The 112,335-nt window shown below is 36.1% G+C and overlaps 12 protein-coding genes, 2 long non-coding RNA genes and 1 pseudogene across 25 annotated transcripts; 7 read left to right on the forward strand and 8 right to left on the reverse strand.

The window, feature by feature from the left end:
• Positions 1–833: 833 nt before the first annotated feature.
• CLASP (CLIP-associated protein) lies at positions 834–11,723 on the forward strand. 2 transcript variants are annotated; one of them, XM_012973501.2, is made up of 21 exons: positions 834–1,391; positions 2,864–3,019; positions 3,124–3,186; positions 3,644–3,712; positions 3,892–4,054; positions 4,352–4,513; positions 4,765–4,862; positions 5,322–5,396; positions 5,475–5,543; positions 5,619–5,704; positions 5,783–5,900; positions 6,173–6,271; positions 6,347–6,689; positions 6,921–8,701; positions 8,905–9,006; positions 9,427–9,531; positions 9,634–9,708; positions 9,790–9,858; positions 10,349–10,417; positions 10,890–10,991; positions 11,250–11,723. In XM_012973501.2, exons 1-21 carry the CDS (start codon positions 1,059–1,061, stop codon positions 11,409–11,411), a joined length of 4,299 nt encoding a protein of 1,432 aa, XP_012828955.2. In that variant the 5' UTR covers positions 834–1,058; the 3' UTR covers positions 11,412–11,723. The 2 variants fall into 2 exon arrangements, with proteins under 2 accessions (XP_012828955.2, XP_012828957.2); XM_012973503.2 differs by having other exon boundaries at positions 859–1,391; positions 4,355–4,513.
• An 8,318-nt stretch (positions 11,724–20,041) lies between these two features.
• Positions 20,042–23,939, forward strand: PIL5 (phytochrome interacting factor 3-like 5). Of its 4 annotated transcripts, XR_016029720.1 has the most exons (9): positions 20,051–20,263; positions 20,396–21,086; positions 21,841–21,945; positions 22,048–22,113; positions 22,290–22,355; positions 22,459–22,782; positions 23,116–23,191; positions 23,382–23,464; positions 23,592–23,939. XR_016029720.1 is itself a non-coding variant. In XM_088813752.1 (8 exons), the coding sequence occupies exons 1-8, from the start codon at positions 20,172–20,174 to the stop codon at positions 23,384–23,386; spliced, it is 1,434 nt and encodes a 477-aa protein (XP_088669878.1). In that variant the 5' UTR covers positions 20,042–20,171; the 3' UTR covers positions 23,387–23,939. The 4 variants fall into 4 exon arrangements, 3 of the variants coding, with proteins under 3 accessions (XP_088669878.1, XP_088669879.1, XP_012829057.2); XM_088813752.1 differs by having other exon boundaries at positions 20,042–20,263; positions 20,387–21,086; positions 23,382–23,939; XM_088813753.1 differs by having other exon boundaries at positions 23,382–23,939.
• Positions 23,940–25,352: 1,413 nt separating this feature from the next.
• LOC148765401 (putative galacturonosyltransferase-like 2 pseudogene) lies at positions 25,353–25,916 on the reverse strand (annotated as a pseudogene).
• Positions 25,917–28,826: 2,910 nt separating this feature from the next.
• Positions 28,827–31,958, forward strand: RPT2B (AAA-type ATPase family protein). The gene is made up of 6 exons (XM_012973534.2): positions 28,827–29,576; positions 29,886–30,131; positions 30,628–30,797; positions 30,880–31,096; positions 31,189–31,329; positions 31,679–31,958. The coding sequence occupies exons 1-6, from the start codon at positions 29,103–29,105 to the stop codon at positions 31,760–31,762; spliced, it is 1,332 nt and encodes a 443-aa protein (XP_012828988.1). The 5' UTR covers positions 28,827–29,102; the 3' UTR covers positions 31,763–31,958.
• A 2,362-nt stretch (positions 31,959–34,320) lies between these two features.
• On the reverse strand, positions 34,321–35,441 carry LOC105950237 (uncharacterized). The gene has a single exon (XM_012973583.2). It carries the CDS (start codon positions 35,136–35,138, stop codon positions 34,539–34,541), a length of 600 nt encoding a protein of 199 aa, XP_012829037.2. The 5' UTR covers positions 35,139–35,441; the 3' UTR covers positions 34,321–34,538.
• Positions 35,442–44,682: 9,241 nt separating this feature from the next.
• Positions 44,683–47,377, reverse strand: LOC105977295 (uncharacterized). The gene is made up of 3 exons (XM_088812789.1): positions 46,027–47,377; positions 44,771–45,915; positions 44,683–44,703 (listed from the first exon to the last, which is right to left on the reverse strand). The coding sequence occupies exons 1-3, from the start codon at positions 47,375–47,377 to the stop codon at positions 44,683–44,685; spliced, it is 2,517 nt and encodes an 838-aa protein (XP_088668915.1).
• Positions 47,378–51,941: 4,564 nt separating this feature from the next.
• LOC148765402 (uncharacterized) lies at positions 51,942–52,464 on the forward strand. Its single transcript, XR_016029959.1, has 2 exons — positions 51,942–52,066; positions 52,169–52,464. It is a non-coding gene; the product is annotated as an uncharacterized LOC148765402 (long non-coding RNA).
• A 1,020-nt stretch (positions 52,465–53,484) lies between these two features.
• On the forward strand, positions 53,485–58,882 carry LOC105950232 (transcriptional corepressor LEUNIG_HOMOLOG). Of its 3 annotated transcripts, none has more exons than XM_012973579.2 (17): positions 53,485–53,772; positions 54,115–54,164; positions 54,246–54,326; positions 54,731–54,828; positions 55,033–55,142; positions 55,260–55,417; positions 55,512–55,642; positions 56,002–56,048; positions 56,130–56,261; positions 56,406–56,456; positions 56,562–56,595; positions 56,660–56,766; positions 56,863–57,006; positions 57,217–57,372; positions 57,496–57,615; positions 57,764–57,961; positions 58,424–58,882. In XM_012973579.2, exons 1-17 carry the CDS (start codon positions 53,617–53,619, stop codon positions 58,565–58,567), a joined length of 1,917 nt encoding a protein of 638 aa, XP_012829033.1. In that variant the 5' UTR covers positions 53,485–53,616; the 3' UTR covers positions 58,568–58,882. The 3 variants fall into 3 exon arrangements, with proteins under 3 accessions (XP_012829033.1, XP_012829032.1, XP_088669967.1); XM_088813841.1 differs by having other exon boundaries at positions 53,719–53,772; positions 54,115–54,174; XM_012973578.2 differs by lacking the exon at positions 56,863–57,006 and having other exon boundaries at positions 53,506–53,772.
• Positions 58,883–59,432: 550 nt separating this feature from the next.
• LOC105950126 (uncharacterized) lies at positions 59,433–61,616 on the forward strand. The gene is made up of 3 exons (XM_012973443.2): positions 59,433–59,638; positions 60,740–60,886; positions 61,043–61,616. Exons 1-3 carry the CDS (start codon positions 59,513–59,515, stop codon positions 61,301–61,303), a joined length of 534 nt encoding a protein of 177 aa, XP_012828897.1. The 5' UTR covers positions 59,433–59,512; the 3' UTR covers positions 61,304–61,616.
• A 518-nt stretch (positions 61,617–62,134) lies between these two features.
• On the reverse strand, positions 62,135–66,200 carry LOC105950166 (uncharacterized). Its single transcript, XM_012973488.2, has 2 exons — positions 63,067–66,200; positions 62,135–62,762 (listed from the first exon to the last, which is right to left on the reverse strand). Exons 1-2 carry the CDS (start codon positions 65,966–65,968, stop codon positions 62,239–62,241), a joined length of 3,426 nt encoding a protein of 1,141 aa, XP_012828942.2. The 5' UTR covers positions 65,969–66,200; the 3' UTR covers positions 62,135–62,238.
• A 5,384-nt stretch (positions 66,201–71,584) lies between these two features.
• LOC148765403 (uncharacterized) lies at positions 71,585–72,937 on the reverse strand. The gene is made up of 2 exons (XR_016029749.1): positions 72,690–72,937; positions 71,585–72,024 (listed from the first exon to the last, which is right to left on the reverse strand). It is a non-coding gene; the product is annotated as an uncharacterized LOC148765403 (long non-coding RNA).
• Positions 72,938–79,231: 6,294 nt separating this feature from the next.
• TMKL1 (transmembrane kinase-like 1) lies at positions 79,232–82,147 on the forward strand. The gene is made up of 2 exons (XM_012973489.2): positions 79,232–80,811; positions 81,388–82,147. Exons 1-2 carry the CDS (start codon positions 79,449–79,451, stop codon positions 82,029–82,031), a joined length of 2,007 nt encoding a protein of 668 aa, XP_012828943.2. The 5' UTR covers positions 79,232–79,448; the 3' UTR covers positions 82,032–82,147.
• A 752-nt stretch (positions 82,148–82,899) lies between these two features.
• Positions 82,900–89,285, reverse strand: LOC105950168 (putative pectate lyase 8). The gene is made up of 7 exons (XM_012973490.2): positions 88,909–89,285; positions 88,680–88,733; positions 88,071–88,136; positions 85,244–85,886; positions 84,701–84,804; positions 84,068–84,206; positions 82,900–83,607 (listed from the first exon to the last, which is right to left on the reverse strand). The coding sequence occupies exons 1-7, from the start codon at positions 88,989–88,991 to the stop codon at positions 83,389–83,391; spliced, it is 1,308 nt and encodes a 435-aa protein (XP_012828944.2). The 5' UTR covers positions 88,992–89,285; the 3' UTR covers positions 82,900–83,388.
• A 12,122-nt stretch (positions 89,286–101,407) lies between these two features.
• Positions 101,408–103,289, reverse strand: LATE (C2H2-like zinc finger protein). Its single transcript, XM_012973483.2, has one exon. The coding sequence runs from the start codon at positions 102,207–102,209 to the stop codon at positions 101,574–101,576; it is 636 nt and encodes a 211-aa protein (XP_012828937.2). The 5' UTR covers positions 102,210–103,289; the 3' UTR covers positions 101,408–101,573.
• Positions 103,290–103,983: 694 nt separating this feature from the next.
• LOC105950205 (sterol 3-beta-glucosyltransferase UGT80A2) lies at positions 103,984–109,852 on the reverse strand. 6 transcript variants are annotated; one of them, XM_012973541.2, is made up of 15 exons: positions 109,422–109,852; positions 109,090–109,271; positions 108,675–108,914; positions 108,259–108,370; positions 107,165–107,335; positions 106,385–106,448; positions 106,177–106,234; positions 105,881–106,058; positions 105,562–105,692; positions 105,345–105,447; positions 105,159–105,235; positions 104,965–105,012; positions 104,719–104,868; positions 104,409–104,585; positions 103,984–104,234 (listed from the first exon to the last, which is right to left on the reverse strand). In XM_012973541.2, the coding sequence occupies exons 1-14, from the start codon at positions 109,579–109,581 to the stop codon at positions 104,412–104,414; spliced, it is 1,848 nt and encodes a 615-aa protein (XP_012828995.2). In that variant the 5' UTR covers positions 109,582–109,852; the 3' UTR covers positions 103,984–104,234; positions 104,409–104,411. The 6 variants fall into 6 exon arrangements, with proteins under 6 accessions (XP_012828995.2, XP_012828994.2, XP_088669076.1 ...); XM_012973540.2 differs by having other exon boundaries at positions 104,374–104,585; XM_088812950.1 differs by having other exon boundaries at positions 109,090–109,268; positions 109,422–109,811.
• Between the last annotated feature and the right edge of the window lie 2,483 nt (positions 109,853–112,335).

A 112,335-nucleotide genomic window follows, 5' to 3' on the forward strand; every position in this document is an offset into this window, starting at 1 on the left:
GTATGTTATATGTATACATAATACAATATACTTCTCCTCTTATATTCACAACCAATCATTTTTTTCCCATGCTTTACAATTTCGAACATATATATTGCCCTAATTGGCAAATTAAATTGGAATATGTTGAATGAGAAAATAAATAAACAAATTTTAAATGAAGAAACAAGAGAATGGCAATAGTCCACGGGCGGATGGGGTTAAAAAGCTAAACAAATTCACACTAAATCAATTACAAAATGCAAAACATGTAAATTGACTCGAGTGGAATATGTTTTTTTTTTTAAATTTATTTTAGATTTTTGGTGAACATTATTAATATTCAATTCAACGATTAACCGAATTCAATCTACCAATGTTTGCACTGCGTGAAACTCCATTCTCGTACGCATAACACACAAACCATATTTCACAAGTCCTCTCGAACTCAGATCATTAGATATCACACTCTCTTTACTTCACCAATTAGACCAGCCTCGCGTGTATATATTATTTTAGTCTTAATCGCTAATCAATGTTTAAAGTCTAAATACGATCTCTCCTCACTATTTCCTACACACGATGAACTTCATCAGCTGCAATTTCACCATTCAGGTATAACACTTTTACATGTACATGTGTGATTGTTTTAACCTATGATCTATAGTGCAACTTACAAAGTGTATGATCTACAAAATTTACCTTCAATTTGTAATATGATTTAATTATAAGAAAAAAAAAAGGAAAACTCTTGTTTGAATTTAGTTTGAAAAGGAAGGAGTTGAAATTTTGACTTTTTAAAATGATTTTTAACAATATTTTAGCATTTTTATATCAATAGATATATAGATATTAATATTTAGTTTTGTATTTGATTAGACACATCAATTTTTTTTATCCACCTTCCCGTCAATCTAGCAAAACCTCTCTCTCTCTCTCTCTCCTCTTTCTCTCTCTTCTCTCTCTCTCTCTTACACACTCTCACACTTCACTTTTTTCCCCCCACCCCCCGCAGATCAGATCCTCATAGCGACAGATCGTTCCCCGTAAATCTCCGAAATACCCCTACCGCCGCCGCCATGGAGGAGGCTTTAGAGTTGGCGCGTGCCAAGGACACGAAGGAGCGGATGGCCGGAGTCGAGCGCCTCCACCAACTCCTAGAAGCTTCTAGAAAGACCATGTCCCCGCCGGAAGTGACGTCACTCGTCGACGTTTGCCTAGATCTCTTGAAGGACAACAACTTCCGAGTGGCGCAGGGCGCGCTGCAGGCGCTCGCCTCCGCCGCGGTGCTCTCCGGCGAACACTTTAAGCTTCACTTCAATGCGCTGGTCCCCGCTGTGGTTGAGAGATTGGGCGATGGCAAGCAACCGGTTAGGGATGCCGCGAGAAGGCTGCTGCTTACTCTGATGGAGGTACGGCCCTGCAATTGTTTGTGCGCATATGTACTGTGAATTCATTCTGCGCATTTGACGCTTTTTTGCCCTGATTCTTTTTCTTCCGATTCTTCTGGTGTAAATTGTTCTCACCCAAGCCTTGTCTTCAAATTTGCTTCTGGAGGATTAAATTTTATTTTAATTGCTTAGATTTGCTTGGGTGATGAAAATCGAAGTGTGATGACTGTGCGGCGTGTTTCTTAAACTTTTGTGACAGTATTTTTATTTTCTTTTCGAAATAGTTGGAATTGAATTGAATTGATTTAAGTCCTCATAGCCCATTGTGGGATTTATTTTTCTTGTTGAATAGAGTTCTATAGGAGGAAGGTATATACAATTTGAGGAGGCCGGCCAACACATCAAAGAGATTGTATATTCCTTTCATTCATGCAGCTTCGATTTGTATTCACTTCATTTTGTACAGTGATCTACTTTAGCAGTGCGTAGTGCCATTTCCAGGATTTAAAGTGGCATGCAAACTATAAGTAACTTTCATCACTATTTGAGTAACATAAACTATAGCTGGCAAGAGTTCTTTTAGTCTTGTCTTGCACATTTAGAAAGTTCGTCAAAACCTCTAATGGGAAGAGCATTATATTCAGACATTATGCCTTTTCTTTTGGTTTTGAGTTGTGAAGTGATTCCTCTTCGTATTCTTCCAATCAATGACTATGCTTGTGACTCGAACCGTTTTTGTTTATGTATAACTCATTCTCCAATGACTATATAATACATTTATGTCTTTTAGGCTACATTAGGGTTATGAAAAGTAATGGGAATAGGTGGGAGGTTAAAGGTACAATTTATTTTGAGGAAGTGTACTTTTTGTACTCTTTGATCTTATTGAGCTCATCTAACAGAATTTGTAACATTTCATCCCTTTGATCCTCCCCTCAAAATGTGGTGCACTTTAAAAAGTAACGTTACTTTTATCATTATTACCATGTACTGAACTTCCACTTCGTAGCCTACCCGAACAACGCTGCAAGGGTACTCTTACTCACACACGGGTGAAGTTTTCTATTCATCCTGCTAAGACTGACACATTATCTTCACAGGTGTTTTTATCCTAGAAAAAGTATTACTCAATAGGTGTTCTAATCATTTAGCTATTGCTCAAGAGGTGTTAATCATTTTCAAGGTTCATAAGTAGAGTGTTGTATTGTTAATTCAATTTTCTGTTTTTTCCACACTCTAATTCTGAATATTATCTATTAATGGCTGTTCCTAAATCAGAGTCTGATTCCATGCATTTGTAGCGATCTGAAGACAATGGCATATCAGACACTTAAAAAAGTTCCTTGTAATGAGTTCATGAATGTTTACATGTCAAACCAGATTTTAGTTTATGATTCTACTGGGCATCTAGTATGTTATTTAAAATGGAATTTGGTGGTTCATACATTTTATAAGGTTCATGGTCGAAATTGAAAATATTGATTTTGCTGTAGGTGTCTTCACCAACAATCATAGTTGAAAGAGCGGGATCTTATGCTTGGATGCACAGAAGCTGGAGAGTCCGAGAAGAATTCGCTCGTACTGTCACATCGTCTATTGGTCTGTTTGCATCTACAGAACTACCTCTTCAACGTGCCATTCTTCCACCTGTATGTTGATTTTATTTGTTTATAGTGATGCCAGTTCATGGTTTAGGTGTAGGAATTCGTGGTTGAATGACTTTGTGGCCTCATGTGTTGTCTTCATGGATCAGATTTTGCAGATGTTAAATGATCCAAACCATGGTGTGAGGGAAGCCGCTACTTCATGTATTGAGGTTAGCAAAATCTGTGATAGATTGTTTTCTACCTACATCACAATGGTCACTATTGATGTTTGGCATTGTAATTTCATGTTGCGTGGCTCGATAATGAATTTGTTTAGCTTTGATGTAATCGCTAATGTTTTTCTGGTTTGAATTGGGTGCTGCTGGGCATTTAGCAAAATTGCCGCATTCCTTTTAAATTGATGCTTTACGTTATTGAAAGGCGACCAAACTTGTGACTGCATACTAATGTTGTTGGATGTGAAATTGACATAGCATTCAAACATCGATACTGCAACATATGTTTTTTTGAAATTCCTTGTTTGAGAAAGAGTTAATGGTGCATACTTTTTTCCCGTTAATGATATATCTGGTTTATCGCTTAAGAATTATCTCATATTGATAATGAACATGTTACCCACAAATAAAGTTTTCTCTTGCTTTGACAATCCTTTTTTTCCCCCCTCAGGAGATGTATACTCAGGCTGGCCCTCAATTCCTTGAAGAACTGCACCGAAATCATTTACCAACAGCAATGGTACTCATGTCACTTATCTTGCATATTTATGAAATTAAGTGCTAATAAATAAATATAGAAGAAAGAGTTCTTGGCTGTTAACCCACTTTTTAAAGTTCTCCAATGCGTTTTTGTGCGTAAAAGATATGTAGATGATTGGATTATATCTCAAGTATTATTTCTCATGTTAATGGATGCAGTTAAAAGATATTAATGCCAGATTAGAAAAAATTGAGCCGAAGGTTCACTCTTCGGATGCTATTGCAAGCAATTACTCATCTAATGAGACTAAGCCTATCCACAATTCAAAGAAAAGCAGCCCCAAGGCAAAAAGCTCCACACGCGAGGTTTCTCTTTTTGGAGGTTAGTAGAGATGCTGGATGCAATAGCTGTATTTTATTATGTATCACATCCTAGCATCAAATCTGGTTAAACCTTCTATAAAAATAGTATTTGGTTAGTTACCTGTTGACATCACCGACATAGAATCATAATATAGGTCGTTTGTATAGTAAATGAACGATTATTAAAGGAGGAATTTCAATTACACAGGAATTCCAGTCCACTTTCATTTCCATATACATTTCATAGCATATAGACAATATTCATTTTTTTTTTGGCATCAACATTTGATGACTCTTGTCCTTTGACTCTGAGCAGCAGATGGTGATGTCACAGAAAAACCTGTTGAACCAATTAAAGTGTATTCAGAGAAAGAGCTTATTAGGGAATTCGAGAAGATCGCCACCATTCTTGTGCCTGAGAAAGATTGGTCTATCCGTATCGCAGCCATGCAGAGAGTTGAAGGCCTTGTTATTGGAGGTTTGTTAACTACTTACAAAACAGTCCTGCTTGCGAATTCCGTTTAAAATATCATGTTATCTGCCTTTATCTTTTACTACAAGACATATTTGAGATTCCACTCTGATAATGCATTGTAAAACAGAATTTTATATTCCATGTTGGCTGGTAGAAGTGCATATTTCCTGCTATAGTAAATTACGCAATCTATTTTTTTAATAAACTGTGACCACGAAGAAAAAATATTTATTACTTCTAGTTCAATCATTCAGGCGCAGTTGATTATCCTTGCTTCCGTGGACTTCTTAAGCAACTGATTAATCCTTTGAGCACACAACTGTCTGATCGGCGATCTAGCATCGTGAAGCAGGTATGACCATAAGTGACTGCATAACTATCTCCTCTCTGAGCGTATTCTCATTTATATTTTTATATTATAGTAAAAAGACAGGAATCAAGTTTCTTTCGTAATTTTTAATAAGCATTTTTCTGTATTAGCTTTACTAATGAAATTTATAGCTGAGATGTTAGTATTTGCATGCCGGTGAACCCTGCTTAAGTGTAGACAGTGTTGTGTTACAATAATGTTACTGTGTTTGTTTACCATATACTTGAAGGTTAATCTTTATGAAGGTCTCGTTATATATTCTTGTGAGGATCGGCGAATAATGAAAATATACATGTTTCTTTTTTTGGTGTTGAAGCTCCTACTTGTTGGATGATCAACTAATTCACTCTTCCGAAATTAAATATACCTCAAATTTTTAATTCGCTTATTACTGTGCTGGAGTTCTCTATTTGTTTTTCTTACTTTCGCTTTCTTTCCTAGGCATGCCATTTGGTAAGCTTCTTATCGACAGATCTATTGGGAGACTTTGAGACATGTGCTGAGATGTTTATTCCGGTGAGTACAGTTCTTGTCTGTAGTTACTGCTGGCTAAGATAATTATCATCATCTCTCACTTTGTGCTATGCAACTTAGGTCCTTTTCAAGCTTGTTGTGATAACAGTCCTTGTGATTGCAGAATCTGCTGATAACTGCATAAAGACGGTAATTTTTTTGTTATCTTGACCTTGTCTTCATTTTGTATTTCCTTCTGTCGTTTGACATAATTTTGATATTTAGATGTTACGCAATTGCAAAGTTCCGCGTGTACTTCCTCGAATTGTTGACTGTGCGAAGAAGGACCGCAATGCTATACTACGTGCAAGGTACGATTCTACTGTTCTCTAATCCCCTTCGCCTACTGTTCCTTGTGGTTTTATTAATCTTTCTATCTCCTAAATTAGGTGCTGCGAGTATGCACTTGTAATCCTTGAATATTGGGCTGATGCTCCTGAAATACAACGATCGGCTGATATCTATGAAGACCTTATAAGATGCTGTGTGGCTGATGCAATGAGTGAGGTACAGACATTGTGTCCTTTACATCTTTTGTTTTGTATGGATGGAAGGCTGCTTCCTATTCTGTTATCCATTGCCATAGTTTAATCAGTACTTGGGCCTCATTGTTTTGTATGGATGGAAGGCTGCTTCCTATTCTGTTATCCATTGTCATAGTTTAATCAGTACTTGGGCCTCATTTGTATCTCATGTATGCCATACCTGCACACACATTCTACTATCCTTTTTCCTCGAGCTGTAGCACTGTCCTCAACTTGAAACATTAAACTGAACAGGTACGATCTACTGCAAGGACTTGTTATAGAATGTTTGCAAAAACCTGGCCTGATCGCTCTCGACGACTGTTTTCGTCCTTTGATCCCGTTGTTCAAAGGGTAAATTCATTGTTTCACTTTTACGCTGTCCCTTCAATTAATGTAAACTATGAGCTTAAATGAATATTTGGCTAGGTAATTAACGATGAAGATGGAGGAATGCATAGAAGACATGCTTCTCCTTCCATTCGCGATAGAAGTTCAAACATGTCATTCACCTCTCAGACATCTGCACCTTCAAGTATACCTGGTTATGGGACTTCTGCTATAGTTGCTATGGATAGAAGTGGTAGTTTACCTTCAGGGACATCCCTTACTTCTGGACTATTATTCTCACAGGCAAAGTCTGTGAGTAAGGGCTCTGAACGTAGTCTGGAAAGTGTGTTACACTCGAGCAAACAGAAGGTTACTGCTATAGAAAGTATGCTGAGGGGTTTGGATATGTCAGAGAGAAACCGGTCCTCCAGTTTGGACCTAGGTATTTATTTGGAACTTACTTTTCTACTATTTTCTTCCTTTCAACATGTAATTAGATCCTGCTACCAAAACTGATTCTCTTTATTTTTAGAGTGATTTACAATTCTGCTGTTAGCCATTGTCAATAAATTGACTCACTCTTAGCATCTTGAATCACTTGTGAATGGCTAATTCTAATTATATTGAATCTCATCTGAATGGCTGACTTCTTTTATAATTGCGCCTAGTGCAGGAGTTGACCCGCCATCATCTCGTGATCCACCATACCCCCTTGCTGTTCCAGCTTCAAATAGTCTTGCAAATGCTTTAATTGATAGAGTATCTGGTATTTCTAAAAGCAACAATCGGAATGGCGGCTTGGTGTTGTCCGATATCATCACACAAATTCAGGCTTCTAAAGAGTCGGGTAAATTATCGTATCATAATAGTATGGGAAGTGAACATCCGTCAGCACATTCTTCTTACTCAGCCAAGAGAGCTTCTGAAAAGCTACAAGATAGAGGATTCATTGAGGAAAATACTGATTTCAGGGAATCAAGGCGATATATGAACTCCCAGGTTGATAGGCAATACATAGACACACCATATAAAGATAATAATTATAGGGATTCGCAGAGTAACTATGTACCGAATTTTCAGCGTCCTCTTCTAAGGAAGAACACAGCTGGACGAATGTCCGCTGGAAGGAGGAGGAGCTTTGATGAGAGCCAGCTGTCACTGGGAGATGTATCAAGTTATTCGGACACTCCAGCTTCTCTTACTGATGCTCTAGGTGAGGGTCTCAGTTCTAGTTCAGATTGGAACGCTCGGGTGGCTGCATTTAGTTATATTCGTTCTCTGCTACAGCAAGGACCCAGAGGCATTCAAGAAATAGTGCAGAGTTTTGAGAAGGTCATGAAGCTGTTTTTCCAGCATTTGGACGATCCCCATCATAAAGTGGCACAGGCAGCCCTTTCAACTCTTGCAGATCTTATTCCAGCTTGCAGAAAGCCATTTGAAAGTTACATGGAAAGGATTCTACCTCATGTTTTTTCTCGGTTAATAGATCCAAAGGAATTAGTGAGGCAACCTTGCTCAACCACGTTGGATATTGTTGGCAAAACATATGGTACTGATTCTCTTTTGCCTGCTTTGCTGCGGTCATTGGACGAACAGCGTTCTCCCAAGGCAAAATTGGCTGTTATCGAGTTTTCAATAATTTCATTTAACAAGCATGCATCAAATTCTGAAGGTTCTGCCAATAGTGGCATCCTTAAGCTATGGCTTGCAAAATTGACTCCGTTGGTCCATGACAAAAATACAAAACTAAAAGAAGCAGCTATAACATGCATAATATCTGTTTATACTCATTATGACTCGGTGGCAGTACTGAATTTTATTCTTAGCTTATCCGTTGAAGAGCAGAATTCTTTGAGACGAGCCTTGAAGCAGTATACTCCTCGCATAGAAGTAGACTTGATGAACTTTCTGCAAAGCAAGAAAGAGAGACGTGGCAAGTCCTCGTACGATCCATCTGACATGGTTGGTACATCCTCTGAAGAGGGATATATTGTATCGTCCAAGAAGACCCAGATGTTTGGAAGGTATTCGTCAGGTTCTCTCGATAGTGATGGTGGTAGGAAGTGGAGCTCCGTTCAAGATGGATCCTATAACACAAGTTCTTTTGGCAATTTGAAATCGGATGATACTGAGAATTTGCATCATGCAGTTGAAGCTAGTTCTGACACTGATATTCATACGTCAAATTACAATAGTTTGAAGTATGCATCCGATACATCTGGTGATAATATTAAATCTTGGGCGACAGATACCCGTCCTAATGCGGAGTTTTCTTCGACACCGCATATGGACATTAGTGGGCTGAATGGATCTGACCATCTACAAAAGTCTGCTGACTTTGGGGTTGACACTGAGCCTTCATCTGAAACGGCACCAAGTTATCCTAACCTCCCTTCTTTGAAGTTGAATTCTGTTACGGCAACTGGACCAAGTATTCCCCAGATTCTTCATTTGGTGAGTTTTTAATCTACTTGTAATTTTTTGAATGCTGCTATTGGTTGACATTTTACGCCCATGACTCCTCTTCATGTTAATCAGCATTATCTAAACGTCATTCTTAGCTATAGTTGAAAGAAAATGACTGAATGTTGATCTGGAAGTCTTCTATCTATTTCATTTCTTACCTTTTCTTTTGCTTTTTGCCTACTTCTCTGTAGATTTGTAACGGGAATGATGAAAGTCCTGCAGCAGACAAACGTGGTGCACTTCAGCAGTTGGTTGAAGTTTCAGTATCCAGTGATCACTCTGTTTGGAGCAAGGTATGAGAATTAATGCTTAACGCCACGACTGCTTGAAAGAAATTTGCTTTTGGATTCATATTTCTTGGCCTTCATCATTGTTGAGTCTGGGAAGGATGAAACCAAGTTCGAAACTTATTCATAAGTCTTGCAACTTCTCTTTGTTAACTTACTTACCTCTTCAGTGAACCTCAAACCTGCATCGTCTCAGCATATTTGATCAATCTCCAATGTTTAATTCATTTTCGATGTGATAACTGTCTATTGCTCATTCTTTCCAAATTTGATTCTCTATTTTTTGGGGTGGGGTTTTTGGTACTATTACTTCCTTTTTTATGCAGAAAGTTGTGTTGTACTTATTCAATTTATTATTGTATTTTATACAGTTGGTCAAGTTGCAAATCATCTTGCATCTAATAACTAATATTTGGCATATTTCAGTACTTCAACCAGATATTGACGGCAGTACTTGAAGTGCTGGATGATGCTGATTCATCAATTCGCGAGCTGGCCCTGACACTGATTGTTGAAATGTTGAAGAATCAGGTTTGTCATCTCTATGTCTAAACTTCAAATTATGCAAGCTAAAGTTCTCCTTTACGTAGCAACGTCTTTCGACCTTGTAAGATTCTCTTACTTTTTCTCCAGAAGGATTCTATGGAGGATTCTGTTGAGATTGTCATCGAAAAGCTGCTTCATGTGACTAAGGACAGTGTTCCGAAAGTAAGCTGTCTTCTTGAAGCTATATCTGCTTCTCTTATCACTGTTTCTTCTATGGCTTATGGTTTTTACTTCCGGTTCCAGGTGTCCAATGAAGCAGAGCATTGCTTAACTATAGTGTTGTCTCAGTATGACCCATTTAGATGTCTAAGCGTAAGTTCTGCTATAAACTATTTATGTACATGTCTAGATACTGCATGTATTTGGATATGTATCTTTAAGTTCGGTTTATTTTGAGGTAGTTTTTTTTATTCCCCATTTTTCCATAAATCTAACCGACCATTTAACTCCACAAGGAATCTTTCTCTTCACCAAACCTATTGGAACTTTTCTTGTTACTATACGTACAAAGATACATGCATATACATTCTATATATTTAGTGAAAAACTTGATGTGACACCATACAAACTTATAATTGAGGTCTTATATGTTCTAGTTGTTACATTATGTAAACACACCATCCAGTAAAAATGTCTTTTTTCCGGAAAAAGCCTAACATCTCACTCTTCAGACGTTCCAACTTTCCCAAAACATATTCACTGAAATGCTCCAAACCAACACAAAGTATCAGTTCTGCTTTTCAATTTTAACACAAGCCTTGAATTATAACTTGCCTTGACATTTCATCCTTCGACTTTGCAGGTTATTGTTCCTTTGCTTGTAACTGAAGACGAAAAAACTCTTGTGACGTGCATAAACTGTTTGACAAAGGTAAACTATGAGGATCTATATGCTTCTTAGATAAAAAAAAAGGCTGATTTCCAATTTCCATCTGGATATTTTTTTTCTTTTTTGCAAAAAGGGGGTTGTATATTTTATCCTTTTATTTTAGTTAATACTGTGTAGTCACGTCTTCAAGAATCTTCAAAATTCTTCAAGTCACAAACTTCAGCTCTGCCTATCTTATTTGCAGAAGTCACTACTGATCTTTTAACTGATTAGTCGAATAGTCATCATCATGCCAAGTGCTAAGTTACTAACCAACCATTCTACTATTTCTGTTGTTATGATCTACACCATTTCACTCCAATTTCACTTCTCGATGAGTATATATTATGCAAGTGTCCTAATCAATGGCTATTACACAAATATTTGTCTGATTTTTTTTTTATTTTTTTTTTTAATTTTTTTATTAAACCTTTTCTTTTGAGTATCATATGGAAATTACTCTTTCTATTTGCAGCTTGTTGGGAGGCTCTCCCAAGAGGAACTCATGTCTCAACTGCCCTCATTTTTACCTGCCCTCTTCGATGCATTTGGGAACCAGAGTGCAGATGTTCGGAAGGTGACAATGACTTTTCTATACTTGTTCATGAAAGAATAACTATAAAATAAAAATCCGAAAAATGAATCTCTAGTTTGCTTCTGAAAATATGTTATTTGGTTAACACGTACTATGCCTTTCCTCCTGAGCATTAGCCTTTCTAAACTGATGTCATTAGTTTGCAATATTTTTCTTATGTTAACCATAAAACACAAACACAGAAAGTCTCGTAAAAGCATTAGTTAATCTCATTGACATGCATTTGTCATTGGATTGCAGACGGTTGTTTTCTGTCTAGTGGACATATACATAATGCTGGGGAAAGCATTTTTGCCATATCTGGAGGGGCTTAATAGCACGCAACTACGTCTGGTGACAATATATGCAAACAGGATCTCACAGGCTAGGACTGGTGCTCCAATTGATGCTACTACCCAATGACGACCTCGTTTCGGTACGGATTGTGTTATTGTTTGGTTTTCGTGGCGGCTTTTATTTTTCATAATTCATTCTTTTTTTTCTTTCCAAGGCATGCTTGTATATTTGTGTGAAATTTCTAGGGAATATTTGGGTTGATTGTGTAATTCTTTGTATACGGTTTTCCTTTTTTTTTTTTTTTTTTTTATATTAATTTTATTTTGCTCACTTTTGATGTGGAGAACGAATGAGAAGAGTATTTGGTGTGGCAAGTGGAAACAACGTTGTGATGTACTCGTTTGTACCTATAATGAAATCGATTTTTCCCCTATAAAATGTTTTTGCTTATTTGGGATTTATTTTGTGCGTCGGAGACTCGAGAGTTCGTATTACGGGTGAATATGTTTAACAGAAATTCTGCATTCGTTTACCGTTCAAACTTACGTTTAGAAGCTAATGATTTTGAATTTTATTAATTATTTCAATGAGTTTGATTGATTTGACGATAAGTTTTAAATCACTAGTCTTATCTGGAACCATATTTGAGTTGTGGGATTGAAATCTACAGCATGTGAACAATTTGTTTCTTCTCCAATTCAAATCCAAATGTTGAGAGAAAATGAAGGGTCTGTTCAGTAACGGTATCAATTACTCCCTCTGTTCTATAATAATTGTCTTTTTTTTTAAATATTTTTATTCTATATTATCTGTCACTTCAGATTTCCAATACTGCATTAAATGTATTTTTTTTGTTTTAACCTTATTAATGAAACTCTAATCATTATTTTTCTCGTATAAATCATTATATAATAAATGTTGTTTTAGTCATTTCTATATGATTTTTCTTAAATTAAGATATATTTATTGCGTTTCTTAATATTTGTGAAAAGTGAAAAGAGACACTTATTTAGAAACAGAGGGAATATTTATTACTAATAGAAAATTGACACATAATTTGTGTGTATATTCAGGACATTTAACTACCCCTCAATAATATTTTGTACCTAATGGACATAACATTTAATAGCATTGTATATTGTGGCTCTCATTAAAATTAGGAACAACCTTAATATTCCACTATTATGGTAAAATTAATATGCAGCCAATTATTATTCCACTATTTTGTAGAAAAAAACAATAAATAATATATTCCATGATCTACATAATGTTTGGATAACATATAATAGTGGGTTACTGTAATGGGCGACTGGATTCTTGTAACTCATTCATTTCCAAGTAATTCAATTACGAAAATATATACTATAATCAGTGACAAGACCAGAATTTTGTCGTTACGAAGACCGGATATACATTAAATAAAAAAGAATATCGTAATACAAATTTATGTTAACAACAATTGTTCCAATTGAGAACTCGTAACTTCGTTCTGAAAAGAAACAAGCATGATGTTATATCATTTCATAGAATGTATCACTTGTCGAGTCCATATTCAAGATTTCAATTTTTTTTTTTTTTTCTTCGATATACAATGTCAACAAAAGAAACTTATCTTATATTTTGTAAGAAACTAACAAACTACAATTTTTATTTTGTGAAATTTTTCCGACAATTAGGTGGGCTAAATGTATCACTTGAATAAACTGTTTATATCATTTTACGTATTTCATCAAGTTTGAAGGACTTCAATACATGATTCAAACAAATTATATGTATAATAATAATAACAATAATATATTGAAGAAAAAAGGCTTGGACAAGTTGGCTTAGATTAAGTCTAGTGGGCTGGTCCCACATTAAATTAAACATTAAAAAAGTTGGTTGTGTTCGAACATTGCATGTGTATAAGAAGTATATGTCTAATTTTGAAAAAAATCCATCACACCTTTTTCTTTTTCCTCATGTTCAAAATGTAAAGGCTATGGTTGTTCAGCAATCAGCACTACTAAAATGTCAGTTTTGCCCTTCTATTTTACTACGCATTGACCATATTACCCCTAGGCCCTAGGGTCCCCCTGTCCTCAATAGACAAAATGGACATCCACCAAAAAATGGGAACATCATTTTGATAATTCCTTATTTTACATGCATATTTCACATCATGTTCAGTCAACCGTACAATTTCGTCTTTAATGAAATATAAATGTGAAACTTACATTCTACTCGAATTAAAAAAAAAAAAAAAAAAGAAATTTGTTTGTAACATGATTTATGTCTAGTGTAGTTTAAATCTATAGTGTACTTTGTAAATTATTGTATGCGAGTCGAAATTTATCCAGTACATATAAGTAGTTGGCTGTGAGTTTCTTCATTATAAAATAGGGACTATTAGCCATAACTCTGTCTAGTGTTTTTTTAATAAGCGGGGATCCAGCCTAGGGGTGGTAAACGAGCCGAGCCGGCTCGACAAAGGCTCGAACTCGAGCTCGGGTTTTTCGAGCTCGAGCCCAAATATAAAGCTGGTGTGTTTGTTTTTTTTTTTTTTTTTTTACATTTTATATTTTATATATTATATATTATTATTATTAATATAAAATATTATAATAATAATATAAAATAACATTAAAAAATTAAAAATATATATAACTACAGTTTATTATTTATTTTATAATTTTTTTCATTATACTATAAATATTTTTTTAATAAAAAATTAATAATAAAAAAAAAGCAAAAAAAAAAAAAAAAAAAAAAAAATATTGAGCTCGAGCTCGAGCTCGAGCCTGCCAAAACAGCCGAGCTCGGCTCGTTCACACCCCTAATCCAGCCGCCATATTTTTAATAATAGTAGAAAACCCACTATTTTAATGATTCCCGAAAATAGCCTTTTGGAAGACACACACATGAAATCCGGAAATTTGTGATCCCTGCAATCGTGTGTGATTATATCCCCGAAAAAACGCTTCCCAAATCTTTCCATAAACTCCCACCTGCAAACCCTAATTTGTTTTATATATAATTTAAATAAATTTAAATTTTCGTTTTTCTTATTATTTTATTTAAAAACTAACGATAATAGCTTAAAAAATTTCTTTTATTTTTTTATTTAAAAAGTATTTTATTTTTGTTTTAATTTTTTTTAAGTTCAGTTTTTTTGTTCGGAATCAACTATAAAGATTCTGAAACCAACTATAATATTTCCGAAAACAACTATAATTTCGATTTGTTTTATTTCATTTTTCTTAATTTTAATTTTTCAGTTATTTTTTCCAAAAACAACTATTTTTCCCCTTTTTTTTTTAATAAAAAACAACTATAACTTGTAAAACAACTATTATAAAACAAATATTTTTTTTCAACTGTTCGTTTTTTTCACCATAATCAACTATTAGAAAACTGTAAAACAACTATATAAAAAACAGTGGTTTACAAATAGCAAATTTACAAAAAAATAAAAACAACTACAAATTAACGAAATCAACTATAAAAGAAATGGAAATCAACTATCAACTGTATAAATCTAACACAACATATTGAAAACAATTATAAAACTATCGAAAACTACTGTAAAATTATCGACAACAACTAAAAAAAAAAAAATAGCAAAACCCGAAATCAACTACAAAGTAACGGAAACAAGTATATCGTTGTAAAAACTATAGGTGGGAAAAACAAATCAAATCAAACCAAATTTATCTAAATCCAACTCAAAACAGTAAATGCGATCAATCTTCATCAAATGAGATGTTTTCAACTATTTTTTTTTAACATATTAGATCCAGACCCCCAGATCTACTCATATGAAATTAGCCCTACATTAATTAATTTGTTGAGAATTCGTCCAAGTTGGATCCTGAAAATCTGAGAATTGTTGACGGCTGCAAGTCTACTCCGAGCGGCGGTGTGCGCGGAGGTGGAGGGGACAAATGGCGGTGGCGGTGGCGTCGGCGTCAGCGGGGTTAACGCTAAAAATAAAAGAGAAAAAAAAATACGAAATTTTTTTTTGCAGGGAATAATGGAGGAAGATGAGATTTTTAATACCATGATGCCGACCTTGATGAAGTGGGCGGCGTTGGCGGCGGCGGCGGCGCGGAGGTGGAGAGGCGAAATTTGTGGAAAAAAGAGAAAATAGAAGAAGAGACGATGAATTTATGTGATTAGGTTTTTATGTGGAAAAAATAAATTATATATTATTGATAGAAGGGTAAATTAGAGAGATTACTTTAAATTTTAATAAATATTTATTTAATTAATTAATTAGGGGGTCTCACTAATATTGAAAATGAGGTTATATCCACCTTAATATAAGTAAATGAGTTGGAGGTTTTTCACTAATTGTCCGTATAAAATAAATCAACAACAACAACACCACCACCACCAATAATAATAATAATAATAATAATAATAATTTAACCGCTTACGAGAGTCATCGTTAACCATTGGTCTTTAAGGCATATTCTCAAAGTCCCTAAATCTACAGATGTAGCTACCGTAGTATGATATCGTAACAAGCCAATTTAACTACTATTCGTAGAAAAATTGATTTCTTTCACTTCTTAATCCCAAAACATAAAAATTTCGATTAGATGTCAATACACAAAGATTTAAAGGTCATTTCTTGAAATTGTTTTCCGTTGAACTACAAGGATTGACCTAGTTGACAGATTAAGAGAGTGTGAACTCACGATCGAAAAAAAAGAGTTAATATATGTCAAAAGACTCTGAGTTTTAATCTCCTCACTTATAAGACAATAATCTTCTTTTACAATTAGAGAATACACATGGTCGCGTAATGCATAACCCGCCCCCGAAACTAAATTATGCTTGTCCATCAATGATACGCGAAAAATATGAGTTGATAAAATAGAATATTGAAGAAAATTAACAAGGGTATATTTGAAAAATTATGTCACCCATGTATTAATGAAATTGTAAAGTCATAGATAACATACACGAAAGAAAAAATGATTTTTCTAAAGCAGGTTATATTGTAAGACTGATAGAGTGAAATTTCGTGAAAGCAGTGGCGGAACAAGCATAAGGTCAATGGGGGTCATCACCCACTCTCATTTCTCAAATTCCTATTATTTTATATAAAATCATAAAAAAAAAAATATGTATAATTACATTAGCAGGCCCCCTCATATTTATTTTTAATACATTCTGCCCCACGGACTTTAAACTCTGAGTCGTTAGTGTGTGAAAGTGCACAATAGATAAGGTAAATAAATAAATAAAAAAGACCTTTGGAATGCCACACGTGCAAAGAATGATGGGAAACGGGCATGTAATCTTGATATCACACATAAACAAATCGTTAAACAATGGTTAGTTTAGATTGTTAATAATAAGCAAAACTTGTATGCATGAGCTCAACTAATTTATTCATAAGGTGACTTTCTATATTTAATAGTGACGGTTTATACCGTTAATTGAACTACTTAAACAAATCTAAGTAAACATCACCTACCTATAGCTAGATTACTTATGTATATTAAGATATTAGTGCCATGATAAATGGTAGAAAAACCACTTTGACTAATAATGATTAAAAGTGGACAACTTGGATATAAAAATTAATAAATAAATAAAGTCGACAACATTGTCCTAATCACCAACAGTGATGACTAGGGGGGCTCTCGCCCCTATAATAATTATAACCACCGTCCTCATGTGTAAATTTATTTACACGTCCACTCTTGTGGTTTCAAATTTAGTGTAATTTTCGAGATTATATGGAATATTATCACTTTTGTACCTGTTTTATCCCATTCAAACTCAAACTTTTGAAACAAGATGATCATAATATGTATTTTTTTGGCTTATATATATCAGATTGTGGTGCATCAGAAACTGTATTTTTACATAAAACGAGTACAAATTAGAGCACATTCTACAAAATCTAGATGATTATGTTGAATATGACACCATAAGGGTGGAGATGTAAGAAAAAATATAGTTAAGAGGGTAAATGTAATTATCCAAATAAGAGGGATTTTTTCGTAAATTGACCATACATAGGGGTGGTTGTAATTTACCTTTTTTTTTTTAATAAACATATTCCAATAATTTTATATAAATATGAGTTTTGGCCCTCCAAATTCTTTCTTTCTTCTCCATATTCTGATACAATTGAATATTATTTTTCTATTTGTTACAATATATATTAACAAAAATTTATTTTACAAATATGTATTCATTTTGACAATTTTATACAAAAACCTGGAAAAATAAATCGAGGGCGTTGTTCCCATTGAATTGTAGTGGCTTACATGTTAGTCAACATTAATTTTTTTTTCATTCAATTATCTTTTTCATTGATCAAGTCCTTAATTATAGACAACAACATCAACAATCTATACCAGTGGCGAATCCAGGATTTTTGCCTAGAGGGTTCGAAATTGTAGAATAAAAAGTTTACAGGTTCGATTGCGAATCTATACAGCTAATTTTTAGTCGACTACATGCAAATCGACTAATTTCATAGCTAACTATAGTCTAGTCGACTACATGCAAATCAACTATTTTTTTTTCTCTTCTTTCGTATTCAATTATCGTTTTCCTTTATTGATTCTCCGAGTGGACCTCTTTCTTTTATTGGAACATTCGGTGGACCAAGTTCATAACTTGTATGTTATTACTTATTTGTACTTCGAAATATCTTTGAAATATTGTTTACAAAATTTTCAAAAGCCTCCATTAATTTTATTTTCTTGGATATGTACATAAATATGCGATGCTTGATGCTTGTTCGCCATCCTTCTAAATTCCAACTCAATAATCAAAAGCAAGAATGTTACAAGAATAAAGAATTATCTTTACTTTCATTTGAGATCCGTATTATAAAAATGATATTATTGACCGTATATGAACATATAAACACTACTATGGGGTGTATTAATGTTTTAAAAATCAAACTGATTGTTCCGAACAAGCTACATGATCACGGTTGGACCGGTTCAACTGGGGTTCAACCGATTTTTTCATTTTTATTTTAATAATTATTTATTATTTATTTTTTTATAGTAAATAAAATACATTTTATTTCATACACATTAACTCATTACTCATTTCCAATTGAAACATAAATCAAATTCCTACTTTTATTTTACACACATATCACACCAAAACTCTAAATCGCGCACGCGGAAGGGGGAGAGATGGCGACGACGACGACAATGTTGTAGTGCAAGGGAAGAGTGGAAGTCGGGCAGCCACTCCTTGGTCGTCGCCAACGAAGAGATGTTAATTAGAATCTGTCTGAAAGGGGCTAGATATTTGAGAACGACGGTAGGGTCTTCCCTTGTCACTCTTAGGGCCGTTCCTGAGAATTCGGGGGCCCTAGGCGAGGTTTAAAGAACAACTAAAAACAGGGCCCCTATTTGATAAACCAATTTTTTTTTTATTAATGGGTGTTCGAAATTGAATGTATTAAAAAAATATAAATAATATTTTCTAAAAGTGATGAAATAAAAGATTATGGGGGTTCGGGGGCGGTGGCCCCGAAATATTTTTTGAAATGTATGAATATAAAGTAGCTAAAAATATGAAAAAAAAAATCAAAATTAACAATATCATTAGGTGGTACACTTCCTCCCGTGATGTATACTCTTTATAACAAATAGACTTCATAAATATTTATAAACTTGAATACACTAATGAATATTGATTCTTATTTTAGAATAAAAATATATAATTAAGACATTATAAATTTAATATTTAGGGGCCTCAAAGTTAAGAAAATTACAAAAAATCTATTGATCAATTAGCTTAAATTTATTTTAGAACTGATGTTCCAAAATATTATGTATAATAAATTTTTAAAATAAGTACTAGTATATAAAGTGTAAATAAAATATTTGGGGGCCCCAAATTTTCGTAAAAAATTGGGGGCCCTAGGCGACCGCCTACTTCGCCTACTCTCAGAACCGGCCCTGGTCACTCTTAACCCTAGTGTTGCCCCTAGGGAGATGATTCCGAGGGCGAAGACCCCCTAACTTCCGCCGCAATGGGAGGGATATGAGAGGAGAGTAGGCGAGGACTAGAGATTGTAGAGAATGGGTGGCCTTGGCCCGGCTGCAGGTGCCGTGACAGTCGAACACGGCAACGGGCTGAGATGGAATCACGGGGGCTAGACCGGAAACACGATCTAATATGACATGTGAGGGTAAATTATGTATATTGACTATTATAAATATTGAAACAGCTAGCCGTAGGATTTCCACTAATAAAACAAGAGGGCCGGGAGTGAATAATGTATTCTCATTATAGTCGATGAAGTCGGGGTTCTCATTAATAATCACTATAAATTAATAATGTATAATTGATGAAAATAAAAAGGGGAAAAAAATAAATATGAATGTTGTTGTGTTGTAATGAAATGGGAGGTGGGGACAGAAAAAGACAGCAGTGCCTATTCCAGGCTTCGTCTTTTACTTCTTCTATCTTCACACAAAATAACAACATTTCCAATTTGTGCTCGTTACGTTGCTGAGGCCTTATCTTCACCCCCTCAAACAAACTAACCATAGTTAGAGAGAGAAATTAAGAAGAGATAGAGAGAGAGAGAGAGAGAGAGAGAGAGAGAGAGAGAGAGAGAGACTCGAAAACAATTATAGCTGCCCGCCCTACTTTCACAAAGCTCTCCCCTTTGGGATCTAACACCTTATCATATATATATTTACAGAAAACAAAAGAATTTACAGAGTTTCCTTATATATATATATATATATATATATATATATATATATTATGTGTATGGAGAGTTGAATTGACTATCTTCTTCTACTGGTATGTATGTGTACTCTAATTTTTTTTTTTATGATTATTTCTTAATTTGCTGAGAGAATTTGGAAGTGTAAACCATGTTTTTTTTTTTTGTTGATTAATATGAAAGAGTGTAGAGAAACAGAGGATGAATCACAGAGTTCCGAGTTTTCAGGATATGGAAGACGACTACTCAATTCCACCCCCCTCCTCTCGCTTTTCCAGACCGGCCCCCAAGAAGACGTAATTCTTTTAATTTCAATTTATTTATTTATTTATTTAATTTAATTTATGCGGATTATATGAGATGGGGATTTTGTTTTGTGTGTTTCCGAGAGTAATTGTAGTGGGGAAGAGGAGATCATGGAGTTGCTATGGCAGAACGGCCAAGTTGTGGTGCAGACCCAGAACCAGAGGTTGCCCAAGAAGACCGTCGTTGGCGCCGGCGATGCGGTGATTCCGGCTGATAGGGAGATGCGTCCGGCCGGCGGTGAGGAGCAGCGGCATTTGTTTATGCAGGAGGATGAGATGTCGGCCTGGCTTCAGTGCCCGCTCGACGATTCCTCCTTTGACCGTGATTTGTACGCCGATCTCCTGTTTTCCGCTCCGCCTCCTGTCAACGCCGTCGCCCAGCCGCAGGATAATCCACCCCGGCTGCAGAATTTCATGCATTTCTCGAGGCTCCCGGTCAGACCACGGACCGAGACGACAACATCAGCGAACAAGACCTCGGTAATTACGGCGGCGAGAGAAGCGACGGTGGTGGAGTCAAACGAGACGCCGGCGGCGGCCGCCCCGCAGTCTAGTTTCTCTCACAGGATTGTGGATAGCCGGCCGCAGCAAGTGATCTTAGAGAGCGGCACTGCTCCGGCAAGAGAATTGGCAGCGGGTACACGTGAGGTCAGCGTGACGTCATCACCCGGTGGCTCCCGAGCCAGTTTCAGCGGCAGCGGGGAGCAGCAGAGGCCGCCGCCGCCGCCTTCGAATAACCGGAAACGGAAAGCCAGAGAGGCGGATGAAAATGAGTGTCAGAGTGAGGTAAGCAATGCGCTGGCTGTTGTTGCGCTGTACCCTCTCTTTTTTTTTTCTCCCATTTTTCAATAAAACTAAAAAAACAAAATAAAATCAATCTTAATATTATTTTAGATTATTTTATTATTTAATTTCGCTTCTAACATGCGCCTAAGCCCAGTGTCGCAGTGTCTTACGTACTGAGGCCGTGCATAGTTGTTAGCATAGGGCGGCGGCGGCGGCGGCCGCACCAAATCAGTAGTCCATACGTGTCCGTCACACGTGGCAGGCGTCGCGAATGCAAAGACAGGATAATGCAATAGTTTCCCGCCACGAATTTTCCCAGCAGGGGTGCCATTTCCCGGAGCACACTGCTTGCAGAAACATACAAACAAAGAAAATAGCATAGTTTTTGGCGCCAAGTTTTTAGCGCGGGATCACGGGACTCCTCCCTCTGACCTATTTTTATTGTCTTTAAGTCCCAACCAACCATATGTGCCTTGACGCTTCACATTCACCAGAGACATAATATATATATATATATATATATATATATATATATATATATATATATATATATATATATATTGCATTAAATAAATCTTTATTTAATTTCATATACTGTGTATCAATGACCTTCAAGTCCTCAATAGTTAACCATATCCGTCGTCGTTTGAAGTCCGTTTCTATTAACGGAACACGATCTACGTTTAATGTGTGCAGTAATATTGTAAATTATCAAGAGAGTTGAAAAAAGGAACTGATGTTTTTATATATGTAGGATATCGAGTTTGAAGCCGCGGGCGGTGAAGCCAAAAAACAAGTCTGCGGCTCGGCGTCGACGAAGAGGTCTCGTGCTGCACAAGTTCACAACCTGTCCGAGAGGGTCCGTATATATAATAATATCGATGCCTTAATTAATGTTTTTATCTTAAACATATATGATCAATTGACTTGGTAAATGTTGTTTGTTAATTACTCCTTGCAGAGGCGTCGAGATAGGATCAACGAAAAAATGAAGGCTCTCCAAGAACTCATACCTCGTTGCAACAAGGTATACATCAATTTTTTTTGTTAATTATTACATCATTGTAATTTTTTATTTTTAAGTTCAAATGTTGTTACAAATTGGTATAGTAGATGCTAGGTACCAACTGTCCTAATAAGAGCTGACTATTACATCGTCAGTGTTGCACACTACATTATATTAATCTCTCGTTTCGAATTCAGTCGGACAAAGCCTCGATGTTGGACGAGGCTATCGAGTACTTGAAATCACTTCAAGTGCAAGTGCAGGTTAATCTCAATTTTGATAATTATATTGTATATTCTTCTTTAATAATTAATTATATTAACTCCCGGGTTTGCTATTATTTCAACTAATATATACTTACTGCAGATGATGTCGATGGGATGTGGAATGGTACCCATGATGTACCCCGGTATGCAACAATACATGCCTACGATGGGAATGGGAATGGGAATGGGAATGGGTATGGGAATGGGAATGGAGATGGGAATGAACCGACCACCCATGGTTCAGTACGCGTCTATGCCGATGCCGAATCCTAGGTTTCCCATTCCGGGGTTTCACCAACCTTGTAACCAAACGGACCCTATTCCGAATCCAGCTGCTCCCCACAATCAGAACCAGGCACACATGCCCAACTTCATCGACCCCTATCAGCAATTCCACGGTCTCCATCCTTCACAATTACCGCAGGCAAGTCTTGTTTTCACACCACAAACTTTTTAGACTAAGGCTTCGTTTGGTTTGGTAAGATTGTTTGATCAATTCTACGAGGGTCCCAATTGTGCATTTGGATTAGGAGGTCCAATAGTACACAATCCCAATTGAACTTGGCAAATATTTAATTACTTACTTTATAATGACTTATCTTGCCAACCAAACGAGGCCCAAAATTGATCAGTTAGTGATGGCACTAGTTAAGAGCTATATATATATATATATATATATATATATATATATATATAATATATATATATATCATGTTTTTAGTTATTATATTGAATAATTGTAGTATATATATTGCAGAACCAAGGAGTTGCGAGGCCTGGTACAAATAAACCGAGTACAAGCAGAGACATCGGAAATCCAGATAATCGGCAAGGTAATAAGAAAATTGTCGGAAGTTTTCATGTTACTTCACCAAAAAAGTAGCTACATATTGTGAATACAATAATTTTTTTTAATTTTTTTCTCTTAAAAAAAGACGATAGTTACTGGTTCCCCAATTCCCCTTCTGGTGTCTCGAACCTATGATTGGTCACAAAATAACATGATTTTATTGCAATTTGCAGGTTGATTTTGCCCGAAAGATAAGCAAAATTTTGCGACGAGAGAGAGTAGTTTTCACTAGAACCTCTGGCTAACACACTATATTGTAAATATAACCTTAATATCAGTTTTTCTTACTGTTTTTTTTTTCTAATTTTAATTTTAATTTTAATTTTAATTTTGTTGGGATAGTGAGAATATACTAAAGTGTAATAATTGGGTGATTTTCAAAGATGGAGGAGATTTTTCCTGGGATCAGTCACCTTTTAGAGGGAAGGCATCAAACAAATGGGGAAGAGAATAAAGCTATGGGAGCCAACAGGCAAGTGATGTCTTTTTCTTGAGACCATTTTGCCCCTCCCTCGGAGAATATATATATATATATATATATATATATATATAGATATATGTATGTATATTATGGTTCATTTTTACATTAGGTTAGAAATAAACAAGGTTCAAGTTTTTAATTTGACCTGTAGAATGTAATATTTTCTTTTGTTCACTAATCCAGTGAATCTTGCAAGTTGAAGAAACAAGAAAGTCTCTCAATCAACAGCTGTTGTTTGTTTCATTTATTAGTCCATATTTTTTTTTTCTTTAGGAATCTTTGAATTTTCGACCTTTGTCCTTTTGGTTTACACCGGCGAACATTTTGGCCAAAATACGATTCTAAGCAAGAACCGTATTTTGATTTTATACCAAAAGGTTTCTATCGAATGATAATTGTGCTTTGCCGTACCGTCTCCATTTCGTTTGGCAGGGTAATGGTATTCAATAATATTAATATGGTATTACAGTAACGTACCGATATTATTATAGACATTTATGTTTCTTTTATATTACATTTTAACCTACTAAGAAAGATTTGTGTTTTATTTAAAAAAAAATGGTGATTTGAAGAATGGATTACATTTTATTATACATATTTTACATGTCTATGGACCATACATCTACATTAGTAGCTTATAAGTCTATTATAATGGCTTCTCTTTTGATATGGTAGTGAATTTTGCATATCGCAAACGTTTCCAAACATTGACTAGTCTTTTTTGGTTCTTTGTATAGTTCGAAATTAGGTTGAAGGGTGAAGGAAAATTATAATTTAATTTAGTATTTTGGATCTAAAAAAATACCACCAGAAAGACAAAGTTGCACCCCGTGGTACATTGTCAGTGATTACTTGAGTTTCAATTAGTGAAAACTACTATTAATATTTTTAGGAGTGCAAAGTGCAAAAATAGTAAATTTTAATAGAGCAAAATATGATCAATTACTTACTTTTTATAAAACATAAATGGATTTTTGTGCATAAGTCCCCAACCAAGCTTCTTTATTATTCTAGGTTTATGATAGACCTGATCACTGGTTCGGTTAGAACCGGAACCGGAACCGAAACCGAACCGGGGTCAACGGTTTTAGAACCAAACCGGAACCGGAACTGAAAAAACCGGTTCGGTTCCGGTTCCTCATTTTTGGAACCGGGAACCGACGGTTAGAACCGCGGTTCTAACCGTTTGAACCGGGTTTTTTTTTTAAAAAAAAAAAAAATTTAATTTCCTAGCTCTCTCTCTCTCTCTCTCTCTCTCTCTCTCTCTATATATATATATATATATATATATATGTATATACACTAATCTCTGAGCACCGCGCAAGGCGCGGTGCCGGTGCCCAGTTAATTTGTTCGTAAGGGAAAAAAATTGATTTCTTGTGGACTCTTAGGTCATGTTTGGATTGGAGGATTTCAAATGAATGGATTTGAAATACCTTGAATTTAAAATACCTTGAATTTGAAATCCATACAATTTAAAATCACATGTTTGGATACATGATGATTTATACAAAGGATTTCAAATCAAATTCACTGTTTGGCTAAAGAGTAGTGGATTTAAATTCTTTAATTAGTTTTACAAATATTTTCATATCATACAAATGTGATATTGCAATTATTGAACTTCAGATAAATATCAGTTAAATTTCATTAAATAATAACACTATATAAAAATAAAAATAATATATATATATATATCGAGCGGGCAGGGCCGGTTCGAGTCGAGCCGGGCCCACGGCTTCCCCTTCCCACTCCAATGCAACAGGCTCACCGGACCGGAGTGCAAATCACGGCAGAGGCCACGGAAGTTATCGTCGCCGAGTTCATGCTGGTTCCACCGGTGATCAACCGGAGCTATGTTTCCGGCGAACACGAGCAAGAATGGTGGCAAAGAGCCCAGCTCGTAAATCCTCATCCTCTTCTGAAGCTCCATCCACTCGACAATCTTGGTGGTGTAATCTCCGGCCCTCAATTTCTGGAGATCGATCACCATAACTCCGGTGTTGAAGTAGCAGGGTTTTGTGTTGGCGAAGGTTAGAGAGAGAGAGAGAGGGCTGGACCAGAACGTCGGCGTGAAGTAGGTGGTGAAGTTGGCGTTGCAGTACTCCGGCGCCGCCAGCACAGCCCCGTTTGGGAGCGGCGTTGCCGCGACTTTCGCGATGTCGTCGATGAGGACGAGGTTGGAGTCGAGGTAGACTACCCGTCCAATAGAGGGTCTATGGGCATCTCACCGCCGTCGAGCACTGCCGCCGAGCACCACCGTCGAGCACCGCCGCCGAGCACCGCCGTCGAGCGCTGCCGTTGAAGAGGAATATTCCCTGCTAATTCCCTAGCTAGAAGATCAATGATTGAAGAAATCCCTAATTTTTTAAGGCTACTGAGAGAAGTCTCGATGGGTGGATTTCAAATGACTAGGGGTATTTGAAATGGGCTCAAATCCATCGGTTTTTAGGGGTATTTGAAATCCACAAATTTAAGTTGCGGCCCAAACGTAATTATACTGTCAATGACAGTTAATTAAAATAGAGAATACTCATTTTTATCTTATTCATAAAGAGATTCAAATAAAAAGTATGGGGTCATTACAAATAAGTCCATCAATGGATACTTATTCATAAAGAGATTCAAATAAAAAACTCTTTTACCATTAAGTCCACACATGGTCCAGATTTTTGTGAAGGACTAAAATAACCCCTCATACTTTAATATGCTCTAATTTCATCATTAACTTAATTTAACCTCAATTTGACCCCAAATTTCACAAATTATTCAATTTTGACCCAAAACTTTTTGTTTTTAAAAAAAAAAAATTCAAATTTTTTTTTTCCCGCCGGTCTCCGGCGTTGACTTTTCAATTTTATTTTTTATTTTTTTTTCTTCCGGATTTTTTCGCCGGTTTCCTGCGTTGACTTTTTCGAATTTTTTTTTCTTTTTCTTTCTGTAACTTTTTTTTTTTTCGTTTAAACATCAATATTGCTGTGATTGACAGTAATATTAACTATATTACTGTTAAACACAGTAAAATTAACTAAACTACAGTTTAACACAGTAATATTGCTATATTAATCTCTATCACATTAATATTAACACAACAAAACTCATTATTATTGTGTAATAGAGTAATATTACTATGTTGACCGTTCAACAAATGTAAACATAATAAAAAGCCAAAAGAATTAATATTACTGTGAGTGACAGTAATATTACTATAACAACAGTAATATTACCGTCAACCACAGTAATATTATAATAATAGACAGTAATATTATTACGTTACTCATTGAATAACTCAAACAAACAAAAAAATTCAAACAAAATAATAATATTGATGTGGTTGACAGCAATATTACTATAACAACAGTAATATTACCGTCAACCACAGTAATATTATTGTGTTTACAGTAATATTACAATAATAAACAGTAATATTATTACGTTACTCCGTGAATAACTCAAACAAAACAAAAAACCCAAAAAAATAATAATATTGATGTTGTTGACAGTAATATTATTGTGTTTACAGTTATTTTATTGTCAACGACAGTAATATAATTACGTTGACTTGTCAAAAAATCAAACAAAATAAAAAAAATAACAAAAAATAAAAAATATTAATATTACGTTAATTTACTGTCAACGGCAGAACAATTACATAAATATATTGTCAACGGCAGTACAATTACGTTAATTAACTGTCATTGACAGTATAATTACGTTAATTTACTGTCAGTGACAGCACAATTACGGTCAACGTTTAGCGGCGGACGTAAAAAAAAAAAAAACAAACCAAACAAAAAAAAAAAAATCAATGCCGGAGACCGCCGAAAAAATCCGGAAGAAAAGAGAAAAAAAAAAAAAAAAAAAAGAAAGTCAACGCCGGAAACCGGGGAAAAAATCCGAAAGAAAGAAAGCAAAAAAAAAAAATTGAAAAGTTAACGCCGGAATCCGGCAGCAAATTTTTTAAAAAAAAAAAAAATTTGGATCAAAATTGAATAATTTGTGAAATTTGGGGTCAAATTGAGATTAAATTAAGTTAATGATGAAATTGGAGCATTTTAAAGTATGCTAAAAAAAAAGTCAAAATTGAATTTTTGTGGTCAAAATTGGATTTTTGTGGACAAAATTGATTAAATTGAGGTTGCAATTAAGAATTGGGTATAAATGGTTAATGGTAATATTGGGATATACATGAATGTTTCCTTTATTTATAATAAATATTATAGGGATGGACTTATTGGTGAAAGAGATATAGCCCCTAAAGCTAGAATAATAAAGATGTTTGGTTATAAATATTGCTTTTAGTGTGAGATTGATTTAGAAAACCTATTACACTAAGCTATAAGTTATAAACAAGCAATTTCTGGAACACTATGATACGAACCATCTCCAAATCTCCTAAGATTCAATTTGTCCTGAACCAAAATCAAAATTCAATAACTGTATCAGTGATTGGTAAGGATAGGCTGTTTCTCCGTCACCAGTGATTGGACCGAAGAACTGTGGTGTTGTGGAAGAAAAGTGTGTGATTTGAGAATAAGGATGAGAATTTTCAATAATTTTTCATTTTGGTCAAATTTAATTAATGACTTAAGGGTAATAAAGTAATTTAAATAGAGTACGAAATGAGTATGATATGTGTACGCCCTTTTTTGCTAGGTTCGTACTTTAATTTATAGATTCCTAGGATCATACTGTATCGTACTAGGTCGCACTTAAAATCAACGATTTTAATTATTTAAGTAATATTTTCATACCTCTCGGACTCTAGACAATCCCAACTTAGAAACATATTTGAATAGCAAATTTCCAAATACTTTTGTTGTTTCCCTAATTATTTACATGATTTAATAATCAATTACAAATCGATAGTTGATAATAATATTTAATATTAATATATTTGTATGAAAAAAATAATAATTATATATAAATAAAATCCAATATATGTTTGTATATCATATTTATAAATATACCCACACTTTTAATATTTACACGTTTCTCCAAAGATTCCGTATTTCTATTTTTTGGACATTCCGTTTCCATGTACCAGTTTTTCCATATTGCCTTTTCTGTATCCGTGCTACAAAGTTTTGACAATCAAATCATGCCAATAAATATTAGAAGAAAATATTAAAAGAATAACTCAAATACTAAAGAAATTAATATTTGAATTTTAGTTGAGGTATTTATAAAATAATTTAATTTTGGAAAAAGAAAACACAAAAAAAGGAATTTAAGAAGAGACCAAACATAACCTAAATCACGTGAAAGTCACGCTCTTAAGGAATCGAGTTTAGACCATCCTTATATTACCATCTATCCCGTCTATTTCTTGAACACAAAGACAACTCTTTCGAAACTACAAATTCCCACAGAAAACCCCCAAATCTCAAATCCCTAATTCCGCCTCTCAACGATGGGTCAAGGTACACCCGGCGGCCTCAATCGGCAACTCCCCGACCGTAAAAACGACGGCGATAAGAAGGAGAAGAAATTCGAACCAGCGGCTCCACCGGCTCGCGTCGGCCGCAAGCAGCGGAAGCAGAAGGGCCCCGATGCGGCGGCTCGGATTCCAACGGTGACGCCTCTGACCAAGTGCAAGCTTCGATTTTTGAAGCTGGAGCGAATCAAGGACTATCTGTTGATGGAGGAGGAGTTCGTGGCCAATCAGGAGAGATTGAAGCCCCAGGAGGAGAAGACGGAGGAGGATCGATCCAAAGTCGATGACTTGCGAGGCTCGCCGATGAGTGTCGGGAACCTCGAAGAGCTGATTGACGAGAACCACGCGATTGTTTCCTCGTCGGTCGGGCCGGAGTATTACGTTGGGATCTTGTCGTTTGTTGATAAGGATCAACTCGAGCCTGGATGTGCGATTCTTATGCACAATAAGGTATATTTCATACTTCAATTTTGAAATTTATATGTGTTTTTTTTCTTTTCCGAATTGCTTAGGGTTTGGGTAGTTAGGGTTTCTTTTAGGATAAATAAATTATGTATTGGTCTTGAGATTGGGTCCTTTGCATCTCAAAGCAGAGGGGAAATATTGGGTTTTTATAGTTTAAGCTACACAGTTTAGGCGAGTATGTTATCTTGGTGGCTTTGAATGATTTTCGGGTTTATACTTCTTGGGGTTTTGCCTGAGAAGTTGGAGTCGAATAATAAAGTCGTTTAATTTTGTAATATTTTGCATTGTTTACAGGTTCTTTCTGTTGTTGGGCTGCTTCAAGATGATGTGGACCCCATGGTATCTGTGATGAAGGTGGAGAAGGCTCCGTTGGAGTCCTATGCTGATATAGGTGGTCTCGATGCTCAGATCCAGGAGATCAAGGAGGCCGTTGAGCTTCCATTAACACACCCTGAATTATATGAAGATATTGGTATTAAACCCCCCAAGGGTGTCATACTCTACGGAGAGCCTGGAACTGGAAAAACATTGCTTGCGAAGGTTTGTTCTGTTGTTTTATTTTGCATCACATTCGATCATCAAGGTCATATATTTTACGTCCTCTGGTCAATTAGTGATTTATAATCTGGGTTGAAATACGAACTTCTTACTCTTTGTTAACTGATGAGGTTCTGTTTTCTATACTAATGATTTATCTAAGAGGTGGAAGATGTAAAAGTTCTTCTTTTTAACTATTTTTCTGGATCTAATTAAGTTGTTTAGCTTTTTGGAAGACTGAACTTGGTGATTTAATCATCTATAAATTAACTTTCACACAAGATGAGGTTTCTTCTAGCTTCATTTATTACTTTTTAGTTTTTACCATTAAAATTGCATTGGTTACAAAATGGGCTTAACAAAAAGAGCTGAATATGGGTTGATCAAGGGGTTGTTTCACTTATTTTTACTCCATTGCTTTATTTGATTAATATATATGTTCCATGAGTGTTTGTATGTGTTAACTGTATAAGTTCTTGTTTTCATAAAAAAAATTCAGGCTGTGGCAAATTCTACATCAGCAACTTTCCTGCGTGTTGTTGGTAGTGAATTGATTCAGAAGTACCTAGGAGATGGCCCTAAGTTGGTAAGAGAACTCTTTAGAGTTGCTGATGACCTCTCACCATCTATCGTCTTCATTGACGAAATTGATGCCGTGGGTACAAAAAGGTAACTGCGCAGATATTCGTTGTTTTAAAATGTTAAATATTAATATTGAAGGATGATACTGATTGGAAAATGCACTCTATAGGTACGATGCCCACTCAGGGGGTGAGCGTGAAATTCAGAGGACAATGTTGGAGTTGCTGAATCAATTGGATGGATTCGATTCAAGAGGCGATGTGAAAGTGATTCTCGCAACAAACAAAATTGAAAGCCTTGATCCTGCTCTCCTCAGGCCTGGTCGAATAGATAGGAAAATTGAATTTCCACTCCCAGATATCAAGACAAAGAGAAGGATTTTCCAGGTATGTAATTTGTTGTCGCTTAACATAACAGTATTCAGAATAATACAATGCGACTGTTCGCCTCACCAAGTAATGTATTGTTTGATATGTAGATACACACATCAAGGATGACATTGTCTGATGATGTCAACCTGGAAGAATTTGTTATGACAAAGGACGAGTTCTCTGGAGCGGATATCAAGGCTATCTGCACTGAAGCTGGTCTGCATGCTCTCCGAGAGCGTCGAATGAAGGTAAATTCGGAAAACTTTACCTGTAAAACTTCTTAATAGAATATATCAGTATTTTATTACATGTGTTAGAACTTCCACATGTAATAAAATGATGTTTTGCTGAGATTTTAGTGCTCCGATTATTTTTCGAACCTTTTGCATTTAGATAAGCATATGCGGGGGAGGACACACGATAATCCTTTTTTTTTCTTTTGTTTCTTGTGTCGCACATGCATGATGTTTGACAAGTTGTTTTATAAACTAATTTGCACGCAATAATCTCTTTTATTTGCATATCTAGTTATTTGCCATGGAGATGTTGGAATTTATTTTAGTACAATTCTAACAAACTGAATAATATGATGGGCAGGTGACACATGCAGATTTCAAGAAAGCTAAGGACAAGGTCATGTTCAAGAAGAAAGAAGGCGTACCGGAGGGTCTCTATATGTGATGACACTATCGAGTTCCCTTTGGACTTAGATTGGTGTCACTTTTTTCAATTTCTTGAATTTGTTTTTGTCTGTGTTTTTCTTTAAAAGCTTCAAGAACTAATGTGATGTGATACGATCTCGATAGCCTTTATTTATTTCATGAGCTTGTTAAACTTTCACTTAGTTTGCTTGGAAATGACATCTTTAGCTTCTGTCTCTTGTGTTGCTCCTATTTCTATTCTGTTTTTTTTCTTTTTTTAATTTAAATAAAAAGATCATAGGCGAAATCTTCCATGTCAGACTTATTTGTAATTAATTGATTACTTCATCAATAAAAAATATTTATGTTTATTACTAAACTTAGGTTGATGAAGAGATGGATTATTTAACCAAGGGATATCTTTCTAGTTGAGAGGTTATATTAACTTTAGCATCATAAGAAGAATCGGATCAAATCTTATGGTATATCTTTGTAAATCCAAATTTGCATCATACAGTAGCAATTGAAGTTTTCATGTTGGGTTTGCATGTATTTTTATAACTTTTGATAAGAACCCATTTTTTTTTATGTTTATGTTGTCGGATTTACTTCGAAAACTGAAATGCTAATTGTAGCGGAACTTTTACTGAAATTGGCTTATTTGCAGCAGTACTTTCATTTCACCTTTTTCCAACTTTCTAAAATACGTGAAACGCTCCCAACTTAAAAAAGTCGAAAAAAAAGAATTTCGTGTTTATTTGATAAATAAATTGCCCGACAACAACAAATAAGATAATGGCCGATTCGGATGTCTACGAGGTAAAATTGAAGAAATTAGTGAATTTTTTTTTCAGCGGTAATATCGTGTTGTGCAGCACGAGAACCCAAATTTTTGGGGTTTCCCGTGCTACACAACACGGAAAAAAAAAAAAAGTTTGAATCGTGCTGTGGAGACCGGGAACTTGGGGTTCCCGTGCCCTAAAGGACGGGAACTTGTGTTTCCCGTGCCCTAGAGAACGGGAAACACGAACAATCGTCCTCTAGGGCACGGGAACCCCAAATTTTTTTTTTTGAAAATAAGAATTCAATTTTTTTTAGTCTCCCGTTTTTTGGAGCACGAAAACTTGATAAACCTCAAATTTCCGTGCTCCAGAACGGGAAATTCAAAAATCTTGAATCCTCCGTTCTACAGAGCACGGGAACTTGAAGTTGCTTCAAATTTTCGTGCTCCAGAAAACGAAGGCTTCAAAAAATTTTTATTTTTTTTTCGAAATTTGGCTAGATCTAATCATAAACATGTGTTTTTACCTAAATTGTAAATAAAACTAATTAAAAGTAGTGGGATATTGAAAATTTACCGGAGTCGAGTCTCGTTTGCTACGGATTCAAAGTTGAAAAAAATTTACGAAATTCAAATTTCCAGAGAGGATTTGGGAGTAGGAGAGAGAATTTAAAAAAAAAAATTAAATGAAAAAGTTTCCGCTGCATTCAGTAAAAGACCCGCTGAAAATAGCAACACCCTTGGAAAATGACAATGGCAATACTCAAATGTACATTATTTTAATGGTTTAAAATACTTTTGAAAAAACACATTCTAGGTCTTTGTTGGCCATTTTGTATTTTTTATCTTATCGATTTTATTTTTCATTTGTTGACTTGTGTGATTTTTTGTGTTGTATAATCAAGTCATGATAGTGAACACTTGACAGTCAAAATGCATCATTCTAAGCAAGTTTCTAAACCTTAGTGTTATATTTTGGCTGGAGATGAAATGTCTATCATAGTGAATGGTTAGAATCTGATGATGATGATGATGTTGATTTTAGTGTAGAATGAGGTGGGTTAAGGGATAAACTATTAGTAGACAATTAAAATTCAGGGATTCAATCCAAGCAAACTAGAGATGATCTGACTGGATATTTCACAGATTGGTGGATTAATCCAAGCAAAATAATTACAACCTTCAACTTGCTAAGAAACATCAAAAAAAATCATAGGTAATTTGCTAAGAAACTTTTTCCGATTTCTCACATGAGGAGTATCTCCTTTTCGAATTGAGGTCAGTCCATGGATTTTCATGGTTAGCTTTTTTTGCACAGTGACATGTCAAATCCTTAAGTTGGGCAAACACGACTTCGAATGTGAGAAGAAAAGAGATGGGGTGAATCAAAATTAGGGCAACATATGTTAATAAAGAGGGAAGAATCGAAATGGAGCGAAAATAACATGGCAAAAAGTGGGAGTAATTAAAGAGTGGGACGAAAAGACTAATTTGCCCCAACTCTTTTCATATGGAACACACGTGTTGTGAATGTCAGTCCAATTTTGGCTAAAAAATTGACATCAACAACTAAATGGAGTTGATATGGTCGTTTCAAGTTGTAAAATGCAAAAACGTGCAAATTTCATCCAACAAAAGAACTAAGAGACCAGGTTTAAATTCATTTCTTCAAAACAATCTTACAACACACGCACCCAAATTAATTCGAACCTGAGCTCACCAATTTCCACATTGTAAAGAGATATTAATTCTTTTCTTTATATTTTTTTCTAGTAAAATTAATTCTTTCGAATTTAAATCCTGATAAACACTTGATATTGCATGATAAAACTTTAGCACAAATTTTGATTAAAACTTAAAAGAAACTTAGCATTAGAAAAGGTCAAAGATTTAGCACACTTTAAAATAGATAGTAAAAAAAAGATAAGAAAACCATCACACAGTTACACTAAAATTCAAAAGATTCTTGCTAATAACAACACACTACAAAGTAGAAAGTAGAGCAACATCTCATTAACCACACAACCCTAGTTTTTCAAGGGGATGGCAGAGCTCCGGCGGCGCCATCACCTGCTCCTCCACCAACGCCGCTAATCCCGCCAATGCCGCCGATTCCGCCAATGCCACCGGGAATGCTGCCAACTCCACCTATTCCGCCGGGAATGCTGCCAATGCCACCGGGAATGCTGCCTACTCCACCAATCCCGCCGGGAATGCTGCCTACGCCGCCAAGTCCGCCGGGAATGCTGCCGATGCCGCCAAGTCCGCCGGGAATGCTGCCGACGCCGCCAAGTCCGCCGGGAATGCTGCCGACGCCGCCAACAATTCCACCAGGAATGCTGCCGGCGCCACCGATTCCACCAAGACTACCGTCGGGCCCAGTTCCAATAATACCTCCAACGCCGCCTACACTATTGCTCCCACCAACGCCGCCACCACCACCTACGCCCCCGCCGACGCCGCCGAAGGGAATGCCGTTGTCTCCGACGCCGGCGTAGTTTCCAACGCCGCCGAAAGAGAGGAAGTTCTTCTGATCGGAGAGACCGTTGTCACCTGCGGGGACCACCCTCGCCGCCGCCGCCTGACGGGCTACAAGAAGAGCAACAAAAAACACGAAAACCCACCTCGCCGCCATTCCTTCTCTCTCTCTCTTTATATATATATATAAATACACACAGTCACACACACTAATCAAGAAACAAACCCTTGGTTTTGATGTCTGAAAATAAGCACTCACAAATCCTTAATCGACACCTGAAAGAAAGTGGATTGGCCCTCTTCATTTTAAAGACCATTGAGAAGAGGAAACAGGTAGAGTGTGCAGTTGAGACTCTTCAATGCATTTTATTTAATGCTCTTCATATTTATTATTGGATTCCTTTTTTTTTTTTTTTTTTTTTTTTATTATCTTTTTTTTAATTAGGGCCATCTCTGAGTTAATGTCAAATGCTGAAAAAACATCTCATGTTCTGGTTATTACAAATCCTCACCTCAACTATGAATATTTCTATACGTTCATCTTTATGGTGTCAAATTTAGTCGAATCTTCTAAATTATGTGGAATATTCTCCGATTTGTAACACATTTTATCCCATTCGAGCTCCACATTTTGGATACAAGATAATCATAAGATGTGTCTTTTGATTTGTCCATATAAAATTGTGGTGCATCAGAAACTGCATTTTTGCATAAAACGAGTACAAACTAAAGAACATTTTACAAAATCTAGAACATTCTATTGAATTTGACACTATAATGATGAGCATGTAAGAAGATTCATATTCAGGGATGGATTTAGTAAAAGAGTAGGGGTGGCCCCGACCCTACTGAAAAAAAATATATTATTATTATTATTATTATTATTATTATTATTATTATTATTATTATTATTATTATTATTATTATTATTATTATTATTATTATTATTATTATTATTAGGGCATTTATCTATTAGTTTATAGACTTTCGCCCCCAAAGTTTATTTCTATACACTTTTAGTACAGGTTTTTCTTCTTTTTTTAAATCACCCCATATTCTTGACCCTGCGATAAAAAAAATTCTGGGTCCGCCCCTATTCACACTTGATATGAATAGTTGCAATTATCTAGATAAAGTGAATTTTTTTTTTTTCGTAATTTGATCTTACTTCAAAGTGGGCGTAATTACCCTTTTTTTTTTCCCTCCACATACTTGTTTCTAGGTAATGGATTTTGTGCAATTATGGTAGGGGCAATCTCGTACGTACGATGGTCGATAGATACACTAATTAGATGAAAAGAAGAATGGGTGAGATGGTTGATGAGATGAAACTGTATTGTATTTACTGCATGCACATGACTTTGCTGGGAGCACCCAATTTATTGCACTATGGCTATAAAGCCAACCAACACCTAATAATTGTGCATGTTGAATAGCATGATTTTTATCTCATTAACTTTAATGAAATTTATTTATTATTTTTATTGTTTAATTTGATACATTATATTATGCTTCTTTATATTGGATAGGAACAGTCACAGAGGATGTCCGTGGAGATTATCCTTTTCATTTCCATTGTAATATATTATATTGTCGGATTATTTTTTTTTTTTTTTAGTTCGAGGCAATTGGCCTCTTAATAAACGAAAAAAAACTCAACCCTAATTCATTATTATGAATGCATTTGGAGAAGCAAATTAAAAGCACTGTACTATAGTTATATGCAAATTTGATCACCTAGTTGCATTCAACATTTTCGATGGTAGTTAAAGACCACTGAAAATAGATCGGAATCTAACGGTTTGTAACCCGTTAACTTCTGACTGCCAGAAAACAAGTTATCTTTTGAAAAAGAACTGCCGTCGTCGAAATACACGGTGAAACCACCGACGGAGCAGCTCCAGAGCTCCAAAACATCAAAAAATACCATTAGAGAAAGAGCGGCGAGAGGAATTCAATGGTAGTTAAACCATCAAATCCTGACCGTTGGAGAGAAAGTTCATGATTTCGAGAAACACCGTTGTCAGGCGGAACTATGAGACGGAAATTCGAATATGAGAAAAAATTGAATACAGATAGAAGGTATATATATATATATATATATTGATGATGCTAAAGTGTAGCTCACCTAGGATGATGTAGAAAACAAGCAGGGAGAGCAAAGCTGATCAGTAGCTAGTCAACTCGATGCTCCTGAGGTCCCTGCGAAAAGAGCACACGTGAACTAAGCCGGGGGTTGATCCGGCGGAAACCCCTCCGACGCTCAAGTCAGATGTACGGATCGTAGAGAGAGTAGAGAGAATAAAACTCGAGGTTAATCGTCAATAATGAGAACGTACCTTTCTAAATGAGTAAAACACCTATTTATATATCGGTAATTGGGTTGGGCTTATTTTGTTGGGCCCAAGCCCTACTTTGAAGTTATTTGGGCTTTCGTGTAATGGGCCTAATTAGTAGATAATTTTGGGGGCCCATTGGGCCGGCCCATTTAGGTATATCATTAAGCCCCCCAACTCTCGATTCGAGACGGGGACTTGTGTAGAGGGATCCGGGTCGTGTCGAGAGTTAATTTTGTCGTGGATTGAATTGTTTCCGTTGGTGAATTAATTCCTTATTTTAAATAAGGGATAATTATCTTTATTTGGCAGCGAGGTATATATTTAAGGGTTTTAAATAATATACCAGTCCAGATAAATAGACTCCTTCTGCTGTGGAAAGAATTAATCTTCAACTCCTGCGTAATAAATATGGGTATGTACTTTTTATTCTAAGTCTTCTTCTGTGCTATTCTTCTTTTGAAAAAAATTTCGCGGTAGAGTAGAGATTTGTGTTTCTTGATTGTTTGCTTGGAGGAAAATATTTATCATGTCGAATCCGGGTAAGTCAAAATCTTTACGAATTAAACTTCGAGATCCGGTTGAAGGGGGAGAGAAAAATTTTGGTTCCGTGGGCATGGAACGTGAGAAGGTAGTAGTATCGGATGGGGAAATCGGATTTGCGGTAGGTGGTACTCGCAATTCTGTGCAGATGGACATGGTAAGTGGCTCGGTTGCTGAGATCGGCTCAAGCCGTGTTTCTAGCCGGTCCAAATTTGGTGAGAGGAATTCTCTCGTGGAACGTGAGGAGCCGAGCTGGAGCCGTGAGCCGGCGGCTTGTCTCGGGAAGGAGAAGAGGAGAGAAGAGGCTGCTAGTCCACGTGGGCCAATGATGGAGGGACGCGCGGTTGCCAAGGAGAGGAGAGAGAAGGGAGAGCTGACATGCGCGTCAGGGTCGCCAATCGAGGCACGTGCGCGTGCGTCATATGATGGGGAAGGTGTGCTGCGCGCGTCGGGAATGGGTCCACGCGCGCGCGGGATTGGCCCGTTCAGTGACGCGCGCGTGGAGGGGGGGTGGCTGGGCTGGGTGTTATGTGTGACGCGCGCGCGCTGCCCAATAAAGGGGCGCGTGCGCGCGCGTCGGATGGAGAGCTGCTGCCGCGTGGCTGCGCGACTGAGACAGGGGAGCGCGCGCGTGGGTGTGGGTTGCTTGAACCGACGCGCGCGCGTGAGAGAGCGTCGGGACCCGTTTTTCAACGCGATTTTCGTGAGCGGGTCGAGGGATCTGAGGAGAGAAATTTCGTTGAAGATGATGTGAATGTTCGGGGTGCCGTTAGGCGAGAAATTATTGAATCTTGGAGCGACGATGTAGAAATGGGTATTCACGTTAGTGAGCAATTAGATGGAGTTGTGGCTAGTAGGCGTAATTCTCGACGTCAAATTGTGGATTTCGGGAGCGATAGTGACGATTCTAATCGAGCCCCTTTGGCGAGTGATCATGCGGTGCCAAGTAGTGAAGAGGGGGAGGAAGATGAAGAGGAGGAGGAAGATGATATTCCGCCGGGTGATGTTGAGGTTGATAAAAGGAAGCAAAAGAAAATTAAGCCAATTAATTTGGACTTAGTTGATTTTGATAGTGTGTTGACGGAAGAGCATCTGCACTCTATTCGTCGTTTATCTGGAGCGCCAAGTAACGTTGAGTTGTTGTTGCCTCAGAAGGGTGACCGTTTGTATTCGCCACCCGATGGATTTCATACGGTGTTTTTAGGTTACTTGACGTGTACATCTCAGATTACACCGCATCCGACCTTGTTGAAGGTCTGTGAGGAATTCAAGATTGGGTATAGTCAGCTAACGCCCAGTGCTGTTCTGATTTTCCAGGCGTTTCATTTTAGGGTGGCTCGAGTAGGTCTGCCTGTGTCTGTGAGTTTATTTAAGGCGTTATTTACGTTACATCGGCCCAATAAGATGCCTTTCTTTTGCTTTCATCCTCGCGTTCATTACCAATTCGTGAAGAGTGTGAAGCTATCTTTGGGGAAATGGAAGACCTATTTTTTTTACGTGAGGGCTCCCACTTTTGATGTTCCCGTAGTTTGGAATCCTACGTGTGAGAGTTTCGCAATGACTGCAAATATGGCGAAGAGGATTGAGGAATCTGGGTTGTGTGATGTGGAATTTGATCCGAGGAGTTTGATACCGACGGTGAAGGGTCAGCATCGTATATCCTTTTGTTGCCTTGACTTGTGTTCCTCTTCTTTGTTGTTTGTTTTTTTTTTTTTTTTTTTTTTTTTTTTTTTTTTTTTTTTGTAGTGTATATCCCATGTTTCTTATGTGTTCGTTATCTCTTGTAGATGGGGGCATCACCTTTGCGGCGCTTCAAGCTAAGGCGAATGGGTCGTCGAAGAAGGCATCGAAGAAGGCATCGAAGAAGGTACCCTCCACCTTGGGAGGTTCTTCAAATGGTTTGCCTCGTGGGGAGGTCCATGTAGAAGCTGCTCGAGTAGTCGCAGATGATCGTAGCAGTGCTGGTGAAGTGGAGGGGCGTCCACCGACGAGGGATCGTGGCAAGGGGAAGAGGGTGGATACCGAGTATGTGGCTGTGCCTAAGCGTCCACGGGTAGACCCAGAGGAGACTTATGCTTTCCATGGTGGAGGAGGGAAACAGCTGTTTACTTATGGAGTAAACCGCGATGGTAAGGAGTCGTACTGGGATGTGTCGGACTATGATTTGCCGATGTTGAGTACCGAGGGTTTCGTTCGAGAGTATGATCGTGCTCGGATGTCTGGTAAGGGTCCTTCTCATATGCTAGAGTTAGCTGGTGGAGACATATGTCGGGTGAGTACTTGCCTATTTAAAGCGAGGCTAGATGTTATTCCCTCTCTTCCTTGTGTAATTCTTTTTTTTTTTTTTTTTTTTTTAGTTGGTAGCGACTTGGAGATATCTCGTGGAGCACGGTAGGAATGTGGAAGCTAGTAAGGAAGAGGATCGGGCTCGAAGTCAAGCGCGTGAGGATGAGCTTCTAAGCCAGTTGGAGGAAGCGCGGTCCGATCTCACTCTACGCTCTGAAGAGCTTGCTCGGAGGACAGAGGAGCTTGCTGAGAGGACCGAGGAGCTCGAGGTTATCCGGGGTGATGCGAAGGCGTATAAGGATGATGTTCATAAGTTGAACGAGTGCTACGATCAGCTGAAAGAGAAATATGAAGCTGAGAAGGCGACGGGGAAGAGGTTCCTCACGACATCAGGTGGTGTGGCTTATAAGGAGTCCATTGTGGAGGAGACTAAAGCTAGTTTCCGAGGTAGTGATGAGTGTGCTGCTATGATTGAGGAGCATGCGTTGGCTGTGGTTTATAAGCCATTAGTGCGTGCTTGTCGCAAATATCTGCGCGATGCGGGTGGGATCAGCGAGGAAGTGATTCGTGGGATGGAAGCTGGCATATCCGATGAAGAGGAGGAAGAGGTAGATGTCAATGGGACGGGCACAGAGCTCGTCAATGACATGGTTGCGGGTGACTCTACTGCGGGTACGTCTTCCGCTCGCGGTAGGGGAGCTTAGACTTATCTGTTAGGATAGCTAACTTTTTTATTGCTATTATTTTTTTTATGGATTTCGTATTTTATTTTTATCGCTGATGTAGTTGGGTATGTCCACTACTATTTTATTTTAATTTCTTCCTCGTTTGACTTTGAAGTATAAGATTTCGATTTATTTATTTTGACATTGTCAAGAATTAATGCGTTGCTTCTATGTGTTTACATTAGCATTATACGCGATGTACTTGAAGAGGGGATCAGTCTCCCAAGGTTTTTGTTAGGGGTCGTGCCCTTTGTTTTTGACCACTTGGGTCTATAATATTTTTGTCCGTGGCCACGTTTTAAAAGTAGCACCTCGTGAAACAGTTAAAGGGACTTAGCTAATCCAGCTGGCCAGGCTATACGGATTATCCAAATCACTCTAAGTGTTTGTAGGGTGGTATTGATTTGAACTCATGGTAAGAGGTTATTTGTATAGACGTAAAGGCGTAGATAGTAAAGCGAAAAATATATATTCAACGATAGCATAGGAGAATTGTTACATGCCTATGTGAGGCGAATGTAAGTAAATGATTAATGCCATGGGCCTACGTGAGGCAAAGGTAAATAACTACTGGTGGAGCGAGAAAGAAAAAAAATTGACTTGATAAAAATTGTTCTAAGTGATTGTATTACACTTGTTCTTCTTCTTCCACGTCTTGCTTGTACTCGTTCGTTTTGCTGCGTTGATGGTAAAATGAATTCATTTGGCGTTTCTATGCCTGTCAAATATAATTGAGAAAAAAGAATTTTGTCTAAGCATTTGTATTGAAGACTTAGTAATTGAAGCTGAGGGGATGCGTATTGCGCTTTCACGTACCCTACTACGGATTTGATTTTTCTTTCTCGCACTCCAAGACATGAAATGAAGTCGTGAGTTGTCGCGAGTTGCTATGCGATCGTGCCCTTGACGATGTGGTATGGAGTGTCGTCGAGCAAGCAGCGCATTGATTGCTTAATATACATCCTCACGTAGTAGGTTCTCGACCTGTAAGGAGACGATGGGATGTGATTATGAATTTCTGATGTAAGTAGCAATTACTAGCCCCCCAGTTTAGGAGGGACATTAACGCACCTTGTTATGTGGTGCGGAATTTCCAACCATGTCTAAGCAGCTTTACAAGACGAGTGACGTGGAAGGTTGTGGAGCCTGCATGGGTGAAAATTTGTAAGTAATTTTTCTTTAGTAGAGATATGGGTGATGATCTCAAATGATCAGAAGTAAGGTAGATGTATACCTTAGGCGTAGAACCGTTTGAGGTTCCCTATATTCCATGTTCTGGGTATAGGGTGTCCGTCAATGTTCTCGAGGCGATATGCTCCAGTGTTGACCACCTTTGTGATTTTATACGGTCCTTCCCACTTTGGGTCGAGCTTTCCGATGGGGTGGGAGGCTTCAGCTTTTCGGAGGACTAAATCTCCGACTTGAAAGGAGCGAGGGCGGACCTTTGAGTTATATGCCTTGGCCATGCGTGATTTATACATCTGTTGTCGGATGTATGCGATCTCACGTAACTCATCTATGAGGTCTAGGCTTCCCCGCATAGCCTCTTCATTAGCTGTTGGGTCATAGTTGGTGACTCGCCAAGATGGTTCTCCGATTTCGACGGGTGCGATAGCCTCCGTGCCAAAAGCTAGATTGAAAGGCGACTCTCCGGTTGCTGCGCGTGGGGTTGTGCGATAGGCCCATAGGGCGTTAGGCAATTCTTCCACCCATTTTCCTTTGGCACTTCCCAGCCTTGTCTTAAGGTGTTGGAGGATAGTGCGATTTGTAACCTCCGTCTGGCCGTTAGCTTGTGGATTTGCTACCGATGTGAAGAACTGCTTGATGTTCAAGCCGAGGCACCAATTTTTTACCTTGTCCCCGCAAAATTGAGTTCCATTATCCGAGATGATGGAACGCGGGATTCCGAAGCGGCAAACGATGTTCTTCCATAGAAATTGGATGACTTCTTCTTCTCGGATGCGTGCCAAGGGTTCAGCCTCCACCCATTTGGTGAAGTAGTCCACTGCTACAATGAGGTATTTGCGTCCTCCTGTGGCGGGCGGGAATGGTCCAACCAAATCCATCCCCCATTGGGCGAAAGGGATGGGGCTGTCAATTGGTTGCATTAACGCCGCTGGCATGTGAGTGATATTGGCATGCTCTTGGCAGGGCTTACACCTCCGGACTAACCTTTTCGCATCTTCATGCATCGTTGGCCAATAGTAGCCCTGCCTCAGTAGTTTGAGAGCTAAGGTTCTCCCGCTCAAGTGATTGCCGCAGATGCCTTCGTGTACTTCTCTAAGTACATAATCCGCCGTGGTTGGGTCGAGGCACTTAAGGTAGGGGAATGAGAACCCTCGTTTGTACAACTCTTCTCCCACTATGACGAATCGTGCGGCTCTCGTTTTTAACTTTCGTGCTTCGGCGGGATCCGTTGGAAGTTCTCCTTTTTTGAGATACTTCAGGATTGGAGTGAACCAGCATGGTTCATCCTCCTCGGTGTATTGTACTTCAGTGGGTGAAGTTATCTCCGGCTGAGGTGATGTGAGGAGCGTCACCTTCCGACTTCCGATGCTAGCCATGGAGCTTCCTAGTCTAGCTAACTTGTCAGCGTGGATATTGTTGGAGCGGGGTACTTGTATTATCTCGTAGCTCTCGAATTTGGATAGGAGAGTGTGTGCGAGAGCTAAATATTTCGCCATGGTGTCTTCTTTGGCCTCGTAAACTCCGAGTACTTGGTTAACGACGAGTTGAGAGTCGCTTTGGATTAGGAGCTTGCGCGCTCCAGCTGCTAGGGCGAGGCAGATTCCCGCTATCAGGGCCTCGTACTCAGCGACGTTGTTTGAGGCTGTGAATTCGAATCGTTGAGCATATTCGAACTCATCTCCATCAGGGTTCGTTAGGACGATACCCGCTCCCCCTCCTGTGGCAGTGGACGATCCATCGACGCTGACGGACCAAGTTGGAAGAGAGGTACTTTCTTCTACGGAGGTCATTTCAACTAGAAAATCTGCCAATACTTGCGCTTTGATAGCCGGGCGGGGTTTGAATTCGACCCCGTATTCGCTTAGCTCTATCGCCCATTTTGCTAATCGCCCGGATGTCTCAGGACTTCTTAGTATTTGCTTCAGAGGATAATTGGTGAGAACCACCACTTGATGCGACTGGAAGTAAGGTCGAAGCTTCCGAGCTGCGTTGATGAGGGCGAGAGCGAGTTTCTCCATGTTGGTGTAGCGTTGTTCGGCTCCTTGGAGGGCGCGACTTATGTAGTATATGGGTTGGTGGCCTTTTCCTCCATCTCGGATGAGGACTGCGCTGATGGCATTAGCTGAGGTAGCTAAGTACAGTAGGAGGGTGTCTCCTGGGTGAGGTTTTGTGAGTAGGGGTGGGGATGCTAGGTACGACTTTAGCTCTGTGAATGCCTTTTGACATGCCTCATCCCACTCAAATTTCTTTCCTCCCCTTAAGATTTTGAAGAAGGGTAGGGCCTTGTCCGCTGATCGAGAAATGAATCTATTCAAAGATGCCAAACAACCGTTAAGCTGTTGGACTTTTTTGATGGATGTTGGTGGAGGCATGGAGGTAATTGCTTCGATTTTTGCGGGATTAGCTTCGATTCCTCGCTGTGAAATCATGTATCCCAAAAATTTACCACCTCGAACTCCGAACGAGCATTTGAGGGGGTTGAGTTTCATTTTGTATTTTCGCAAGGTAGCGAAGCACTGATCCAGATCGGTTAGGTGATCTGAGGTTTTGACACTTTTGACGAGCATGTCGTCGATGTACACCTCCATATTTTTACCGATCTGATCTGCGAACATTGTGTTCACTAGACGTTGGTATGTGGCTCCTGCGTTTTTTAATCCAAAGGGCATGACTTGATAGCAGTAGATGCCTTGGTCAGTGATGAAACTAGCCCTCTCTTGATCCTCTGGCGCGAGTAAGATCTGGTTATATCCTTGGTATGCATCGAGGAAGCTGAGGAGCTCACACCCCGAGGTCGAATCGATGAGTTGATCGATTCTGGGTAGAGGAAATGGGTCCTTGGGACAAGCTTTGTTGAGGTCAGTGAAATCCACGCATAACCTCCACTTTCCCCCAGGTTTGGGAACGAGTACCACGTTCGACAACCATTCAGGATACTGAACTGGTCGTATATGACCCGCGTCTAGAAGTTTAGCCACTTCTGCCTTGATATGCTTGTTGCGTTCGGGTCCAAACGTTCGTTTCCTCTGTTTGACTGGCTTCATCCTCTTGTCGACGTTAAGCCGATGTAGGGCTACCTGAGGGGGAATGCCCGACAAATCTTGGGCTTTCCATGCGAACACATCTCCATTGTGTCGCAGGAAGTTGATTAGTTGCTGCTCCGTCTCAGGATCTAAATCAGATCCGATGCGCAGGAGTTTGGAATCATCTCCAGGTGTGAGCTCTATGAACTTAAGCTCTTCGACAGCCGCTAGCTTGATGCTATCGTCTGGTACACTGATGAGGATTTCTTTATTGTCCTCAATGATTGCATTGACCCACTTCCGTTTGTCGGATTTTTGGGTATCGTCTCCCTTTCCGGGCGGTTTAGGCTTCTTTGAGGGTTCTCGTAGGGCCCTTGCATAGCATTCTCGAGCGAGACGTCTATCTCCAAGCACTTCTCCCATTCCATAGGGAGTAGGGAACTTCCACTTCTGATGGTAGGAGGAAGGTACTGACTTGAATGTGTGGATGGCTGGCCTCCCTAGAATGATGTTGTAGGGTGATGGCCTGTCGACGACGAGGAACTTGATTAGTTTCGTGATTCGACAGGGGTCTTCCCCTAAAGAGACAGGCAGCTCCACTTCTCCCATGGATAAGATGCCTTCTCCTGTGAATCCTTTCAGGGGTGTGGAGACGGGACTAAATCGGGCATTATCTATACCCAGCTGCTTAAAAGCGTGAAGGTACATGATGTCAGCCGAACTTCCACCGTCCACTAATATCTTCTTGACCAAGAAGTTGGCCACCGTTGTTGTTACGACCAATGCATCGACATGGTCTTCATCTGGACCTTCGAGGTCGGAGGAGTTGAAGACTATGCTGTGATCAGGTCTTCGTATTTGATATATGCGTTCGGATGGAGAAGCGCGTTCTTGATTCATGCGCGCTGATCGAGCGAGTGTGCGTCTTGCATTCTGTGAATCGCCTCCCGCTGGTCCTCCGGAGATGAAGGAGATGATTCCCCGGGTAGGCTGGTTATCATTGTTATCTATGTCACGTCGGTGACCCCCATCTTCTCGTCTTTGTTGTTGATCTCGATTGCTATCTCGGCGTGGAGGATCATCACGGCGTTTATTTCGCGGCTTATCGACGTATTCGCCTAAATGGCCCTGTTTGATCAGCCTCTCAATCGCCATTTTAAGTTGTGCACATTCCTCCGTAGTATGCCCTTTGTCTTTATGGAATCGACAATAGCGATCCGATTTTTCTCGCTTTGCATTAGGCTGCATAGGACGTGGAGGCTCCGCTAAACCTCTCTGTTCTATCACGTGAAGGATTTCAGTGAGGCGAGCGTTTAACGGAGTGAACCTATTGTAGGAAGAGGAGGGTTGGCTTGGAGGTGGAAGTGGTGGACGTCGGTCATCACGCCTCCTATTGTCCTGACGGTCATCTTCCCTTTTCCTTTTAGGGGGAGCGTGGGTGGAAGCTTCCTCTATCCTGACGTACTTTTCGGCTCGGTTTAACAACTCCTCTAGGTTGCCTGGTGGTCTTCCGGCAATAGATTCCTTGAATCTACCCGGTTTCAAGTTCTGTTGCATAATCCCTGAGAGCATGTCTTGCCCCACACTGGGGACTTCATGGACGGCTTCTACGAAACGTTTGATGTAGTTGCGGAGTGTTTCGTTGTCTCTCTGCACTACAGAGAAAAGATGAGCTGGGGTCTTGGCGTATTGTTTGTTGATGGCGAATTGGTTGGTGAATCGGGTCGACAACCGAGCGAAGGTGTCAATGGACCCTATGGGTAGGGAGTTGAACCAATTCATTGCCCTCTTGGAGAGAGTGGTGCGGAACATCTTGCACATCGCCGCATCCGTCGGGCCGTATAAATCCGCCATGGCACTGAATTTCTCAATATGTTCCTGTGGGTCGGTGGTCCCTTCAAATTGAGGTAACCCCGAGATCTTTACTCCTTGAGGTAATACCTCGTTGAGGATCTCTATGGTGAAGGGACTGCGTCTTGCTGGGAGAGGCATCCTCTCACCCATTTGATTATTTGGTTGGGAGAAAAGGTTTTGGCGAGACACTCGGCTGTTTACCTCGCCTTCTCCCTCATTAAAGAGAGGGATTCTTGGTGGCGATGCATTCCCCCGTAGGGGTGAGCGCCGACGTTGTTGTCTAGGCTGTGCTCCTCTGTGATTAGTAGATAGCTGCACTCGGGACCGTGGGTCCGACGTAGAGGAAGAGACGCTTATTTGATTCTGGATCGGCGGTGGGGCCACTGGTGGTGCTATAGGTGGAGCTTGTGCTGGTATCGCATTGGGAGCGTTTGCTCCCATCGTGGCGATATATTGAGTTACGGCCTCCGTGGCGGCGCGAGTAGAAGCTTCCGCTATCATACGTTGGAGTGCGTCCTCGGTTATCTGAACCGTTCGAGGAGCAGGGAGTGGTGGATCGGCGAGTGGTGGGTCCCGAGGGGGGATCACCTGAACCTCGCGAGGTGGATCTGCAGTACGTGGGGGAGCTGGCTCCGCGGCACGTGGAGGAAGTTGCTCCGCGGCGCGTGGAGGAGGTGGGATGCCAGATCCTCCACGGGCGGGGAGGTTATTAGCTGTGTCGTTTTCTCTCCGAGCTGATGCCTCAGGAGGATCTTGTTGGCTACGTGATCAGGTTTGCATCGTTCCCACAGACGGCGCCAAAATGATGATGCTAAAGTGTAGCTCACCTAGGATGATGTAGAAAACAAGCAGGGAGAGCAAAGCTGATCAGTAGCTAGTCAACTCGATGCTCCTGAGGTCCCTGCGAAAAGAGCACACGTGAACTAAGCCGGGGGTTGATCCGGCGGAAACCCCTCCGACGCTCAAGTCAGATGTACGGATCGTAGAGAGAGTAGAGAGAATAAAACTCGAGGTTAATCGTCAATAATGAGAACGTACCTTTCTAAATGAGTAAAACACCTATTTATATATCGGTAATTGGGTTGGGCTTATTTTGTTGGGCCCAAGCCCTACTTTGAAGTTATTTGGGCTTTCGTGTAATGGGCTTAATTAGATAATTTTGGGGGCCCATTGGGCCGGCCCATTTAGGTATATTATATATATATATATATATATATATATATATATATATATATATATATATATATATATATATATATATATATATATATATATATATATATATATATATATATATATATATATATATATATATATATATATATATGTACATATATATATATACATATATATATATGTACATATATATATATATATATATATATATATATATATATATATATATACATATATATATATATATATATCTATATATATATATATATATATATATATATATATATATATTTTGTGGTTGGCTAGAGTTTAAATCTGATTCTCTAAAGAACATAATAGGTATTCTATGTGACCGGTGGGGGTATGTCAAATTTTGAAACAAAATCATGGATTTTACCAAATGCTATAAATCTCTTTGATAGTTAGTTCAATATATTTCTGAAAATGAAGGGTCAATCAAATTATACTCTAACATATATAATTAACACAAGAGTTGTAATATTTGCAATTTAAAAAATGTAATATGATGTATGTTATACACTAACTACTTGATTTCATTCAAAAATCAAAACTATAACAATTAGTGGACAATTTTGAAACAAGTTCAAGAATGATATTTCTAACTAAATTACAAGAGAGTGAACATTATCTTTTTTTCCCCCTCTAACTAGTTATTATTCAATTAAAATTAAATATAATCGCTATTTATACACATGACAAATAGATATTAATTATAATTAAAAAAATTATTATAGTTAATTAATTTATGAGAGAGTAGCAGAGTTATGTGAAGCTACAGCCAATAAGAGCTGTTCAACCACTGCATTATAACCACCAAGTTATTGCATAATTTACTAACCTTCTGTTGGCCACTCAACCAACTCAGTAAATACGCATTATATTTGCAGATTTAATTTTATTAATTTGTCGTCGTACCAAAAAAGCAAAGTATATATGTACTCCACTGATGCCCGTTGGATTATATGAATATGAACAGTTTTATCTTTTATTTCATCCAACGGTTGTGGATGCATCGGTGTGCTGCACCTGTCCGCATCAGATTATTTTTTTCCCTGTGTCTCCATTTTTAGGGTTTATTAAAGAGAGTAGTCTTATCTGTGTTTTTTTGCAGTCTGAAACTTCACTCCTGGAAGGTGTTAATGTAGTGTCAGCGTATGGGGTTAATAGCTGGAAGTTGGTATACTCCATTAATTTTTTTTTTCTAAAATTAGGGTAAATTACAAACACCCCCCTAGGTATGGTCAATTTACAAAAAAACCCCTCTTGTTTGGATAATTACATCTATCTCAACTATGATTTTTTCTTACACCTCCACCCTTATGGTGTCAAATTCAACATAATCATCTAGATTTCGTGGAATGTGCTCTAGTTTGTACTCGTTTTGTGTGAAAATACAGTTTCTGAGGCACCACAGTACAATCTGATATATACAAGCCAAAAAACACATATTATGATCATCTTGCTTCAAAATGTAGATTTCGATTGGGATAAAACGGGTACAAAACTGATACTATTCCATATAATCTCGAAGATTCCACTAAATTTGAGGAGTTGAGGGGGTAGTTGTAATTATCCAAACAAGAGGGGGTTTTCGTAATTTGACCATACCTCAGGGGTGGTTGTAATTTACCTTTTTTTAATTAAAATGCAAACTATAGCTTTTGATTTTATTTTCAAACACCTTATTTTTTTCTATTTTAATAGTGTTTTTATTAAGTTTTCATGTACAAATAAAAATATGTTTCATGAATTGATTAAATTACATTTCTATGTTAACCTATATATGCAAGTGTTATAAAGTATAAACTATGTAGCACAAACATGGAAATGGCGACACGGGGAAACGGGGAAACGAGCAGGGGAAAACGTCATGTCTGAAAAATGGGAATACGGGAACTTGAGGGAAACGAATAAATATTAAAAATATAGAGGTATATTTATAAATATGCTAAGTTTTAAATCGAAATAAATAAACAATAAAAATTGAAATTACCCTCACTAAGTTTTAAATGGAATCCCTCAATTTCGTAGAGAATCTAGAACCACATGAAGCATATATACATTATAGTCCTTCTATTTGGTGGAGGAAGGGCGTCGCATGCTGGGTCATTTTGAAGCTTGCCGCAAGGAGTCAAGTGGAGAAGTTTGTCTATTTGGTTGATTTACGTTTTAACCCCACGTGGGGTCCTTCTGCAATTTTCGTAGTTGCTGCAACCATAGGAATAGAAGTTTTTCCTTATTTCCTTTTTTACCCCTTTTTGGGTCTGCATTGTAGTAGACTCGATAGGGTCGCTTCAGAGTTCTTATTACCATTGTAGGGGTACTATTTTTCCATATGTTACGCCCGCAAGGTTTTAACGAGGCCCCCAAAATGCTTTATCATAATGGAATTATAAAATCCTTTTTTGGGCAAAAAAATTAAATAAATAAAAATAAAAAGTTTTAAATATCCAATTCATGGGGTATTGTGAATGATTTATTGGGTTTTAAGGGTGTAAAGTGCTATTAATTATTTTAGAGGTGCAAAGTGCCAAAATGTTATACTTTAAGGCTGCAAAGTGGAATTAAGCCAAAACTAAACTACAAGTTCTAATCCAGCGAGAATTTCCAATAATATTGCATACAGGTCCCCAGGTGGGGGTCAACATGAAATAAACGGAAATAGGCAGCCCTACCCAGCGTTCCTCTTCAAACACATTCGACTATTGCATCCATGCCCCGAAGTGGGGATAAAAACGCGAATTCCACTTCCCTGTCACCTTGACCCATATGTAGCTATTCATCATCATAAACGAAAATTTGCTAAACCAAGTTTATCGCTAATATAAGAAGCCCTCGCCTCATGCAATAAGCTAATCCCGGAGAAGAACTCTTGGTTTGATTTGTAGGTATAAGCCCAGTTAGCTAAACGATCCGCTATCATATATTCTTTTGTCGAAACATATGAAGAAACTTATGAGAAGACATCACCTCTTGCATTTATAATCGATGCACGTAGACCAAATCTCATGGTTCCTAATCGCATTAATTACCAATAACGAGTCTGTTTCCACCGTAACCGACAATGTGCTTGTATAGTTAAATCAATTATTTCTTGTATCTTAGCTTCCTCTACGTTAGCGTACACCAAGTCTCATCAATTGTGAGATTTTTAATAATTACACACACACACACATATATATATATATATATATATATATATATATATATATATATATATATATATATATATACACTCGTTAATATATGCATTTCACTTAGATATAGCATAATATAAACTTAAGTAGCTAGAATATGAAAAAAAATGAATTGAGTTAAATACAAAATCCTTCTAATAAATGTATTGATTTGTAATTACACATAATATTCAGTAATATGTACTAATTACATCCAAAGTCTTCAGATTGGTCAAACGTGACTAGAGCAACGGCTTCGTACAACCTACACATGATGAAATACACTATGTACTGTAGATCTATACATAATAACATACACACACCCATATATATGTGTACATAATTATTTATATAAATCAACGATTTAAGACTACATAATGTATTTCATCTGGTGTAGAATCTCCAAATTGCCCTGGAGCAAAGCACCACCATAACACGGAGTGATATGTGTATAATTTATTAATTTTAACTGGCAAAATATCAAATACTCCAAAATTCTGGATTCGGTCAATTATCTTTTCAAAAGATTACAATTTATGACGTCATAAAAGGCATCTTAATAACACGAATTAAATAAGAAGATTAATCTAGAATAAGTGAACGCTAATCGAGTATTAATATAGAGGGGAAGGGGTTAATTAGTTTCACAACAAATCAAAACAAATAATGGCTTCTAATTTACAATCTCTGATTTTTATGATTCTAGTTGTTCACATGGCGCTGTTCTTCAACTCAACCACCGGTGAAAAAAATTCAGGTAATTTTATTTATATCAATATTATTTATTATAATTTATTATATTTAATACTAAAGAAAAAACATAATTAGTTAGAGAAATAAAATTGAGTTTTAATTGCAGAGAAAAAACCAATAAATACAATCCCAATAGGGATGTGTTCTCAGCACCCGAACTGCGATAAGGATTGCACTGATATCGGGTATGACATCGGCATCTGCTCCGATGACTGTGCTCCGCCGTCTGATCAGTGTTGTTGCTACGGCGGAGATCATTAAATTATATTTTTATTACTTTTATTTTTGTCGAAATAATGTAATATCTTATTGATGTACATATATATAAATTTATTTATATGTATGTCATGAAAACTTGTTAACGAAATAGATTGGTCATTATGGTAATTAGTCGAATGTGAATCTGAATGCTCGATAATTTTATGATATTTTATTTTCAATAATGGTGTACGGAAAAAAGTATATCAAATTAGAGGTGTAAATGAGTCGAATCGACTATAAAAGTTCGAATATATTCCGTGTTCAGATTTTTTAACCCCTAGTTCATCTACCTTAAGAGATGTCTTTAATTTTATTTAGTTCGAATACTGTCAATGATTGTTATACGATTAAAAAGACAAATTAATTTAAAACTGACTAACATATATAAACTCCAAGAGGGGCCGCCGCCCCTACAGAAAAAAAAACATGATTTAATTATTTCCTTACATGTCCGATATAATCAATCGGATTTGTTATAAACGAACTTTTTATACTGAAAATAAACAACAAAGCACCTTCCATATCTATAGAGGATTTTCCGTGGACACGAAAAAATATCACTATATGGAAAAATCGAAAACAACATTTGAAACATTATATGACAAGATTAATTCAAGAATCGTAGAGCCATGTTCTTTCGATTGCCGATTTCAAGCTTCCTTTTTCTCCATATGATTGCTCCTCAATGCTTCTTCCTTGGTTTTTTGGGTGCACGTTCCACAACAGTACACACTTGGAGAATTAGATGTTACACCTAATTATTTACTTCGGCTGGATTTGAATCGTAGATTTAATAAAATAATTACTCATTAGTACATATACACATGAGTTTGTGTGCGGTTATGTGTAGGTAAATATACAGTTCAAATTCACCCAATGTAAATAATCATGTGTAGTATCTAATTTCCCCACACTTACAGAGAAAAATGAAATCGTTCACTTAATCAGTATATAGGTGATAGATGGTCAGCTAAGAAGAATAATTGCAAACAATTTAATATTATATGATTTTTTTTCTTAAAGTAATTTCGGTTCGATTTCGGTTTCGGTTTCGATTTCTGTTAGTCCGATTTTGGTTTCAATTCGGTATATAATAAAATTCGAAAAATATAATACAAGTCAAACTGCTTAAACTACACAACGGCCAGTTTGGGAGCACTCTGTTATGAAGCCGTTACCCCGTTTCCCACTTCACTAACAATAAAGCAGCTTGACATTCCCAACCCATGCACCAAACCTCATCCCGAACCTCCAGTCCCCAAGCGATACAATTCCCAGCCTTACTCCGAGCCTATGAGTCTATATATACATCTCCAATTTGATTATCGTTCACAGTTCCCACACCCAAGGCTCCAGATACCTGCACGATCAGCTATTTTTCTTCTCTCTCTACCAAGTTGTGCTTCCATCTTCACTACAATTCGCTGCTTCAATTTGTTCTTTCTTCGGGTAAGATTTTAGATTTTTGTTTAATTGGAAAAATAAAAAAAAAATCAAATTGAGAAGCGCCGCCGCATCGTTGTAAATGTACTGAATCGTCGGATTACATTCAGAGTCACGATTGTTGTGACGAATTCGATGAGTTTTTTTTCATTTTCTGGTGCTTTTTGACACACGAACTTGCGCCATTAACAAGTGAATTGTGAAGAAAAAGCGAGTGTGTGTATAATAAATATATTTTTATTTTTTTATTTTTTTATTTTTCCGAACGATATTTTGCTTTGGCTTCGTCGGAATTATGTGAATTTAACTTTATTTTATTGTTTGTGTTGCGAAATTTGTTCGACCTAGGGTTTTCGCGTGGGGATTGTTGACGTGGAGTGTGATCTCTGCCATTGTTGGTGGGTAACTGTAAGATTTCTCGTTTTTGTGCTTCAGTTTTGATTAAAATGCATATATGTAATTCTTCTTCTTGGTTTCAGTGCGAGACAAGTGTCTGACTGGAGAAGAAATTTTGTTGGAGAAACAATCATGGCGCAGAGTCATTTGGAATTGGATAAGCTGTAATGATTCTTGACTATTTAGTTTGTATTATTGTCTCTTTAAATTTACACTCGGCGTAGTAAAGAATGGGAACCAACATAATCCTTTCTATTTGGTGTACTGTGTGTGTGTGTGTATGAATTTCTTCTTTTGGCGAAAAATTGGGAAGTACTCTAGTTATGTAGATGAGTTCATGAGAATAGGAAATCAATAATAAATTCTAATAGGTCGGAACACTGTCTAAAAATACTTGCGTTGGTAGGTGTTTCAGTCGGAAGATTTTCTTCTCTATGAGTATTTGCTTCACATTGTTCTGGCAGGCTGACAAAAGAAATCAGTTGGACTGTGTGTGTATTTTATTTAAATAGCAGAGGGATCACTGCTGATTAAGACTTCTGTTTTTTTCTTTTTCTTTTTCTTCCAGGCTTAATGAATACATTCATAACTATTTCTTGAAAAGAAAATTGTATAATTCAGCAAAAGTTTTCATGACTGAAGCGAAAATTGATCCAGGTTATGAAGGTAAAATTTTCATTCATTTTGCTATAAAATTTGATCTCAGCTACTGATCCGATGGGTGGGATTTAATCTAATATTGGTTATGAAGTTCTATTTTTTATGCTCTCGAACATGGTCAGAAAAACCGAGGTAAATTCTGCTTTTAGTTTCAGAAAATGCATTCCATGGATGATATCTGAATTTTTTACAATTAATTGGTGTTTTTAGCTATTGATTCTCCTGAAGGATTCCTTCTTGAATGGTGGACTGTTTTTTGGGAAATCTACCTTACAAGGGCAAATGAGAATTATTCTGAACCAGCTGCAGCTTATATAAAGGTATTTCAAAGATATGCAGTTGGTTTTGGTTCTCTTATTTCATATTTTTTATTGTCTCATGCCGTAATTGTATATATGGAAAACATCATTTCATTTGTCATTTCCATCTATATTTAGACTCAACTATATAAGATGAGGGAGCAACAACAGCAGCAGCAGCTTCAGATGCAGCAGTTGCAACAGATGCAGCAGCAGCATCCAGGTGGTCCCATGGACTCTGAAAGAATGGATGAAAACAACATTGATTCAGGGACACAACAGATGGCACCTCTCAAGTCAGCATCAAGTTAACATTGATTTTTGTCTCATTCGACTATTGTAGATCTTTACATTTTTTTTTTCATATTATTTCTGGTGGGGATGATTCAGGCAGTTGATACAAGGAAATACTGGAGGCATGTCTGGAGCCATGCAGCAAATGCAAGTAAGGCCGCAACTGGCTGCATCATCAATTTATGGACAGGCAATTCTTCAGTCGAAATACGGACTTGGTGGTGCAGGTAATAAAATTGGTGTTCCATAAGCTCTTCGTGTCCTTTCTTTTAACTTTTCTCAGAGGGAGTGAGAGAGAGAGAGAGAGAGAGAGAGAGAGAGAGAGAGAGAGAGAGAGAGAGAGAGATTGCTATATTGTTAATTTTACTATTTTCTAGAGTAGCCAAATATTTATCGTGTAAGTTCAATTACACAGATTTTAAGAACTTTTGTAATTTTCAAAAAGCCTCTTTAGGTATCCAAGTATGTTCCCGAAAGTTATCTGCAGTTTCTTTGTTTCTCCATCTGAATCTTAGGTTGGCTCTGATATTTTTGGCTATTTGACTCATTGTAATGGGAATTATTATAAATTTGATTCTTGTTTCAGGGTTGAATCAAGTCAGTGGACTTTCACTGAAGGGTTGGCCCCCGACAGTAAGTTTTTTCTTCTTTAGCTTTCAATTTTTTGTTTGTTGAGGAGTAATCTCGAGTGCTGATGCTTTCAAGATCGTACAGGGGATCAACCAATTAGGGACGAGTTCGGGTTTACATAAGCCCAACCAGCAGGCTCTAGCACAAGCTCAGATACAAGGGAACTTTGGAAATTCATCTTTCAGAAATTATGGATCTCCGATGCAATCAGATTTTGTAAGCAACATCTGTCCATTTAACGCTATAAATTTTATATTCCTGTGCATTTGGGGATCTGATAAATTCTTCATATTAAAATTCTTCACGTTTAATCTTTTCAATATGCTTCCAAATTAAAAGTTTGTCATCCTAATGCAACAGTCTTCCTCTCAACAACAGTATCAGTTGCAGCATCCACAACAAATGCAACAGGTCAGTTCATTCTTGTGCAACTTGTTGGCTGCACAATTTGAGTAATCTATCAGTTGATTCCTTAACTTATCTAATGATGGAAATATGTATGGCTTTTTAAAACAGACTCATGCTGAGCACAAAACGGAGACTTCTAAAGGTGGTCTTATATTATGTTTCTCCTGCTTAGTGCAACAATTTCACATGACTTGTCTTATTTGCAGGTTTTTCATTTAGAGAAGTTGGTTGCATACGAGCAAAAAACAAAGTGACTTGTTGCCACTTTTCACCAAATGGGAAGTGGTTGGCTTGTGCCGGGCTTGACAAAAAGGTATAAGTTTCAATCTTATACCCAAAGTTTCATGTTTTTGGTTATTGGCTACATTTTCCTTCTGATTTCACTTATACCTCTTGGCTCTCGAATTAGGCTGTTTTTTGGAATATGGATACTTTGCTAACACATACCACCACATATGAACAACATCAAGACTCAATTACGGATGTTCGCTTCCGGCCAAATTCTACTAAGTTTGCGACAACTTCATTAGACAAATCCGTGAGAATATGTGATGTAATGATATCATTCCTTTAATCTTATATTTTTTATGCCTTCGTAAAAAGCACAAACAACACATTGCTTTTAAGTTTCAACTCCCATTCTAATCTCCCAACACACTTCACCAATTCAAAATAAAAGATCAAACGTAGGAGTTTGTATGCTGATAAATCTGCATTCATTTACTGAAATTACGAGTACTTACTCTATTTAATTATTGTGCAGCCAAGCTGTTGTCTGCATGCTTACACAGGTCATACTTCCCATGTCATGTCCCTTGACTTCCATCCTAAGCAGAATGATCTTTTCTGTTTCTCTGATGGTAAACACGAAATACAATATTGGATTATGAACCCATTTTCACGCGCCCGGATTTCCAAGGTTGGGGGCGTCTAACTCTGTTATTTCTTTTTTCCTTTTTGTGTCGTTTATCTTCTTATCCAACATCATCTGTGTTTTTAGAGGTGTAATTTTGAAGTTAATCTACCCGTGTTTCATGCACAGCAAGAAGGCAGTGGTCAAGTGAGGTTTCAACCTATAACTGGACAACTGTTGGCAGCTGCATCAGACAAGTTGGTTTCCATATTTGATGTTAAAACCGACAAGCCAACACACTCTTTTCAGGTTTGTTCATTATATTTACATCTCGGTGAGGAGTTTAAGTAGTTAATGCGATGTTTAGTGCAGTGAGTAAACTTATAATTCGCTGTATTTCCATTATATTTATTGTCGCCGTTCTTTGTTATGTTAAAAGTTTTGGTGATCTGTGTAGGGGCATTCTGGTGTGGTCAGTAACATTTGCTGGGATGTTAATGGAGACCACTTGGCTTCTGTGAGTGAGGACTGCGTTAAAGTTTGGTCGTTAAGATCTGGAGAGTGCATCCGTCAACTCAACTCCGTTGGGAACAAATTCTACTCTTGTGTTTTTCATCCGAGTTATCCTTCTCTCTTGATCGTAGGAGGATTGGGGGTAATCATCTCTCTCTCTCTCTCTGTCTCTCTCTCACACACACACACACACACACACACACACACACACACACACACACTCACACAGACACGTTAAATTAGTAGGCCGTTTGCCATGTAGGTGTTATATTATTACGGACATGCCATCACTTCCTGGGGTTTTCATATATTAGTGTTGGTTGGTTATGAAGTGAATAACTGAAACTATGAATGGCATGTATCTTTTTTCCTTGTTTAGCTATTAGTTTGGGACAATGAAAAAAAGGGTTTAAGCTATATGGTGAACTATAACTTGGTTTTAGAATTTCCCCTTTATTTCAATTTTTATTTTTTGTTTCGAATACAGTGTATCTTCTTTCCTCTGATATACCTCAGGCTTGTGATGGCATGTTCTCTCACAATCACACATTTCACATTTGTGAGATTAATTCCTAATGAATATGCTTGATGATGATGCATGCAGTCTTTGAAGTTGTGGGCAGTGGCGGAGAACAAAACCATGACAGTCCCTGCACACGAGAACATAATTGCAGCTTTGGCACAGTGCCCTGTGACAGGAATGATTGCCTCTGCTAGCCACGATAACTCCGTCAAGTTGTGGAAATAGTTCGGGATTCGCTTGTCGGGAAACTTCATACATATCTGCAAGTAGAGTTTCATGGCCATCTTGTAAGAAATATATCATTTGATATCACCATAGATCTTATGTACATAAAAATCATCATCAATGCATATAATATGACCACAGATATACCAGATTAGTTTTAAAATTCTGACGAGTGTTTTCGTTGGGTGCGGTGTACAAATTTAGAACAAGTTTTACGATAGTGTTAGTCATTGTTCATTCTGAATTAAAATTTACATGATTACATTGAATCCAAAATGTCCTAATTTTGAATGAATACCATGCATTTTGTTCAAACTGTTTAAAGAATATTTAACAGATGCCATGAATGGTTCTAGTTCTATTTCATTGGTATATATATATATATATATATATATATATATATATATATATATATATATATATATATATATATATATATATATATATATATATATATATATAAAATAATTAAAAAAAATCGATTTTCTAAAATTTGTGGGGAGCAATGACCCCGGTCGTATGTTGGCTCCACCACTGCCGAGATGTACGTACGTGGATGGTGCTGTTGGCTAACACATCTTAATTAATTCAATTGCAGGCTAAACTTAAGCAGCTTGTATTAATGTCCAAATAAATTATAATTTCATACTAATTAATATTTATTTATAAAATAAAAGAAAAAACAAAAAAAAGGCATCCCTAATACTCGGTCAAGCTTGCAGTATTGCTTCCACAAATGGGTTTTCATCAACCATTGCAAAGGAGAAGAAATCGCTCTGCTCCTCCGCCGCGTAATTAGCAAAATTCATGTTCTATTTTCTAACATGTTTTCCACTATAAATAAAAATAGATGCAAAAATTACAAAGACCAAATAATAATACATGCACACACAAACTTATAATATATATTGAAGAGATAATTAAATAAATATTTTTTTTTAAAAAATGGCAAGCATGGCATTTACCAGTTCCCTCACAAGACTCCAAGCTACCAACACATTTTCAATCTTCCTTCGTAAACCTTGGACGAACTCCATGGTTTCGACTCGTGCTTCACCCTCACTTTCTTCGGTAATTTTTATTTATTTTATTTTATACTATTTTAATACTCTAAATTTCAAAATTTCTTTTTCGATTGAGTTATCGAAATGGATTAGTATTTTGATGTTTCACCTTTTTTTGATGCAGAAGTGCAAAGAGAAACATTAGATATTATCACTAATCTTAACCATTCGAGTATATGTTCTTTATGTGCAGATGCGTGCCGGTTTAAGATTAAATGCATATTTAAAATCGATAATTCATTGATGTCTATGGTTAAAGTAGATGAATTTTACGTGATCTCAAAATGTTGTATCACATGATCGATTATGATGTTTGTCTAATGAATGTTGTATCACACATGATCGATTATGATGTTTGTCTAATGAAGTTGCCAAGTAGAATATTTTTTTGGGTAAATTATAAAAAATCCTCTGAAGTTAGACTAAATTATGAAAAATACCTCCACGTATCCGTAATTACCAAAATTCCCCTCCGACATTTGTTTTCGTCTTACACTGACCCCATTATTGTGTCATTTTTCATGTGATCCGTTTATTTTTAGAAAATATTCCCTAAAAAATGTTGATTCTACCCCTAAGAGAAGAAGCCTCTTAAATGCAGATAGCTTTGGTATGTATATACAATAAACTCTTTTTTCTTCGAGATCATATTGCAATGTCAATAGACTTTTTCGATCGCTAATATGAAGCATCATATATAGCATATATAGGCAAATTATGTGCATGTCTACCTTCAATCAGTCGATATCTACAGTGTTGTATCAGCATTTTTCGGGGAATATTTCCTAGAATCAGAAAGATTACGTAAAAATCATATCGTAAGGGCATTGGTGTAAAACGGAAACAAAGATCAGGGGTATTTTGGTAATTACGAATAGGTGGTTTTTTTTTTTTGTAATTTAGCCTAAGTTCAGAGGGGTTTTCATAATTTACCCTTTTTTTTAGTCAACTTCAGAATATATTTAAAATTTATTAAACCCTGTTAGAATTTTAACCAAATAAACATTGAAAAAAATCCAATTAAGTGAATCTTATGTTAACTATATGTTCTATGATTGGATTTATTTCATTGAAAATTATAAATTAATAATTGATTTAATTAATGCAGGGGAATAGACGTAGTTATGGTGCAATGGCATACGATGAGGCTGCTGAGGCAGCTAAGAAAGGCCGCGACGCTGCTAAGAAGGGTGTCGACGCGGCCGTGAAAGGTGGCCAACAAATCAAACAAGAGGCCGCCGCCGCCGCAGATAACGTACGTGCATGCATGCATTATATATTCGAAACGATAATAAAAGTCAAAAAATATATATACATAGAAACGAATTTCCGATATTTTTTTTTCTTCTATTTTACTTTGAACGAATGTTTAATACGCAATTTTGAATTATGAATGGATGGGGCGAAATAGGCGGGTAATAAAGTGGGAGACATCGCCGGAAAGGTGTCGGAGACGGCTCAAGATGCGGCGGGGAAGGCGAAGCAAGTGGCGCAGGATGCCGCCGGAAAAGTGAAGGAAACGGCGGAGGGTGCGTGGGACTCCGTTAAGGAAACCACCCAGAAGATTAAAGACACGGTGGCCGGCAAGGCGGAGGCTACCGCCGACGCCGCTAAAGACACCGTCAAGGATGGAGCTGCTAAAATTGACCGCAACATCAACTCTAAGATTTAAATCATTTACACTTTTATTATTACTAGTTATTTATTTATTTAATTATTAATTTATTTTTTATTTTTTTTTAAATTTAGGGAATAAAAAGAAAGAAGGGAGGATGGTCAAATTTGATAGGACCAATTATAGATGTTTGTTTCCATGGTCTTGGGATATATTTTTTTTTTCGTTCATTTCTATTTGTCATGTATCAAGTCTTGTTTGTTAAGACTTTGATTTTATATAGCAATCTTTTAGCTTAATTTTATATAGTATAACTACATTCTTTTGGCTTTATTTCCTTCGCCACACTTTAAATGTAATATTTTAGGCACTTTGCTTTTTTTTTAAAAATGCATTAGTAATCCTGATTCGACATTAGAAGTATAGTGATTTTTATCCAATAACTGAATACTTTTGTCTGTAAATACTACATATTTAATTCCATCCATAAATCGATTTTCTTCCCTATGAGTTCTAAATTTCTAATCTCAATAAGAATGCTAGTTCTTATTGTTCATATATTATGATATGAATATACCACCCCAATTCGTTATATATGGATGATGAGATTCAATTGATACAGAGCTAATTTTAATAGACTAATTAGTGGAGGGTCAGATTATTTTTTTAAAGTTAACAAGGGCGATTTCGTCTTAGCAATATTTTTTTTTCAAAAGTTCAAAATACCAATTAAAAATGATATTTTTCGCCACCCTTAATCTCAATTTCAAGGACAAAAAGTGCATTTAAGAAAATATATCACTAAATTATTCGATTGATCGAATCTTTTATTGTAATTGGTGAAAAGATATGGCAGAATTTTAAGACTTGCAATGTAAAGAGATGCAATGAAGCCTAAAGTGATTATATTTCTACCATGTCAATAACTTCAAATAGACTGCACTAATTCTATTGCTTATTGTGTTTAAAAAAAAAAAAAGAAAAAAAAAATTCTATTGCTTATTGATACCAAATTTAGCAATAGAGGAACTTGAGTGCAGCAACGAAGACGCAGAAAAGCTCGAATTATTGCTCTCCAAATACAAACTCTTCATTTGCGACGAAGCCCCTCCGTTCGAACTCTTATTATTTCCCTCTGCATTCATACCATCATCGACTAATTGCGAGCCTTTCACGATGACATCACCTTTCGAATTCTCCTCTCTTTCGAGCCTTATCTCCTTTAGCATCGCAGCCACATCCTTCATCGTCGGCCTATCTTCGGGCGAAGGGTTCACGCAGAGCATAGCTACTCCTAATGTTTGCATCATTTCTTGAATTTCCGGGTCGGGTCTAAGGCCCAGCCCGCGGTCCAAAACTTCCGACCCGCCCCGTTTCTGCCTCACCCAATCCACAATGTGGGCCCCGTCCGGTATCGTCGGGTCGATTGGCTGTTTGCCCGTCAAGACTTCGAGCACTACCACTCCGTAGCTGTACACGTCGCTCTTCTCCGTTATTTTCATCCTAAATCCATACTCTGCATATCAAGAAAATAAATAAATAATATATATAGAAAAATCTGAGCTATTTTCGTGTGTTGTACCGAATTGCTAAAAAACTCCTTGTGTTATAAATATTAGCAAAAAAACCCTTCTGATGTAGTTTTTTTTAGCACACAACCCCCTCGATTGTGCATTTTTCGGGGGGTAGTTTGCTAATTAAATTAAATCGTAGGGGCTATTTTGCTAATATTTATAACACGGAGAGTCGTTAACAATTAGAGTAAACGGAAGGGTGCTAAATGCAATAATTATATTTATGTGTAAGAGATTCGAGCGAACCGGGAGCAATGTAGCCATAGGAACCGGCGACGGTATTCGACGAGCGAGCGAAATCTCCATTATCGACAAGCTTAGCGATCCCGAAATCGGCGATATAAGGCTCGAAATCGAGCCCGATTAAGATGTTATTAGCCTTAATATCCCTATGAACAATGGGTGGCACACAATCATGGTGCAAATAGGCCAACCCTTGAGCCGCCCCTAATATAATCCGGTACCGAACATCCCACTCCAACGAGACCCCGTTCTTCTCGTGAAGGACACTCCCTAAGCTCCCGTTGGGCATGTAATCGTACATGAGCAATCGAGTGCTCTTGTTCCAACAACAACCTAGGAATTTCACGATATTCTTGTGCCGGATCGATCCGAGTGTCCTGACTTCGGTGGAGAACGAGTCGCGGACCCCACTTGACGGATCGTTTAGGACCGTTGTGGGCCATAGCTTCTTAACCGCGATGATGTCACCGTTTTCGAGGTGGGCCCGGTAGACGATACCCGAGCACCCTTTGCCTATTGCGTTGGCTTCGACGAGGCACCTCGTAATTTGGTCGATAGAGAAGCTCAATTTTTGGAAGGGAGTGAATTTCCAAGACGAAGATTCGCCGCCCAACTCTCCCGATTCGGAATCTTTATCTTCTTTGTTCATTTTACGGACCCTTAAAACCGCTAAAACGCCGAGAACCGCCAGCGCTACCGTCACCAAAATTAGCGACGCAATTGCCAATTTTAGCCTCCAGGATCGCCTCTCGCGAGGCAATCCAATACCTTGCGAACTTTTCAAGAAACACGAGTCGGGACCGCTAGAGCACAACCCCACATTCCCGGAAAGTTCCGTGGGCGACAGCTGGCGGAAGAGCTTATTGTCCGGGAGATAACCCGTGAAGTTGTTGTAGGAAATATTCAACGAGACTAAATTCACGAGGCTCGAAAGGGACATCAAATCTCCTCCGAGGTTGTTGTGCGAGAGGTCCAAAACCGAGAGCTTGTTTAGGGCAACGATCTGAGGTGGGATTCGCCCCGTCAGCAAATTCCAGCTCAGATTCAGAGCAATTTCGAGAGCCTCGATTTCGAAGATCTCAACGGGAATGCTTCCGGATAATTGGTTCCGGCTTAGATCGAGCAGTTGAAGCCTCGAGCAACGCCCGAGCGCCGAAGGTATTTGCCCCGACAAAGAATTGCTACTTAGTAAAAGCCTGTTGAGCGAAAAGAGTTGACCGAAATCGACTGGAATTTGACCGTTAATCTGATTCATGGAAAGATCAAACACCTCTAATTTAGCGAGAGACGATAGAGAAATCGGCAGATTTCCAACGAGTGAATTCCCAGCTAGATTAAGCATCTGCAGTTCTCGACAGTTTCCGATTTCATTCGGAACTACTCCGCTTAGATGGTTATTCGAAAGATCAAGAAAACTGAGTTTCGTAAGAAACCCGATTTCTTGAGGTATTTGTCCACTGATTTTATTACCGACGAGCCTCAATCGAATCAGCGACGTACAGTTGCCGATCTCCGGCGGAATCGAACCCGAAACATCGTTAAAAATCAAGAGGAGTTTGGTCAGATTCCTCAGCTGGAAAATGGTGGAAGGCAAACTACCGGTGAGAGAATTTCGAGACAAATCCAAAGCTTGGAGACTTTTGCAGCCGGATAATGCTGCCGGAATATTCCCTTGGAGCTTGTTGTCCCAGGCGAAGAATACTTGGAGGTGGTCCAAGAACCCGAGTTCTTGTGGGATTGAACCGGAAATCTGATTGCTGTCGATTTGGAACTGTACCAAACTGGTGGCATTGGAGAGAACCGCAGGGATTGAACCGGAGATGTTGTTGCTGCTGAGCATGAGTTCTTCGAGGTTTTTGAGGTTGCCTAAAGATCCAGGTATGGTTCCAGACAAGAAGTTTAATGAAAGATCGAGGATTACCAGACTTTTGCAGGTTCCGATTTCTTCGGGGATGGGGCCCACGAGATTGTTCTGCCATAGGAGAAGCTTCTCGAGCTTCTGGAGGTTTCCGAGCTCACGTGGGAGGGAGCCGGAGAGGCTGTTCTCGTACAGGTACAGGTCGACGAGCTCCGAGCAGTTTCCTATCTCCGGCGGGATTTCGCCGGAGAGCATCGTCGTGTAGAGAGACAGAACCTGGAGGTTTTTCAGCTTCCCCAGTGAAGAGGGTAGCCCGCCGGAGATTTTTGTGTCGGCGAGGCCCAACACTTGCAGGTTCGTGCAGCCGCCGATTTCGTCGGGGATTTTTCCGGCGAGGTCTTGGTTGCCTCCGGCGCGGAGGGTTTCGAGAGACGACAGTGCTCCGATTTCGGCGGGGATGGTCCCGGTCAGCTTGTTGTCGAATAACGCTAGGTTTATGAGGCGGACGCAGCCGCCGATCTCCGGTGGGATTTTTCCGGTGAGCTGGTTGGAGTTAAGAATGAGCTCCTCGAGGTTTTTGAGGTTCCCGATGGTCGCCGGAATAGTGCCGACGAGGGAGTTGGAACTGACGTCGAGTTTTGTGAGGGAGACACAGTCGCCGATGTCGGGTGGGATGATTCCGGTGAGATTAGCGGCGGAGATGGTGAGGGTTTGGAGGAATTTGAGGGAGGAGAGATTGGAGGGGAAGGGAAGAGCGAGCTGAATGAACTGGATATTGATATCAGTGACGAAACCATCGGAAGAGCAGGTGATGTGGGACCAATTACAGGGGTTTGTGTGTTGTGGGTTCCAATTATTGGATAAGGAAGAAGGTGGCGGTGAAGAAGAAGAAGAAGAGTGGAGCCATGAAAATAAAACAAGAGCTTCGTTGTTTGCAGAGGTAGTGGTGGAAGTAAGTGAGAGAAAATGGAGGAATAAGAAATAGCAACGGAAATAGCGACGGAAGAGAAATGGGGTGGCGTTCAAGAATTGCCTCGGCATCGGCATTGTCAATAACTCAAATCCAAAACATCACTCTTCTTCTTGTTATGGTTTCTTGCATTTGCATTTGCATTTGCATTGGGTCTCTCTCTCTCTCTCTCTCTCTCTCTCTCTCTCTCTCTGTCTCTCTCTCTCTATCTCTGTATCAGTGTGTTGAGTTTGGTGTCTTGAACTCAGTAGTACGCCACCCCAACTCTTGTAATCAATAATAGTTGAATTTCTTCAATCTAAGCAGGTTGGGTAAAATTCAAATTAGTCCCTGAGATTTGCTGTCAACTTCAAAATCATCCCTGAGGTTCTATTGAACTTCAATTTCATCCTTCAAGCATTTTTTCACCGGCCAAATGAGAAGAAATTTTCTAAACTCCCAAAACTGCCCTTTACCACTTTTATTAACTATTTGGTTCCATTTTTTCAAAAGGAAAATAATATTTATTATTTTTCTCTTTGAAGATTATATATGATTTTATTTTTTTTAACATGAACTCTAATTAAAATTTAATACATTATTTAATATATGAATTTGATAAGTAGTCTCTATATTTCCATCATTAAAAAAAGGCAAGCCGTCATTTTTTTTCCAGTTCAAATGATACACATTCAACTAGTTCATCTTACATAACCCACATAAATTGCATAATAATTAGCCAAATAAAAAGAGTTTCAATAATTGTTTTTTAAATATATGTTTAATATATAATATTTTAATTAAAGTTTATAAATATTTACTTTTCTGGTATTTAATATGACAAATTTTAAAAAAAGATCGGGGTTCCGTCTCTGAAACCCCACAAATATTTAGTTTTATTAATCTAATCTCGGCACCCACAATAAAATTTCATGGTTATGACTTATGCCTCTCGATGAATGCATGATTTTTTCTATGGTTTGTTTGTGTTCATATTTATAGAAACTAAAATTTTCCCCAACATTTCTTTTTTCCAACTAGTTTTTCAAACTATTTTTTTCCACCAAATTTAAGGTCACCTTTTAATAAAGGGTAGTCTTGGTATTTATTTATTTCTTTCCAAATTTGCCGGTGAAATGAGGCTTGGAAGGACGAAATTGAAGTCAATTAGAACTTCAGGGATGAATTTGAAGTTGAGTGCAAACCTCAGGGATGATTTTGAATTTTACCCAAGCAGGTTTGCACCCAAAGTAACAAACCCCAGAGATCAAAATTACTACAACAGTAACAGACAAGAATAATTAAACAATAATAATCTTATTTTGTTTTTTCTTAAAATAATAATAATAATAGTTTTAATTTTAATATAGAATTACTATAAGCCGAGGGAATTTATTAAGATGCATAGTTTTTTTTTTAATAATTTTAGAACGGAGTTTTCGAATTCGGCACAATGCATTCGGAATTCAAATAATTTTGAGTTGTTCAATTTTACTAATCATTTGGATCAAAATTGGAATATGTAATGAGATTGTGATTTATGATCTGATTTTAATTTCTCCAAAATATCCCAATTTTCTTATGAAAATTACACTTATAATATCAATTGCATTATATATTTATGGATGAATTTAAAAAATAGAATTTTTGATTTCCAATTTTATATTTTTGCATTAACTTTTTACTCCCGAAAAAAAATAATATATTCTTAGTAAATGCTAATTCTAAGCCGGCTAGTCTAGTTTCCACTCTATAATAGAGTGCCATAGAAGGTAAAGGTAAGAACATTTATTATTATTATTATTATTATTATTATTATTATTATTATTATTAGGGTAAATTATAAGGTACGGTCAAATTACAAAACTTCATCTTGTTTGGATAATTACAACCACCCCTCAACTTCTCAAATTTAGTGGAATTTTCCAGATTATATGGAATATTATCACTTTTATACCCGTGTTTTATCACATTCGAACTCTACATTTTGAAGTAAGATGATCATAATATCTGTTTTTTGGCTTGTATATATCAGATTGTGATGCATCAGAGACTATATTTTTACACAAAGCGAGTACAAACTAGAGCACATTCCACGAAATCTAGATGATTATGTTGAATTTGACACCATAAGGGTAGAGGTGTTTGAGGGTAGTAAATGTAATTATCCAAACAAGCGAGGTTTTTTTGTAAATTGAACATACATCAGGGGGTGTTTGTAATTACCCTTATTATTATTATTATTATTATTATTATTATTATTATTATTATTATTATTATTATTATTATTATTATTATTATTATTATTATTATTATTATTATTATTATTGTTATAAGATAAAAGAAAACATAAGGGAAAGTATGAGGCACTCCATTTTCTTCCTCGGGATTCTGTGTTATCTATGGTTTCTGCATTGTACTATTTAATGTATATAAATTTGAAATAAATGGGGATTAATAAGTTTAATTAGAGGAGAAAGGGCATGTGTAATTGCATTGTTTTCCTCAATTTCAATCACTAAGGTGGATGGTTTTGTTTTGGTTTTTGGGCCAACATTTGTGGCCTATATTATTGTTATTTTTTTCTTTCTCGGTTAATAATTTTCACTCAAATGCTAATTGCAGCGGAGTTTTTACTCTTAGCAGCGAAATTTCAATAATTTTGAATCCTTAAGCTTCAAAATTTTCTCCAAAACCCCAAGCATTAGAAAATCATTCAACCTCTAGGCATTTAATCCGACACTTACAACTTCCAATTTCCGATATTTTTTGCTAACTTAATTCGTTTCAATCTATTTATTTACGTTTTAGTTAACAATGTAGGTCTCGTCTTGGGTTTTAAGGGTTAGGATCAGAGTTCGAAATCGTGCTCTAGTAGAGCACGAAACCCCCTTCGAATTTCGAACTCCTAAGCACGAAACCATCATGAATTCTAATTTAAAAATTGTCTGTAAAGCACGAAACTAAAAAAAAAATAGGGTTTAGTGCTCAATAACACGAAACTTGTGCATAGGTTTAGTGCTCTACATAACGAATCTCTCATTTTTTGTAAAAAACATTCCGGTGTTGTTGAACACGAAATTTTTCGTGTTCAACAACACGGAATACATAAATTTTCGGAAAAAAATCAAAGTCTTAAAATTTCAGAAATCGAAGTGGATAAAATTTTGATTTTTTTTGTGAAAATAGAAAGAATGACTGAAATCCCGCTACGACTTAGTAAAAGTCCCACTACGAATAGCAAACCCCTAAATTTTAAATAAAATCTTGATGCAAATTTTGTAAAGCATTGGTAGAGAGATTTGAATTCAAACTCAATTATTTGTTTTCACACTATTTTCTTGACCAATTAAAATAGTCTTATGAACTTTTGTCTTGTGAATATTTCTTTTTTTTTTTTTCTTTTTTTGGTTTTCAAATAGGTCCAATTAATTTATTGTTGTATATTAAAAAAAAATATCTTAGGCCCTTTTTGAGCTTATGTTATGTTGATGATTTTCTTTTTATCCTTTTGTGAAATGTATCTATTAATGCAAATTAACTTGTTAAGGTTAATGATTTAGGCATGTAGTTCGTATTTCCTTGCTTTCCTTTTTTTAACATAAAAATAAATATATTTGTCTTAACTATGACTTGTAAGTCAGTTGATTATTCATTGTTCAAAAGATAAGTCTAGTGTATATGTTTGGCCCTATTTCTCATTTTTTTCAAAATAAAATTACGTTTTCCTGCAAAAGATGGCTTAGCGGTTGGACCAAGTGAATTCGTGTTAATTGACTCAAGTTCGAATTTTTTTGTCACATTCGATATGTCGAGCTTGTGACACATGTTTAGTCTAGTGTGGTTTACGTTTCTTGTATGATTTTTAAATTATTATACGAGAGTGTAGGTTTATTCATTGCAACTGTGTGGTTGATTGCGAATTCCTTCATTATCCAAAAACATAATCATGACTTTTTAACTTTCTTAATTGAGACTCAAATTCTTTATGATGGATATTTATAAATAGACTATTTGTTTTAGACAATTTGATTGTTACAATAAAAAATATCTTTATTAAAAAATATTAATTTTAAAATTCTTCCACCAAATACACTTTTATAAACATTCTGAAACATCATAAAATTTAATTTCTCGTAATATAAATAAATATTATTTTTTTAATAATACAAACTGTCTTTTTACAAAATACAAACAAATATTATTTTTTTTATATAATTCAAACTTTAATCCTAAAACGACTAAGGAAATAAAAAAAAAGCCTAAACTAGCAGCTAAGAAATTCCAGATTTTAAGACCAAACCACGTGACACAGCTAAAAATCTATTTCCATGGCAGAGACCACTTTTACAAGGAGGCCATACCCTTGATACCTAGTACAGTATTTTTCTATCTCTTATTTATTTATCTATTTTATTATTTATAAACAACTGATTAATTTAATTAATTTTGTTTAATTGACATAATGGTACAAATAATTACATAAGGATAGTATAAATAATGACCTTTGACTTAAAAGCCCACAAACAAGGGTTATAAAGCCAAAATAAATAAAGAAATAAATAAAAAGAAAGAAATCCCATAGTTCTAGGAGGTGACCTTGGGAACTTCCACCAATGGAATCTATCCACGTGGTTCTACTTCACCTCAAAAACACATACTAAAGAAAATTTCATTATTAAGGTCACGTGAACTCTTTTTTTCTTTTTCTTCTTTTTTTTAAATTTAAATTAAATTAATAATGAAAGGAGCCAATTAGTTTTTGTGTTTGGATTTTTTAAATGATCATAATTATGTAATAAGTCAAATTGGGGTTTTGTTTGGCTGCTCAATGCATTTTCACCAACTATTCAGTTGTTTTTTATCTTTCTTTTTTTTGTGTCTTTTGGACATTTGAATGATTGATCGTGTAGTCTATGAGCTCTTTTTTCAATAAGGTTTTTATAGGGGTGTTAACCAGTTGAGCTTGGGTTTACTCAAATTCGAACTCGATCATCGAGGTTGTTTCTTTTGGGCTCGAGCCGATTTTGATGAGCCCGAGCCCAAGTTCATTTTGTTTTTTTATTTTTTATTTTTTTATTATTAAAAAGTATTTATATTATAAAAAAATTACAAAATACATAAGGAACCGTAATTATATATATATATATATATATATAGGGGGCAATATGCCAAACACCCTTCATTGGGATTTTAATTCTTAATAAATCCTTTACTTATAAATGATATTTAAGATAAATCCAATGGGTCTAAAAAACCATATATGCCCCCACTAATTATAAATTAGTGTAATTATTTAATTAAAAAAAATTATACCCATAATCTACACCAAAATTTTCTCCAAAAATTATTCCCCTCATCACGCCAATTCAGTTTTTTTTTTCTTTTCTTTTTTTTTTTATTTTTTTTAATAGTTTTCTTTATTTCGAATTAAAAAAAAAGTTTGTAATTATTTTATTTTTATTTTTATTTTATTTTCGGTTTTTTATTTTAAATAATTTTTTTTCTTATTTATATTTTTTATGTTTTTTTAATTTAATTTTAAAAAATGGTTTTATTTTTATTTTCGTTTTTTCATTGTTTTTTCTTTTTTCTTAATTTCGATTTTTTTTAAAATGTTTTTTTTTTCTTTTTTTTTATTATTTTTTTTTCAGTTTTTTTAAATAAAAACCACTCTATATAAACATGAAAACCACTCTGTATAAATAGCTATATAAACATAAAAACCACTTTATATAACAACTATATAACATGAAAACCACTCTGTATAACAACTATATAAACTTGAAAACCACTATATATAACAACTATGTCAACAAAAAAACCACTTTGTATATACAGTTATATAAAAATTATATACAATAATTATTGAAAACCACTATAAAAATCTGTACATAATTATTGAAAACCACTATAAAAATCTGTAAATAATTATTGAAAACCACTCCACCTTTCCAGTAACAAATTATTTGAAAACCACTCTGTGAACAAGCATACTCAAAAATCTATTATAGAAAAAACAAACAGTTAAGGAAAGATACAAGTAGCAAGTCATCCGCGCCACCACCTACTACGATTCCTCCTCCGACCGCCGCAATTATTTCTGATCCAAGGCCTCCGTCGTCATGGCGTGTTAACAAACGGCGGCGTCCGCCTACTAAGGACATGAACCGAAGAAAAAGAAGGCAACAATGTGTAAATTTATTTCATTAAAAATTATTGATCTCCAAAGAAGGAATTTGAAACCCACTACTATCGCATCACTACCCACTACGAAAATATCAAAATCCACTAAAATATTAACATAATCTAATACGAAAAAGAATTACAAGAATTACGTAAATAGAAAAAAACAACTATATCGCCCACATTCACCACTGTACAACCATGCATCAAACCACATTCACTCAATGCGCACACACAGTTTAATTTACACATCCAACAGATCTTAGTCTCTCACTCTGTTAATAAAATTAGGAACATTTTCAATAATTTTTTAATATTCTCTTTTGCCTTAACATTGACAAAATGATAAAGATTAAATTCAAGATATAAATTCAATTAAAAAATTAGCAACAATCAATCAGCATATAAAACCAAATATTCAATTATGTGTTCTGACCATCACCACCTATTTCATCGTAGAGTATCTTTCATCTCATATGGATTAAATACATTTTATTTTTTCATCCATTTTTCCGCCCAAAAAATAATATAGTAATTAGCGTATTACTGTTCTCCCTCATCTCTCTCATGATTCTCACTATCTATTCTCCAATCTCATTTTCAACCAAATAAAGAATTCCTGAATCAATTTACCTTTGCGGCCAAAGAAAGAAAGCGTGGTTGAGACAATCGAAATCAGCCGTTATCGTCACCGCGCGGAAACCCTAGCGGGCGCCTGAGCGAACCAGCCGTCGTCAACAATACAACCCTAACACCACCTTTGACGAGATTCTAGGGGAGAAGATTGCCCCCAACTTCCGCCGTCGTGGAGATTGCCCCCAACTTCCGCCGTCGTCACTTGCTTCAACGACCATTGTTTGCCGTGGTGGTGGTGGTGGTGGTGGCGGCGGGGCAGCATAGGTGTGGTCTGTGCAGAGAAGGATGAACGACAGATCTAGGGTTTGGGTATGGGACTTAACAGAGAAATAGAGAATAACTGAGTATAAAATATAAAATATAAAGAAACGTAATAAGAGAAAAGGTTATAATTGTCAAACTATATTAATTTTTATTAATTTTAATTGTTTTGGATTTAACTCAAAAATAAGAAAAAGATTTGGACTCATTGTAATTAGAGGGGGCTAATGAGGGGTGTTTGTCAAATTATCCTTTATATATAGTCTATAGAGAGAGAGAGAGAGAGAGAGAGAGAGAGAGAGAGAGAGAGAGAGAGAGAGAGAGAGAGAGAGAGAGAGAGAGAGAGATTTTAATTTTTATATGTGTTTTTATATTATTACTATAATAAATTATATTATTAAGCATTAGTTAAATAAAAATTAAAAAAATAATAAATAAATAAATAAAAGGAAGTCTCACGAGTCGGCTCGTGACTTCACAAACAATAAGAAAAGAGCTCAAGCTTGAATTCGAGTTCGAGCTTTTTTCGAATCCAATTTAAAAAAATTCAATTTTTAAATTTCCAAGAATACAATTGGATCCCAATCGTAATTTGATACATTATTTTTGGAATTTTTGGATTCCGATAAAAAAATAATTCCAAAATTCTCCGATATATATTTTTTTTTATAATTAAAAGTATTATACACATGCACCCACAGACACACTAAAACTCTAGGCCCTTCTCTGGGCTGCACTGTAGAGTTATTGGTTTTAAAAAATTGAAATTCGGGTCCATGTAAAAATGACCCATTGCATTGTATAAGCTCAACTGCAAGTCTGCAACCCCTCTCTTTCAAACCTAATCTCATTTTTTACTTTCTTTTTTTAATTTGAGCAAACACAATTTTCAAGTGATAAAGCAAATAATAATCTTCTTCTTCTTCGGTCAAAGCTTATTCTTCCCGTGGACCCGTAGTGAGTCTTCGCGACTGATATCCCATGCACCACGCAACTTGGTTTAGTGAGATGTTGCATTGTACGGGTTACTTAGAGGCATGTCATCGAGACAGAGTTTATGTGGTTGTTCGGTTTGGTCGAGAATATGCCAGATCGGCCATACATGCATGACAATCGCTATGCACCGTGCTCGGAGAGCTTCTCACTAATTGCATTTGCCCAATTCCTAGATAGGTTCTCGAAGAGATGGGTGGATCTTATATAAAATCTAAAGAAAATATTTGTGTTTCATATTATATGTCAGTTTACATTTCCAATACTGCATTAAATACATTTTTGTCATCTTTTAACCTTATTAATTCAACTGTAAATATTAACTATTTTTTATAAATCATTAAATGATAAAGGTTATTTTAGTCTTTTTATTCGTTTATTCCTAAATTCATACCATATTTATTATTTTCTTAATACCTGTGCAAAAATAAAATAAAAAGACATACATTTAAGAACGGAAGGATCGAGTATCATTCTTATCACTTCATTTCAGCTTCAACGATATTTTCAATCCATCGATACATACGAGATCGACGGATCATATATGATCTCCATCGTCAAAATTTCATTGTTATTTTTTCCCCTATTTTTTCATTATGTTAACATAAACTTAAAAATTCCAATACATGTTAACTCCAAACAAATAAGAAAAAAAGTGAAGTCTATGATGAAATAGAAAATGGTGTGTCAAAATCACACACAAACAAACAAGCAAATCAGAAATTACAACTTATGAGATATTTTTATAATATAAAATTATATATTAATTTTATTATTTAGAAAAATAAAATAAAAGCAATATATATTTATATATATACAATAAAACAAAATAGAAGTACTACCCAAGATTTGGTCTACAAATAGTCCAGTATGAAAGATAAAATAAGAAGCCTTTTCATCGACAACAACAGTGGGCCGCATGCACAAACAAACGATGAAGGGCCCATCTATAAAAGAAATTATCGCATGCAGTGGAGACCACCGTTCTTAACATACAACCTATCACCTTTACCCTCCAATAATCTCCATGTAAAAGAAGCTACTTGATCAAATAAACAATGAAAAGACAAGTGTAGGGCCATTAAATAAATAAAAACGGAAACGAATATCATGATGGCTTTTGTCGATTTCCTCTTTTTTTATCTTTTTTTTTTTTTTTGAAAATTGAAAAAAAATATATAATATAATATTAAATATGTTTATATGCAAATTCCAAAGGTAAGCGTGCACACAACAAATGTGTAAAAGTCACCAGCATATGGACAATTAGACATCACCTCTGACTTTGTGTCTCTTCATTTTTATTACTATTTACTACCCTTTAACTTGTTATTTCCACAAATTATATCTCTAAAATCATTTTATATAAATTCACTTTGGTTCTTAGGTTTTATATTTTACCGTAAATTACGGCTACCAATAACGTAAGGTCAAATTACGAAAAAAACATATCATGTTTGATGAATTACAACAGTCTATCAACTTTAAATCTTTTTACACGTTCACCTTTGCCGTTTTAAATTTAGCAGAATTTTCTTCATTATGTGGAATATTCTCTAGTTTATATCCGTTTTATCTCATTTGAGCTCTACATTTGGAAACAATATAATCATAAAATGTGTCTCTTCGCTTGTAAATATCAGATTATGGTGCTATCAGATTGTGGTGCATCAAAAACTGCATATATGTATAAAATATTAATAAAATAAATAAAAAAATCATAAATTTTCAATTTAAATTGTGTTGTTGGAAAAAATATACATGTCAATGAACCAACATACAAAAGATTTAGGGAAAAAAAAACAATTTAGACCCCTGAAATACAAAATGTGTCGCATTCCACCTTATGAACTAAAAACCTAACAATATGAACTGAAAAACGTAACAAAATGTAAAGCTTGTTGTATAATTTGTGAAGGCATTTAAGATAATTAACAAAAAGTAACTAAAAACTAAAGTTTGTTTGCAAAATTATGGTTCCCCAGTTTTAAAATAAAGGTCATTTCTTAATGGTATCCATATAAGAAAATTAATAAATATGCATTGATATTAGGGAACAAGATATTATTAATTGCAATACGTCTCCCATTGATTTTATTTTCACTAATTATCTTTCACTCAAGATGCACTACGTAAACTCTCTCCTTGTGCAATAGTTCGCAAAATGCTCGAAAGTTTTAAATCACACTGGGTTAACCATGTGTGACGATCTAAACCTAGAAAAATTTGGGCAAAAATCTAATATTTTCATTAGTTCTCTTTAGATAATCAGGAGTGATAAGGAAATTGAAGAAAATGGTAATTAATGTATTATTGGAATTCTTAAGTACAAATAATATGACACAAAGAATTATTATGAATGCTACAAATATGTAGCACATAAACTTCAACTTCTTAATGTATTCGTATTTTCGGTGTTCGAGTCCGACACTCGAGAACACCTTAAGGACACCTTATATGCCATTTTGCAATTTCTGAAAATTTGGAATATGTTTAAATAGCAAATTTTTAAATATTTTTATTGTTTCTTTGATTATTTAAATGATTTAATGATCAATTGTAAATTAATAGTTGATAATAACATTTTTTTTAATATACTTGTATGATAATATATAAAAAAGATGTATATATAAATAAAAACTTATATATGCTTATATAGCATATTTATTAATGTATTCATGTACTTTTAATATTTACACATTTTTTCAAGTTCCTGTATTGCATTTTTGAAAGATGTCATTTCTCCAAGTTTGTTTCCCTATTTTCCGGTATCGTCGTTTTTGTATCCGTACTATATATTGCAACAGTTAATCTAACACAAAAGAGCATAGGAGTAAAATATCGAAATCGTTGGTTCATTTTCAAAGATGAGTAATAGATTATCTCAAACTTTACTCACAATTACAACTTTCTATTTTTTTTTTTTTTTTTTCTTTTGCAATCTTGAACAAAGTATAATCCCGTAAGACAATTTTTTCTGTTTTGACATACTTTTGCCCAAAAATAGATATTCTTTTTGAAAAGAGTCTGCCGCCTGAAAATGAAAAAAGAAAGATGGTTTTGGAAAATGTTTTTAACTTTTAAGAGCAACTCCAATGGTAGGTATTAAAACGAAGCATTTAAATTTTTAATTGATGCTTGAAATAATACTTTATACTTGAAAAAAACTTATATGCTCCAACCCAATAGGAATCAAATAAATTATTTTATTTTTAAAAATGTATTAAACATAAATTAATAGATATATTTGGTTCATATTCCATAGGAATTTGTTAGATTTTTTTTTTTTTTTTTTTTTTTACGGTGGTTTTTTTGGGTGCATTTTTGCACCTCTATAAGATAAAGTATCAAAAAAAACTAACCCTTTGATGCTTCCGTTGGAGAAGAAATTTTAAATTTTGGGAATCAAAATGGAAGTTTTATCATTTAATACTCCATTTGATTCCCCCATTGGAGTTGCTCTAATATAGGTTAAATTACAATCACCCCTGAGGTATGGCCAAGTTACGAAAAAGTTTCTCATGTTTGGTTAATTACAATGATACCTCTCAACTATTAATATTCTTACACGTTAATCCTTAGGGCATCTCCAATGGAGTCTCTAAACCCCATTTGGCTGCATAATATAGAAATTGTGCACCAAAATCCAACACCAACAAGAAAATTTAAGGGGCTCTAAATTTTCAGATTTTTGCAAAATATGCAAACTTGGTTCTAAATTTAGGTAATGGTTTGGAGACTCTGATTTTATGGGACCCATCTTCAAACAAAACAAAATTTCTTGAATTTAAATTTTGAATTTAATTTTTTAAAATTAAAATTAAAATTTGAATGATTTGCAAATATGACCGTTGGTTTTCAACGGTAAGAAAAAATATTGAAAAAGCATAAATACCTCTAATTGTTCTTCAACTTCTTCATCTTCTTCATCTTCTTCATCACTTCTAAATCTTCAGATTGTGAGTTTTTTTTTTCTTTTTTTTTTCTCTTCAATACTTGTAGAAATTGTAAACTTGGTTGAGTTTATGGCTCAGAGAATGGAGAAATTAGAAGTAGGGGGTTGGGTTTTACTTGAATTCTTGAAATAATTAGGAGCAATTTTTTTTTTCTCTCTCTCTGTTACGCTGCGTGAACAGAGTGAAAATTGGGGAAGAAGAGGCGAGGGGTAAGGTTTAGAAAAGAGAAAAGAAAAAAGAAAAAAAAAAAAAAAAAAAAAAAGGAAAATACACGTATTGGAGGTCAAAGGCGGTTTATACATAGTGGAGATTTATAAATCTCTTAACTATTAAGCATTTAATTAGTATTTAATTAGTCTTTTTTTAGTAATTAGTTTATTTTGTATTTAGGTTTAATAAATTTAATTCTTTTATATTTAATTTAATGACTTACTATTTAATTATTTTTTAACAGCAATGGAAGATCTTGAAGGAAGTTCAAGGGGTCGTAATTTTTCTTCTGACGAGGATGCATCTTTGTGCCGAGCTTATATAGCGATTAGTAATTTTTTCAGAAATTTTTATTTTTTGGATCAAAATGTGTATTAAAAATAATTAAGATTGTTCAAATAAAATTTAACTATCTACAATCTCGTATATGAATAAAATTTGAGCCATAAACAAATTACTACATAAAATAATCCGTAACATGATTTAGAGACTCGAAATTATAGAGCCCTCCCATTGTGGAATTTTTTTTTTTAGAGACCCCAAAATTTTACCGGGTCTCCATTTGGGTCTCCAAAACAAAATTTGGAGACCCAATTTGGAGACTCTATTGGAGATGCCCTTATGGTCTCAAATTCAACATAATCTTTTGGATTTCGTGGAATGTTCTCTAGTCTGTACTCATTTTGTGTAAAAATATTGTTTATAATGCACCACATTATATATATATATATATATATACTTAATATATATATATATATATATATATATATATATATATATAAGCCAAAAAACACATATTTTATGATTATTTTGTTTCAAAATGTGGAGTTCGAATGGGATACAAGGACTACTAAAATTGAGAACATCCATATAATCAAGAAAATTCCACTAAATTTATAAAAAATGAACGTATAAGAAGATTTATAGTTGATGGCTTGTTATAATTACTCAAACAAGAGAAACTTTTTTCGTAATTTAACGATAACTCAGGATAGTTGTAATTAACCTTTAATATAATGTGGGAAACACATAAAGAGAATTAGAGAGACAAGCCAGAGTAGTAGTGCTTACAAACATCATTAACAACTGCATGCATCATTAAAGATTAAAAAAGAAACATATTATTTATCAAACACCACTCACCTTTTTTGCTCAAACATTAAACTAATTGTAGCCCCAATTCAAATCTAATCGAATATCGTACTGATTTTGATACTCACTGTCAACAAACACACACACACACTACTCTGCTTTTTTCCCCCAAAAAGAAAAGAAAAATAAAAAGAAAAACTCAAACAAGAAACCCTCTCTCCCAATTTTCTTGTTCAGCCCTCCCATGGCGGCGGCTGGTCTGAAGCTTCTTCTCCCACTCTGCATTTTCTTGTTTCTCTCTCTACAAACCCACTCCACCACAGACGTGGAGCTGCTCATATCAAAGATCAAGCCTTCACTGCAAGGAACCGCAGACAACCTACTCCTGTCCACCTGGAACTCCTCCGTGCCACTCTGCCAATGGCGTGGCCTCAAGTGGTCCTTCATCAACGGCTCCTCTCTAACGTGCGCCGACCTCTCTTCCCCGCAACGGTCCAGCATTTTCCTCCACAAAGACCCCCTCTTGCAGCTCGTCTCCCTCCAGCTCCCCTCGGCCAATCTCACCGGAACCCTACCCAAAGAAATCGGACAGCTCGCCAATCTCCGGAGCCTCTACCTCGCCGTGAACTCACTCTCCGGCGGGGTTCCGTTAGAGCTCGGCTACAGCTCTTCCTTGTCGGAAATTGATTTGAGCCACAATTTGCTCAATGGGTCTCTGCCACCTTCCATTTGGAACCTCTGCGACCGCCTCGTTTCCCTCCGCCTCCACGGCAACTCTCTCTCCGGCGCTTTGCCGGAACCTCCTCTGCCCAACTCCACCTGCCACAGTTTGCAGTTTCTTGATTTAGGGCAGAACTCCTTCGCCGGAATATTCCCCGATTTTATAACCGGCTTCACCGGCCTCAAACAGCTCGATCTCGGCGGGAACATGCTCTCCGGCCAAATCCCGGATTCCATCACCGGTTTAAAATTGGAAAAATTGAATCTTTCCCACAATAACTTCACCGGGGTTCTTCCCGATTTCGGCGAGTCCAAGTTCGGCGTCGACGCATTCGAAGGAAACAGCCCCACCCTTTGTGGGGGCCCTCTCGGATCCTGCAGCCGGAGCTCCGGGTTGAGCTCCGGCGCCATCGCCGGGCTTGTGATCGGTCTGATGACCGGAACCGTCGTGTTGGTTTCGCTGCTGATCGGTTACTTCCAAGGCAAGAGAAAGAAGAATGCCGACGAAGAAGACGACGAATTCGACGAAATGGACGATGACGAAGAAATGGGGAATAATAATGGTGATGGGAAATTGGTTTTGTTTCAAGGTGGGGAGCATTTATCAACGGAGGATGTATTGAATGCGACGGGGCAAGTTATGGAGAAGACGAGTTACGGGACGGTGTACAAGGCGAAGCTTTCGGACGGAGGAACGATCGCTTTGAGGTTGCTTAGGGAAGGGAGTTGCAAAGATAAGAGTTCTTGTTTGCCGGTGATTAAGCAGTTGGGAAGGATCCGACACGAGAATTTGATCCCGTTGAGGGCTTATTATCAAGGGAAACGAGGCGAGAAACTTCTCATTTACGACTACCTACCGAACAAGACTCTACATGATCTCTTACATGGTAAAAAGTTTTTATATGTGTTTTGTCAATATCTTGATCTCTTATAGTGATCTCGTGAATCGTTAACAAAACAATTAGTGCTCGTTCGGTTACATATATCGGGTTGATTTGGATTAGATGAGATTCGATTGATTAATTCCCTACTGACTAATTTAATTATGTAGTTAATGAGATGTGCGGGAAGGGAGTTTAATCGGTTAAATTTTGGCATTGTATGTGATTTGTCTATAAAAAACCTTTTATTTAACAAAATAAACCTATAGTTTTAAGGATAAAATAGTACTTTCCTGGTTTAGTCACCCGCTACACAATTAGGTTTGAGTAAGTACGAATCTTGTCGATCGAACGTCTCACTAGCCCCCTCTAGTTAGTCAATAGGATCTAATTATAGTGGTAACCGAACGAGCCCTTTTAGAATTTGGATTGGTATGAAGTCAAATTCTTTAGTGGGGATTGAAGCAAGTAAATATTTAATTTCTACTCCGATTGAACTTGAACCTTGTTTATCATTTCTTGGATCAATCTTGAACCTCGTTGATCAAATGTAACGGATTGTTAAAATTTACACCTCGGCAGAATCTCGAGTCGGAAAACCGGTGCTGAATTGGGCAAGAAGGCACAAGATAGCGCTAGGAATCGCGCGAGGGCTGGCCCACCTCCACAATCAAGAACCGCCAATCACCCACGGGAACATACGCTCCAAGACGGTCCTAGTGGACGACTTCTTCGTGGCGAGGCTGAACGAGTTTGGCCTCGACAGAATCATGGTGCCCGCGATCGCCGACGAAATAATCTCCGTCGCTAAATCCGACGGCTACAAGGCGCCCGAGATTCAAAAGATGAAGAAGTGCAACTCGAGGAGCGACGTGTACGCGTTCGGGATAGTCTTGCTGGAGATTCTGTTGGGCAGGAGGCCTGGGAAAACAAACGGGGGCAGAAACGTGGGGTTCGTGGACTTGCCCTCGATTGTGAAGGTGGCGGTTCTGGAGGAGACGACGATGGAGGTTTTTGACGTGGAGGTGGTGAGAGGTATGAGGAGTCCGATGGAGGAAGGTTTGGTGCAGGCGTTGAAGCTGGCTATGGGGTGCTGTGCTCCGGTGGGGTCCGTTAGGCCGACGATGGAGGAGGTTGTTCGGCAGTTGGAGGAGAATAGGCCGAGGAATCGGTCGGCTTTGTATAGTCCGGCTGAGACTAGAAGTGGAAGTGTTACTCCTTTCTGATCTACTTTTTTTTTTTTTTTTTTTCTTTTTAGTAATTATATTGTGATTTTTTCGAATTTTCGTGTAAGATCGTTTTTTGCGTTTTAATGTTTAATTGTCGTAAGTTTGTTGTGTTTGGTTTTCTGTTGGTCGTTAGTTCTTGCGTTTTCCCGTCACTGGTGAAAAATAAGCTTCCACCAGTTCTTTAGACCTTGATCCTTTAGACCTTGATCCTTTAGACCTTGATCAGGTGAATTATATTTGAAACCCTGCATCTGAAATGGGTGGCGGTCGGATTCGAATTCAGTACCTTTCATTTGGTACTTGTTCTGATACCATATTTAAACTATTAACGAAATGTATCATTTAATATTAATTTTCAATAAGACGAAAGATGAATTATTGGTGCAATTTCTTGATGATTGATAATCATAGTGTCCCTATTCTTGTGGGCACAGAATCTGTCATCCCAAGAAATGAATTGATAATCATAGTGTCCTTATTCTTGATGCAGATACTCTGTGTGCTCCCAAATGAATTGAACATAATGTACACTAATATTAATACTAATAGCATGAATTGATAAAATAAATTACTATTTACTATGCAAATTGTAATAGAAGAATATTAAAAAAAAAAAAAGTAATAAATAAATAAATAAAAAAAAAGGAAAAAAAAAAGTATGTTCATGCACATGAGACTAGTGAGGAAAGGTACGAGCCTGCCAAGCCTTTATTCATATGTCTGCCCATCATTTCATCTCCACCACTTCTTGCCAGAACACTGTGTTGTGTTTTGTTCGATGATCGATCGATCATCTCACGTGGCTCACATGCTCTTAATTTACCTCACTAGAAATCCAAAAAACTAAAAAAAGAAAAAAAAAATATAGGGAAAAGAAAAGAAATAGCATAGAATAATACATTATTAATACAATGAAAATTGGATTGTATTCGACTTAATCATCGATTTACAAAACTATCGATCATAATACATAATAATATGGACCATAATTACACTAGTACATTGAGAATTACACCAAATTCTTGAAGCTCAAATATTTCCTCTCTCCTCAACTTGCAAAAACTACCCTCAAGACTACAAACAGAGATGCAACGGCGAAATCGTAGGAGGAGAGAAAGAGAAATGTACACTTGTCATAATATTATAAATCATAGGAGGAAATTAAGGCAGCCACGAAATTGACGTTTACGACACTGAAAGAGGATTTTGCTGACCATAATTGCCATAAGAATTTTTTAACTTGGAAGGATATATATATGTAAAGATTTTTTTAGGAGCTTTTTTCTTCTTTTTTTTTTTTGGTTTATGTTTGTTTAATTTTAAAAATATGAGATGATGAGCCCCCCACCCCACACTAGCACTGTGCGCCTCTGCGGCAGCCAAGTGCACCCGCCCCAGAGGTGAGAGTTCCTACCATTGAAGACGATTTAGCTGCTAGACTTGAGGCACGTGCGTAGTTTGCTGCGGCCCCACGTCCCGACGGGATGAAAAATGCTCCGTTTAGCATAAGATCGCCTTCTGATCTCCAGTTCCAGTGCCTCCATATACCTTTGCCTACTACTCTGTGTGTTACCTGTTTATTTTTATTTTATTGTTTTTTATCAGTAAAAAATAAACATACATTGATCGAAAATTAAGCATACAAAAACATTCCCTTCCCAATTGACAAAACGATCCCAATTAGCTAAGTTGCGGGCGGCAAAAATTTGAATCTCTAGAGGAAAATCTAAATTCCAATTTCGCCCACAAACAACAGAATTTGCGAATTTCCTCAACAAGAAGACATAATGAACAAAATTAACTCGCACTATATATATCTTCAATCCCAACTATGTCAATATTTTTTAATTATTTTCAATTGTCGAAAAACTCGCTTACTATTTTTATCTACATAAATCATTGTGATCGAAATTCAAAGCCCGACAAACCCTTTGGAGCTCACCGTTTGGAGGACGGTGAGCTATAAAAATAATAGATTTTTGAAAGAGATATTGCAATTGAATCAAATAATTTGGTGAGATAGAAGAAATAACCTGTTTAGCAAAAGGGTTATACGGGGCTAGATATCTGTTGCCTTGGCTGTTAATGGTGGGATTGGCACTGCCACCTATAGCATACATTTCCCAGTGTGTGTAGTCATTGTTCACCACATGGAAATACCCATGCCTGCACCTGTAATATTCATATTTCAACCAGCATTTAGCACTTACAATTTGTACTTAATAAATAAACTGAAATACTAAATGTTTTTTTTTTCAATTTTACTAATATACCGTTTTGACTTCAAACCTGATTTTGACCTTTTTCGAGTATGATTTTGACAAAATTCAAAACACGGAACGTGCAGTCGTTTGAGTTAGCTTTCTAATTCAACTTGATTCGATATCGGGTGTAAAAATTACGCATGAATGAGTTACATTTTGAATTTTAGATAACTCCAAGCATCAAATTTGTAGATAATGTATGTTCATTCATGCATATCTTTCTCACCCGACATTTGATATTGCCGATTCAAGTTGGATTAGAAATCTAACTCAACGGACTACAAATGTTTTGAGTTTTGCCAAATTCTGACTAAAAAATGGTCGAAATGACGTTTGAAGTCGAAATTTGAATAGTAAAATTAAAACCAACATTTTTCAAATAAAACATCATTGAGTATTTACCTTGGCATTCTCTGGATCAGGCCCTCTCCAAAATGGTTGTACGCAATGGTGACCTGCATAGCCCGGTCTCTCGTGTACGAATCGCTGTGCCCCAATAATATAACCTGTTGATCAAAACACGGCCGAATTATTTATCAAATTAATTGGAAAAATGGTAAATTACGAAAAAAAAAAAAAAAACCCTCTGAACTTAGACTAAGTAACGAAAAATACCCCACCTATCCGCAATAACCAAAATCCCACTCTGATTAACTGTTGATCGAGTTTTTTAACATAAAATGTATACAGTAAATAGGTGAGAAATAAAAGAAAAAATCTGAAATTGTGTAAAGTCTATTCCCTGGAATAAAAAAAAAAATCCGTGAAAAGTCACACTATAACGGGTGGTGTAAGACGGAAACAACATCAGAGGATTTTTGATAATTATGAATAGGTAGGGGTATTTTCGTTATTTATCCTAAGTTCAGGGGTTTTTACGTAATTTACACTTGAAAAAATACCAAAATTTAAGAACAAAAGTTGAATAGGGGAAAGAAAAATAACCTCATTGTGGTGGGTGAAGAAATTGTTGGAAATGGTGATGGCGGTGGATCCCATGATGGCATCAATGAGGCCATCGGCGCAGCTGGACAAGGAATTGTGGTCGATCCAAATGTGGCTGGCGCCGAAGATGGAGATCCCGTCGCCGTCGGCCATTGTCCTCCACCCGTAGTGCGATGGGGAGGCCCGCACCATAGCGTTCCCCGTGCGCCTGCAGTCGTGGATGTGTAGTCCGTGGATGATGATGTTGGTGACGTACTGGATCGTGATGCACGCGCCGCCGGCGATGTGGACGTTGGCGCCGCGGGCGTCGATCGTCTTGAAGCTGTTCATGATCAGCTCCTGCTTCAGGGTGATCACCATGTCGCGCTTGAACACGATCCAGAGCGGCCGGTCCTGGATCACGGCGTGCCGGAGGGTCCCCGGCCGGGGGTTGACCGCGTCGTAGTCGTTGGGGTCGGTGACCACGTAGAAACGGCCGTCCCTTCCGCCGACGGCGTTCCGGCCGAAGCCGATCGAGCAGTCGGCGAGGCGGCGGCGGTTGCGGATCCAGTTCCGGTCGCACCGCCAGCAGTCGTCGATTGGGTTCCCGGTGCCGCATGAGAAGAACCCTAGCTTTCTTCTCTCGGTGCTGTTACGCATAGCCCTGGGGTTTTTTTTATTTATTAAAACACATTATTAAAATTGATTTACAAACAGTAAATTTGAAATTCTGAAGTAAATATTCATTATTACTTATCTTTCGGGAAACAAAAACATTTAGAGTATTCATACCAAAAAAAAATAAAATAAAAATTCGTAAATTAGTATTTCTAAAAAAATTGTAATGATAAAACTTGATGCTTTAGTCAATAAATAGTTTTGATCTGAAGGTGGAATTCGCAATTTCATTTTTTATTCAACTAAAATATACCACCATACATATTAATATTAATAGAAGTGTAATTTAAAAAAAATAATCATAATTTTCGAAAAAATATTATATGCGATTAAATCTCATATGTGTTCCAATTTCAATCCAAAAAAAAATCGAAAATCAAAACTATCAAAATATCGGAATGAAAAATATTATTCCAAAATCTGAAAATTTCGAATTAAATTCGACATAGTTAGTTAGAATAGGCATCCAAATAAAAAGTCTAGGGCTCTACAAAGATGCCTTAATTTCACAGTCCATTGGCCAAAAAAATAATTAAGCGAAGCAGGATTAATTTTTATTTATTTACTTATTTTGTGTGTACATTTTCGAACTAAAAAAAGAAAAAGAACAAAAATATTAATTGTTTTCAAAAAAAAATACCTATTATTATAGAGTGCACAGTTACTAGTACTCCGAGTTCAGAAATAAGCTTAGCAACAAATATAATACACACAAGATAAAACGTCGAACCCAAACCAAAAGTAGTACTAAGTACAAATAGTATCTAACAAATTTAATATGAGGATAACAATAATAATAGCATAGGCCAATAATAGTATAATACGGTCCATACGGAAAGTGCATCATATGAGATTGTTGGTATATATTAATTAATAATGTACAGTAGTTGGAACTAAATTCATTCAATGCTCTCTCTATTAAATTCTCTAAGCCGTCGGTGGAGGTGCAATTTTCCGCCAAATTAGATTCTATACCTGCCTATTCACACTGTGTTAATTAAATAATCATCCACTGAATACACACAGACACATTAGTGTATGTGATTATGTGTAGATCTACGAAATAACGGAATGTAGCATCTAATTATCGAACAAATTGTTTCATCGCTAGTAGACATTAGTCATGCTCTTCATTTAATAGGCAACAATTTTGTCTTGGCAATTTCACTAAAATCCAGCCCCCATTAGATCTGCCAAAACTTGCTAGATCTAGTTTTTTTTCTCTCTTCACCCCTTGTGCCTTACTGCCAATCCAGCCTGGCCGGATAAATTAAACTACCTCAAATAATTTTGTGGCCTACCCTCATTTAATTCATGCAATTAATTAATTTTTATTTACTTATTGCTCAATTAATTGTCTACAACATTGTTTGCTATATAGTGAGATGATGCACAAATAATATAGTATGATGCAAAATGAAACGAATCCAGAATGGAACAAACAAAGCAGTACATGGATCTAAAAACAAGTGCACGTGCTTAAGGCAAAAACAAGAAAATCAGTAATGAATTATCAGCCATTTGATTATTAAAATGCACTGTATTAATCATGAAATAAATAAAAACTTGATATAATTGAGAAAACATGATTTGTGCAGCATCAATAAATACAAGGAATTATATATATAAAAGAAGCGCCCGTGAAGGGTCTTTTCCATGAAGCATGTGCATATTCCACAAGACATTAGACAGTTTCATGTGATGTAGAAACAGAATACAGTAGATACATTAAATTCATAATAATTATTTTATAAAAAAAAATTATAATATAAAATATATATAGCATGGGATGCGAAATTACAGAAAGAGACATATGAGAATTAGCTGAAAACAGAATGGTGATCGAGTAAAGTAGGAATAATATTAGATTCCGGGTAGTTGGGGGAATGCCCAGGCATTAACACCGTTTCAGTGAGGGATGATGATGTACGGTCGTTGAGATGCCACACCCGGTGCAATATACCGGGTGATCAAAAATCACCCTGCGTATATATTTCATCGGGCGTAGCATCAAATAAATCACGACGTACGGATCATGTGAGGGGTGGTTACCATTTTTTTCTTTTTCTTTTTTTTTTTTTGCTAAGTGCGGTGTGGTTATTAATTGGAAACACATGATTTATTGGGAGGTTTGAATTAATTAATAAATTAAATGAGATTAGGAACTTACATGTTAACTATGGTAGCGATAGCTTCTGGATCATCTACAGCGTGTGGATTATCAAATTCCTCTAACCTGTAAAATTCGACCAATGAATTAATTAAACTACTTTTTCAGTTAAATTATGTTTAATTACGTACTGAACCTCATTTTCTTAATCTTTATTAATTATTATCTAGAAAAAAAAATGAATATTACTACTCTTAGTTTTTTTGTATTTTAATTAGAGTATTATCTAACAAATTGGTGCTCGAAACTCGAAGCAGCAGCAGCAGCTATTAAAATAGAGCAAGGACAATTTGGAAAATACCTTTTGTTGCCTTCCTTGTGGAATGCAACAATAATAATTAAAAAAAAAATAAGATGGGAATTTAGGAGATTATATAGGGGTAAATTAGTCAAACAAAAGATAATTGTCATGCGAATTGAATTGAGCAGGTGGGGAGCTATAACAGAATTAACGATCGAGATTTTTCCAGATCCAATCAAGCATATCATCAGACGGCGGTGAATGCATGTGAATTATTTATTTACGGTGTGGATCAATTCTGATCATAGTGTAACAAACAGAAGGCGAGAGATACTCAAACAGAAGCAAGTGCAGGTAGCAAAACAAACCTTTCCGCCATTGTTGAGTTTCTCAAGCTCTTCCGCTGCCTAATTTCTTCAGTTCTGTCATAAAAAACAGTAAAAGCCGTAAATTATGAGATCTTCCTCTCAAATTAGTACGGTAAATACAATTTCGGAGTTAATTTAACAGAAATTTACAAATTAGTTTCTAAAATCACCAAATTAAAGCAAATTAAAGTACTTTTTCCGCAAACAGATCAAAATGACACTAAATTACCTTTCACTCAGCGCAATTGCGTTGAAAAATAGCAGCGCGGTAAGAAACGCACAGAGAGGGATGATTCTCAGAGAAATCGCCATTGATGAATTAAGCTGCTGGCTGGCTCAAGCGGAGCTCTTAATTCCTAGCTGTTTTCTTCTCTCTCTAAACAGAGTTTCTCTCTCTAAGAAAAAAATGAATGTATGTATATAAAATGTGTATATATATCGACGAGAGCAGATGGCGAAGGGAAACAATGAGTGTGAATGGAAAGGCGGGGTGCGGGAGTCCTTTTATAAGAAAAAGGGAATGAAGAGGAAAGATGAGAGCGCGCGACGTACAAAAATTGATGTGATCCGTACTAATTAAGTTGTGTCAACTCAATTAATCACCCCTATTTGCGGGACTTAATATCAACTTATATTATTTTTATATTTTTTTAAATGATAAAAGATATTATTTTATCACAAAAAAATGTAGTCAGATTTTTTTTCTTCTCAATTATCACTTCTATATTAAAATAAATGTCACTTTGACCATATTTTGTTAAATTTAATTTTTTTTTTACCAATTTTGCTCTATAGTATGTATTGATTGTTCAAATTCATTAATTTGTACCCCCAATTTGTCTTTCTTTAGGGGGTAATTTAGGGTTTTCCGTTAAAAAGAGGCTATTTATTAGGTTTTTTTAATCTGTGTTGCACGATACTTATTTTGGAACGGAGATTTGTTACTTTAGAATGCCAATGAAACATTAATTGATGATTTTTTTCAAAATTTTGTCATCTATTACTCTTAATAATTTTTAATTAATTGATAGATAATTAGTTAACAAGCAACTAGTGATAGGGATATTTAGTGATTTCCTATGAGTTTTTTTTTCGCGTATTCTATGCATATTTATTGATTTTATTAATATGTTCACAATAACTCAAAATGATAATTAGAATGTGAATTTGTGGACACATGCAACTCAGTTATACGAGAGTGATTATAATGCGATGTAGTCGTGTATTATGACGGTTACTAAATCTTAAAATAAAAAGAACTTCCAAAGCTGGGGATGAAAAATATTACTCCAAAATCATTATAATATTCAGATTAAAAAAAAAAAAACACAAATTAAAAAAAGAAAAAATGGTTTCAATTTTTTACCCATAATTATAAGACAGAGGTTTCTCTCTCTCACGCCTATGCTACCGCCAACTGACTCTTAAGTTATAACATTTGTCGGTGGCTCACGTGCCGGACCCTCTGCTGACCGTGGCACAAGAAAACTGTCAACTATTTTGACTGCACTAATTTTACCAACCGCCGCCACGTCATCTTCGGATATTTCGATTATTATATAGTTTTCTTTTCTTCTTTTCCTTTTATTTTCTTTTTTTCCTTTTTCAAATTTTTAGCAAGTTCAAGTTCAACAAATATAGACAAATACAATAGTAGGATCACGATATTAATATACCTAATAGGTGGGCCCGATTAACCAATGAATATTTGGGTCATCTAAAAGGTCAGATATGTCATCGAATAAGCCAATGAATATTTAGACCATCTAAAATGTTCGATATGTCATCCACTTACAAGATCATTAATTAATGATCAAGTTTCATTACTAAGAGATTATAAGCCATTATAGTTTTATTTAAAATTCTACTATAATAAAGACTCTACTAATCATACTATAAATAACTCATAGGACTCACTTTACATTTTACGTTTTTATTATTCGTATTTCATACGAGCTCTCTAGAATTTAGGTGGCCAACCCTCATGTTTGCCTAGGTAGCTACTGACTTGAGTATCAGAAGGATTTCCATCGAATCAATCATCGGTTTAGTTTACGTTTGCGTACCCATACTGGTTCTAGACTCAGGTTTTTTCAACTCTTCACGTGATGGCGACTTTACTTAGATCATCTACTCGCATGCAGTCACTTACCTTAACATTCCTATTAAATATATCCACAGTGAATGATACAACATCAAGAATAATGAAAAAAAAAAGAAGAGAAATCAAGTGCTACAGCGTCTTATTTGTAGTAAATAATATGAATTTTATAGAAATGTTTCAAATTATAATTTGATTTTTTTCTCATCAAAATAATTTATATGAATTTTCATATATTTATTTTTGTTACAATTTTAAAATATAAAATGAAAATGATTGTCAACCTTTAAAATTACACAAACTTTTTTTGGATTAGGCAAATCTAGAAGCTCCGCTCATTAAGGAGAACAAATCTAGGCCAACTTTTCTATCTTTGCAACTCGAAACATATTCTCCAAAGTCAAAACCTGAATTTGACTTTTTCTTTATTTTTTATTTATTTATTTTTATCTCAAATATGCCCCATGTAATGGAAATTGGAACGAAATCCACGGCCGTTGATTCCCATCTGAATAGTTCTATCTTTTAGAACAACATTTTTCATTTCGAATTTCAAATGTTTTGATTTTCAATTCTTTATTTTGTAACATAGTTGGAATACATGTAAGATTCTTTTCTTTTCAATCCGATTTTATTTTTTTGAAAATATCATATGTATTTCCAAACACTAAACTTATTAAATCAATATTATTATCATATTATAGGTGATTAAAAGTTTGGATATTCTGATTTCCGTCAACTCGGATAAAAGAAAAAAAAGAATCGATTTTGGCAACAAGTTTTTTCATTACAATTTCCTAAATAACAAATTCTGAATATTCCTATTATTTTTGGAACATGATTGGAATTATATTTTCAATTTCTAATCATGTTTGAACGAGAGAGTATACTTTAAATATTATTTAGGATTTTTTTTTTTTAAATTTAATAAAACTTTAATTTCATTCTAGGAATGAGTAGAAAGAACTACAAAAGCTTAATAAATATCGAAACATGTTGTTGTAATTCCAAAATCTTCCTACGACTAATTTGTTATTATAATTCATTTGTCCGCAAACATAGCGTCTAATTACGCCTATCATTAATAATTTAATGGGGTTATTTGCTATAGGTCCTCCTATAATAGATTATATGTGTTAAAATCCATCTAATAAACTCTAATTTCCAGCAAATTTTTGTATTTATAATTTGTCAAAAGTACCCCTATCAATATCCCTAGTAATATACGGTAAAATATATCTTCAAAATCAAATCCCCCATTTCTCTCCCTATTATACTGCAAATCCGAAATTTCCAATTGCAAAATCTGGAATTCGATTTCTCCACTGTTTCTTCAAATCGAAAATCTCACCACGAAGTTTGAATCCTTCTAATGGTTTTGGGTGTTTTGTCGTTTGCAGTTTTACCAGGTCGTTTGCATTTTGTCTTCGTTTTCGATTTGCTGTTCAATTTTTGCATTTGTTTCGTTTGTTGTTTACAAATTTGTTGCTCACTATTTGCATTTGTTTCGTTTGCTGTTTTACAGGGTTTGTTGTTTCGAAATTCCAATTGCAAAAATCTGGAATTTGATTTGTCCCCTGTTTCTTCAAATCGAAAATCTCACCACGAATTTTGAATCCTTCCAAAGGTTTTGGGTGTTTGGTCGTTTGCAGTTTTAACAGGTCGTTTGCATTTTGATTTGTCCCTTGTTTCTTCAAATCGAAAATCTCATGACCACGAATTTTGAATCCTTCCAAAGGTTTTGGGTGTTTGGTCGTTTGCATTTTTAACAGGTCGTTTGCATTTTGTCTTCGTTTTCGATTTGCTGTTCAATTTTTGCATTTGTTTCGTTTGTTGTTTACAAATTTGTTGTTCCCTATTTGCATTTGTTTCGTTTGCTGTTTACAGGGTTTGTTGTTTCGAAAATTCCAATTGCAAAAATATGGAAATCGATTTCTTCGCTGTTGCTTCAAAACGAAAATCTCACCACGAATTTTGAATCCTTCCATAGGTTTTGGGTGTTTGATTGTTTGCAGTTTTACCAGGAAATTTGCATTTTGTCTTTGTTCGATTTGCTGTTCAATATTTGCATTTGTTTCGTTTGCTGTTTACAAATTTATTGTTCACTATTTGCATTTGTTTCGTTTGCTGTTTACAAATTACCAGGTTTGAACATTTTGCCTTTATTCCGTTTGCCTTCGTTCGATTTGTTGTTGCCCAATTTGACTTCGTTCTGTTTGCAGTTTACAAATTGTTTGTTGCTCGGAATCAACGGCTGGTGTTTAGGGTTTGTTGTTTGGAGTTCATACGATGGCCAAAACACGATTAAGTCTTGGTAATCAATGATCCTTTGTGTAAAATTTTTTTTGCATGTTCGGTTTTCGCTTTTGATTTTTTTTCTTTCATCTCAAATTTTGTATTTTGTTCCTTTTTTGCTTTTGTATTTTGTTTGTTTGCTATTTATTTCAAATATTTCAATAATAATTTGAGAACCCCTCTTTTTCCCCTTAACAGCAAATGAGGATGATGATTTCCAATCCCCGAAATCAGGTAAAAAAATTGAAGGGTTTGTTTATGTTACAACTTTGGTTATGTTTATTCTAAAACAAAACGTGAACTATTTGCTGTTTGCACATTTTACAATTTTTTGTTTGCACATTTTATTTTTCATTTGGGTAATCAGTTAACTAAGTTGGATGTTTTGAGTTAGGTGTTTGCAATTTGTTATTAACTGTGGTTTGCACTTTAGACATGAATATTTGTCTTTTGTTATTTAAGTTTAGTGTGTCTATTGTGATGTTTACATTTTATATTTGTGGTACTTGTCATGTTGGTTTTTTGCAATATGTTTTTGTAGTTTGGTGTTTGCAGTCTGTTATGCAGTCTGTTATATAATGTTTGTACATTTAAATTGTAGTTAACATTTGCATACCGTATATTTGTACATACATTTAGATATTTTCTCATATTTTGCACGTTGATTTATTTTTGATTCGAAATGGTTGGTTATTATGGCATAAGCAGATAATGGACTCTTGTGCGTACCTTTTGATGAAACAACAAGATGAAGAGCATTTTGCAAGCGGCGTAGACCCCACACATATGGGGAATAGTCTGATATTCCCCAGCTTGCTTCTGGTATATATAATCTGATCTTGTTTATAAGTTTAAACACGAAATTGGTAATGTAAGTAATATCTTATGTTTTTTCAGGGAGTTATACGAAAAAATATGAAACCAACTCAAATTGTACAACACTTCATGACGGGAAGGGATGTGACCAATTTCCGTTACTTACTTTTCCCGTTAAACTCAGGTGAAGGTCCCATGAACATAATACCCCACTGGACTCTACTTGTTTATGATAGGATTAACTGCTCGTGGGAGCATTTCAACTCCTCATTGCCTAGAAGATTGGACGGAAAAGAAGATCCATTCTTGGTTGATGCCAAATAAATGAAGAGTTTCATGCAGATTGCAAATGGGAAGATGAAATTTGGTATTAAGTCAAAGGCCAAATTAGTTTCCGTTTTGACATCACCACAACAAAAGCCTGATTCAGTTGATTGCGGGATGTTCGTCCTTTATATCGCACGACAATTTTGTTGCCGACAACCCTTAGACATTAAAGATGCACAAAATGGGGTATGCGCATTACGAAATGACTTTGTTCATCAATTCTTAAACGATGAACACACTGTGAAGTTAGATTAGCGCATAATGATCAGATTTTAGAAACTACCTTGAACTCTTACTATTTTGGATATTTAGTCCGGTTGCATTTTGATACAATTATAATTTTGCAGTTGGTAAAACATCCTTGTATTATCCTATAATTTGACGTACTCTACTAATTGTTGCTATTTTGGTACCTGAACTTAGTTGACGTACTTTTCTCGTTGTTTATGTTAATTTTTTTATGTTTGCAATTTCAATTTTCGCTAATTATTAAGTAGGACAGTTTAAAAAATAAGACAATTACTAGTTTTACACGTTTGCTCCTTAAAGTATAATATTATGCGCTGTGTTTTACGCATATTGTTTGCTAACTAGTGCAACGAGCGATGTAATGAACCAAACAAAGTCGGCAGTTTCACTGAACGTTGTAAAATTCAATTTCATGTTATTTGCTTTTTGGTGTTTGCTGTTTACAACATAAAAGATGGAGGTATGTATTTGTTGAATAACTTCGTGTTTGTTGTCTGTAGTAAATTTACCATTTGCTAAATGGTAAAACATGAACATAAGCTAATCAAAACATAAAAATAAGCTAATCAAAATTTACCATTTGCTAAATTGTTCATTTCATTATAAATGGTAAAACATCAACATAAGCTAACAAAAAATAAACAGAACAAAAAAAAATTCAAAAATAGTAGCATGAAAATGATAGCACAAGTTCTTAAATGAAACATAAAAAGCATAACCAAAAATCATCACCCCTAAGAATACATCGGATTTGTACAAGACTTCTTGTTGTGTTTACCGAGTTCTTTACATCTCTCGCATCTTATTTTCCTCTTTATCTTCTCGCCAATAGACGGTATCCTCTTCTTCTTTGGTCTACCACGACGTGTTTTAAATTCAGGAGAGCAAACACAATACATCATATATACCTGAACACCAATTTTGTGGAGAACGATAAAGGCAAACAATATTGAACGGAAATTAAGTTGTAAAAACGACAATTAATAAATCGAAAATTCAAAACAACAAACATCAATTGACAACCCTTTGCGTATAATTCAATTTCATGTTGATTGCATCCGACACTTCCTTCATCGATACCAATACATCATACATGAACACCAATTTTGTGGAGAACGATAAACTGCAAACAATATTGAACGAAAATTAAGTTGTAAAAACGACAATTAATAAATCAAAAATTCAAAACAACAAACATCAATTGACAACCCTTTGCGTATAATTCAATTTCATGTTGATTGCATCCGACACTTTCTTCATCGATACCAATACATCATACTTGAACACCAATTTTGTGGAGAACGATAAATTGCAAACAATATTGAACGAAAATTAAGTTGTAAAAACGACAATTAATAAATCAAAAATTCAAAACAACAAACATCAATTGACAACCCTTTGCGTATAATTCAATTTCATGTTGATTGCATCCGACACTTTCTTCACCGATACCAATACATCATACTTGAACACCAATTTTATGGAGAACGATAAACTGCAAACAATATTGAACGAAAATTAAGTTGTAAAAACAACGATTAATAAATCGAAAATTCAAAACAACAAACATCAATTGACAAACCTTTGCGTATAATTCAATTTCATGTTGATTGCATCCGACACTTTCTTCACCGATACCAATACATCCTACCTGAACACCAATTTTGTGGAGAACGATAAACTGCAAACAATATTGAACGAAAATTAAGTTGTAAAAACGACGATTAATAAATCGAAAATTCAAAACAACAAACATCAATCGACAAACCTTTGCGTATAATTCAATTTCATGTTGATTGCAGGCCAAAAAAAAAGGATTCACTAATTATCAACACCGACTCTCGCGTTTAATTGTAATACAATGGTATTGGTTTCTAACTCTTCATGATGATCTCATATTTCACTTGAATCGACTAAGATCTGTTTTCCATGCGTCTTACACGATACTCTGCCTTCATTCGTGATTAGTGGGATTTGATTTCCCAACTTAACGTAAATAACTGAATCCCCTAAAATATGTTTATTCAATAAGGGTACTTATGTCTATATATTCTTTTTATTATTTAATTTATATTATTTTTTTATGTGAAAGGACATAGGCCTATATTCATCTAGCAACTAGGACTTCTACCTATATAAGTCCAAAATAAGGGGTGTCTAGCAAATTTCCCCTAATTTAATAGGTATGTTTAATTAGGCGTTGATTTATGTTGTTTTAACTTTAGTTTCAAGACAAACACTTGTTTAAATCCTTTTAATCCCATTATCGAGTTTCGCCCTATTTAATTTTGAGTATGGAGTATGAACTATGTTTGGGTTCCTTCGACCCTACACCCGGTGAAAAACACCGGGTGGGTCTTCTGCTGCCACGTGTTCTTTTCTTTATTTTTCTAAAACCCCTAAAGGTAAACCCTAGCGGAGAATTTATTATAAAATACAAAAAAAAGACACGTGGCAGCAGAAGACCCACCCGGTGTTTTTCACCGGGTGTAGGGTCGAACAAATCCTATGTTTGGGCTTAATCCCACTTTGCACCCTTGAAACATAGTTTTTTGCACTCTGCATCTTCAAAAATATTTAATAGCACTTTGCACATGAAACACAATAAATCATGCATAATGCACTCCTGATGAATTTTTTTAAAACTAATAAATGTAATTTAGTATTTTGAATGTTAATTTTTAGGATATCAAATGTCAAATCAATTTCTTTATATTGATCACTCACTTCTTAACTACAAAGTGCAAAAATAAAATACATTTCAATAACATATTAAAAAAAACCACAAAAAATATTTTACATAAAACATAAAGAACAAAAAAATCCTTCAGCTATTTAGTTATCAAGTGATTTGAAAATTATGTTTTATTCTAAAGAATTCTTCCAAATATTTTCACTAATTACAATAACAGATCCGACAATCGAATAATTTAGTGAGAATTTTTTTTTCTCCATATTTTACGCTCGAAATTATGTTAGAGATAGAAGAAAATAACGATTAAAAAAAATAGTACAAATTATAGGTACTATAATATTTTTTATTATAAAAATTGAAAATATTTAAATTTGTAAAATAATAAGAGGGGGGGACTTGTCGTAAAAAAAAAAACAAATTAGAGTGTATAACATTAAATATAAAGGGGTATTTAACTGACGATTTTAATATTAGATAGGAGGTAAGTGAAAGTATATGTTTAGTACAGGGGTGATAAGTGAAATTTAACCCTTTACAAAATATTACAATATCACCCTTATATAGCCATTTATGTAAAAATATAAAATAAGAGCTAATAATGAACATCCATATATCTATATATATAATGTGTCCCATCCCTTTCTGTACAGCAACATTATTGAACTATTACAGAAAAATGATAAATAATTAGACCTATTTTCTTGGAATACTTACATAGTTACATATATAAAAATATATATTTTTCTCAGCTTATTTATAAATATTGTAATTTGATTAACTCAAGCTATAACTATTGAAAGTGGGAGTATTTAATTAATTAAATGTGTGATTGATAATTGGGGCAAAAGACATGTGATGGGGAATCTGCACTCTATCCATCTTCTCTCAATAATTATCACATGGGCAGCCTCCTATTCTTTTCACAACCAAATATCTAACTTCATTAAAACTTACCCAAATCTATGCCACCTCCACCACCATTTCACATTTATTTTATTCCATCTCTTTTATAATAATTGTTTTAAGTTTTGAAATATTTGTTAAGAAAATTAATATTGATTTTTGGAAAAATATATGTAATATGACTAAATTGCCCTTCCAGAAAATTATATATTTTATTTAGGGCAAATTCCGCTTTCCCTCCTTGTACTTTGGCTTGGTATTACTTTACCCCCTCGTACTCTCGATTGCATCGATTTGCCCCCATGCACTTGAAAAATTATTTCAATTTGGCCCTCAAACCTGTTGAAGTTCCTGTGCTAGATAGGTATTCTCTATGTTCTATATTATTTGTCTTTTTAGAGAGTCTTTTTTCCTAAATTATTTGTCATTTTGAATTTTCAATGAAGCATTAATTGTATTCTTTTCAATTTTACCATTTATCACTTTTAATTAGTTAGTTGGAAAACAATTAACGTCAAGAATATTTAGTAATTGACTAATTTCTATACTTTTGACTTTGACTAATTTCTATACTTTTCACTATAATTCAGGCTCATTTATTAATTTTCTTCATATGTGCACAACAACCTAAAACGACATTTATATTGAGAATAGGAAATAATGGAATATTAACTAAAACTTAACATATTTTACTATTTGTCTGTTGTTTATTTTTAAATTTGGTTTTTCGCCTTGATTAAATATTTAGTAAATTACATTGTCCTTCCCCGAATTTAGGTCGAATTACATATACACCCATCTTATTTTAAAACATTACCTAGACATTCTTTAAAATTAAATTTAACTTCAAATTGACCTTTTTTTTTTTTTTGAGAAAGAAAGGACCATATTTCATGAATATGGAATTTCAGAAATTACATTATCTCTAATAAAGCTTGGAAGAGAACTGAGCTGAAATGAAGAACTAGTAGACAACTTTGCTATTTCATGAGCTGACCGATCTTGAAGACTTTAAAGCTGGTGGCGAGGGATTTAATATCAGCAATTATATTACCATAACTTGAAAAAGAGCTCCCATCATCTTCCACAGCTTTAACAAGGATACTCGAATCGTTTTCTAGGAATAGATTTTTGAATTGATGTTCCTTCGCGAATCCGAAAGCCTTTAAAGTCGACATAGTCTCCGCTGAAGTAGAATCTAGGTATTGGTTGCAACATAATAAAAACCAACCCATATAACATCCATTAGAAGATCGGGCTAACCCCCCTAAGCCGCAACGGCCCTCGGCCGAGTTAATGGACGCGTCAGAGTTTATTTTGATAATATCTTCAATTGTCGTCTTCTATCGAGTTATAACTCTCCTATTTGTTTTTAAAACCCGTGATCTAACAACATTCGCGGCAAATCCTCTCACCTCCATAATGAATTTGTTTGCAAGTTGGACTGTTTCATAAGCCGATCATTTCACATTTTCAAAATATTTCTTATTTCTTGTATACCAAGTGGCCCACAAACTGCTATGCATAATTCGAATTGAGCACCAGTTGTTTGCTTTTTCACGCGCATTAACCAATCCAAAAAAGACAATTCGACCATGGGATTCCACTCGACGCCCAAACTTGTCGAGCAAATGTACATGAGACTAAGCAGTGAAGAACATTTTCCTCTCTTCCACTACAGATATCAAATGAGTTAATCTCGATGATTTTTCGCTTCACCAGATTTTGTCGGGTTGGGAGAATATCTTTATAGCTACGCCATAAGAAAATTTTAATTTTGCTTGGCAGCTTCAAACTCCATAACCATTTCTATGAACCTGGCCGAGACGAAGAAAAGTTGCTACCCACATTAAACCCATGTTTATCCTTCTCCATTTGAACGACAATATGATATGCACTTCGAACGGAAAAAAAGACCATTTGGGTTCGATCCCAATGTGGCGCTAAGAATGTCCGAGTAAGGATAGTATCTCGCCTTATATATTCTCGCTAGTAGACTCTGAGGTGAAAACAACAAATGCTATACTTGCTTAGCAAGAAGAGATGAGTTAAAAGCGCCTAGATCGCATATGCACAACTCTTTCCATCGAACCCAATGGATTCCTTTACCGTGTGAGACTGAGTCCTCCCACCAAAACTTAGCCATAAGCCGCTCAATATCTTCTGTAAAATATTCAGGAAGTCTGAAACAACTCATGGCATAGGTTGAGATAGCTTGGATCACCGTCTTTATAAGTATTTCTTTGCCGCCTTTCGAGAGCCACAACTTCAAATTGAGTTTAAACTCATTAAATAAGTATTTTATGTTTGAATAAACAAAATTATTATAGAAATAACAAAAGATAGTACTGAATTTTTTTTTCGAATATTATGAACTTTCAAAAAAAAATATAAAATATTTTCGTAAAGAATATATATATTTATAATTTCCCCCCCTTCCAATTCAAAAAAAAAAAAAAAAAGAAAAAGAAAAAATGATTTGGGAACCTTTTTATTCCTAATTTTTAAAATTCTTACTTTTGATTTTCCTTTTTTTTTTCCTCAAATATAATTGAAATTAATTTTTACTTTAGTAAAAAAAAAATCGAATTTTCTAAATATAATATTTAATCCGTCTAATTTACACTTCAGAGCAAACAAAATAGCCCATGTAAAATTTAGTGAACTATAAAGTGCAAAGGAAAGATGGAATCACAATGGGCCAAACGAAAGGCCCAAGTTGACTGCAAAATAAATTAAAAAAATTAATATCCGCTGCCGGGATTTGAACCCGGATACAATTTAACATCATTGTTGAATTTGCCAAGTGCTACAGCGGAATCTTGCTATTTATATCTCAATTGAATCATAATCAACAAAATTTGTAACCTCATCCAGCCAGATGTGTAAATGTGTTGAGGCTGCTCCTGAGCTCTTTACGAGTCGGCTCTACAAAGACTCGAACTTGAGCTTTTACTTACCTATTCATGAGCTTGCAATGCAAGCCTTAATTGTTCGTGAGCTCACGAGCTGGCTCGCAAGCCTACCTTTTTTTATTTTATTTTTATTTATTATATACTTATTTAATTTTAATAATGTATAATAACATAAAACATTATAATAATAATAACAATATTAAATGTACATATAAAAAAATTATAGAACAATACAATTTAAATATTTTTTTAATTAAAAATTAATAATATAAATAAAATGGGAAGAAAAGAAAAGAAAAACTAATTGAATTTGGGCTCGAGCTCGCCAAAACAACCGCGCTGACCTAGTTTAAATCCATGCTCATCTCATTGTTGAATTTGCCAAGTGGTACAGCAAAATATTGAGATTTGTACGGCAATTTGCGTAAGTAAAAGTCCCTTCTCCTCAATTTATTCAATGAAATTAGTATTACATTACATGCAATGCAAGTAAATCCAAAATTGCCACTACTAATTACCATACGTCGTCGTTTAGAGAAAAAAAAAAATGAAAACACACAGCAAGTAAACTCCGGCCGCCATGGCCATCTTCTTTACAAATGAAGCGACAAATCAAGCTTCTTTTCCTTATTAATATTCTTAACCTCAACCCCATGATCGCCGCCTTCAGCACCGTTATTCTCCGCCACCGGAAAACCATCCTGCCGGTGCTCTTCCCCCAAACCGCCACCGCCGCCGCCGCCGTATCTGATGCTCCTTTCCCAATTTGCGAAGCTCCGGCGATCCACCTCATCATCGGGGCGCACCCCGCTCAAAAACTTGCTTCGGTAAAACCCAGCATTCTCAAACCGCGGAGCAGCACCACCACCGCCGCCGCCGCCGCCCATCATCTGGTGGCTCTGGAACTGGCAGAGACTGGCGCCGTGGGCGGCGATAAAAGCAGCAGCAGCAGAAGAAGGGTTGAAAATGCCGATGGGGTGGTGATAGTTGTTGGAGGAGAACATCATCGGCGGAGAAAAACCGTTGAGTGCGGCGGCGTACTGGTCACAGGCCCTCTTGTTCCTCCGGGCGGCGGTTCTCTCCTTCTTGTGAGCGTTCTGGTGGCCACCTAAAGCTTGAGAACTGTGGAACTTTCTAGAACAGTACAGACAAGGGAAGCTTTTCTTTCTACTTGCTTCTCCTTCTTCTTCATCTCCATTTTTATTATTATTTGCTGATTTTTTATCCATTATTTATTTTTTCCTGTATTAGTAGTGACAAAAGCACATGCAATCACAACACTCAAGACTACTACTACTCAAGATATCTTGTTGATGAACAGTACTACTATTGGCAACTATATATATATATGTGTTTTTTATGTGTTTATATGTAGTTGCAAGAGAAAGAAAGTACAAAGCAAAGGCCTTACAACAGAGTTTGAAGATAATTGGCATTCATCTTTTTTTTTTTTTTTATAGAAAAGAGTGTAGTAATAATCAGTAATGTATGGGCTCTGGTGCAGATAGCTTAGCTTGTGAAAAGAAGAGATAAGAGAGAGATAAATGTTGTAATGTTGGGACACTTGTTTGTGTACAGTGAGGCAAAGGGACAGTGATTGGTTACAACTCCAACAGTTATAAATGTGTGTGTGTAAGTGTAATATATAGATTGGGAAATGGAATCCAGTTTTCTTCTACTAGTAGCAACAATCCTGCACCATTAATCACCATTTTACTAGTTGTTTTTTGTTTTTTCTCTCATTTAATACACACATAACTACGGGTACATTACGCTGAGGTAAGGTCAAACTACGACGAAAAGAAGAAAAAAAAACTCTTGAGTTTGGGTAATTACAATATTCCCTCCCAACTACAATTTGTTTTACACGTTCATCCTTATAGTGTCAAATTCAATAGAATCATGTGAAACGTTTTCTACTTTGTATTTGTTTTGTGCAAAAATATAATATCTGTTGTACCACAGTATGATGTTGACAAGCCCAGACACATCTTATAATCATCTTGTTCTAAATGTGGAGCGCAAATAAGGTAAAACGGGTACAAACCAAATAATATTCCACATAATCTAGACAAATTGCATTAAATTTGATACCGCAAGGATATACGAGGAAGAAAATTAATAGTTAAAGAAACAATTATAATTACTCAAATACGATGAGTTTTTTTTTTGACAGTAATTTACCCTATAGCTATTTTTCTTGATTAGGTGTATCCCATTTTAGCAACAACTGTTTTGCTTTATCTTGTTGTTTCCCACCTCAAACACTTTTAATGTTCTCTTGTCCAATTGAACAGTTGCCTCATTTCACCCTATCACACAATATCCTACTCATTTACATGCACGCAACTAAAGTAATCCTTTTTTTTTTTTTTCTAAATCGAGAATCAACACTTATTATTTGAGCTTGTTTAATAGTTATCTAGTTTAAAACTGAACTTTGATTTTAAATAGCTTAATTTTTATTTATTTATTTTACATAGGGAGGTGATAAATGTCGTTTCAGTTTTCATAATGTCGTTTTGACTTCAAACGTGATCTTGACCATTTTCGAGTTTGAATTTGGCAAAATTCAGAACATGGAATTTGTAATTCTTTGAGTTAGCATTCTAATCTAATTTGAATCGCCACGATTGTATGTCGGGTGAGAAAGTTATGCATGAATTAATGAACACTACCCACAACTTTGATGTTTTAAATTATGTAAAATTTAAAACGTAACTCATTCATGCATAACTTTATCACCCGACATCCAATCCAAGTCATTCATGTTGGATTAGAAAGCTATCTCAAAGGACTATAGTTTCCGTCTTTTGAACTTTGCCAAATTCAAAATAGAAAATAGTCAAAATCACTTTCGAAGCCAAAACAACATTAGTAAAATTAAAACGACATTTATCATTTCAGTTTTACATATTATATCTTCTTTTTTCCTTGTCGCTCGAGTCAAGCTCCATAGCTACAACTCGTTGCGTATATAAATGGAAATAGAGCAGAGTCAGATGAACAAAAAATGAAAATTAAATACATTATGGAAGAATTGTAATATTAATTAATGTCTGACACAAATACCCTTACAATAAATATCTGAGTCTCCACCGCCAACCCAACCCAACCCAACCCAACCCCTCTGCAAATTTTCTCCATATCCCCCATTCCTTAAATACAGCTTGGGACCATCGTATCTTTAATCTTTTTCATTACAACAACCACACTTGTTAATAAATGCCTGCGGTTTCTGTTCTCCACAATTCCTACAATTTCATTTCAATGTAGTAGTTTTATTTTGCCTAAAACATTCCCACATATAACAAATTATTGGTCTGAAAAAGTAGTTTTTATAAACACACTCAATTAATTAAAACTAAAGGGGGTATAGTGACAAAGAATTACATGTTATGGGAGACGATCGAGATTTTTATTCACACCTCTTAACAACAACAGAAGATTCTGCGGATCCAGGAACATTTCGACGGTCTGGATTCTTCTGATGGTTCAGGCTCGAGTTTTTTACGAGGGAGATGTTTAAGGAATGCCTTCACAGCTCCTGTAACCCCGTCTTCATCTTCCATGGCCTTTGCAAGTTCCACCGCTCGCTCTTTTACCTGCACGAAATATCAATCCAGTTTCTCTTTTACCAACTTTTTTTTTTTACTATATCGATAATCATATGATAATCAAAATAAAACGGTAGAGAGAATTTTGACAAAATTGATGTTCGATTTTGAAGCATAGTACCGTTGGGTCTAGCATGAAGTTAATGGCATCGACCAACTTCTGAAGCGAAAATTCATCGACTGGAATCGGTGGGGGGCCTACGCCTCTGGCGTGGACTCTTTCCCCCCAAAAAGGCTGGTCGCCGAAGAATGGTATGATAGTTGTTGGGCACTGAAATTGCCAAGAAAAAAGTCCAACCAGTCAAGAACAAAGTTCACATCGTCAATCAAGAAAATACGTTAAAAACCCTTTTTATGCAGTCATTACCGCAGCTTTAAGACCAGCAGCTGTTGTTCCTGCACCACCATGGTGCACCTGAAAATGAATTGGACAAAAAAAAAATCACAGGAAGCCAAATTTTATTCCTAAATATCCCACATGCAATGTAATGAAAGAGAATGATACTTCCGTAAGAAAACGACAAAAAGCCGAGAAGCAAGAACTGAAACAAAACAACTAACCACTGCAGAGCATTGCAAGAAAAGCCAGTCATGAGGACAGTTATCCAGCAGATATACAGATTCCTTCTCTTCTGCCACTGAGGAAAAAAACATTAGATCTTGAACGAGCCAATTCGAAGGAAATATACGACCGTAAATCATGGAGTAATTAGTTTAAATAACTGCAGAAAAAAAAAGTGAACTTACAGTCACCAAGGCCGCCCCACCCTTTGTTAATAATTCCCCTTTGCTTAGTTATTTCTAAAGCGTCGACAATTATTTGCGTCATTTTCTGAGGCTCTTGAACAGGCTGAAAGTGGAGAGAAAAGAGTTAAACTTTGAGATAATAACCACTTTCAAGAATATATAGATGCTAAGTCAAAGAAGCTGGAATCACGAATAAATATACAGTTGGGATACTTACAAGACTGCCGAATCCAATATAGATAGGCTTTGGACCAGCTTTAAGCCAATTTAAAAGTGGCTCGGGCGGTTCGTAATTTGTTGCAAGATCAAGGAAGCAAAAGCCAACGACATCAACCTTGGGTCCCCAGTCTGCAAGACAATGCGGCTATAAAGCTCAATTAGCAACTATTAATCAAAGACATGTTGATAGTTCATCACGAATGAGAAAAAACTTAAAGCAGCAAGTAAAGTTTAACACGATGACAACTGATTTTGCACCGTAATGTAAATACGAAATATTGTTCAAATATTAAGATTTTTTTTAAGAAAATGAACACCTTTTGGTTTAGGAACAAGGTGAGGACTCCAGATATATCCATGCGGAATATTCAATTCAGAACCTTGTGAACCGCTCAAATATGTGACTGGCCGTAGCTTCAGTTTTTTCTTCCTAAGATCATTTATCATGTCTCTTATTCCTAGCCAAATCAAGGAGTCAACAATCTGGTACGACAACTGCAAAAATCATTATAGAAAAGAAAGATTTAATAAGTGGCAGAAATACAATGATAATTAACTTTTTAGACAACGCCAAATTGCAAGAAATACAAGACAAACAGATTCTTGGACTCACTCTATATCCAGCTGGTTGTTTAACACGAGACAATGGATGGGCAAATTCACTGGTTGGCCTGGCAGAAAACAATATCATTTAGACGGGAAGGAAGGTGACTAACGAAATGAATAAATTTCTTTAAAATCAGCCAGATTTATTTCTTTCCTAAACAAGAAAAGAGCAAACAATCTTCTACATGGCTAAAAATGGTTCGGATAAGACTTACGTCCATGGCATTGTGAAAAATATATGAACGGGTATTTTCAGTGCCTCGGCAAGATGTGTATGCCCTGCAATAGTCTCCAGATTAGTAAACAGAAATATTTAATTAGACAAGTGGATAGATAAAAATTAAATAGAATGACTTTGCAGATTAGACTAGATCTCCCGTAGTCAAAAGTGTACCTTTATCTAAGATAAGAAGCTACCTAGGATTTCAATAATGAGGCAGTACCAAATACACTATAATGTGAAGTCTGGTGCCTTTCTCGGTAATTTTGAAATAAATCACACTCAGAATCACGATACAGAAGGGGAGGGGAGGGGGTACGGCAAAATCAGTACACGCTACGTACTTAAATGGATTAATCTTTCTTGGAATTAACTCCTTAATACCAAGAACCTCACAAGTCATGAGATATTTCCTGGATTTATTTAAACGTATTTGTTGCCCAATTTCCTGTTCACAGCATGCTTGTAACGGAAAAAGTTCGGAGTAATGGTACATGCATCAAGCACAGTAATTGAAGTATTATGCAATCGAAACTTCAACGAATAGTTCAGACTCTGTAAGTGTTCGGGTTTCGGGTTTCAATTTGAATTATTATTGAGAAATTTCAATTAGACAGTAATCTATGAGTTTCTCTGATAAATCTTCTAGAAGCCACTCCCCATCATCCAAACCAACAAGTTGAAAAAATGCAAATATGCAACAATAATAACATTGGAAAAATGCCTGAATTAAGCAACGGGAAAAAAAGGAAATTGACAAGTCACATAAGCTGACCATATGTAGGAGGATTAGCAAGAATTGCATCAGCTTTAAAAGGAATCCCAGACTCGATATCAGGCTCTTTGCATGCCGGAAGTAACGAATTTATTATTTCCTTCATCTGATTTCTTTGTATGGGTATTTCCGAAGGCCCTGAAGGCAAGAACCCTTTGTTCTTAACCATGACTGCAGAAAAAGCAGATATGCATTAAGTCTGAATCTCTTCTTCCAAAATTAAATGACTGAACATTTCCTAATATAGTTAGTCTGGGACAACAACAAAGAGCAAGTCATCATATAGCAGATTTTTTTTCAACACGATGATATCAACTATTAAATGGAGTGTCTATGAATATACGAAAATGCTTCTTTGGGATGTCAATATTGCATTAATGACTCACATTTCGAAACAAAACTAATCATGTGGTTAAGCACTCTAGACCCCATTTTAGCAAGAAAGCAAAAAAGTCTAAATTCTACCAATCACATAAGATTCTCCTCATCTATTAGGTTATATACCTGGGTTCTTCATTTACACACCCCATAAACTATGGAAGAGCACAGAACTCCAAAAAAAGAAAGAAACCAAAACAACTTGGAGATACAGAAAAAAGTAGCTGCATCATTAACACATGTCATTAAACCTTTTAAGCCCTTCCCAAACACTTTACTTATTTAGCATATTATGCAGTTTATTTTTTGCCTTCTGAAGGTGGTTTTGTAGTTAATCCAAAAGAAAATTTTTGATCTGTAATAAGTTTAAAACTATTTTTTTCAGACTTTTGAGGTTAAATAAACTGATAACATAGATTTTTTTCAAATTTGCTGAAATCCTGAATTTCTCTGCAGCATAGAAAGGATTCCTAGTTAATCATCAAAGTTTCTGCTGAAAAGCCGTAAAACATTTTAAAAGATCATACATCATAATAAGGTCGGTAATAGTTATAAGCAAAGTCATCAGTCATTGACTGGACAGTTTACATCCAACACATCAACCAAACACAATAATATAAACAACAAATGCAACAATAACAGGTAGGATAAACCACGACACTGAACCCAACAGTCATACAATGAACTCAAACAAAAATATAAGCATAGAAACATACATCCTGCAAGAATTTTTGGATCTCCACCGAGGGGATAGAATTCCAACCCAGATGTCAAGACAAACTCCTTGAAATTGGAATGAGTGGCCAATCTAACACGGTGGCCATAATCCTGCATCCAATAATGTTCATCAAAACTTCATAAGGAACCCAAAGATGAATTTAGCTGTAACACGAAAATTAAGTTCACTTCCAGGAAAGATGGGTTTCGATTTTGGTTATTAATAAATGGTTATAGGGAGAAAAAGGAATTATCAAAGAGGGGGTGGTAAAGAAAAGACAAAATCATGTCAAAGAATGATAATATTTATGAGTACAAATAGTATAAATAGTTGCTATAAGTCAGTACTCAATACTCAGCAATACTAGTTAATATGCAGACAGTGTTGCATCTTTTGCAATATAGACTTAAATACCTGCAACTTTTTTCCAATTGCAACAAACGGCTGAACATCTCCACGAGTTCCGACAATAAGAATTACAATTTGCAGTGGAGGAATATCCTGAAGTTCTGCTGCATCGAGGGGCTCTTCGTCGACTTCAGTATATGTACTTTCAGAACCAACTCCAAGAGCACGCTGTTCAACATCTCCGGGAACTTCAAATTCTACAGTCCCATCATCTTTAACAGTAGCAATTCTGTTGAACAATTTGAGCTGCAATGTTTTAAATATTTAACAAAACCCCAAGCATGTGTTCAATTCAACAAATTTAGCTGCACATTTTAATCTATTTTTAATCAATTACTAACATATTGAATCAAAAAACAGAAGAATCATATGGACCACCTATGTTGAAATGACACTACAATAATCTAAAAAAGGTCTCTACCTTCTGCTGTGCAGAAATTCGCTCATCAAAAATCTGCGCAGCCTCTTCAGAAAGAATATTATTGTGCGTTCGCCTCTCGGTTTTCGATCTTTCCAACACTGAAGGCAGCTCTACCTTCTCATAATTCATGGTTTCCAGTGGCGTAGTATTTACTCTTGTAAAAATCGCCCTAGCACTTCCTTCTGAGATCAACGACAATCAAACGCAAAATCAACAAATTCATCCAATTTCAACTCAAATTAAACTGATGAGCACAACTCCTTATCCGAACAACAAATTCAAAACATATTCAACTGTTTGATTTAATTCTCAGAAGATAAGCCCCGACTCACCAGCAGAATTGCTGCCGCCGCCGCCGCCATTTGCAAGCGGGGGAAGGGCGCCGGCGCTACTGGTAACTGGAGCAGTGGAAACCTCCGGAGCATCTTCCTGGAACTTGACGGGAACTTCTGCGGAACTTGTTGAAGAGCTGGCTTCGTCGGCCTTCGACATCGACGGCGGCACCGCCTCCGGCGGAGTCCGCGTATGATCCAGATCTAGAGATAGTTAGTGAAATAAATATCTAGAGTTTCATGAATGCATAGAATACACATACGGGGAAGTGTGGAGTGGATTATTGTACAGGTTACAGGTAGAGAGAGAGAGAGAGAGAGAGAGAGAGGGAGAAAAAAGAAGAAGGACCCACGTTCAAACTAGTGGGAAGGAAGAAACGGTTCTCAGTCAAATTCATGTCTGTGGGTGTTCGGTGATTCAACGCGATGACAAACGCGTGGAAAACTGTAGTGAAACATTTTTTTATTAATTTCGCTATTAGCCCGCATGGGTGTAGCTCAACTGGTTCCGGATGTGGTAAGTTGGTGCAAGGTCCTAGGAACGAATGCTGGCAGCCGCAGTGTGGGAATTTCAACTCCAAATGAGGGTTGGTTCCTTGTGGGCACCAGGTCCGGGTCCGCTACCTTAACGGGCCGTTGAGTTACCATGATTTACATTCCTCCATCAATCCTTGTCGGACCAAGGGATGGGGGCCCTGAGGTGAGGGATTTCGCCTTTTGGTGCAATTTCGCTATTAGCATGTTATTATGATGGGGGCTCTTTGAGGAAACCCCTCGTTACTTTTTTTAATGGAGGAGCTCCAAAATATTTCAGTCCATTTAAGAAAAGTCCAAACTCATTTTCAGCCATTATGTGTTCCAGCTTTACCCCTGCCCGCCACCTCATCACTGGGTTACGCGTTCAGCGATTTTTTTTTTTCCTGTTTTTTTAATCAACTATGGAGCATAGTCGATTAGCCTTCATAGTCGATTAAGGAAATTCTTTATTTTTGTTTTTTTTTAATTTTTTTCTATATCAGTATATTAATCAACTATGATGAAGTACAGTCGATCAAAAGTCTGCTACTAAAAATAACAAATCCAAACTGCAAAAAAAATGCAAAATCAACTATATTATACAAAAAAACAAAAATATAAGAACATTATAATTGATTTATACAATTGGAATCAATATATAAAAAAAAAAAAAAAAAAAAAAAAAAAAAAAAAAAAGATTAGAGTCGATCAACCTTAATCGATACCAGAGTAAAGTCGATTAAAAATCTGCTACTAAATAACAAATCACAATTGCGAAAAAATGCAAAATCACATATATATTAAAAAAAACCAAAAGTATAAAAACATTATAATTGATTTATACAATTAGAATGAATAAACGAAAAATTCAAAAAACTAAAAAAAATTGGAGTCGATCAACCTTAATCGACTACCAGAACATAGTCGATTAGCTTAATCGACTATGAATATGTACATAGTCGATTAAGGTTTCAGCCTGCGCGAAATTCTCTACACGCGCCGTTATCCGCCCAATCTACCAAAAAACCCTAAATCTGCCTCCACATCGTCACCATATCGCTGCCACAATACACTATTCAACCAATCCCTAACAAGAATAAAATAAATAAATTAAATAATTCATACAAAAAAACACAAATTAACATTTCAATGTCCAAAAAAAAAAAACAGAAACGATTCAAGTTATTTGTCAAAACCAACATCAAAAAATAATATTAAAAAAAAAAAAAAAAAAACAAATACCTTCACCAACATCAATTGGAACAGTGATTTTCTCATGCCTCATCCTCATGGCTGTCAACCCACAGCGTGGCCAGTCATCATCTTCAACGTCGTCGGTGGAAACCACCGCCGCGAACTACAGATCCATCACCACCTTTCACGCGGCGGCGGGAGGCGGTGACAAAAACTCTCCATCGCCATTACCTCCATCGGTCAATGTCTTATTTTTCTTCCGAGTTTCAGTCGAGAAGAGAGAAGACGAGAAGAGAGAAGACGAGGAAAGAAGAAGAGAGAACGACAGAATAGAGAAGACGAGAAGACGAGAAAAAAAAAGAAGAGAGAACGGCAATGGGTTAGGGTATTGAATAGATTTATTATTAATAAGGGTGGTTTGGGAATTATTAAATAATATTTGGGTAGGATATTAGGTAAGGGGGTTTTCTCTAATTATTTTTGGGAGAGGGTGTTTTCTTAACTCATTTTCCTAGATTAGGGGGTTCTTGCTAATTATCCCTATTATGATTTATGGGTGTGAATTTTTGGCATTTTGTCGAGTTTCTTTTATTTTGCTCGAGCTGAAGCTCATTTTGATGTTTGCTCGAGTCCAAGTTTGTTTTGAATTTTTTTTTAACTATTATTTTTAATTATTAAAAATTAGGATAAATTCCACTTTCTCCCCTTGTACTTTGGCTGAATATCACTTTACCCCATTGTACTCTCAATTGCATCGATTTGTCCCCTTGTACTTTGGTTCGATATCACCTTACCCCATTCTACTCTCAATTCATCGATTTTCTCCCTTGTACTTTGGCTCGATATCACTTTACCCCCTTCTACTCTCAATTGCATCAATTTGCTCCCTGTACTTGAAAATTTGTCTCAACGTGACCTCGCCGTTATTTTTCAGACCTTTGACCTTAACACGGTTTGATTTAAGTCTGAAAATTACTAAAATGTCACCCCTCCAATTTAAAAAAAAATATGAAAAATAAATAATAAACAAAAAATAAAATAATTAAAAAATTCAAGATAGCGAGAAAACATAGCTCACGACGTCAGCCACAAATTTTTATTTTTTTATTAATAATTATTTAAACTAGGAGGGGTGGCTTTTTTGTAATTTTCAAACTTAGATCAAACGGTGTTAAAGTTAAAGGTCTGAAACCCAACGGCGATG

This window comes from Erythranthe guttata, chromosome 14 (genome assembly GCF_056151865.1).
Source record: "Erythranthe guttata isolate IM_541 chromosome 14, IM_541, whole genome shotgun sequence".
Classification (NCBI taxonomy): Eukaryota; Viridiplantae; Streptophyta; class Magnoliopsida; order Lamiales; family Phrymaceae; genus Erythranthe; species Erythranthe guttata.

Excerpts from the sequence above, each read along its gene's own strand:
- PIL5 (XM_088813752.1), top strand. The coding sequence starts at position 20,172 with ATGAAAGAGTGTAGAGAAACAGAGGATGAATCACAGAGTTCCGAGTTT. Across the intron at positions 22,114-22,289 it reads TCATACCTCGTTGCAACAAG|TCGGACAAAGCCTCGATGTT; the intron begins GTATACATCAAT and ends TTTCGAATTCAG. Across the intron at positions 22,783-23,115 it reads ATCCTTCACAATTACCGCAG|AACCAAGGAGTTGCGAGGCC; the intron begins GCAAGTCTTGTT and ends TATATATTGCAG.
- LOC105950168 (XM_012973490.2), bottom strand. The coding sequence starts at position 88,991 with ATGGCGATTTCTCTGAGAATCATCCCTCTCTGTGCGTTTCTTACCGCG. Across the intron at positions 88,734-88,908 it reads GCAATTGCGCTGAGTGAAAG|AACTGAAGAAATTAGGCAGC; the intron begins GTAATTTAGTGT and ends TTTTTATGACAG. Across the intron at positions 88,137-88,679 it reads AACTCAACAATGGCGGAAAG|GTTAGAGGAATTTGATAATC; the intron begins GTTTGTTTTGCT and ends CGAATTTTACAG.
- CLASP (XM_012973501.2), top strand. The coding sequence starts at position 1,059 with ATGGAGGAGGCTTTAGAGTTGGCGCGTGCCAAGGACACGAAGGAGCGG. Across the intron at positions 10,418-10,889 it reads GCATAAACTGTTTGACAAAG|CTTGTTGGGAGGCTCTCCCA; the intron begins GTAAACTATGAG and ends TTCTATTTGCAG. Across the intron at positions 10,992-11,249 it reads AGAGTGCAGATGTTCGGAAG|ACGGTTGTTTTCTGTCTAGT; the intron begins GTGACAATGACT and ends ATTGGATTGCAG.
- LOC105950126 (XM_012973443.2), top strand. The coding sequence starts at position 59,513 with ATGGCAAGCATGGCATTTACCAGTTCCCTCACAAGACTCCAAGCTACC. Across the intron at positions 59,639-60,739 it reads CTTCACCCTCACTTTCTTCG|GGGAATAGACGTAGTTATGG; the intron begins GTAATTTTTATT and ends TAATTAATGCAG. Across the intron at positions 60,887-61,042 it reads CCGCCGCCGCCGCAGATAAC|GCGGGTAATAAAGTGGGAGA; the intron begins GTACGTGCATGC and ends GGGGCGAAATAG.
- LOC105977295 (XM_088812789.1), bottom strand. The coding sequence starts at position 47,377 with ATGGGAGCAAACGCTCCCAATGCGATACCAGCACAAGCTCCACCTATA. Across the intron at positions 45,916-46,026 it reads CTCCGGAGGACCAGCGGGAG|TCTTCAACTCCTCCGACCTC; the intron begins GCGATTCACAGA and ends ATCACAGCATAG. Across the intron at positions 44,704-44,770 it reads CGCCAGAGGATCAAGAGAGG|GAGCCACATACCAACGTCTA; the intron begins GCTAGTTTCATC and ends TAAAAAACGCAG.
- LOC105950237 (XM_012973583.2), bottom strand. The coding sequence starts at position 35,138 with ATGGCGGCGAGGTGGGTTTTCGTGTTTTTTGTTGCTCTTCTTGTAGCC.
- LOC105950166 (XM_012973488.2), bottom strand. The coding sequence starts at position 65,968 with ATGCCGATGCCGAGGCAATTCTTGAACGCCACCCCATTTCTCTTCCGT. Across the intron at positions 62,763-63,066 it reads CTATGGCTACATTGCTCCCG|AGTATGGATTTAGGATGAAA; the intron begins GTTCGCTCGAAT and ends CTTGATATGCAG.
- RPT2B (XM_012973534.2), top strand. The coding sequence starts at position 29,103 with ATGGGTCAAGGTACACCCGGCGGCCTCAATCGGCAACTCCCCGACCGT. Across the intron at positions 29,577-29,885 it reads CGATTCTTATGCACAATAAG|GTTCTTTCTGTTGTTGGGCT; the intron begins GTATATTTCATA and ends CATTGTTTACAG. Across the intron at positions 31,330-31,678 it reads TCCGAGAGCGTCGAATGAAG|GTGACACATGCAGATTTCAA; the intron begins GTAAATTCGGAA and ends TATGATGGGCAG.
- TMKL1 (XM_012973489.2), top strand. The coding sequence starts at position 79,449 with ATGGCGGCGGCTGGTCTGAAGCTTCTTCTCCCACTCTGCATTTTCTTG. Across the intron at positions 80,812-81,387 it reads TCTACATGATCTCTTACATG|AATCTCGAGTCGGAAAACCG; the intron begins GTAAAAAGTTTT and ends ACACCTCGGCAG.
- LOC105950205 (XM_012973541.2), bottom strand. The coding sequence starts at position 109,581 with ATGTCGAAGGCCGACGAAGCCAGCTCTTCAACAAGTTCCGCAGAAGTT. Across the intron at positions 105,236-105,344 it reads GTGGGGCGGCCTTGGTGACT|TGGCAGAAGAGAAGGAATCT; the intron begins GTAAGTTCACTT and ends TTTTTTCCTCAG. Across the intron at positions 105,013-105,158 it reads TCTTGCAATGCTCTGCAGTG|GTGCACCATGGTGGTGCAGG; the intron begins GTTAGTTGTTTT and ends ATTCATTTTCAG.
- LATE (XM_012973483.2), bottom strand. The coding sequence starts at position 102,209 with ATGGATAAAAAATCAGCAAATAATAATAAAAATGGAGATGAAGAAGAA.
- LOC105950232 (XM_012973579.2), top strand. The coding sequence starts at position 53,617 with ATGAGTCTATATATACATCTCCAATTTGATTATCGTTCACAGTTCCCA. Across the intron at positions 56,596-56,659 it reads CAAAACGGAGACTTCTAAAG|GTTTTTCATTTAGAGAAGTT; the intron begins GTGGTCTTATAT and ends TCTTATTTGCAG. Across the intron at positions 56,767-56,862 it reads GTGCCGGGCTTGACAAAAAG|GCTGTTTTTTGGAATATGGA; the intron begins GTATAAGTTTCA and ends CTCTCGAATTAG.